Raw genomic sequence first — 112,287 nt, forward strand, 5'->3', positions numbered from 1 at the left:
GTCCTTTGTAGGAAGAGCTGCCTGACTCTCAGGCTGCAAGCTCAGAGGGAGCTGTGCCACACAGTCCTTTGTTGTTCAAAGTTGTCCTTCCTGTTTGCACTTCCTAGCCCTTATCTACCTTCGTTTTCCCCACTGCCAGGTTGTCCCAGTTTGCTGCATTGTTTCTCGCTCCCTGGAGATTGTCTGGGCAGTTGTGTGCCCACAGCAAAACGTAAATCTATTAGAATGCTGTGTGAAGTGTCTGCTCTGCACACTGCATACTGGAAGGACATCTTTTCCATGTTCACAGACTCAACAGCTCTTGACTCTGCTCCAGCACAAGAGCGTCCGATGGGTTGGGGACAGCCACAGCAGAGAGGGGCCATAGAGCATGTGTCAGGGTGCCGCACTGGAGCTGTGCAGCCTCTCTACTGCCAGAAGGACAAAAGCTGTCAGGAGAGCACAGTCAGGTTCCGCACTTCTCCTGCACCCAGCCTCATCCCTCCTCTTTTGAGTGTTGGTCAGGATTAAACCTTCCCTCAGATGCTCTCCAGAAATTTACTCTGAGCCTGAAGTCCAGCCCTTTCCGCTGCTTTGCCCCATCGGCACTGAAGTTTGGCTTACGGGCAAACCAGCAGGCAACGGCCCGGCCACAGCCACTGCTCATCCCCAGAGGCTGTGCTTATGTGACAAGAGGGACAGAGCCCAAGAACGTGGAAGTGCCACTGGCTCGTATGAGCACTTGCAAGGTAGGACAGCCAGGTCTCTGGCCAGCATGCTAGTTGCTAAAACTGCTCTCCTTTTGCGCCCAGTGAAGCTGTGGGCAGCTGCTAGCTATTCTTAAGCGAAGTAGCTACTCCAAAACACCTTCCTACTGTGCAGATGAACAATTTGCTATTGAAAGGATGGGGACAGCTGGGAGGTAGGGTGTAAGGTCTCCTTTTAATCCCTGGAGTACTTTCAATCTGGTTCACCTAGGCAGGAATCCTCCCAGAAGCTCTGGCTGAGGTCACTACAGGTTCTCTGCAGACATCCGGTTTAAATAAGTTAATTTGGGCCTGTAACTGCAGCCACGAACTGATGAAAAAACACAACAAAGGCAATAGAACAATTAGCACTCTGAGGCTTCAATGTTGCCCCCTTTCCCCCCCCCCACCCCCCCCAAATCCTTGGTTCTGCTATGGGGGATTTTTCTACCCAAAGACCCTGTCTGTGTGCCCATTCCCTGGGACACTTTCTGCCTGCACTCCTCAGGGGCCTGTGCATCGTTTGAAGAAAATGAGGCTTGCTTTAATCCTAAATCACCGTCTCTGGTTACCTGTCCTAACGTAGGTCTGTGAGAAGTGGTTTAAATTCAGCTGTGCCTGCCCAAGACATGATACCAGCTTAAAATGCACATACAGCTCCAAGGCTCCCAGCAAAGGAGAGTGGATCAGGAGGAAGACCTGTCCTTAAAACCCCTTTTGGCACGCAGTAAGGGTGCCGCTTTGTGCAGACATGCCCTGCACGGGCAATGCTGCCGGACCTGGCACAAGCACAGTGCTTAGGTGCTGTCGTTGCCTCTGCCCTCAGCGTGCCCGGCGAGCTGGTGCTGGTTTGATTTTGTCATCTTGGCTAAGATACAACCAGCGCCTGCTCACAGGTCAGAGAGGCACAACGCTTGTCTCTCCCAGCCCTTCCTCCCCTGGCCGGTACTCATTGCTCCCAGCCAGTGCTCGAAGCTGGGGGACTCCGGGCAAGCTGACAGCAGGGTACCCATGCTGGGGGCACATGGGCAAGCTGCTGGAGGGCACCGGCGAGGCTGATCTGCCAGTTAGTCTGCGTTGCTGGGAGGAGAGCATTTGAGGGAGAGCTGCGGTATGAGAATGGAAAACCCCTGAAACAGTTCCTGGAAATAAAATCAGAGTATGCGTGTAGGTATAAACAAACCAACAGATAAATATATCACGCTCTTACTGCCCAGAGCAGTTTCCAGCACACCAGAAGAGCCACTGGGCTCATGGTAGGGCTGTACTAACTCGGGCAGGGAGGTCTGGGAGTGTGGACTATCCTGCATGCTAGTCCTCGGGCATCAGGGTTTTTGTTTGATTAAAACCTTACTCCCAAATACAGGGCTCCCACTGCACTCTGATCCAAAGCTTCTCTCTGTGAGCAGCAGCTCTCTCCACGAGCCTCCCCGCAGTAGGGAGGACCTGTGCAAAGGTCTTGCTTTCTCCTTGATCCCAGTGGCGCTGAGCTGAAAGCTCCGAGCTCGGATGCCCAGAGCCATTTGAGTTTACTTATTGCTCTGTAACAACCGGTGGGTCAGCAGTACCAGGGCCAGTCTATACTACAGACAGTAGAAACCAAACAGCAGTTCTCTGCCCCAAACCGCTTAGAATTCTTATGTATAACAAGCAGAGAGGAGAAACAGCAGGTGGAGAAAGCGATGCCCAGGATGGTAAGCAGCAGAGCTTGGGATAAATTTACTCTGTCCAGACACAGTGCAGCAAGCACCCGCCCTGCTGCCAGTAAACACGTTGTCCCTGCCCCAGCCAGGCAGCACTAACCACAGGGAGGTGTGTTGCTTGTCCTTCCTCTACAGTGCTCAGATTATGTTTCAAACCAGTCCGATTTCCTCTGCATGATGCTTGGCACCACACCCCTGCCAGCTCCCCCTTGCGCAGGCATCACCCTGCGGTTTGTGCTAGTCCTCCCTGGCCCATTTCCTGCGTGAGGACTGGTTCCTCCCTGCCATCCCCTCATGAACTTTGGAAGAAACACCTCTCAGCTGTGAGCCTGTGGGGACAAGTCTGGCATTGAGCTAGATCCTGCCCCAGAGGGTGCAAAGCAGCGTTGATGAGCTCACGTGAGGGATTTTATGGGTCCTGCACAGGGCACCCTAAGCCGGAGGCTCCAGACAGGTCTCTGGAGCAGCCTCATGGCCTTGGTCACACCATGCTGACCATGGCTGGCCATGCCACGCTGAGTGGGGGTGGCCCTCCCTCCTGGGGCCGTGCCTGCTCATTGGAGATGTGGTTACAGGGCAGAAGACGCTAGGGGAAAGCTGAGCTTGTCCCAGGCACAGTAGGACAGCCAGTGCTGGGCATGGTGTTTGGAGACCAGGTGCTGAGCTGGTCCAGCTTCTCCAGCCCCTCCAGTCTACCCAGGACAAAATCCAGCCCCAGGCAGGGGAGGGGTTGCTTCTCAGGCAATGGTCAGTGGCTGTCAGGAGCTGCATGAAATGCCATACTGTAAAGACAAAGTGAGACTCAGGAGTTTGCATTTGTGGCATGCTCACTCTGGAGGGATGCTAAGGGCTGAGCGCCTCCAAAGCTCCCATCCTACAAGCACTGAGCACTGGAAATGCTCAGTACCTTTCACTGCAGATCAGCCAAAAGGTCAAAATCTCAAACCTGTTGCAAAGGTGGGAAAGGTTTGACACCATGGGAGACAGGGTCTGGGCTGACCCACTGATGATGTATTTTATTGGGATGACTTCCAAGTAATTATCTTTTTTTTCTGGGAGGGTGTGGGGGTGAGGAGGGGCATTTTATAAAGCTGTTTGCTTTCTGTTTATTATTTTTGCATTGAGGAAATGCAAGTTTCTAAAGAAAAAAAAAATCAACAAAACTTTGCTGTTTAAGGTCATTAATATGGTCTAAAGGAGACACCCTGTTCTTGTTTTCCTTCAAATACAGAGATGCACTGCAGGGAGTCTTTGCCTACAGAGACCCACAATCACCACCACCCAATTTCAATGAACCGACACTCAGGCACAACAACTGTGCCTGGGACAATTCTTCGAGCACTGTGAAGGGCCAGGTCTCCAGGGTTTGGTGTCAGCCCAAGTCAGAGAGGCTTGCTGGCTTTTCCCAGCTCCTCTGAGCCCAGAAGCATCCCGCCATGTTGGGGACTGGGATGTGCCACTGGAAAGACGACCACTTGTTGTTGCACAGTAGAAGAGACCAAAGGTAGGAAATGCAACCAACCTACTGCCAGTAGCGATCAGTCATTTTAAAACCAGAACGACTCCACCCTTCCTGGAGCAGAAAAACACCTGTGGGCAAATGGATGCCTTGGCTGATGTTGGGCTGTGCTGGGGCCACGCAGCGGGGACAGGATGGGTGGGTGGGGAGGTGTGGGACGGAGATGGGGATGCCAGCTGTCCGTGAGCCAGCCTAGGAGTTGCCTGGCTAGGCCCACCAGGCAGAGCTCTCCACAGAGCTTCACCCAGGGATTTTTTTTTTTTAATCAGAACGTCTGAAAATACAAGTTTTATTCAGGACTGTGCAGCAGCACAGCAGGAAAACCTCAACAGAAATCATTGATATTTTATCTTGCATTTGTAGCTTGCTGTCTTTCCCCTGCAGCTGCTCATGGCCCCCCACAATCTGGAGCTGGACACCCTCCTGGGAGCAGACAATCTCAGGGCAGGAGCGACTGGGCATGCCACTGGCCACAAACCCAGGGAGCCAGGCTCCAGGCAGCTCCTGCCCTGCTTCCCTCTGGGGGTCCCTGTCTGCGGACAAACTCTTCCCTCTGGGGCCGAGGTGCTTTTGCCTTCCCGTTGTCCTCGGTAAGAGCAGACTGTGGAGGGATCTAGGGCTTCTGCTGCTAAAGTGCCCCATCTCAGCATCCGTGAACACCTACCGTGGCCACGCCTCTGGCAGAGGGTTCAGGGGGCTGCAGCTGGCCCCCATACCTCCCCTGGTCCTTCCAAGCCCAGCACTCAGCAGCTATCAGACAGTTTCAAGTAGATTGTGGTCTTGATCTGAAGGAAAGAGACGAGAAACGTTGCAGGATGGGGTGTCCCTCCCCCGCCTCCCTTCATTTCAAAGAAAGAATATCTGAACTGAAACGGCAGCAAAGGAGAAGTACCAAGATAAAGCTCAGCCTATGTCTGTGCAGATAGCAATGGGGAGCTGCTGCAGAACAACAGGAACTCTGCCTTGTGTGGGTGCCTAGCTGAGGGGGAGCCTCGGTTGCCCCCAGCCATGGACCTGGGGACTCCCTGCCTCAGGCCTTGGCGGCAACAGCTCTGAGGGGAACGTGGGGCCGGATTTGTGCCAGCCAGCGAGGCCCTGCTCTGCTGAGCTGACTCCACGGAGCGGAGGGGACCCGGGTCCTCCCAGGCTATGAGGCTGTGCCCTGACTTGCCAGTGAGATGGGAGCAGCAGCATTGGAGGTGTGCGGTGACTTGCCGTGAGGCAGGGAGCTGGGCAGGCCGTTGGGGAGCAGAAGTGCGAGGGTGCTGGAAGGGCGGCAGCGAGGGCTGGGACATAGCTCAGGCAGCTTCCCAGAGCCGGTCCCCCTCACAACATGCTGCAAAATTGCGGTGTGCCTCACAGGTACCCAGTCCCCTCCACTGTGGAGAGCCACACGAGCCGGGTGCTAGGACAGAGCAAGGAACAAGATTTTGTCTCACTGGAACAGCTCTTCACAAAATAATCAGCCCCGCCTTGTAGGCTGATGTGCTTCTGGAAGGGGCATTAGGAAGAGCCTACGATATTTTGCTGGTCCAGAGGACCTGGCACCCCATGGGTGTGTTGAGCTGTCCCAGCTGCTTATCTGCCTCAAGCCTTCCTGCTATCAAAAGCATTTGCCTCCCACCTGCCACAGGCCCTCTGCAGATCTCCCTGACAAAAAGTTCGTTCCTGTCAGATATCTCTTTCCTGAGACTGCTCACATGCTGCCAGCTATTTGAGAAGCTACTTAGGGCCCCTGACAAGGCAAGTTTCTTCATCCTCTGATCTTTTAGGGACACCCAACCAGTTCTGTCCTGAGCAAACACATTAGCTGGAGGCTCAGCCTGAAGCAAGAATAAAGCAGGGGTGATGTGCAAGAATCACATTGACTCTTTTGATTCCAGTGCTGTGCTGGGACCATCTGCCCAGCCCACTTGGGAGTGTGTTCTTTGTGCTAAATGCACAACCTTGCACTCCTCTCCTCTGGATTGAGCTGCGCTCATGGCCCAGCCTTCCTGCTGATTTCCGATCCTTCAATCTTGGGGTCATCTGCTGACTTTACCAGCATGAGTTTCTTTCCACGCAGCTGACAGAAAAGCCCAAAGCACCAGTTGAAAGGGTGAGCGTGGAGGATGGAGCCCTCAGCTTTTGATGGGAAACACTCTTGCTTGCACACGACCTCCTGCAGCAGGAACCTGCTTTGCATTTTCTGTTTGTCTACACTGTGATCCAGACTAGGATCTCTCCACTCATCAAGCAGTGGATGGACAACTCCCTGCTTGCCATGCTGATGGAAGAAATCACTGCTCTTTGCTCTCAACCTGGGGACCTCTCCATAGCTTTGTGCCAGTCTGGAGCGAGAACACAGGTGAAAGCAGAAAGCAGGGGCACAGCTTCTGCTGTGATCCTGAGTTAAAAGGTGCTCTGTCTGTCTTTTCTCTATGCCTCTTTGCAGCTGTTTTGGGTGGGGTCCGTCCTGCACCGAAATGTGGTTGATGTTGTAACTTCCCTTTTCCCACTTCGGTAGGTAGAAGTCTCACTTATTTTGCACGAGGAGCCCTCCCCACCACCTACTCTGTGCTGGGCTTCAGACAAACAGCTGGAGAGCACTGCTAGCTGCTGAACCTCCCTCCAGCAGCAAGAGCCTTGGGCCAGCCATGGCAGGTGAGTCATAAGGCAAATTCAACAGTGTTGGTTGGGAATAGCACATTGCAAGACTTTCTCTCCAGTCAAGTTTTGCAGATGCAATAGGTCAATGATAGACATTAACATTACAATCAGGTCAAGACTCCTGGGTTCTGGTCTCAGTGCAGCCCCTTGTGCCTTCTGCAACACCAGACAAGAGGCAGCAGCTTTTTGCCTCTGTTTCCCTGTCTGTGACCTAGACAATGGGAACATCCTGACCCATCTCTAGCAGGTTCTTGGAGAGCCGAAGGTGGATGGTGCAGTGTCAGGGCACATGCAGGGCTTTGACCAGCTGGTTTCCTTTGAACTAGGTGGAGCTGAGCACCAGCTTCAGACACACAGGTGCCTGGACTTGCTGCGTTGACAGGGCAGGACTTGGATGGATGTGTCCTGAGAGACTGGCAAGAGCTGGGCCCACAGAAGAGGCCAGAGGGGTGAGTGTATGGAGCTTCCTCCTGGAGAAGGATGTGTCTGGGCGTGGGTGGTGCACAGGGCAGTTGATGAAGAGGCAGTTGGTCTCTGCCAGGCTCAGGGGTGAATTTAATGGCACAAAAGGCAAAACACTTAGTGCTTCAGGCTGTCTGGGCGCTCTTACTGCACTTGGCTTTGTTCAGCTCAACAGACCCTTCCCATCGAGGTGGGAGGTGTTACCCCATTTGACACAGCCTGCCCTGGCGCAGAGGGGCCTGACACATTAATTCATTTATGTCCCATCTTCACAACTACAGCAAAGCCGAGACTAGCCAGACACTTACTGAGAAATGTTGACAGCTGTTAGAAACGATGTCAATGCTCTAACTCACAACAGGAAACTTTATTAAACAACAGGAAGCCTATGCTCATGCATGGACTTACAAAACACCTCACCCTGTCCCCTTGTTCTTTCAGTGCTGTGAGGCTGACAGGCAGGGCTCTAACTCTCATCTCCACGCTGGGCAGGGCTGCTGAGATCAGAGCCAGTCCTGTGCGGCAGAGGCTCACAGCTGTCTCCAGCCCTCAGAGGGTCTGCTCTGCTCCAAACCTCACCTCAACCCCTGCTCCATCGTGCATCCCTTGGCTACTGACCTAGACTCAGAAGATGGATGGTCCAGAGCTGAGCTCGCTGGTGAATCAATATCCTGAGCTCAGACTTGACCTGCTCTACAGGAAAAGTTCCTGCCTGCAGCTGGCTGCCATGAGGAATGTGAACATCATCCTGCAGCACTACAACTTCACAGGCAAGCTGACCAACCGGCAGTCTGGGGATGAGGGCATGGGTCCCATCCGCACAACCTTTGTCATCATCAGCTGCATCATCATCCTAGAGAACCTGCTGGTGCTGCTGGCCATCCTGCGGTGTCTGCGAGCCCGCCGCTGGGTCTACTCCTGCATTGCCAGCATCACCGTGAGTGACCTGCTTGCAGGAATTGCCTACCTTTCCAATCTCTGCCTCTCAGGCAAGAAAACCTTCCAGCTTTCACCTCAGCTCTGGTTCCTGCGGGAAGGCATCCTCTTCATCGCGCTGGCTGCCTCCACCTTCAGCTTGCTTGTGACTGCCATCGAGCGCTACAGTGCCATGGTAAGGCCGATTGCTGAGAATGAAGCCAGCAAGACCCTGCGCTTACGCGGCCTGATCGTTTCCTGCTGGCTGCTGGCCTTCATCATTGGACTGCTTCCGCTGCTAGGCTGGAATTGTCTGTGCAACTTCAATGCCTGCTCTGTCCTCCTGCCTCTCTACTCCAAGAACTACATCCTTTTCTCCGTAGTCATGTTCAGCATCATCCTCCTGGGGATCATAGGCCTCTACATCTCCATCTTCCAGCTGGTCCAGGCCAGTTCTAAGCAAACCTGTTCGCGGCACAGCCGCAAACGGTCCCTGCGCTTGCTCAAGACTGTGCTGATGATACTGGGTGCCTTCATCATCTGCTGGAGCCCCCTCTTTGTCCTGTTGCTCTTTGACGTCTTCTGTGAGACCCAGACCTGCACACACCTCCACAGCCTGGACTGGACCTTGGCTCTGGCCATGCTTAACTCAGGCATTAATCCCATCATTTATTCCCTCCGGAGCGTGGAGGTGCGCCGTGCTGTGGGAAGCCTGCTGTGCTGCTGCTGTGTCAGGGTTGGGCTTTGCAAGCCTGGGAACTGCTTGGTCATCACAGACATCAACTCTGGCTCATCCACAGAGAGCTCCCTGCGCTACCGGGAGAGCTTCCGCAGCTCTGTAGCACTGAACGCCCGGCCCAGAGCACCTCTCTCCAGCAACTCCAGCATGATGAGCAATCTCCCCAGCCTCTGAGAGGCCACAGGGAGTGCAAGAGATGCCAGACAGCCCACCAGGACCTCATGCTGCTGGTGGCCTGGCAGAACCGTAGCCTACATGCAGCTCAGGCTGACCAGGTGCAGTTGTTAACTGTGGCCAGGCTTTCCAGTCCCTTCAGACTGGGATGTTGCTTCATTGTGGGTGCAGCATGGGGACTGGCATTGCTCCTGAGATGGAAGTGAAAGGTATGAGCACATTTTGGGATTGATGCTCTGCTGAGACAACTGCTGTGCCTAGGTTATAAGTGGACCCTGCTCTGTATGTGCGTGTATATAGATGCTGTACTTGCCCAGATGAGGGTATTTTGCCCCAGGGCACAGTGACAAATAGGGCCAAATATCCCCAGCAAATAGACAAATATCCCCAGATAGACAAATATCCCCAACCAGACTGCCCCCAACCCCTTGGGATCAGGCTGGGCTGGCAGCGCTGCCACTGAATGTCATGCAGGGCTGGAGGCGATACTTGAGTCTTCTCCTGCAGTTTACAGCCTTCTGGAACTGCTGTGATGGGCACAGCTGCTGGGAAAGGATGAAGGCTTGGTGGCTTGCCAGGGAGTCAAGAACAACTGGGTTTGCAAATGCAAGTGTGTGCAGCTGTGGGGCAGCTCAGAGCCCCCTGGCCAGGAACCAAGTGCCCACCTGTAGTACGGCACAAACCAGCCACAGGATGGCAGAGGGCTGCAGCAACAGCCCAGTCCCTCACCAGAGCGCAGAGGCTGGGTGCCGTGCCTGGGCAAATGCTGCGACGAATGATGACAGCCTGGCAACAAGAAGTAACAGCCCTGCCGTGCCTCTGGACGTGGGGCTGCACCTGCGGTGACAGCCCTGGCACCACCACGGGCAGAAGGAGGTACCCTCAAGTGACTGAGGACTCTGGTGCCATCCTGCACGGCAGAGCTACCTGCTCCCAGCTGGCTGAACCTCTCAGGTGACGTACGCCTGTACAGCAGAGCGTTCGCAGGGCTGTGGCCTCCCAGAAAAGTGGCTCATGCTCTGGCAAATCTGCCAACTTGTAAGGTCCCCGCACAGGGGAAGGTGCCCACTGCAGTGGGCACTGGAAGGTTGAGCAGCAGCTTCTAGGTGGCTTTGCATTCTAATGTCTCCGATGGGGTTTGGCTCACACCTGAACAGAAGCGGCATGAATTGTTTCCTCTTCCTTTTTGGGCCAAAAAGGCTGCATCCTTCCAGAAACCTTTCTAAAAACAGTGTTTGCCACAGAACAGACTTGCAAGAATCACTTCAACAGCCTGGAACAGAGTCATCACCTGGAGGCAAGAGTGGGGTGGTGGCTGCCCCCCGCCCTTCGGAAGTTCAGCATGGCTGGGAAAAGGAATGGAGGGGTCTGATCCTAGCATGTTTGCTCTAAGCGCTAGCACATTTGGAGAAGGGCGGGGGGGGGGCACCCATGCTCTGCCAGGGAAATGTTCTGAGGGTCTCCACCTCCCTGTGAGCCAGGCAGCATCAACAGCAGAGAAGGTACCTAAGGACCGCAAGAGCCCCGGCTCACAGTAGTGACACAGCGATTCTCCCTGCTGCCCCAGGGCTGCACACTGCTGCCCTGGCCTCTTTGAAAGCCATGCCTTCTCTCCCCTGAGCCTGCAGGCCAGTGACTGCCTGGCGGCAGCTTCCAGCCCTGTCACTTTGCCGGCTGGTATCTCTGAAGCAGCAGGAGAGATCCCAAGTTGCTGCAACTTCATGGGCAGGAAGCTTAAGAGGCTGCCAAGTTGTGCATGGACGCAGCCCAGCTGGCAGCAGAAATGGACGTTTCTGTGGTCAGGCAGATAGCTGTGCTGCACAAGGTTGGGGGGGGGGAACTTCTCCCGGGGCAAGGCTGGGGCTGCTGGGGCCAGCAGAGGCTTTTGCAGGGCTTGGAGACCTTTGCGGCAGGGCTGGCAAGGCTGGGGCTGTGACAGGGGTCAAGCAGCTCCCGAGGAGCCAACAGAACACGCAGAATGCCTGCTGGCACAGGGAAGAGGAGACGGAGGGGCACAACGACACCCACATGCCAGGCCTGCAGGTTGCAGAAGTTCACTGGGGCCAGGCTTCATCCCTGGTACCGAGAGGACTGTTCTGTGCTACGGAAAATGGCTGGCTCCAAAATAGCCCCGTTCCTGCCTGGGTCTGATAGAGACGCAGTGGGGCCCAGAAGGCAGCTTCCACCTCAGATTTCTGCTCTTCTATTCCCTAACCAAGTGAAAAATCAGAGCAGCACCCAAATGCCTCCTCTCACCATATAAGGAGGTCAAAGCCACCCCAAGCACCGGGGAGGAGAACCTCCTGACGACTTAAAACCCGCTGGCCCAGCCCCTCAGCAGGAGGTGATGAGCTTCCAGCCCATTTATTTTGCAATAAATCTAGATGATAAAAAAGCCCCCGTTTGATTTGCTATGATTTTATCTTCCCGCAGGTCAGGTACCAGCGGCTGGTCCCGTAGGCGAAGGGCCTCCGTGCAGCCATCTGGAGGTCTGGTACCGCCAAGGGAGGCACCAAGGCGGCCGGTATGGGACGGGGCTGCGAGCTGGGGCAGGGCCACTGCGGGCTCCGGGCCGCCCTCGGCAGGGCCCCAGCTCACTGCTTGGTGCGGACCCTCGCCCGCTGCCCCCTCCACGTCCAAGCGTGCGGGCAGGAGCACGCAGACATTCCCCGTAGGCCCGGGACAGCCGGAACCCGCCGTCCTGTTCCCGGTGTAGCGGGATCGCCCCACTCCCGTGGCCGGCTGGACACCCCCCCCCGTCCCCGGGGCGGCAGAGCCGGAGGCAGCGCTGCCCGGGGAGGTGCTGTGCCGCACCCCGCACGCGTGCCGGCACCGGGCACTTTGGCCGCCGCTGTCCAGCGACGCGCGTGACGTGGCCCCGCGGGTTGCGCGCCCAGTTCCCGCTGCCGCGGGCGCTCAGCAAGCTGCGGCGGGCGCGAGCGGCCCTGCCGGTCAGCCCCGCGCGGGATGCTGCGGGAGGCAGCGCGCGCCCCGGGTGAGGGGTGGGGCCTGGCGGGCCGGCTCATAGCGGCTGCGAAAGCCGAGCGCCCTCTGCGGGTCAGGCAGGGCGGCAGCGGCGCTGCACAGGCCGCCGCGACTACAGCTCCCAGCGCCCCTTGCGGCGGCGCCCGAACTACAGCTCCCGGCAGCCTGCGGGAGACGCAAGCGGTGCGTGCCGCGTCGCGTGTGCCGCGTCGCGTCGCGTCGTGCGTGCCGGTGGAGCAGGCCGCAGCGGCGGGGCCGGGGCCGCGGCGATGCTGGAGGAGGCGGGCGAGGTGCTCGAGTCGGTGCTGAAGGCCTCGTGCCTGCCGCTCAGCTTCCTGCTCTTCGTCCCCGCCGTGCTCCTGCTCCTGGGCCCGCCGCCCGCCGCTGAGGCCGCCCACGAGTTCACGGTCTACCGCATGCAGCAGTACGAGCTGGGCGGGCAGCCCTACGGTGAGAGACTGCACGGCCCAGCCGGGCTCGGTTCGGCCACCGGCCTTCGCCAGGCCTCGGTCCTCTGGGAGGGCGAATCCCGGCAGCGGCCCCCTTCAGAGCCGATGGGGAGGAGCCCAGGGTAGGCCGCGAAGCTGCAGGCGGCCCGGGGAGGGCGGCTCGGCCCGGGGGGTGGGGGCTGCAGGGGAGGTCGGAGGGCCCCGAGAGGCTGCGAATGGGCTCGGCTCTGGGCCCGGGCCCAGGGGAGGCCGCAGGCAGGCCCCGTTTGGCTGAGTTTTACTGCTCAGTCTCAGCACGAGCAGGAGTGTGCTGGGAGCTCCCACATGGTGACCTAGAGGTGGGCAGGGACCCTGCTGTGTCCTTGCAGGCTTCTGTCTGTGGCCAGAACTCCCTGTGTTTCGAGTAGTCCAGCTGCACCCCTCTTGCGTACTGGGGAACTTGGTCATGAGCTTGGTTTTGTTCTCTTGCATTTGACTCCTTCATTGACAGGTTGATTCTTCTTCGCTCTTCAGCCTCAATTAGCAGTGGCTCTTGCTCCAGTGTCTCCTCATGTGAGAGTCCTTTCTTCTACAGTTCTTCCTTTATGTTACAATTGACCTTCAGTTCCTCTGTTCTGTTGCTTCCAGGCTGCTGATTGTGCAACACCTTTCTTTGAGTCAGAAACACAACCTGTTCTGCGAATCATTGAAGTGTTGTAACCCTCAGCCTCCACCCCCGCCCTGTACTCACTAACCTAGAATCAAGTGTTGTTCCTGAATCTTCCATGGATGTTTTATTCCAGATCAGGGCATGTGTTTCCTGCTGTTTTGTGGTCTAAGTTTCAGACTTATGTTAACAGTCTGACATTACAGCCCCACATTTATTCTGTACTGTCCATCAGACTCGATCTCTAAATCTTTCAGATCTTCATAAGATCAAACATCAGTAGAAGTTATGAAATGCCAGCTATGCCTGCACACTTTGTAAACACTACATATGCTACTGGTGGCTTCTGAATATCTGAAATTATTTCTGGGTTCTTCCATCACAGTTTCTCAAAATGTGCCCACGTGTTGAGAACCTCAGCAGAGCTGAGGTAGTCTCTCTCATGGTATCTCTTGTCTCATGTGATGGTAAATCTTTGTTGGCAGGCTTAATGGGGGCAGCAGGCATGTGTTTCAGCTGGCTTTGGTTGCCTGAGTGTTGCCTCTAGCCAAGTACTCACAACATATTTTGGAATATTTTGTGAACTCCTGAAAAGCCACACATTGTTTTTTTAAGATGCTTGCAGTTAACTTTTTATGCTGTTTCTTCTTCTGGAGCCTTTTAGCTCAGTGAAGTATGTGTTTCCTTTTTCCTTGCCAGCCCCTTTGGGTAGCTGATGTTCCTGTTCCATGTGCGTTCTGAGGCCAGATCTCCTTCAGGATAAAAGCTATTTGTTGTTCCAGATTCTCATATTCTTTTCCAAAAAGACCAAATGGAGATTGCTGCTGAGCCTTTTCTTGCAGAGGGGAGAAGAGGTTTTTTGTCAACATCAGTCACAGAGCAATTTAAACTTGAACTTCCTTTAATGCTGTTAGAATAGAGTTCTTTAGATTGTAAATGAACAATTATTAAACAGTTGTCTGTAGAGAAATGGCAGAAAATCAACTTGTCTTGCTGTGCTATCAGAAAATACTGGGAGGGGGTGGGTCTGCTCTGCTTAGATGTCAGCGGCTTGTGCTGGGAGCAGAACTCTGGATCCACACTTTGCTATGTGTACACATCAGTGTTTTGGGAGTGGTGGAGGGATTATCCTCACGATGGATTATTTGTCTCTGATCGGGGGGTGGTGCTGCTGTTAATATTTGTTTGTTATGCAGTGTAGGAGCTCTATGTGGAGAATTTAAATTGTGAATTGTGCCTTAACTCCATTTGGGTGTATGGCCCTCACTGATACTATGCAGTGGAAGTACAGATTTTTCTTGGTTAGGTGATTTCACCTTTGATGAGACCAAACTAATGTTAGAGTTAAGTTAAGCCAGGTTTAAATCTAACCTTTAGCAACGCACCTGTTTGGCATAGGCTGAGATGCCTTCTAGAGCACCTTGCTCCTTCCCTGGCTGCATGGGGACCCAGTGTGATGAAATCTTCAATGTAGGTGTCAGAGTTATAGGAGAAGAAATTGGATTTGGAGCATTACAAATTGTAAGGTGGATTTGAGTGTATTTATACAAGATGTCCTTGTGGTCCTCTCTTGGAGAATTCTGGAGCTGCTGGCAAGCCTCCAGACTACTGTTCTCCCAGAGGACTGCATTTTCCTGTTGGGGATTTGATATGCTGAAACTGAGAGTAGGAGAGAGTGAGCAGTTAGAAGCAGCCTGCTCATTTGTAATTTTCTTAGCCACAGAAACATCCCAGTGGGTGAGCTAGAACAGCCCTTTGGAGGGACATGGGATAGCCTTGTGTCCTTTCACAAAGGGGTTCTGCACAGCTTGCATCCTCTGCTTACAGACACAGTCCTACAGCTGGAGGATGCAGTAGGCGGCATTGCAAGAAGCAAGGCTTTCTCCAGATGTATTGCTGTCTGCATGTATTAGGAGCAAACAGGTAGCCCGCATGGTTGCGGTGGGGGGGAAGACTGGAAGGTGGTCCGAGCTGTGTAGTGCTGGAGTAACGGGAGCCTGGCAGGACACGTTGCTCTGATGGATGCAAGTTAAAAAAGAGATCTCTGTTCCTTCTTGGGCAAGGGGGAAGAGGCAAACTTAGCTTTCTGGAGGTCCTGGCTGCTCTGAAGTTCTTCAGACTGCCACCATGACTGTTCTGAGAAGGAGCTAGGCTTAAGCAAAAGGGATGTGATGAAATCATTTACAAAACCTCTTGCTGTTGTCTCCTCACAGGCACCAGGAGTGCAGTGCTTAACACAGAAGCCCGCACTGTAGAAGCAGACGTCCTGAGCCGCCGTTGCGTCATGATGCGGCTGGTGGATTTCTCCTATGAGCAGTACCAGAAGGCTCTCCGCCAATCAGCTGGTGCTGTGGTGATCATCTTGCCACGATCTATCTCTTCTGTCCCACAGGATGTTGTAAGGGTAAAATAACATTCCCTTTCTCTTCCGATGGGAGATGTATTTGAGAGGGAGAGAAGCTTGGGTTGCTACAGAACTGAAAGTTCCTGTTGTAATGCACAACAAATCATATTCTAATTTTAAAACTTGCCTTTCTCTCTCTGCTTTGGTTGTTAATTTTTTCTGCCGTCTTGCTTGTTTAGCAGATGCTAAGTTTGTGTCTCACTTAAATCCTCAGCAATTCATGGAGATAGAGCCAGAAATGCTTGCTATGGAAACCATTGTGCCAGTCTACTTTGCAGTGGAAGATGAAGAGCTGCTGTCTATCTATGAACAAACGCGGGCTGCTTCTGCATCGCAGGGTTCTGCATCAGCTGCAGAAGGTGAGTTCTAACAAGTGGGGGAAAGATTTAGAGGAAGACAGGCCTGATCCCACCTCTGGAAGCAGTCTGCTGTGTCATATGCACTATGAACCAGTGTTTTGTTGTCTTCATGTTTATTCTGTCTTTGTTAAAGTGCTTTGAGATTTAATGGAAGAAAAACATAGTATGAGAGTATTACATGACTATATTTGGAAATATAGTTGAATCGAGTTGAGTTCTTAGCTTCACACTGTTGCAAGATAGAAAGCAAAACTCAGGTTAAAAAAAAAAAAAACATTGAAAATGTTAAGTGACTACAGTGTGTTGGTGGAAGCTGAAGCCTTTTGTCTGACCACAAGTCAGTACAGTGCTTCTGTGTATTCCCCTGTAAGTAACTTTACTATCTTACTGACCTGCTGCTCATGATTAACTTTAGGACTGCTGGAGAAAAGGTTTTTGCTCTAGCCAACTCAAAATATTGGTATTTCAGGACAGAATGAAAATGCATGGTCACCATGATTCTGTGTCAGTGCATATACACAAGCGACAAGTGAGAAGGCTTAAACGGTTTACAGCTTGGTTTCTCCAAAGCATACTTAGCAAGGGAAATAAAGGGATGAACCTTCCCCAGGTGTACTTTTTTTATTTTGATTCTAGTTCTGCTGCACACGGCAACTGCCAATGGCTTCCAGATGGTGACCAGCGGGGTTCAAAGCAAAGCTATCAATGACTGGCTCATACCCAGTGTGGAGGTAAGTTGTATATGGATTCAAACTGGCAGCATTTGTGGGATGCCTTCTTTTATTGGGACTTCATCAGACATTTGGGCTGATTGAGACTCCCCTGACTTTCCCTGCCAGGTAAGTATCTGAAGTCCCCAGAACCAAGGCCACTGCAGACTCAGTGGGCGTGTACAAGTCAGGCTGTCTTTGTACAGGTGCACAAGAGGCGATGCTGAGTGACTCTGATCTCTTTCCTCTGCAGGGAAGGCTAACGGGGCTGGGTGGAGAAGACCTACCCACTGTTGTGATAGTTGCCCACTACGATTCTTTTGGAGTGGCTCCAGTGAGTATTCTTTCTTCCTGCAGCTCTCTGTTCCTCTCTGTGTGTTCCTGTCTATTTTCCCATGTGGCTTCTGCCCCTATGTTTTTTTCTTGGCCCTAGAGACGTGGGGCAGTTATAAGTAGAGCACGGTGGTGTGCTATCTGGAAGGCTGTCCTGATATGTGATATTAAGTGTAGAGTTGTCATCTTGTCTCTGTCCTACTTCATCCTGCAGTGGCTGTCACATGGTGCTGACTCCAATGGCAGTGGTATCTCAGTGCTACTGGAACTAGCCAGGCTGTTTTCCCGACTCTACACCTACAGACGTACCCATGCTGGGTAAGAAATTGCCCTATTCTTGGTTGAATGTGTGTAGCTGAGATCAGATAAGAAGGGCTTTGGCTCCAGATCTGTAGAGTGTCCTGTGGTTTCTTTGCTGTAGCTCTGCTCAAGCCTGGGGACAAGTGGAGGGAATGATGTGGGAAATAGATTCCATCCTCAAGCACTGGGAACTCCCCCATTTTTACCCTGTCCTGCCGTTACCTTAGTATGTGGCACGTAGGAAGTGTTTGTTAAGGGAGAGTTTGCCTTGAATGTCAGGTGCTGGCTGTTGTGATTTCACCACACCTCCAAGGCTGAGTTCTGTAGCCATGGAGTGCAACATGCTAACACTTTTCTATCTTCTTTGGGCAGGTATAACTTGCTGTTCTTTGCATCTGGAGGTGGCAAGTTTAATTATCAAGGAACCAAGCGGTGGCTGGAAGACAATTTGGACCACACTGGTGAGTAAGGGGCTGGCATTCCAGCATATTCTGTGGCAAGGCCTCTGTTAATACCATTGTGTTAAGTGTCTTGTATGTCAGCCCTCCTGTGAGAATCTCTTTGTGTGGGCCTTGCTTTTTTGGGATGGAAATCCCAGCACAAAACATAGCAATAAAGGTTTGGATTTTTCTGTTCCAGATTCCAGCCTGCTGCAGGACAACGTAGCATTTGTTCTCTGCCTTGATACTCTGGGCCGAGGCAATAGCCTTCATCTCCATGTCTCAAAGCCTCCCAAGGAAGGGACCTTGCAGCATGCGTTTCTGAGAGAACTGGAGATGGTAATGAAAAGCATTTTAGGTAGATGGGAACTTGGGACTTGCTATGGGGAGCTGCAGCTCTCTAAGAGAGGAAGGAAGGAAGACGTGAAGAAAGGGTGTGCCATTGAAATGTTTCATGTATTGTTTATAGTTACTTGATTTGTAGTGCAGTCAAATCCTCATGCCACAGTCCCAAATGAAGCGGACTAGATGTGCTGCATTTTCCACTGCACTTCCTTAAGGCTTGTTGCTTGCAAAAGCTACCCTATAGTGACATTAAAAAAAAGCTTTTTTTTGACATTAAAACAACTTTTTAATGCCAGTAACTGCACCTTACAGGTGAAAGTGTATTTACCTGCTGGAACACAAAAAAATTTGGTCTAGGTGGCAGTGCAAGATGGGACTATGCAGTGGGCAGCATGACACCCTGGATGGCTTGTCCTTTCCCTCAGGTTGTTGCTGGCCAGTTCCCAGAGGTGAAGTTTTCCATGGTGCACAAGAAGATAAACTTGGCTGAGGACATGCTGGCATGGGAGCATGAACGTTTTGCAATCCGACGCTTGCCAGCATTCACCATCTCCCATCTGGAAAGCCACCGGGACAGCCTGCGCAACAGCATCATGGATAGGAGGTTAGAGGCCTTCGGGAAGGCTGCAGTTGAAATCCAGCCTGTACACAAAGTGGCCTCATGACTGCTTATGCTGTTCTGATTGAAAAAACACTGGTAGTTGGGCTCTGGATTCAGGCTCATGCTTGATGCAGTCATTAAAGGTGTTTTCTAGAGGAAGCTGATCCCGTTGACAAGTCCATAATCCTCTGTTTTGCTTTAGGGCACGAATAGACACTAAGGCACTAACCAGGAATACTAGGATCATTGCTGAGGCTTTGACAAGGGTCATCTACAACCTAACCGACAAGGTAAGAGCTGCCCATCCTGCAGTGCTAGCCAGATTTGTCCTGCCCAACAAAGCTTGCCCTTGCCAATAGCCTATTGCTTTTTTTTTTTCCTTGCAGGGAGCACCTGCAGATCTGCAGATCTTCACGGATCAGATGGTGAGCACAGTGCATTTTTGTAATCTGTGGGAAGAAGGAATCAAGAATCTGGGAGAGGGGTCTTGTCGCAGCATATGTGTGGTTGACTCTCTTTCTTTGGTGGTATTTTTCTGCAGCAGATCCAGCAGGAGCAACTAGAATCAGTGATGGACTGGCTGAGCAGTCAGCCCAGGGCTGCCCAGCTGATTGATAAAGACAGCACCTTCCTCAACACCTTAGAATATTATATGGGTCGCTACCTGAAGGATGTAAAACAACATCATGTAAAGGCAGACAAACGGTGAGAAAAGAGATTAAAGAACCAGCTAGAACATGCAAACCGGCTTCCCCCTCCAATGAATTTTGTCTCTGAGCTGCAGCTTTTCTGGCTTCTTGGCATGTCGCTGGAAGTGATTGTGCTTTTCTGCTCTTCTGTCACTTTGGTTCATGCTCTCTGTTCTCCCAGAGAAAGCTCTTTATCATTCCTCACAGCACAGTAACAAGTCCCAGAAGCTCCCTCTTTCTGAAGAGCTTGTTTTTTCACTGTTTTGGTTCCACCCTTCCCACTCTTGAGAGCTGCTTCTCTCTGAATGCAGGAAAATACTATGGTCCCCTAGAAAGCTCTCTTAATTGCAAAAAGGCAGCTTCGATCCTGTCTAACCTGCTCGGGTTGAAGCAGTTTAATGAACCTAGTGAAGATCTTCTGTGAGTCTCTTCTGAGACAGCTGAACAGCATGTGTTCTGAAGTGTGTCCTTAGACTTGTGATTGTAGGAAAAGAAAGAGTTGACAACTCAAATCAGTTCAGAATTGGTATGCATGGTGGTCATGTGTACGTGTGTACGTGCCTTTTGCTGGATGAACTCCTTGGGAAGGGAGGTCTGGGCGGTCCTTACTGCACTGTCAAGGTGTAATACAACCTGAAGAATTTCTGTTTTTTCACAGAGACCCTGAGTTTGTTTTCTATGACCAGCTGAAACAGGTGATGAATGCATACAGGTATGGCATTCCCTTGGGCATGTTGGACTATTGTCTCACTCTGTGGCAGTACCTGCTGTAGCAATTTCATGTGTTCTTTCTTTATTACAGGGTCAAGCCAGCAATCTTTGACCTGCTTCTGGCTGTCTGTATCGCAGCCTACCTTGGTGTTGCCTATGTTGCAGTGCAGGTGAGAGAAGCAGGAGACAGATGTATTATTTTCCTCATAAATCACATTAGCTACAGTAACTTGTGTTCACACAGTCCCAGCACCAAAGTTGGAACAGTAATGCCACCTCACTCTAAAAGTAGTAATCCAAAATGGTGACTGTTTTGATGTGTATGTTTTTGAGTATCTCAGTTGGCTGTGCCGAAGGCGATCTTTTGCTATTCTAGTGCAAAACTATTTTATAGAGCTTCTTTTGGTCAAGGACATACACAGTTGTTAAGCTATTTTGGCTGACAGTTTCAGACTGAACTTTCTCAAGATAACTGAAATCTGCTGTAGCGTTAAAGGTTTGCAGCTTGTAGTAACTTGTGAGTGTTAGGAGATCCTTCCAGTATCTGAACTGGGGATGCAGCTTAGAAATGCATCTTTGGGGTTTAGGTGTTTCGTTTGTTTGGGGTTTTTGTTTGTTTTAAATGAAGCCATAAATACATTCTCTGTCCCTACTCCTACAAATGTGATACTCCATGCTTTGGCCAGCTAGCTTAAATTTAGTGGTTTTGTTTAAGTGTTAACAAAACCACTGTGAGCTAGGCTTCTGATCCTGGCTGGGTTCTCTGAAGAACATGAATGAAAGGGAAGCATTTTAGGTCAGTCTAAATTCTGATCTCTTCATGATATTTGTGTGTGTTTGGGGAAGGAACAGGCATTTAAAAATCCAATGTAACAACATGAACAGGAGGGAAAACATATACTTTGACTTCTGTCAGCTATCTTCATTACGTCTGTTATTACAAATTATTTGAAGCCTGGATCTTGTTATATCTGTCAAATATCTGAAATAGCTGTTATTGAATCAAAATGCAATTAATCAAAGAAGAATCAAAAGAGGAATTATGTGAATTTCTAAGTCACTGGTGAAATGGTAAAAGAGAAGATCCAGTTAAAGGATTGTGAAGTACTGGGAATCTCAGTGTTTGCCTGGTTCATTTTTACATTCCTGAAACTGCTAGCAGTAGTGTTTCTGTAGTGACCAGTATCATGCACGTGTTGAAATCCGAAGCTTTATCCTCCCCTTCAGAAGGAACAGAATTGCTTCAAAAAATGTAACATCTTTAACAAGTCTTTGCATCTTCACAATGAAGGTGATACAGGCCTGCACAAACACTTCTGTAAGCTGTCGCTTTCTGTACAACTTCAAAGCAACTGGCTTCATTGTAATAATTCCTCCTAATTCACTAAGTCCCACTCTGTCTTCAGGATGAGGGTGCTAGTATATGATCCAAACAAGGTATTGTATTTGCTCATTAGTATTGTTTTAAGCTTTCTTGTAAGTTTTCTCTCTGTGTAGAGCACAGTCATTTTATTAGCATTTATAAGGACACATGGTTACTGATATTCCTTCTGTTTCCAGCACTTTGGCCTCCTTTACAAGATGATACAGAGATTATCCCTTAAAACCAAGCAGCAGTGAAGCAACAAGTCATCCCTCATACAGCAGCACTGAGCCATCGGTGAGCCCATCAGGAACCTTCTGCCTTCCATTGAATCCTGCTGTTTCTCTTCCTCTGCCTCCTCTTTGCTACTCTATAGAGGGAAGGAAGGTGGAAGGAAAATGAAATTTTAACTCTTGTGCACCTTTTAAGTGCTTTTCTTCACCTTCTTCCCCTGACTTGCATCATGTCTGTTTTCCTTTGCTTTTTTGCGAGGGAGAGGCTCAGAGACTTCAGTAGTTCCTGCAGGTTGTTTAAAAGCTGAGCAGCTGATTCTGAGCAGCTTCTGTGAGTGTAAAACTGAGTCCAGCACCTTCACGGACACATGTGCCATACAGCCAACTTGGAAACTGAAACTACAGAATAGAGTGATGTGTTATCTCTCCCCAGCAAACAAGGACTCAGAGCAGTTGTTAAAAAAAAAAAAGTGCACGTGCAAATTAAAGAGAATACTATTAGCATGTTTCCTTATGACACCTTTTCCTTAAGTTCACTGCCTGGCTTTAGGAAGGTGTGCTGAGCAAGCAGCGTCTGCAGCAAGCATCTTCTTGCATTTTGTTTAGACTGTGAAATAACTCATTCCCTTTTAGGAGGTGCACTGTAAATAATCTTGACTGTTGTTGACAGAATGAGAAAAGATTGTTAAAACGGGTTCCTTGCATTAGTGTTCTTGCCAGGACAGGTTCTCTCCTGAGAGATGCTGAGTTGGAGGATGCATTTTGCTGTGTACTTGATTTCTCTTAAAGATTATGGTCCTTGAACAGTTCATGGCTGCCACCACTCTGTGCTAAACTCTTGCTTGGTTTTTAAGGGGCGTTCTACAGTCCCAACTCCTGCAGGATCATGTTCTGTGCTGTTCCATGTATTTAAACGAGCTGGTTATATTAATAGCAACAGCAGCCCAGCTCCTGCTAAGCTCTTGTCTGTAACCCCTTCAATCTTCATTCCTCAGTTTTCACTTCCAGATGGGTTCTGGATTTTGGGGTGTTTTCCCATGTTCACCTGCATCTCAGGGTCTCCATTCACATTTTTCAGCTCTATTATTTCTGGAAACACTGTTCCTGGCCTGCACGTATGAGCAAGTTCCTAAAGTGCTTGTTGCTATCCTTTCATGTGCTGCCCCCAGTATGTATTAAGGGAGGCAGGTCACTTAGCCATTAAAAAGCAAAACGAAACAAAAAAATGAAGTTTTACGAATGTCTTTTTAAACATGGCTGTTTCTAGAACTGTACCTAAGAGGGTGTATCTTGGAACGCATGCTCTCTGTTACTTTTATCCTTGAGCAAGCCTTATTTTTAGTTTGCTGATGTTTCTGGATGGAGAGAGCGATGTAGTTGCCCAAAATAGTTGCCAGTGTTGTGCAAAGATCAGGAGAGCCAGGTAACCAGTTGCTCAAGCATTGTCATCATCTTAAGTTTAAGCCTTTCCTGAATTCCACCATCCGAGGTAAGCAGGATACTTGTCACCACTTTCTGGTGAGAGCTGAATGCCCTTTCTGGGCAGTGTTGCACTTTGATTACCTTCCAGTTCTTCTGGAAAATATATCAAGATACTGACTACAAGTCCTATGCTAGTTGTAGTTCTAGAAGATGTCCTGATTGAATACTACTGTCCTGCCACTCAGCAATGTTTGAATCCTTTCTTAATCTGTACTATGCACATGAGGTCTCTTCACAGGCCACGGTGACTACCTTTTTTTTTTTTTTTTTTAAAATGACTACTTGTATTTAAAATAACATCTTTTACTGAGGCTGAAAAGCTCTTGTGGGTTTGAATGAAGGTGTACTCTCTTTTTGTATGCAAGGAAGGTTCAAGCTGTGCATCCTTGTCCGCACCACAGCTGCGTTGTTGTGGCCAGTCACTGTCCTAGTCCTTTGGATGGGAACTAAAGCACTGATTTCCATCCATCTCTGTTTGTTTCACTGTAGTCTCCTTCTCAGAGTACCCTTACCCCATGATGTGTGCTTTTTGCTACTTTAAATATGTAGCAACTTGTTCTTTAAAGGATCTTTTCTTTTCCAGGAGAGCATGCTGATTGATGTCAGTGGCTCACTGTAGTATCAGCAGGTGGCATGGTACCAAGCACTCCTGAAATACCAGCCCTACAGGGAAACTTGCTTTTTTTCTGATCTTTTGAGTGCTTATTTAAAATACATCTCTCTGCATGCACGAAGTGTTCATGCCACTCCTCTGCCAAATGAATTTATAATGACTTCAGAAATTGCTGGAGTGGCTTGAAAACAAGCCTTGATTGTTTTCCACTGGCTTTTATGCTCTGCCCTTAAGAGACCACATACATTGTGCTATGGGAAGGTGCATGCTCTGGACTATGTAGGTTCAGAACATGCACAGTACAATGGGTATCTGAAGAACTTCTCTGTAGGTTCTGAATATCTGGAAGTAGTTTCAGAGGCCTTCAGTGCATCATAGATTTCTAGTGTGTTAAACTTGGAGAGAGGGTGTTCCCTCCAATCCAGCAAATTACTTAACCAGGTTTAACGAAACTCCGTTACTTCACTGAGAAAAATAGAAAGAGCAAAATTATTAGCAATCCTGCTGCAGCTTGATTTGATGCATATAAAATTTGCAAGTTGTGGGCAACAGAGAACAGAACAGGCCCGGAGCATTCTTCCTTGCAGTGGAGACTGTCAACCTTCAGTCTTCCAGATGAGAAGCTCAAAGTTCAGAGTCAAAAACTTCCACCGAGGCAACCCAGTGTGGTTGCAGCTATGTCCCTGTCAAGGTTGTAGCGTTAAAGCAAACACTTTAGTTCCTTGTGGTCTCAGCAGGAAACTGCTAACACTTTTGATGCAGTGCCAGAAGCCAGTGGCAGCTATCTAAAAGAAAGGTGGATAGAGGTAAATGAGGAGAGTTCATAAACCTGAAGGGCAGTTGGGATAGTACATCGCGCTCTCCCACACGAGGGTAATTTGTCCTATGATCTGATTGGATGCATTTTGTGTATCTCCAACTGGCTGCCATAGAAGGTAGTTTTTACTGCAGATAAGGGTTTATGCTTTTGATCAAAGTGCATGTGCACTGAAACATACACTCAAATCTGAGATAGTCAAATTCCACCTTTCTCATAGCTGGAATAGAGTGCCCATCCTGGGAATGAATTTAGTTCCCACATTGCTGTTTCCTTTGGGAAGATGACAGAGAAGCTTGTAAATGGACCCTGCTATTCTGCTAGCTTTTGAAAAAACAAGAAAAGTGGTGCTCATCCATACTGCAGCATATCTGATCAATGCTGTCACCAATACAACACACAAAGGCAGAAAGCCAGCAGCTGTTCTGGTAAAATAAAAGTTCTCCACAACACTGCAGAAGAGCTCTGTGTAGCTGATTCTTGTTGCCCCTATTTTTACTTATCCTTTTTATCAGGAGTTTGCCTGGCCTGGAAGGAAGAAGCATGGAAAGCATATGTCCACATATACACAAGGGGCTAGCAGTTGATGCTTCTAACCACAAAACAATTTTCTTTGCTATCTGTCTGACTTAACGTGTTGTCCTGGTGCTGTCAAAATCTGCAGCTCCCAAAAATCTGTTTTTTCAACAGGATTTAAGCACTGGAGCTGTTGGTTCCTTCTGTCCGCTCTCACCCACACAGGCCTAACGGGGATTGTCTACGAGTAGTTTGGACTATTGTAGTTTATCTCCCAAGTAACAGAGGTTGGTTTATCGTTATAAGTACTACTGTGCAATATGAACTCCACCCTTGTACTCAGTGCTAAGAGGAAAGCGCCTGAAGCCAAAATGGAACGAGGTACCCCACTATCTGTGGCTGGAGGAGTCATGACAATCTATTTAGGCATTTAAAACCACAGACACCCAAAATTGTTGTGGGGCTTGGTTTGTTTTTTTTTTTTTTATTTGTTTGTTTTAAATCATGCCCTCTCGTGTTGTTCATAGCACAAGCCAAAATACCGAGTTTCTCCTGCACCTTGTGGTCAAACTGGGTTTTACATTTAAGAGCCATTCAGTTTTCACTTACTGATCTGAAATGATAGGGGTGCTACTATATGCCTCAGTAAATTGGGCCTCTGGGTACTCAAATGTGGGCTCCTGCTTGCTCATTTTGATTTGTTTAGTTTCTGTTTGTAGTTATTGGATAGCAACTTCAAAGTTATAATCTGGAATATTTGCAGCTCAGGAAAAAGAGTTGATTTATCTAGTAATGTTAACTCAATTATTTATCTCTTGTGTGTCCTAAAGAACAAATGTATATCGAGGTGGATATTTAAAAGCTAATAGAAAATTCAATGCAGTTGATTTACATATTTTTTTCTGACTATAAATGTAATAATATTTAAGTATTTTAACATTTTTCATTTCTTTATTTGTTTGTCCCTTTTTCCCTTGGAAAAATAAACCGAGTGAGTAGGTTTGATGAACAGATTTGTTGGAGAACTATTTGCTGCTGCAAGCTCAAAAAACTGGAATCTCTTTGCATTATTTGAAGGAATAGACCTGCTCCAAAAAGGGAGAAAATGCACGCGTTTTAAGAGCTTACATCAACCCTTCTATATAGTCAAAAGTAAAGTAGTATGACAGAAAACATTTGCAAATTTCCAGCACCTTGAGGTGAGCAAATTCCCATTTATTTGAAAGGTTCATGCTGATCTGAAGCAATTAAAGTTTCTATGCAAGACATCTTCAATACCATGAAAAGCCAACGCAGCGTACGCTAGTGGTAGATTGTTGTGCCTCTTGCCATTACCAAATGACTTTTTGAACACTTACACGCTATCGCTTCCCATTGTAAACACTGCAAGACATCAGTCCGAGTCTTACAAACCGCGGTGCTCACAGCTGTAGAGTAGGAAACCGAGCTAACCACAACAGGAGGGGAGAGACCGGGTTATCCTTTACCTTCTGCCGCCTCGTAGTGGCCGAGCCTCTGCTGCCGGGGCCTCGGAGCGGCTGCCGGGCCTCGGAGCGGCTGCCAGGCCCCGGGAACGCCGTTCCCTGACGGTGATTTGGGGCAGGGCTGGTTCCGAGGTGGCTGGAGCACGTTCTGGTGCCGGCGGGCAGTACAGCCACACGCGCCCTGGGCTCAGCCCGGCGGCGGTTACCTGCTGTCTGGGGCCCCGCAGGCCTTGAGGGTGCCGGCCCAGTTCGGCGCGGAGGGAACGGCGCTCTCGGAAACCCAAATCGAGCCCCGGGGGGGGGCCGCGGCCGGGCCGCCCCCAGGGGATGGGCGGGCGGGCAGCGCCGCTGCGATTGGCCGGATTGGGGGGGGGGGGGGAAGAGCAGCCAGCCACGGGATTGGCGGGGCTCGGCTCTTCGAGAAAGCCGCGGGCCGGCTGCTTGCTGCAGGCGCCGCGCGCTGTCAGGCAAGAGCAGCGCGGGGGAGGGCTGGCCCCGCCCCGCCCGGCCCTGCCCCGCCCCGCCCCGCCCCGCTCCTCTCCTCTCCTCACCTCACCTCACGCGGGCCCGGCGGTGAGGCGCGGCTCTTCCCTCAGCTGTTCCCTCAGGATGCCCAAGGCTGAGGAGTTGGCGGGGACGAGCAGTTCCGAGAACGGCCCGGAGGGAGAGGGGAAGGTACTGCCATCCCGCGGAGAAAGGGAGAGCTGCCAGCAGAGCTTCCCGGTCGGGTCTCGGTCCTGAGGGCAGCCCCGCACCGCGGGGCAGGCAGGGAAACGGCCTGGTGGTGCCCCTTCTCCCAGCCACCAGCAGCAGAGGTGCCTGGCAGTTGCGGTGTGCCCGCTAGCACGCGTGTCTCACCCGTGGACCCTGAAACTGGTGTGCTGTGGAGGCTCAGGCACAGCCCAGGAGAAAGGCTGTGGCTCCTCAGACCAGGCTGTTCAAACTGGTGATCTCTCTTTCTAGAAAAGAAAGAAAGAAATGTCTTCTAAGTCAGAGAAAAGGCTGAAAACAGACGCTAAACCTTCAAAAGTGGCAGAAAAACCTTTGGAACGAGGCAGTGAAGAGGAGGGTATGTTCCAGGTATGGAGGGTAGGGAGTTGCTCTAGGGTCTTCCTCCTTTCACAGGGCTCCCCTCTACCTGCTCTCCTTGTAGCAGAGCATTTTTGTAGCTGAGCTGGCTGCCTGGGGTGCCTGGCTGTTCCTTTGCTAGGCCTCTGGCACACTGAGTGACCCAACTGGCCCTATGGGCTGAGGAGCAGCTTGTTGCAGGGCTGGGTTTAACTCAGGCTCTGTGTCACCACAGATTGGGAAGATGCGTTACGTCAGAGTGTCCTGCTTCAAGGGGAAGGTTCTTGTGGACATCAGGGAGTTCTACGCTGACAAGGAGGGCAACATGAAACCGGGGAGGAAAGGTACAACTGTGTTCGCTAGGCAGCGACTGGGGGCCATGCTGGCCTCTCTGCCTCGGCTGCCGACTCTCCAGCTCTGGCTTAGCGTGTCTCCCTTGGTGGCAGGGAGACTGGTGCATGCCACACTGAGGGACTGGGGAGCTGAGCAAACCACATGGGATGGTTTAGCACTTTCTCAGCTTGGGTGGCAACCACTGAAGAAAAGCACAAAGAATGAGTGAGTGTGAGCCTCTGGTGAGATCTGGAGCTTGGCAGGACTGGTTCCACCTCTGATCACCCGTCCTTTCTCTGGCTGTTGGCAGGGGCAGAGCTGCAAGGTGGAGGAGTGGTGGCTGAAAACACTGGCTCTGATGTTGCTTCCTTGTGTCCTAGCTGACAAACTTGTGTTTTGGTACTGGTGATGCCTAGGGCAAAAAGGTGGCATTCTGTGTGTTTGCCCCTAATCTGTAATTGTGGAGCTGTGCTTGGCAGGGAGAGCATCCCAGAAGTAAATCCATCCTTCCCTATATAAGTGGGGACAGGAAGGTTAAGACCCTTCTGGATCCCTACCAAGTCACGTTTTTCTCCAGAGCTATTCAACTGATGAGTCAACTTAGGCCTTTTGCTTTGGGACTTTGACAGTGACTTGCCAGCTTGCCTCATAGGTCACAGGCCCTGGACTCTTTTCACCTGTCCTGTGTGTTGTGCCCAGCAAATATTCAGTTAATGTGGGGTTTCTTGAGACACCTTTTGATCCTTGCTATAGATTTTTGTGTCAGGGCAGACGAATTTCTTTCAGCTTGGTTTGCTTTGTAACCACTAAGCATGGTTTTTCCTTCCAGAAATTAATTTTCTTCAGAGCAATTACATGTATAAATTACTCACTTAAAGGGAACTATGTACATTGTAATGAAAATGGGAAGCAAAGCCCTCAAGCTTTTCTGTGCCATTGGGGGGCAGAGAGGGAAAGGAGCATTGTGGACTCCTTCCAGGCTGGAAAAAGCACACCCACAATGTAAGACCAAAGATCTGTCAGTTAAAACAGAGATCATGAAGAAATGTTTTTTCATTTAAATACTGCCTCTGCTGTTTTTTCTCAAGAGTCCTTGGTCCCTGATCTTTATCTAGAGAATTTAAGAATCACATTAAAGAACTAGGGCCCAAGTTTTATTAACAAAGCCAAAAGGAACAGGTTGACAACATCTGGCTGGAACCTGTACAGCAATTTGACTACTGTGTGTGTTTTGTAAAGGAGAGGAACAGGACATCAAGACCTTCTCTGCTGGATCTAAAAAGAAGCCAGTTCTTCTCTAGTGTTTAAGCCACACTGATGATTTCTTGTTAGCAGCAGGGGATTTTTTGGGTTTTCTTTGGGTTTGGGTTGTTTGTTTGTTTGTTTGTTTTTTTAAATAGAGCTAGAGTTGGCATTATTTCTTTTGGGCAGTTGAAAGGATGATGTCCTAACTGCTGTGTGGAGTAAGGTTCTCCTAAAATTTCTTCCCAGCTCATGTGGGTGGGAATTTGTAGTAGGGAATAGGCTATAAGGGGACTCTTGAAAGGCAGTTTGAGCTTATATTCTCACATCGTGCTTCAGTGATAGCATTGAGTACTTCTCAATATGGACGCTGAAATGCTGGCACAACTGCCATGCCTTTTAGGCTGCTTCTGTTTCTGGTCCGTGCCTCTGCTTCAGATTCCAACTTTCCCTTCTGTAGCTAGTCTGAAGGAGCCAGTCTGGTGTGCTACTCAATGCTTACCAAGTGCCTCCTCTGAAACCTCTCCCGTTGTTTCTAGGGATTGCCCTGTCTGCAGAACAGTGGAACCAGCTGAAGGAGATCATTCCTGAGATCGATGCTGTGGTCAAGAAATAATAAGATGAAGAATCTTGGACACCTTTGATCTGTTTCCTTTCCCTTAAGTGCACTGACAACTATAAAGCTAAGGATTCTCATCTGAAGCCTTCCCCTCACCTTGCTGGGGTTTCCTCATTGAGCTGGTGGTCATGCTGAAAAGACCAGAGAGTCTTCTATTTTCAAGAAGTAGCCTGTAATGAGCACCTGGAACTAGAGCCAGTGCTGTGAAATGAGGCGGCAGCACCTCTGATCTCACGCAGACTTGGTCTGTGCTGGTGAGAGACATGACCCTGACCTGGCTTTCCAGGGGTGGCTGGCTTCAGTCTGCCTTGTGGGATGCTTTAACTGCTCTGCATCTGTTACTGTCTTTCACTTGGTTGACTGTTGAGTAAGATGGTTGTATACCTCACGTTGACATCCTCTATGTTTCCTCCACATGTCATTCTGGCTATTTCAAGTACTTTATGTGTTGGTGAGGGTGGTTTGGTGGGTTTTGGGTTTGGTTTTTTTTGAGGGGAGAGGGGGGTGTTGTGGGTTTTTTTTGTTTGTTTTGAGGGGGTTTTGTGGGATTCTGGGGGGGCTGGGGTTTTTTGAATGAAGAAAGGGATTATTATACTTGAGCAACGGGTTTGTCTGTAGAGGTGAATATGCACAATAAATGTGTTTGCATTATAAAAAGGAGAGGCATAGTGTTTCACAGGCTGGCACCTCAACTCTTTGTTTCAGGCACCCTTCTTTGTAGGTTGCTGTTGGATTTCCCTTTCAGAAGGAGAGTGCTCTGTAGATATGTTCCCAGTAATCCTGCTATACAGAAACAGTCAGACAGTGGTCTATTCCAGGTCATGGGAAGGGCAAGCTAGAATGTGAATCATTCAAAGGAACTGGTAATTAGGAAGCCTGTTAAATAGAGGGGAAATTAAAGACCTAAGGAGGAAAAAGAATATTCCTTTCCCTGTGGCAGAGAAAAATGAGAAGCTAAGGAAAGAGTGGAGAGAGGATATTTTATGCTTGAGCTCTAAATGGATCCCACTCTGGGATCAGCTGCAGCGAGCACAGCCTTCCTCAGCAAGACTTTTCCAGACTTTTCAACAGCTTGCGTCTTCCATCTATTTTTGGTTTTTCTCTTGCCCTGGTTTCCATAGTATTTGAATGCTTCATGCTCTTAAATATATCTGACACTTGCAACACCTTGGTGAAGTAGGAGGTACTAAGGCCCTTGCTATAGAGGTGGTGGGGCTGTAACAGCTCAGGGTGGTGTGGAAGATGTGGGGTGGAGCAGTGAATTGAAACTAGGCTTTCCTAAATGCTGAATTTGTAACTGTTGGATTAACCTTTCATTAGGGATAGCAGGAGAAAAAAAAATCTTTCTTCATAAAACTGTCTCTTAAATTTTGAAGGGCTCAGTGCTGTAGCTGCTTGGAGCAGGGGTGGAGATGGGTTGACTTGATGACTGAAGCCTTCTTCTCTAATCTTGTGTTCAGCTATTCTTTAGTCAAGTGTCACATTTCTCTCTCTCAAGTGAGAAAGCATGAGGATACTAGACTGTGTCCCGAAGCCAGGTTGCTCATGCTGTAAGCTTATTCCCATGGAATATTTATCACATAATGTCTTAATACAGTGTTCAGAGACTAGAGGTAATGGCAACATAACTTACAAAAAAGAAAGATGTGAAAGAGAAGCAGATGGTGTAGGTATGAACCCAAGATGCTGGGATGCTCAGTCCTTTTATTTTGTCCCAGCCCTGGGGTAGCCAGGCTAAAGCATGTGACAGAAACAACCATCTCCGTGCATGATGCATGCTCCAGGAGTGTTTGGGGGGCAGAGGGAGAAGCCAGATCAAATCAGCAGAGCTTAATGTCTTTGCTGATTTAAAAACAGGTCCAAACTGAACTTGATAAGCTCAATTGAATGTTGCATGGTTCTAGAGCTGATGAGTGGTCTCCCCTTAATTGGGAAAGGAAGGCCATGTTCCATTGTTTTCTGACTAGCTTGCTTTCAAGTGTTGGAAGAAACAGTTTGCAAATAACACAAACTTTTTGTGTAACAGGCAACAAGGTGTTGTTTATTTGTTTGTTTTTTTTTAAATCCTCAAAGAACAGCTGCTCTTGGATCAGGAAAATAGCTGGAATCTTTGATGTTCATGTCCAATCTGCCCACTGTTATAGACAGCTTCTGGTCATAAAATCCACAAGCCTTAAAACTTTGTTAAATTTTGGTTTGTTGCAAAGTTTAAAATATTTAAAAAATTTAATCTTAAATTGGTTGGGATAACAGATATTCGATGAAAGGTAAACAGCAAGGTCTTGGAAAAGAAAAGAGGATGAAAGCTTATAGCAAGTTGTATTCTTTTACACGGAGAGGGTGTTTTTTCCCTTAAGCTGTTAATCTGGCTGTCTTGGAGCAGTTTTCTCTGCAGAACCTTTTGCTCCAGACCAGAAACAGTCACATTACAGGAATGAGCTTTAATCTTCTTGAGATACTACATTGTTGCTTGGATATTTTCTGCCAGGACTCTCTTAACTAGTCCTTTGGCTCTTCAGCCTGGGGAGCAAATACATAAGGGAAGGCAGATTGTTTTGAAGGAGCCTTGAAAGATCATTCCCCCTCCTCTTTTCTGGACCGTTGTGAGGATTTCCTGCCTCAAGTGCAGTCGCCTAGGTGATGTGGAAATTCAGAGCTCCAGCTTGTATTTTCTCCATCCCTCAATTCCTTTAGGAGCTGGAAGGAAAGGGCAGGCACTCCTAATGCAAAGTGTACCTTGCTATTCCTCTGTCCTTTGTTTGAGCCCTTCTCAAATTTGGGCTACTGGACTAGACCTCGTCACCTTTTATCTTAAGCTGCCGCCCCCCCCCATCTAAATACAAACATATGTCACAAGAAGCCAGGACAGTATAGATGTGCTTAAAGAAAACACCCTGGTTTGTGGGGGGGGTTTCACTAGCAAATGTCTCTCTGCAGAAGAGAAACTTCCTGGGCACACAATGTAGTTTTCTTTTAACAGTTCTTTTTTGAAGCAGCGTCTCCAGTTTGGGCAGAATCTGTTCCTTCATCCTCTGGGAATCATACATCTGAGCTCTGCTGTGCCCCTTCTAGCTCCCCCTTGCAGCCTCCTCAGTGACAGATGCAACATGTTTCTTCTTAATCTGCAAAGGTGACCTGTCACTTCCCTTCTTCATTCTCTCTTAGTGCTATGACTATCTTTTATCTACCCCTTAATCCTGTTACTGTGGTATATAATTCTTTGTCTGGCTCTGTAAACTCTTTCCAGGTGCTGATTGACAGCTGTTCCAGTTTTCATTTACCAGCAGTATCTTCATGTCTGTTTTTCTCTACTGCAGTCGGGGTGATTATAATATGTCCATTTGTGGACTCTAAAAGATACTGGATATATCTTTCCCTCTAAATAGACACTTTCCACCTGAGGCACTGGGTCCCTCACGCTGCAACAAAAGCCTAGAGCAGCTTGTGCTGCAGCAGCTGACATGAAAAAGCAGGCTAGGCATAGAAAGGTGCTTGAAAACATTAATTGCTTAGCCGTGATTCATCCAAGGTGAGGTTTGCTGCTGTTATGATAAAGGTCTCTTGTTTTTAAGACTGCCTTATATGTTTGCAGCTGTTAAAAAATGAGAACAGCTTGACTTGTCATGGGCTTCCCAGCTGATGCGTCTGTGGCTTCCAAATAGATGGTAGAACCCTGCAGTCTCTGCAAGAGATGTAAACAGAAAGTTTGACCAGTGTGGGGAGTTATCTTTCTTTAGGGTGATTTTTTTTTAGGAGTGGTACCATCCTCAAACACGAAGCAGCTCTACAGTAAGAGTCTTGAGACACCTTGCAATGGCCCCTGGGTTCAGGCAAGGCTGCAGAAAGTTGAGGGCCTTTTGAGTCCATTTCAGTGAAAAGCTGATGCAAACTGCAGGCTCTTGTACCTGCTGGCCCTGAATAAGTGTTCTGGCAGCTCCACACACAGGTAGAAACAATAGCCAGGGCTAGAGAAAGAAGGGTACAAAACTAGCTTGGAGAAGGGTTGAGATTTCTCTGCTGAGCACAAGAGAGGAGGAATGAATCCACAGTGCTTTCCTGATGAGGGCCAGCGTGTGCCTCTGGTTCTGCAGGGGCATCTGTCATTCTTGCCACGACTTTAGCCTGGGAGCCAGGTGGGTGCTCATACAGTGAACAGTACTCTCAGTTCCTCCCTCTGCTCCCTAGGATTGGGACCCCTCTTCTTCCTCTAATAACCCACCCCCTTTTTCCTAACTTTTCCTGCAGATATCAGCATTGAAACCTGCTGCAAGTATCTCCTGTTGCAGGGCCCTAGAGTCAGCCCTCTACCTTTCTGGGTAAAAATCAAGCGTAATAGATCTGGATAGTATTTGAGCCAGTGCTCTGGGAGGTGAGCTGTGTGAGCTTGTATGTGGGGAGGGGTTAGGAAGGAGGATGGGACTTGGGGAGCAGGCAAGAGTCTGCTGAATTGGGCTGCAGTGTGGGAGCACGGAGCTGTTGTTGCACTGGGTGTATGTGTTGGATAGCAGGGTCCCTTCCTCTACTCACTGCCTCCACCTATCTGCAGGATCCAGGGCATGAGTAGTGACTGGGAGGTGGCAGAAAGCTCCTAGCAGAGAGATAAACAAGGGGAAGAGAGGCTGGGTTGTGCCTGCACCACAGTCCTTTGTAATGCCTCAGGCCTGGCACGCTCAGCAGAGCTGAGCACCTGGCTCTGCCAAAGCTATCTCTGCAAACAATCCATCAAACACACCCCTTCCCTCCTTCCAGCACGAGGGCACAGAAGTCCATTCATCAGGGACACCGGGGCAGGATGACAGGCCAAAATGTATGGCGTGATGACAAGAGCTGTGCATGCAGCAGAGGAAATGCCCTGTGGGATGTGCAGACGGTGTGTGGCTGTGGGCAGCAGAGCTGAGTTGGGCTGTGCCCCTGCAGCTGTCCTGCTGAGGGCAGCCGCTCCTTGAGGAACGTGAGCTTTGGGTGTGCTATGCCTCAGCATCACCCTGTCGTAACAGAGGTGGAGCAGAGAGATGAGGTGGCCTGGGCCACCTGGACTGTGCTGCTCAGAGCACTGACATCCCCTGCTGCCTCCCCTTGTCTGTCAGAACTGGAGAAGCTGGTGGGAGAGCAATCCACATCCTTGTGTGAGGAGTCAGATTGGACCCTGGTAGCAATAATGGCTGCTTCAATGTGGATACGCGGCCAGCTTCTGACCATCTGGCACAGTCTGAATGGGACCTAGCTGGAAACGCCTCTGCCAAGCCACAGTTAGGAGGGAGCTGAGCTTCTCAAAAGAAAGGGGGCTTTGCCCCACGAGGGCCTGGGGCAGAGATACCTGGTCAGGGTTGTAGACCTGGGGCCGTATATTGCTTCCCGTGGCAGCTAAGCCCCCTCCAGGACTGGTGCTCAGTCCCCTGTCACTTTGGGGGAGGGCTGTGCTAGAAAATATTGTGCTTTAAATAATTTTTTTTCCTCCAGACCCTGGTGCTGAGATACTGAGAAAAAGGGGCCAAACACTGATTTCTGATATGGATGTGGAAGGGCACTCTGCCTTGTCTCTTGTTAGCAGTACAAGAGCAAGCTTTTATTTTGGAAGAAGTTCTAATGCCTAATTTCCTGACAGCTGATGACAATTTGTCCTTCTGAGATAAGTACCAGGTCCTACAAATAATACCTCCCAGTCCTGCTCAGCACACACAGCCTATTGCTCCCAGGGCCTCAGTGTTTCTGGAACTTAGGCCCTAGACATACGCCTCTTCTCTGGCCCCAGAGATGGGTGTTGTGTCTCCTCCTCGGCCCTCAGGATGCAGTCGAAGCTGCCTTGCCCCTTCGTCCATGGCTGCAAGCGCTTCCGTAGCGCTCCCCGCCAAGGGGACCCTCTCTTGGCTTTCGGCCCCCCCCCCGCGCCCCTCTTTCGGGGGTCCCTCCGCCCCTCCCCTGGGCCCCGCGCCCCGCCTTGGCCCCGCGCTGCCACCCGCGGGCCGGCAGGGGGCGCCGCGGAGCGGCTCTTTGTGGCGCCGCGGCGGCGGCGCTGGCGGCGGGGCCGTTCCCAGCCGCGCTGCCTCCCCCGTCCGTAGCCGCGCCGGGCGCGGGGCATGGCCAGACTCACCGAGGGCGAGGCGAGGAGGCAGCCGCCGCCGCTCCCGCCAGCGCCGCAGCCGCCGCGCCGAGCCTCCCCCATGAGCAGCAGCGGCGGCGCGGAGCCCCCCGCGCAGCCCGACAGCATGAAGGACCTGGATGCCATCAAGCTCTTCGTGGGGCAGATTCCGCGCAACCTGGAGGAAAAGGACCTCAAGCCGCTCTTCGAGCAGTTCGGCAAGATCTACGAGCTCACCGTGCTTAAGGACCGCTACACCGGCATGCACAAGGGTGAGCCCGGCCCCGCACGGCACGGCCCGCTCCCCGGGGCGCGCACAAAGGGCGGCGGGTCCCACCGGCCCCCGCCCGCCCTCGGGTCGGTTCACGCGTGACCCACCGCGGCGTGCTGCCTCTGCTCCCCCCCCGCCCCCCTTCCCCCTGATCCGCTGCCCGGGAAAGGGTCTGCATTCCCGGCGCCCACGGGCGGGGGTCGGCACCGGGGCCCGGGTACGATTCGGCATCCTGGCGCCGGGGCCCAGCGGAGCCCGGCGGTGCCCGCGCAGCCCTCCTGCCCCGGTCCCGGCACCCCGCTGGTAGCCCGGGGCCTGGCGCCGGTCGCGCCGGTGCGTGGGGTGCTGTGACAAAGGCGCCGATGTGCGGAGTGGGGCAGACTGAGGATGCTGCAGGTCGCAGCAGCTGGGGCTGAAACGGGAGCCCTCGGTGAGCGGCCAGCCGTCCTCCCGGTGGGCTCAGACCTCCTCCCAGGCAGGAATACGGCGCTACGGTTTTAAAATCCGCGTAACAAAGAATATCGGCCGCAAATCTGCTGTTGCCAGTGGCATTTGGGATAGAGAGGGGCCTTCTTGATGACAGATTGGGGTAGATGAGGGGGCTTTCTTCGCTGAAAGACCTTTAGTGTGTGCTAAAAAGTTCGAGGAGGCTTGTTTAGCTGCACTTATTGTTGTATTTGAAAGCTGTATTTTGAAAAGCTGTCGCGTTCTGGATGTGGAGCGGCTCCTGCTCACCCCCAGCAGGTGTTTGGGATCTTGTGATCACCACAGCTCCAGCCGTGAATGGGAATTCACGGAGCCCATTTGCTGTGAGATCTGAGAGAGTGATCGCAGCATCGTTCCCTGGCACACGTAGAGCAAGCCTGCGGGGAACCTTCAGTAAGTGCCTTGAAAGCTGTCAGTGCTCAGGCTGGGCCTCTGTGCCCTAAAACGCTTCGTGATGGGGTCATGTGTTGGTGCACGCTGGAGGGAGTATAGGTTGCATTCAGTCCTGATGCCTCTGGTTTCAGATTTAGGAGGAAAGGTAAGAAAAACTATGAGTGCTGTGGCAGCTTGAACCATTCTAGACTGAATGGAGAGGGAAGGGGACAATAGAAAAATAAGTTTCTTTTCAAACAAAAGGCCAAATCTAACCCCAACACAAAAGGAAGACGCTTCCTCGTGGAGCCTGTGGGAGCTGGGCTGGCTTGAATGTAGCTGAAGAAGTATGTCTGGTTGGGACTTCAGAACCAAAATGCCATGTGCTTATGTGTCTGTGTGCAGGGGACTGACTCCAAACCTGCTACCATCTGACAGTGAGTTGCCAGGTTTCAAACCCAGTGAGAAGGAGAATGGGCCTGAGGCAAGAGGCAATTGCACTTTTCATTTCAGTTGACGTATTAAATATAGACTGTGTGGTCTGAGGTCAGGTTCCAGGCAGGAGACATATTCTAGGGATCTGCCACTTAGATATGGAAATTAGAGGGGGCAGCACTGGTATTAGCCAGATCTGTGTGACATTAACTTGCTGCTAAATGCAGGATTCCTGCAGCCAAAAAAAAATATCCCTTTGGTTTTGACATTTTTGAGCGGATGCAGGTGTTGGTCAGGGGTTGTTGGTGCTCTGTTCTGTCCAGAAAAGGCCGTAGAGATGTGTAGGTTCTTCTGGTGGCTATTGTACAGTCATTTCCACACATCTTCATTTTTCCCTGTGTCGTGTCGTCCCCCCCCCATTTTGTACTAAGTAAAAGATTAGGATTCCTTTCCTGGTGGCATGGGTTTACATGTAAACCCTCAACCTGGTTTGGGAATAGGCAATATACCTCTCAAAAGAAGTCATTCCTCCACAAGGATGTGGGGGGGGTTTAGCGTGCAGCAAAGAAATTAGACCCATAATCCAGCCAGCCCTGACCCAAGCCTTCCCCTCCCATCTTATCAGGTCTGGCTGCGGTGGCTTAGGCTCCAGGCAAGAAGGCCAGCCTGGCGAGGAGCTCCTGTTAGCATCAGCAGGCCTGGAGGGTGCCGGACCTGACTCAGAAGCCACAGCGGCCTGAAGCACTGCCACAGGAGCTGGCCAGGGCTTCACAGCCCCTGGTCAGGGGAAGGCTTCGGCAATACTGAAGCCATAATGTTTCTGGGGCAGTTGTAATAGCAGATTCAGTTTTCTCTCCCCATGTTCCCTGATCTGCAGCGAGATCCAATTGACAGCTGACATGCAGCTTCCATCTGCTTTTTCCCTTTCTTTCCCTAAATGGGGAGAAGCAGTTGTGTGAGAAGCCAGCGCTGCTGGTAAAGCCCAGAAGCTCCTCTTGCAATCCCTTGCAGCTTGACATGGAGCTGAGCTACTGCCTCTGCCCCCAGGGAGGAGGGAAGGGTGGAAAAGGCCGGCCAGGGGCAGGAGAGGGTGAGTTGGGCTGCAGAGTCTGAGAGCCCAAGAGCTAGCTAGGGCTGTTCTGTACAGGTGCTGAGAACTGATGAATTCACTGGAGGCAGAGGGGGATCTTACAGGCCTGCCAGAAACATGAGCACCATTATGAAATGGTTTTGTTAGTGCACAACTATTCATGTCTCAGCAACCTGACTACTGGTAGTTGATACTGTTTCAGCCTCCTAATACTGTTCACGAGGCAGTTTTTCTATTGATGTTAATCACAGATACATTTGCATGTTAATGGCAGTGTTTGTCTTAAAGCTAATATTTTCATGGGAAGAGGCATTTGAACAGGCTTTTGGAGGAGGAGACCGAGCAGGGAGAATCAAGAGGAAATTTTTGGCCTTGTGTTACAGGATTGGGCAGAAGGCAGTTCCTCCGCGAGTGTCAGCTGTGCACTCCCGCATGGGTTTCCTATCAGTACCCATGGTAGGGAAAGTGGAGAGATTCTGGAATGTGAGATACTATACTGAACTGCAGGGGGGTGGCAGGGACAGGAGCAGCTCTTTTGCAGGGTGTGTGGAGAAGCATACAGTGTGTAGACAGATGGGTGGCTTTTCCAAAGGGCAAGGAGGCAATAATGACCTCAGCCTAACTTGCCTCACTGGCAGCTGAGTTTTGACTCGGCTTCTGCAGGCTTGTAGATAAGCTCACCGCTTATTTATAATACAACTTATGATTTCTAATCACCTGGGCCTCCTGCAGATCGGGTCAGATTTTAATATTGGTTTGCTATGTCAATATAACAATCATAATCTAGACTCGAAAATCATACAAAAGAAGTCTTCGGAGAAAGCAGACAATGGTGGAGGTGTCCCTGGCCAGTGGCACTCACAGCTCTCACTGTCCAGCAGCAGCTCTGATCCAAGTTCCCCCATTTAGGACTTGTAACAGCTTGATTTTATAGACAGTGCTCTGGGTGCTGTTGTGCTTCCCCGTTCCATGACTGGATCATCAACAGCACCCTGGCTGGGTGCCTGGAACCTTCAAGGCCAGCACTTTTTAACACCCTGAGCGCTTTTTAACAGCATGTCCTACGTCTCAGCAGGCATAACTGACTTGGTGTTAGAAGTGCCCAAAGGGGCATGAGTCTGTTGACCTGAGTTTGCTGTTAACTAAAGCAGGAAATGCGGACGTGAGAAAACCTAGTGAGAGTGACTGGACCCTTTGCACCTCTGTGGACATCTCACTGTTGAGTGAATCCCTGGGTGACTCTGTCAGGCTCAAAGTTTTAGAAGCCTGAAGAACCTATGAGAGACATGGTAAGCAGGGTCCTATCACAGCATGGAAACCCTTCTTAGCTGGGAAAATGTGGCTTTCCTTGAGCCTCTGGTACTTCTGTATGCTTTTGGCACCTGGGCAAAGGCAGGGGGACAAGAGGAGGCTGTGGAAAATGCCTGGTGCTTCACTTGCTGCATCCTAAGGAGTAGCTGAAGAGTTAGTTTGCAAGAGAGAACGTCCCTTCAGGAAGGAAGATTCTTTTTCCCAAATATTTGTTTACACAGTTAGGCTTAGAGTGTACTGTTTCTGCAAAACCCCTTTCTGTATTTCTGACCAGGACTTTGCAAAGAGAATAGAATCGACTTCTGCATCTTACCTCCAAAACATCTGTCTATGGAGGACAGTAATCATGTTTTCCAAAGGACATAGGTGACCTCTTTAGCTCCTTCCTTTCCACAGCCAATACAGCCTCCCAAATTCCTGCCATTTGGGAAGCAGGAATGAGATGAAATGAATGAGCTGATAGTCCTGAAAGCTTAAAGACATGGAGAGCTCAGGGATGGAGAAGTGGACAAGGCTGTCCTGTGCCCATAGGCTTGCTTGTCCAGCCCAGACACAGCCTGTTGTTAGAGACTGCCCAAGTGCTGTTTATGCCTGTGTGAAAGGAGGGAGTACAAGCTGTCTCCTGGTGAACAAATGTCCACATCACTGAAAAGCAGGACAGCAGCAAGGATTGCCCTGGGAGTGAGGCAGGAGGTTTGAGTGAGGCATCTTCAGACTCCATAGCTGCAGGATGCTTCTGTCTCCAGAGGCTGCTACCTCTTGGTACAGATACCCAAGCACCTAAAAGATAAACAGCATTTTAGGCTGCCTTTTCTGTAGGGAAGAGAAGGACTGAAGGGCTCTAGGGAGAGGATTCATGGCACTTTTTGGATTGGTGCTGATGCATGTAGGTGTTGCTGGGCTTTACAAATCCCTGATCTGGCATGATGACAGTACCTTGCAAAATAACTCTCCCTGCGTGAGGAGTGTCTCTCCTTTATCCCCACTAAATGGTGCACCTCTGTCCAACCCTCATTTTATCCTTGTCCTACCATGGCCTGAGGTTTTTGAGCCTGCCGGTGTGTATTACCTCAGTTTTGATGTTCCTGAGCACTGGAATTGGGACTCAGGGAGTGGGTTTTAGTGCTCAGCAGGTAGCTTCATGCAGACTTATTCCTCTCCTATACTTAGTTTTCTTAGGTTTGATGGCTATTTCTCCTGAGGCAAGGATGGTGTCTTCATTGCACATGGACATGGTATCAATGTATTGAAGCTCTCGGTGGAATAAATTGCTTATTCCCATCTCCTGACTTGAAATTTTTGTGTGCTAAACCTGACCCTGATTATCTTAGAATGGGTCTTGTGTGACTTGCAAAGTAGCAGACTGGAGCAGCAGGTGGAATCGGGCAAGCATCTGCATTTGGGACTTTGGTGACCAGGCCTCCAAATCTGTTAGAAATAGGGTTTGGGCTTTCTGGCTATACAGGCGCTTTTGAGGCTTTTCCCGATGCTTGACGTCACAGCAGTTGGCAAGGGGAGAGCAATAGCAAAGGGGTGCTTTCCCCCCCGCCCCCAGTAGAGCTAGCTGCCTTTGCCATGAGAAGTGAAGGTTACCTGCATACTTCCTGGCCTCACTGCATTTGTTAAATTATCCAGTAATCCCACGTCTGGCCTTGCTGCAGCATTCTTGGTTCAAAACCTGGGCAATAAGGAGCTTTAATTACCTGTTAGGGATATCTAATACTTGTGTGCTGTTTGTGGAGGGTTGTTTTTCCCTAGCAAGAGCTGTGAGGACAGATGTGCTTTGCTTAGCTGCAGCAACTTATTGGATTTGGGATGGAAGAACAGCATAATCTTGTTGCCATGGGTCGGGATTGTCCTGAGCAACTGGCTTCCACGTGGCCTAAAAGCGTTGTGTACCATGGAGTCACTCTGAGGTGGAGGGGAGAGATCCTGACAGCCCCTGTCCTGCATCCACCTTTGCATCCATGGAGAGCTGAAGCAGCTTTGGAGTATCCCAAGCCAGGCACAAGAAGGTGTGGGCACAAGAACAGGCCTCTCTATTTGGGCCATAACAATGCATCTGCAGCCCCAGCACAACAATATGGACGTGGACATTAAGCAATAAGCTGAAGGGACGTGTCCTGTGTTTGCTTAGGATGTGAAATGCCACTGCAAATAGATGGGGGATGAGTGAGGGGGTCAGATGCATTCTAGCATTTGAGTCTCTTCTCCAGTGCTTTGCCCATCCTCATCTGAAACAACTCAAGTGACAGAGCTCCAGGCACTTCCCTGGGGAGATCATTCCACAGTCTAATAAATCTCTCTGCTAGGAAATGTTTCTTGATAACAAGCCAGTTTTTTCCTTTGCTTAGTTTCATTTGATTATTCTTAGCATCAGAGCACCCAAAGATGATCCCGCTTCTTCCTGGAGGGGCTACAATTCCTCCCCATCTTCCTTGGCTCCACCGTTAGGCTAAGATGTTGAGTCAAATCTTGACTAAGAATATCAGGATCTGGCCTTTTCTATGTGCTTCTTAAGTTGGCCCTTGCAGAATCCATTGTGCTTTGCTGTTCTCTGTATTTCCGTTGTCATGCATATGTGTATTTGTGTGTGTTTGTGCACATTGTATGGGTGTATGTATGGCACAGCTCCTTCTGTAGCTTTCCATGATTCTGTGAATCTGGATCGTGGAACTTTCATGTGAGCCTAAAATCCCAGTGCTTTTCCTCTTTCCTTGCTTTTTTTTTTTTTGTATCAGTAATCATACTGGTCCTTGCATCTCCTCTGATGCTTATGTTTTGGGCTGTTTCTCCCACAGGCAACGTTAGTTTGTGTTTTGCTCTCGTGTTGCCTCTCACCTTGTTTAACACCTGTTTCAAACCTAGCTGATTCACTGGGACCTTTTTCCATGACTAAACAGACCTTGGATGGGGCCTGCATGTCCTTTAACATTGGTTCTTTGTCTTTTTTCCCTGGAGTCTTTGACACATCCAAGTTATGTAACATTTGCACCTTTAATTAGCAAGCAAACGCACGCACGTGCGTGCACACCCACACGCCCCCCACCCCCCCCCCCCCGGTAAAATAGCGGGGTCTCGTACAAGGGCTGTCCTAGGCACTTCCTCTGTACCTGAGCAGAAACGTTGGGGTGGAGGTCTGCTGGAACGGGGCAGCATCTGTAGTTCTTGTACTTCAGTCACCTGCTGTTACCAAAGAGGAACGTTGTGTCAATGCGCCTCTGCAATTGCGTGTCTAACTTGACGCTTACTGTGTCCACTGCAGGTTGTGCGTTCCTCACGTACTGTGCCAGAGACTCTGCCATCAAAGCCCAGACAGCACTGCATGAACAGAAGACTTTGCCAGGGGTAAGTCCCAGTGAATTGTGCCTGGGGCTCGTGCCATGGGTAGGCGAATGGGAGATTGTCAGGGGAGGGAGTGAGAAGTGGCTCAGATTAATTTTCCTGTTTGTGAAAGAGAACTGTGGTTTGGGGGTTAGAACAGGGATGTGGGAGCCAAAGCACAGCGCTGCTTTTCACAGAGCTGCTGCTCTTTTCTCCACCTTGCCAAGACTGCCCCATATAACTCCAGCCAAGCCTATTTCTGTGCTGCCCTTTGGTCTCTGTGGTGTGACGTGACATCTTCAGCTGTCTGTCCCTGTCACCAGGGAGCCGTGGGCTTTGGGGTGAAGTGTGTGGGCCCAGCCTGCACAGTGGGCACGCTGGGAAGCTGACGGGAGACAAGACAAGGTGTCTTCCTCCAGGTGTGCAGAACTTCCTGGTGCATCCGCTCCTAGTCTGCTGTTGCCCTGCAGGGTGCCTGGACAATTTGTTGGGTGGCTCTGTGCAGGACCCAAAATGACTTCTAGTGCAGTGGCTGAGTTGGATCAGCTTCTCAGAAGAAAAAAATACACTTGCCACATCCCGTTGTTTGGAAGAGAAATGGATTATATAGGTGAGACCGAGACTGCTGAAATAGCTGTGATCTGTTCCTGGGTCCTACTCACTCCACAGCTGGTGTTGGGAGCAAAGTGCAGCGGGGATCGCAGGAGACCAGACGCTGTGGAACAGGTCTCTCCTCACAGGGAAGTCCTCTGCCTCCCTGGGTCCTGCTGGTGAGCTGAAAGGAGTTTTGAGTTGTTACCATTCCCATTTTGGTATGATTTGAGAGCTTTGGGCAATTCCCTTGCTGTGCTGAGGGGGTTGATCAAGCATGTTGGCAGGATTCATTTGGAGGTGAGTAGGCGGAGGAGTTGGGTACTTATAGACAGAAGCTCACAGGAGGCCCTGAGTGCTCAAGGCAACAGAATAATTAATGTAAACCAGGGGTCTCTGGAGAGGGGTTAGGAATTCTTAACCATAACATTTCCTTTTTAACCCATATAGGTCCAAATAGCTTCCCTCACCTCTCCCAGCTCCCTTCAAGACCTCCACACGCACACATCCTTCTCCATGTTTGTTTACCTGTGCTTCCTTTTTACATGGGCCTGTGTTGGCATTTGAGGGCTGTGAAATGCACGCAACTTAATTACCACTTAACAGGATCTTTGCTGTTTCAGGTTATCTCAGGGCAGCAAGGGGGAAGAGTGCAGATAACCAGGTGCTCAAATACTGTTTGAGTTAATTTTGTGTGAGGGGAAAAGGTCAGTCTTTCAGGCTAAAGCAGTGTAATTTTCTGTGTGTGTTGGTCCAGGGCAGAATTGACAGTCTGTAAGAACAACTCAAAGGATGGAGGAGCAGCAGTGATGAGTCACGGTACAGTGCTGTAACACAGCGGAGAAGACAGACATGTCTCTACGTAGTACCTGTAGAGGGGCTCTGAAAGGTTCTTCATGTGAGGCTCGGTGGATTCAAGGCAATCTCAGTTTTGCTGCAGTTCTACATCAGGAATTTGTTGCATGTTTCACTATGTTCTCTGCTGTTTGTGCTCTCAGTGGTTATAGAGTGCTGCATGGAGTAGTATTTAAAGCAGCAATTTATCTGTGATGTGGTGATCTAAAGGCTTTTTATGTTAGGGGAGGCGTAAGAAACTGCTTGGGAACAGTAAGAAGTCTGTGCTAGCTGAGTACTTTTGAACATGTTTGTCTGGAGACAGTTAATGAGCAATGTGGTGTAATTAAGCTTCAGGATTAAGATGAAAATGAGCTGTGCTGCATTTGGAGCTGTCTATTTTCAGGCTGGCAATACACTCCATCACATTTAGTTTATCTTTGGAAAGTCCCTCAATAACCAAGAAGGCAAGATTCTCTCTCTTTGGTCATTTTAGTGGTCTTTTAGAGATGGTTACTACCAGAATGGAACAAACTTCCATCCTGATGTGCATAGAGTTGGTCTTGACATGGGCTGGATGACCTGAGGTAGCTTTCAGCCCTTTTTTCTTAGCCTGGTTTGCTTGTGTCTGTACAGTATCACCCATTCCTCTGACCCATCTGAATACAGAAAATACAGCGGAAGTGAGTCACAGGCAGGAGTGCTAGGTAACTGATTGTTTCCTTATTTTGGGAAGAAGGCTGTGAAGTTTCGTCTCTGTACATTCATATCTAGCTCATCTTCTGATGAACTCCGTGGCAAAGCCTCTCACCAGAAATATAGTCAGGACCTTAGCACAGGACAGAGAGCAGAATGTACCGGACTACGCTGCTGGGATTTCAGTAAACTGGCTATAGCCTGGTAAACAAGTGATTTCTCGTTCATTTTAACCATTTGCTATCTCTTTATTGCACATAGCAAGAAGAAAGCTTAAGAGTGTATGACATCAGTGTAGGGTTACAGAAACTGTCATCTGAATGCATGACCAAGCATCAGCATGTTCAGAGACAGCAAGGGGTCAAACTAGCATAGAAAGGATCTTGTTGGTAATCCTACACTTGCCATTGTGTTGCAAAGCAACATAGATGCCACAAGTACTCGAGTACCTTCCTTGGTTTATGTCAATGCAGAGACCAGTGGTTGATCTCAACAGTTCATGAACCTGGATAGATACAAATGGCTTTCTGAGTCTAGACTGGGGATTTGGTAAGGACGGACTTATGGAAATGCAGCTGGAGCAGGAATTCTGGGTTCTCTTCCAAGTCTGTCACTGGGTAGGCTTGTGTGCACAGAAGTATTGCTTAGGCCCTCCAGATCTGATGCTAGCAATGTCAGCCCATCTAAGAATGCTGCCACATTGTTCCTGTAGGGCAATACCTGCAGTGTAGCTTTCCTGAGGATTTATATTTATATTATTTATATTTGTATTTTAGGTTTTCTGCATAAGTCAATAGGAATCACCATGGTGTCTATTTGCTTTTATGGCGTTTCTGGCAAGTTCTCCTTTTGGGAGATCAAAATTCTTGTTTATTTTTAAATTGAGGGCTGTTGGATGTATGGTAGCTAAATAGAATTTAAACTCAAAAAAGCTTATTTTTTGACAGTAAGGCTTAGCATCTTTTTTCAAAGGTAGACAGATTTTTGGCTTTCACCGCTTTTGTAAGGGCTAGTGTGCTCAGGGTTTAAAGCAAGAAGACTGTCAGCTGTATATTGTATTATCTAAAACACCTGTGTTGCCTTCAGAGCTGGTGAATTGTATCAGTGCAGTGTGGAAGTAACAAATGCATGAATCATCCTTTGGGGGAGGAAGGATGGAGCTTCCTAGAACAGAGAGGTAAAAGTGCATCCTCAGTGAATTAAGAGAAGTGTCTGATCACCCAGGCTTGCTAAGGAGCTTAAAAGGATGCCAGGTATCTATGCCCTCGCTGTTAGCTGGAGTAAGCAGGAAGAATCTGCTGCTGTGTGACTGTGTGGGCAGGAGCCTCTTTCCACACACTGTGGTACGGACAGCAACCTGTGAACCTCAGCGCAGCCTAAGGGCTGGCACGCAGCAAGGCAGGTTCGCCCGTCACCCTTGTCAGTACACGTGACAAGCGGGAAGCACATCGCACCTTGCTCGCAGCAATTCATGCTGTGCAGCATGTAGCCAGCACCAGCATCGTGGCCAGTTCACTGCCCAGCACCACCTCCTAGCCAGCCTGACACACTCCCGCTCCCTGCCCTTCACAGTACTTTCTGCATCCTGCACGTGCAGAGATGCTGGTTTGTGTTCCCTAGTTTTGCTCCCTGAGGACAGGCTGGGGAACTGCACAATTAAGTCTGACTCAGTCCCAATAAAGCAGTTTGATGGACTCCAAAGACTCAACAGAGATCTGCAGATCTGCCTGAGGAACAAAATAGAAACCAGCTCCCTTTGTGGCCTGAGTCCACAGGGCTGGGGGAAAGACACACAACCCATGGAGGCTGAACAGAGGCAAAGTCCTTGGGTCTGAAAAGCAGAGAGGCAGTCAGGGCCTTACACTTCTTCCTAAATCTGGTGTCCTCTTCAGCTGCCAGCCAGCCTAGCGGTGCAGTGTTTCACCTTCTCCGCGCTCCCTGGCACACTCCTCCCTGGCTCGGTGAAACGATATTATATCTCAATAACCCATGCCTTTGATTCGTGATTGTGCCTTCACTTTGCTGAGTTCTGAAAGGAATCGGAGAGGTTATTAATGACACGCAGTGATCACACACCAAGTTAAAGCCTCTTGCTAAGTGAAATTTGAGGGAAAAGCAGCCAGCTTTTCAATATTTCGCAGAAACGCTTTGTGTCTCTTTTCATTTGCAGCCAGACAGTTGCAAATTACATAAAATTGCTCCTGAAGAAGAAGAGGAAGAAGAATAGAGGGAGGAAGCAGAGGGGGGGAGGCTTAAAAAAGTAATTCTTCTGACAAGGTACAGTTACAGTTTTATTTCTATGCAGAACAAAGAAGGGCTTGCTGAAAGGTAGGCAAGTAAGTGGCAGAAATTGGTATTGATCCAAGCTGGGAATATGGGCAGTTTAAGAGCAGTGATGGGGGTACTGAAATGTGGCTGCATCAGGGGGAGAACTCATGGATGCAGTGACAGCTTGGGAACGCAGGGAAACAGGAATGGAAAATTACAGAGAGCAGCAGCATTAGAGCAGAGAAAGACTGGGAATGCACCAGGGGTTGAGATGCTGCAGCACTAAGATGGTTGGGCACAAGAATGAATGCAGAGACCCAGCAGAACCTGAGCAGAGGGCATCCCTTGTGGGCAGGCTGTCTCCTGTGCTGCCAGGAGCAAGGGCTCACCATGGGCCATCTGTCTGGATCCACAGCCCATGATGATGTAAGGGCACACAGGTGACTGGAGGGGTTTTGGTAGAGAGGTCAAAGCATCTAATTCTCCCCTCCCTTCTCTTTTGTACAAGTGCTGGTGTGAAGCCAGCCTGGACGAGTATTTCTGAAAGTTTCTTCATGTGAATGCTACAGGATATTGCAGCTGACAAAGCTGGGAGACATGCTGAGCAGTGGAGTAAGGGCCCTGATTGTTTGGCTGGGGGCTTAAGCTGGACTCTGATCATTAATCTTTCAGGTGGCCTCTGCAGTTTGAACCTTTGGACAGGGCAGGGTGGAGAAGTTTTTCCTGTGTCCATCCTGCAGGTTTGGTAGACAGTATCAGCAAATTCATGAGAGCCATGCAACATTATCAGTAGAAGGTAGCAATACAGAGAGCATGTCAAGGCTCTCATTTAAATGGCAGCACCAGGATATGAAGGTGCTGGGTTAAAGCAGCCCATGGGCAAAGAGCAACGGAAGTGTCTGTTCACTGCAGAGAGAATTGCAAATGCTTATGCTGGCGGGGGTTTGGCTTAAGGGGGCTGAGAACTACCAGTGAGGCAAGGCAGAGCAGCCCTACAAGGTACATACCTTGAAGAGGCAGGGGGAGAGCAAGCTGCCAAGGCAAACATTGGCTCCTGCTGCCTGTGTAATTGGAAGGATAATGAAATTAAAGATCAGCACCCATTCCCACTTGCTGACCAAATGCACACATGCAGGCTCTGTCCTGTACACAAGGGGCCTCCCTTTCTCCCTAGAAATTGCTGCCCTTTGCACAACCTGGCACTCACATCTCCTTGTAGCACAGAGCTTAGACTTTTGTCTCCCAGAGCTGGCATGTTTCCTGGTGAGCTCACCTGTGAACACACACACGTACCCGCACACCAACCCACACAGACCTTCATCTTTGCAAAGGCACCCACGCTCCTGAGCATGACTGCATTCCCATCTTCCCAGGGTCATATGGGATGTGTGCATACACACAAAAGGGTGTGTGAATATGGATATAGAATCACAAAATAAGTCATGTTGGAAGAGACTTCTGGGGTCTCTGGTCAGACCCCACTCAAAGCAGGGCTAACTATATCAGATCACTGAGGACCTTCTCCATTCTGAATTTTGAATATCTCCAGGGAGATCCTGCAATTGCTCAGGGCCTCTCTTCCAGCCCGCGGGTACCTCCAAAGTGAAATAGTTTCTAATATCAGCCATAACTTTTGTTGTTCAGCCCAGAGAAGGAATGGCTCAGGGGGTTCTCATGGTGGCACTGGGACTTGGGCCTGCTTTCAGTGGGTTTTCCATGAGCACGTTGTTATTGCAGGAGGTTTTGCACCCCTTGGACCATTAACGGTTGCCATGGGAACTGGTGCACTCAGCCTGCGTGCAGCAGCTGATGCGGAGGGTCCCTGCTGCCGTCTGCTTGGCCCCGTCCGCTGCCACCAAAGTGTGTTAAATTAGCAGCAACCTCTTTCCCCAGCTGCTGTAATTAACCTGCCGTGGGGGGAGAAGAGGTGGGAGCATGGCTGCGTTGAGGAACTGCCAGTACCCCTGGCTGTCAGGCCCAGACCGACCGCAGTGTGTTAACCTTCAGCACATCCATGAGAGGCCTGTGCGAGCTCTCTGCAGACCTGGCTGTGTCTGTCAGCTCAGGCTTCCTGTGGCCCTCACTCTGCCCTTTGCAAGTTTGATGAGGTCCTTGGAGGCTCCCACTTGTGCATGGAGAAGCACCTGAGCACGTTCACTGGATCAGCAGGGTCAGTGGTGCTGTGCCAGTGAGCACAGGGAAAGATGTGTTGGATGTCTTCTCCAAACAGCTGGACAGAAAGATCAAAGCCAGGTGAGTGTGGCAGCGCTCCCAGCTTTCCCCTCTGCCACTGTCTTGCACTTGCTCAGAGTAATTTGGTGACCCATCCCATAGCATGTTATGCTTGCTTTTTGTAGGCCTGCTAAGCACTTTCCACCTCACTTTGAGCTGCGAGTGGCTCCTGCGATTAGGGCCTCCTTGGGCAAGCCAAGGACAGCAAGACCCTGTCTCTGCTGAAGCAAGATCCTGCAGCTGACGCAGGTCTATGGATCTGAGTACCAAGCTGTGCCTGGGTCCTCAGGCCTGTGGCTTTCTGGTGGCCAGAATGATCTCTTGTGGTCTTGACGAACTTGCTAGAGGAGCTTTTGGGGCTTTCGGTTCCTTCAGCTTTGTCTTGCAAGAGTGGGGAGGAGGGGAGGAGCAGGAGGAAGTTTGGGGCCAAATACTACTCTTCTTTCCACTGCTGAAAAGCCCCCTTGAAACCAGAAAGATACTCACCTGAATTTGGCCCAGAATTTTTCTTCCTCTTGCCTCTGGGGGAAACTTGTTGTTCTAACACCTGTAGAAAAGGATTTGAGAAAGTTGGCACTTTCCGTTTCTCACCTAAAAGCTCCTTTGACCTTCAGTGGCACTAATCACAAGTGACAAAAAGAGATCAGGGCAACAGGGAAGATTGTCTAATGTCCTCCTTGATGCACTGCCCTGTGGTGCACTGAAACATCAAGGAAGGAGCCCCATGAGGACAGGTTGACCATGGACTCCTGAGGACCACACTTAAATGTGTCTGCCAAACAGTCACATACACGATAGGGGCTGTAATTGCTATGGTGGGCTGGCCTCCCTGCTGTTGTCTGATGTTAAAGCACAGTAATGGTGCTGTCACTTCCATAGAGATACCAGGGAGATCCAAAGGCTTTCTGAGGCCTGGCAGTAAGTTGCTTGCCTTCCTCCCCAAGCAGCACTAGCTACAGTGGGGACAAGTATGTCTGACACTGTTAAGGGAGAAGGAACACAGCGCAGTAGAGAATCCAAGAGGCAAAGCAGCCAGTCCATGTGTATTGTAGCCCGCACGCCGCTCGAATGTCTGCTCGCTGATTCCTGCATGCACTCAGCTTCGATGGGGAATGGGGGGGATAACTTTCCTGCTCTGCCTGATTTGCCCTTTGTGCTGGGGATAGGGAAAATACTTCCCAAAGAAACTTGTGAGAGGAGTTGGAGTTCGAGTCTTGTTGGTAACACAAAGCATTTGGGTGAAGTCCTCCAACAATCTTCCTTGCTCATGCAAAAAGAGATGGCCTTAGGCATAAAGGCAGGAGCTGTGTGGTTTGGACTCTGGACTTCACATCCTGCTTCTGCCACAGACTTCTTGCATGATCTTCATCGTCACATGCCTTGATTCTTCCACCTGGAACACAGTACTCAATTATCCTTGTCTCCTTCAGAATGGGATTGGATGGAGTGAATTCATGAGGAGCCTTTAGAGCTATGCTGGAATGGTGCTTGGTGCTAATGTTGCTCAGTGAGACAACTCCCCTTTCTCAGGGAAGGATGGTTCTTTTGGATTGGACCAAGGTACACTGAGACATCAATGGAAAGATGCAAGCAGGAGCCTCGAGCACTGAGACTGGCACCAATCTATCACTGCTTGCATTCCCAACCAGAAACAGAATCCAGATGAGCAAATCAGCAGTTAGATTTGTGCTCTGCACAGCTAGAAGTGGTTGTGATCATTCAGGCAGGGCATTTTTAACTGGCCAGAAGAGGACTAGCCCGTAAGTTGCAAAGCCTTAAGAGCCCAGGACCTAATTCTGCCAATGGCCTTGGATGCCTTTTGGTTCCTGATGTCCCAGAGGAGCCAGCCTGCATTGTGTTTCATGCTCTCTGCCTCTGACCCACTTAACACTATGAGGTTCCCCTGCATTGCACCTGAGGGGCTATTTTACATCACTTACTTACTCCTAATTAATACAGAGGCTCGCCCTGTCATCCCATGGGGCTTTCTCCCTCTATCCAGCTTTTGCAGTTTGAATGCTGAGGAAGCAAGAGCTAGGGGTCACTGCTCCTCCTTGGAGAACACGGCTACCAGGTTGCTGAGATGACAGCTCATGCTGGGCATTACTGTAAATGTGGGGAGCTAGTTCACCTCCAGAAGGGCTTTTTTGGGGTGTGGTGAGAGAAATGGTGCATTTTGGCCTTGGTGAAACCAATAGCAAAGCTTTCTCTGATTTTAGAAGGCCAGGAATTTTCCTTAGATCCTCGATCCCAAGGGTGGGGGAGCAGTTCCTTGAAAGTAGGGAGGAAACCCAAACAGAGCACAGCTCCCTGTTTCTCTGTGCTGACCAGATGCTGGGGATGGGGTGGGATGTAATCTGGATGCTCACCAGCAAGGCCTCACACCCCTGCCTTGTTCCCTAGAAACCTCGAGGCTCCTCTGGGCTGTGGTGACTCTCTTATCACCGGGTATCTCCTCGCTGCTCCCTAAGGGGCTACACAGGAAATGTGGCTGCTGTGCTTTGTAGCGTGTAACTGTGCGTGTAGCTCCGGTGGTCAGTATAGCTTTGTACCCCCGTAAGGTTGACCAGTTGTTTCCCACCAGTAACCTCAAAGAAAGCAAGCTAACAAAGGCTGCGTACTCGTGAGAAGGAGAGCGATGCAGACAGAGAAACGTTGTCTGTGAGAGCTGGGGGGGTAAACATGGCTGTGTTTGGAAAGGGAAGGTGTGCATCCAGCCAGGAGGACAAATGTGAGGGAGAAGCTGAAGGGGGGCAGTGGGAGCTGTGCTGCCCATCTGCTGTCCATTGCTGCGTGTGACTCCAGGTTTCTTGAGTCCAGCGGGTCATGGAGCTGACAGCTCTTAGTCTGTCATTAGCAGCGGGTTGGAGGGACCATGAAGTGTGGGGGTGGGGGACATTTGGCCCATGGCGTGGCCTGACAGCATGTGCTAAAAATGTTTATGTGGTATTCTTCAGAAATGAAGAATAATAACGCTCAGCTAAATAATTTAATGAGGACAATGAAGCTCAGCTAGTGAGGCAGGTGCAGGCTCATAAATCATTTGCTCAAGTTCTCCATGCCTCATGTGTGTTAACATATGTTTGTGTTCTTGTGTGGTAAAGGCATGCGTGTCTGTGCATGTGCATCTACTTGGCACTTGGAATTTAAGGCACGAATGTCCTGACTGTTGGATTCTGGGCCCAGCTGGGCACGTACAAATACAGCTTTCTTGGTCAGGTGTGTTCTCTGATTACTGTGCAGCTTGAGATGATGACTGGAGGCCAGAAGAATTTGTACTTCCAGAGTTTGATGTGCAAGCCCTGCTGACCGGTTAACTCACTCTCCCTCAAATGGAAGGGGTAAAGCTTGACCATCCTTCCTGTGCGTTGAGTTCCTGTAGGGAACAGAGCTCTTTGTCTGAGACCTGTATACAAAGTTTAGGACCCGACAGGAACGCTTCTCGAGGCCTTGTGTCCTGTGTTGTTGAGTTAAAAAAGCAACTGTGGACTCCCTTTGCATTTGTAGGCTCACACCTCTGCTTGAGAGGCCTTTGATATTTTGTTCATTTTTAATAGCGACATGGGACTTAGAAGGACTGAAGTGGTGGTGTCCTGTTTGTGGAAGCCTCTGAGTGTCCAGTTCTCTGCGAGGAGGACCGTGCCTGCCTCTGCCTCCATTGGGAGACCTCCTGTATCAGGAAACAGCAGGCAGAGAATCCTCTTGTTCTTCTCTAAGCCTCACCTCTGGACAAATTTCTTGTATCTTATTTTCTCCTCTTTACCCACATCTTCCAGAGCAGATGAAGACCAGCCCTCAGTTTGGTGAGTGTCTCAGTCACTGGAGCTGGTAAGGTCTCTGGAAATGGGCAGTGCCTTGGCCAAGGGCTTGGTCTGACATTGGCCCAGGTGCGTCTTCCTGCGCCCTGCCAAGGTGCTGTGCCAAGCAGGCAAGAGAGAAGCTGTGGCCACAGAGCAGCCCACTTGCTTGATCTCACCCTAGGCAGCCCCGCTTCCTTTTGTTGCCGCAGTCAGACACTGCTGCCGCTTGCACCGGTGCTAACCCGTGTCGCTGTGCTGGCATCGGCGCTGGCACCTCTGCCACCAGTGCTGTCTTGCAGGCATCGTGCCGTGGCCCTGCTGTGGGCATGTTGCCCTGCTTGTGGGTGTGTGACCCTGTGGGGTGCACTTCCCCATGGTGGGCAGGTTCAGTCATGGCTCGCTGTCCCGGGAACAGGCCCTGCGGTCCACCCTCGCTACGCAGCAGGCCCTGGGATGGAGGGAAGGAAAGGGGTGGACAGATGGGTAGAGGAAGCCCCCTCCCCAGAGATCATATCAAAATGTCTCTTTTGTGCAAAGCAGAGGGAATGCCCCCAAGAGCTCGTTTCCATGGCAACCACAAATGTCAGGTTCCATGTGGTGAATAACCGTTTCCATGACAACACCTCCTTTACCCTAGGTGCTGGGAGCTGGAGTGACAGCCCTGTTGGGGGAGGGGATGGGGAGATGTCCTCAGGTACTTAACCCCCTCTCTCACCTCCCCCCATCCTTTCCAACTCCTCGCTCCAAGCCCTCAGCCCCAGCATCCCTGGCTGGGTTCGCGTTCTACACGGGAGTGTGATGCTCTTGGCTTCCGCGGCATCCCTTCCTCCCTCCCTTCCCCCAAATGTATTTGCTCCTCGTAGAAGCTGAGATCCGAGTCTGTCCCTCCATCTCCCTCCCCATCTGTTTAGCTTAATCCTGGTTTTGCATCCTGGGTAGGAACAAAGCTATTTCTCAGTGCTGTGAGAGCAGTGGGGAGTGAGGTTTCCAGCTGCCCCTCTTGGCTCCACACCGAGCCCTCTCTTCGGAGCACACATCTGGGCTGCCTGCCCTCTCCCACCTCGCCTGCTGCCGAAACGCCCCCAGCCTTGGCTTGCACAGGCATATTGCCAGAGGCTGTGAGCAGTGATAGGAGCCACTGCATCTCCGCGAGGAGATCTGAGGCTTTCTGGAGCAGTATCTGACCACATCCTTCTGAACCCCTGCCCCACAGCCCACTCAGCTCACGGGCTGAAAGAGATGCCTGGTCCTTGCCAGCTCGTGAGGGGAGGTGGCAGCCCAGAGGCAAGTGCCAGTGCTGCACATGCTGGAGCCACGTGGCAGCAGAGTGGGATGTTAGGAGCTCTGCGGACCCATGCAGCTGATAGAGAGTGGGAAAGGGACCCTCAGCCTTTCCCTCTCCCCCAAATGACACAGCAAGATGGAGATGGAGATGGCACTGCTGCCTACTGAGGTGCAGCGTGGCAGCAGCTTGGCCTTCCTTTGGGGAGCTGCCAGCCAGTCTCTGGCTCTGCCAAGCAGCCCCATGTCACTGCTTGAGGCAGGGCTGGTCCCAGCTTCTGCTCATCCTGCCGGAGATCCACCAGTCGGTGGAAGTCAGCTTACAGCCCTCAGCTGCCACAAGCGCTCTCCTGTGCCCAGTGGTCAGGCTTCAGCAGCAGCGTGCTGTGCCACAGCAGCCTGTCAACCTTCTGGTTGGCACCTCTGTCCTGTGAACTGCAAAGTTACTTCACGAGTTCCCTCTAGCTGTTGTGAATGTGGGCTCTACCGCTATTTTCTGGCCAGTCTGGCTCAGCCACCACTTGGAGACTGAGAGCAGTCCACATTTTGCATGCTGGCTTCTAACCACATTTCAGTTGGTGACTTTTATGGCTCGATTTAATTTTCTGTTTTGTTGTTGTTGCTCTTTTTCCTGAGGGTGTTTCCTAAGAGAGGGGGCAGACTGTGCCTGGACCTGCAACTTGTGTGCAGGTCTTACCTGCAATATTCTGATTGTTTTTTATCCTGATTGTCACTGATTCAAGTCACCGTCAGCCTCTGTGAACGATGCTGAGAGACATGGAGTGAGGTGTGCTGTGAATGTGGAAATCTGCCTTGTACACCATTCCTCAGAGGACATTCTGGCTCAGTTGGATCCTGCTAGCTCGGGAGGGAGGCTACAGCTTGTCAGCTGCCTTTCCAGGCAGTATAGGACACGTGTTCCAGCAAAGAGTTTTGCCCGGCTTTGCAAATCAGACAGTTAAAACTGTGGGTTACTTAATGCCGCTGCTCCTGGGTAGCAGTGTTCTGTCTTATGTGGAGAGTCCCCGTATCATGGGAGCTAAGCTCCCCTTCAGGCTTGTTGCTTGTGGTTGGATTATTGCCGATGACGCTAATGGGTGCAAGAGAGGTAAACGGCTCTTCTCCACAAGCAAGCGAGTGGAGTTTTGTCACTTTCAATGGGAGCCTTTCCCTTGTGGATAGGAGATGTTGCTGGACAGCGGCACTGCCCTTCTTTAGAGCCACTCTGGTGCACAGAGCTCTGACTGCATGAGGGTTGGGGAAGGGGAACCGTAACATGCCTGCTTGCTGTGCTGCTCCTAGCCGAGTCCAGAGGCAGTCTTTCCTCCCTCGTGCAAGGAAAGTGGCTTGATTGGGTGAGGTGACCATGCATGCACCGAGTCAGGGCGGGCATAGGAAGAGCTTCCAAGTATAGTGTCACCTTAGGCCACCCTGCCCACTGTTCAAGCTCCAGTCTCATGATGATGAGCTGCTTCCTTGGAGTCCTTTCTTTGCCACTTGCGGTATCTGAGGAGGCAGAGGTTTATGCATAGTGGGCATTTGCAGGAGAGCTGTTCCCTGAGGCAAGCAGTTGAGCAGGGCAAAGCGCCAGGTTTACTTTTGAGAAGTCTGAAATCCGTGTGGTCCCTTCTCCAAGGGTTCTGGTTGCAATCATGATGTCTTGGTTCCCTTCTGCCACTCTGCTACTCTGCACAGCAGGCAGAAAGGGGCAACCTGGTGCCACTGCCATCAGCACCGTGTGCCAGGCAGATGGGCCAAACTCTAACCCTCTGCATTTCTCTTTCATTGCAGATGGCGCGCCCGATTCAAGTGAAACCTGCAGACAGCGAGAGCCGTGGAGGTAGTTGTCATCTCTCCTTGTTTCTCTTTTGGCGGCTTTGTGCTTGGGAGGGGGACCAAGCAAAGAGACAGGACCCTGACCTGGCCTTCCTCTCGCTGCAGTCTGTATGAAGGGGTGTTTGTGTGTGGCAGGGATTTGGGGGGACAGGAGAGGAGGCTAGGGATAGGCCTTCAGCTATGGGGAGCCTTCAGCTTGGCACAGCAGGCAGCTGAGAGCACCCAAGTCCTAAAGGTAATAATGTGGCTGCCCACTCCACTCTCTTTCCCAGCCTTTTGAGGGTACTGTTAGCCTGACAGTGTCTCGCCCAGGAGGTTACTGAAGCGGGCATGCACTTTGGTGTCTGCAGGGGTCCTGGAGGGTGTAAGTAGTTGGGAAGAGGTTTCTTCCTTCTTAGACCTGATCAGCCCAATAAAAGCCAGATCCCTGCAGCAGCACTGGCTTTTTAACCTGTTCAGCTCGCTGCTCTGCAGCTGACCCTCCTGCCTGCAGCTCACTCCTCTGCTTCCCCCATCGCTGTTGGACTGTCTCCATTTCCAGCCCCCATCACACTGTCAGGCCCCAAGTGCTGTTGCAGAAAATAGGATGTGATGGGGAAATAGTGTCTGAAGGGAAAGGATCCTGAGTTTAGGCCTGACATGGAGGTGCTGTCAGCCTGCAGGGGACCAGCTTGGATAGCTGGTCTACTCTGCAGCATATACCGCGTAGTTCAGAGCTGGAAGATTGGGAACAGGAGAATCTCTGTTAATTTAATGGGGAGTTCACAGCAGCTCAGATGCCTCCTCCAGGTGGAGATTTGCAACTCCAGCCCTTTCCAAATGTATGAACTCATTTTGCTGCTTTTCCTTGTCTTACGGATACATTTCTTTTCCTCTTCTTTCCATTCCTGCATCTGCTTCTCCATGCCTTGTGCTGCTGGCGCTGCCTCTGAAAGCCGTTTAGTAGTGAGGGGGAGAATTTATGTGAGACTGTTTGTCCTGTAGGGCAGCATATCCTGCATGCTTTGTTTAGATTTGGAAGGCTTTTGTTTTAAATTTTAAGGGGTCACTTCCAAGCAGTTTGTAGTAACTTTCAGTTATTGCACTGGCAGGAACATGAGACATATTTTATAATATTTTATATGAATGTGTGTATTTCTGGCTGTGTGATCCTCCTTTAAAAAAAAAAAAAGTGTATCTGTTTAAGTCAGATAATTTTTCTAAATAGAATCTGTGGTGCTTCATTATTACTTGAGGGATAAGACACCTGACTTTTAGAGAAGTCTGGGCATTTTTGTTCCTTGGGCTATACTGAGAAGCCCAGGCATGCCACCCATAGACATAGTCCTTTTGAAAAGAACTGTGGCTTAAGCTTTCAAAGAAACTAGTATGCCTAAACCACATAGGACTGGATTCATCTCACCTTACTTCAGCCCCTGGGTTCAGGGTTGAGTTTAAGGTCCTTGTCCAGGGTATAGATGGTAAAAAGAGAGCAGTGCCTTCAGGGTGATTCACTCTCTTACTCTTGACACCGATATTAGGAGTGGATGAACTGTGCTTTAGAGGTGCCTGCAGTGGGGACAGAGGAAGCTAACTGCTCCTTAACACCTCGTATTGCCTCAAGATGCAACCATTAGGTGGTCAATCCTTCCCCCACCACATTGATTTTAAAAAATTGCACCCCAGATTTCTAATTAATTCAGAAATTGTGCATTGTATCTGAGGTTATTCCTGATGAGTCTTTAAAAAAAAAAAAAAAGGCATAGGAAACTAGGAAAGCCTTTGCCAGTCATACCAATAATGCAACATCACAAAACCATTACATGTGCACACACTGGCACATCCCATGCACTCTCAGGCCATGAGACATGGCTGCATAGCAACCCTCACAGCCAACACAGAGACATAGGTAGATGTACCTAAAGATGACGCCCTATGTGTGCCCACTTGACACACACATTCATAGGCAAATGCGTGCATTGACCTTCACCAGTACCGTCCATGCAGTAAAACCAGACCAAACAGACAATTCAGGCTGTGAACAGACTGACCGCTACAGCTTCGTTTTCTTAACGGTTTGTGTCTCTTTGAGTGCCACTCCGGAATCTCTGGTGTTTAATACTAGGCTGAGGTTATTTCTGCAGTCCTTCTTTTGCTGGTGGGGTACTACTAGGGACTCTCTTCTATACACAGCCACCTAGTATCAGAACATATGTTGGGATTTAACATCTCTGATGCCTCAGCTCCTCTGTCAAATTGAGCTGAAATAGGCCAACAGGTTCAAAAACAGGATGTTGATGTGGAGGCAAGCTTTTGGTCAAGGCGCTGGACTCTGAAATCTCTAAGCTTAGGAAAAGTGCACCATAGAGATGACTGCCAGTGTCAGGGCATCAGCTCTGCTTCCCACGGAGAAGGTCATAGAAGAAAGCAGCCTTTGGATTCTGAACAGCTGCTTCCCTCCAGACCATGTGCCTAGCTTCCTTCCAGCTTCGTTGCAGAGCTCAGAAACGAGTAGCTCCTGCAGGATCCATGACAAACTGGATTTTTTTCCTGAGGCAGAAGCAGCATCAAGACAGCACCCTCTATTGCTTTTTCCAAAGGTTTCTGACGTGATGCTCCACTTGTCAGAGAAGTGGATGAGCAAGTTTGCAAACATGGGAAGAGCCATTCCCTATAGCAATAGCCCCACACTGGCAGGCGGTAAAAGATTTGGGGCAGGGCAGAACTGCTTGGACTGGGAATTTATCAAGGGAGCAGCTGCATGCGTCAGTGAGGCCCTGCTCTGTATTATCCTTGAAGAGAACCTCTTTTATCCTCTCTGGGGACTGACATCTCTCAAATTAAGCACCCTGAATTAAGTACGTGAAGTTAGGGCACCAGAATTTGTCTCCTGGTCTAAGAGATGCTAATTTTTTTGCCCAAGGGGCAGTTTTGGCTAAGCCCTGTAGGGGCTGCATGGGGATATCTGGATGCTCAGTGTTACTGCACCCTACAGAAGGAATTCACTAGTAAAAAGATGCTGCCTGCATTAGTTCAGAGGGGGACCTGTGATTCTGGCGCAGCCTTTGTCAGCTCTTTCTTCCTTTCCTTTCCGCCTCTGATGTGACCCTGGGAGTGCCAGGAGGAGGCAGAGGAGCTTGTCTGTGCTTCTTGTGAGACCTGGAGCACTCTGCTGCACTGATGTGATACGACAGCTAGCCCGAGCCCATTAGCACTGCCTTAGAGACAAGGAAGCTCTCTGCATAGCCAAGGAGATTTGCTGCGTCCCATCCACAGCCAACTGCTTGAGCGGGCTTCCTCCCTCTCCCTGATCCTTGCTGCTGACAGCTGCTGGCCAAATGACCTAAATCCACTGAGTTTAAAGAAGAGCAGTGTCCAGTGCTTGCGTGCTCTCCTCTCTCCCTCATGGCTGCAGCATTCAGCCTTAACTCCTCGCTTGTTCCCCTAGTATCTTCATCAGCGACCTGCTCTGCGCTGGCCCTCCTCCTGCTGCCTGGGTGACTGACTGTGCCCAGAGCATGTTTCCATGGGAACTCAACAGTCAGAGATCTGAGACAATTTTCCTGGTTGCTGGACAGCATGGGAAATTGCCAATCAGAGAGTGAAAAACAAGAGCTGGAGAGAAAGTGAAGGAAAAATGGCAGGAGGAGGGTGTGCTGTTAGAAGTGGGGGAGAGAAGATCTTCCAGCGCTGCACGAGTCCCTGCTGGGGAGCCAAAGGAGCCAGTGACCCACAGCAGTGGCTTGAGGATGCCAGCTGATTTGGGATCGACAATTTTAAGAGTGGTGACAGCAGACATCAGGTGAAAGGGCTTGCAGGGTTTTGACCCAGTTGTGGAGAAATGAGGCAGCTTGGTTATTGGTAGGGGAACACCCCTGTTTGGAAGCTGCCTGAAGTGAGAGGGCACTAGATCATGGGTTGGGCTCCAGCACATGGAGAGGGAGAGAGGTCTGCAGCAGAGGAAGCCCTTTCCCAAGTCCCCAGTTGCTGCAAAGAGGCATCCGAGGGGAACAAGCCTGGATCCTTTTCCTACGTGCAGTCTTGGGAACTGGGCTGCATGAAATGAAAACAACTGTGAAAAAAAAATCTTTCTCTTATGTTGTCAGTGACTTCACCCCCTTCTAATATTGGGTATTCAGAAAAGATTCAAAACCGATAGGTGTGTTTCTTTATATTTGCCTTTAGAGCTTGAATCCCTAACATATCACAGTTTTAACCTGTTCTGCATAGCCAGGAAGGCTGGCGTTTTTTTTTTTTTCCAAATTCAAAAAAGAAAAGCTGAACTTCCCCCACAAACACAGGACTTCCAAAACGTTCCATTAGTGAGCCATGTCAGACAACGGAAGACCTGCAGTAAGACTGCAAGAATGGAAACTAGCATCCACTGTTTCAATGGAACTTTCCCAAAGAAAAATGCTTTTGATCCAACAGAAATGGTATGAGGATGAAACCACAAGAATTACCCAGGAAATTTCAAAGCCTTCTGAAGGAGAAAACAACCAGTAACTCATAGTGTAATGTTGATTTGATTGCAAATTGCTTCCATTGCAAAGTTGTGGCCTCTTGCATCCGTTAGACTGTTGCCTGACGGAGACTTAAGTTTTGTGTGGCTGTGGTGGCCATCAGGTCTTTGCACTGTGAATTAGTCATCAGCCAAAACTGGAACCACTTACCTGACTCTCCACTGGTTACCCACTATTCTTCTGCAAAAACCTCACTTTATACAAAATCAGATCCAGAAGCAAAAGGTCAATGTTACGAAAGTAACATTACAGCCGTGTAGCTGTATGTTCCCCCACCTAGAGTTCCAGCTTTTTAAATTTCGAATATAACTGACTTTTCCAGTTGTCTTGACACCCTCCTGCCACCCTGACCCCAACAGCCAGACAGTTTCTCCCCTTTGTTGATGTGTTTTTTGAGGAACTCCTGCCGTGTTTGCAATCCAAAGGCTGCAGCGTGGTGCACATCTGAAATAAGGCCTGCTTGCAGCTGCAATATAGCTTCAGGGTAGAGGAAGGGAGAACATTGCAGAGCTCAAGCGTCCCCTCCCGTAGCCAAACTGGGATCACATATGGCATCAGGTGATGTTCATGGGAGCACAAAGGAGCTGCTCCTTTAGTTTCCATTCTCCTCTCTGCCTCCCAGTAAATATGTTCTTGACTACTCCCATTTTTTTTCCACTCTCCTTCCAGTCAGATTTTTCACCTTCTCTATGTGCTATTTTTTGGCTGGTTTGCCCACCAGCATTTCTGAGCTGACCCTTGGGTGGGGGCAGATACTGCCTTACTGCTAAGAAGGCAGCTGTACAGCACCGGGATTTTTAGCTCCTGTGGCTTGCCTGGGGATTACTGGGTATTGTCAGAGCACTAAATTTTGGATGGACTCAATCAGCTGAAATAGTGTCTCCAAAATGCAACCATTGTCGTGCAGGTGCAGGGAGAAACGTAGAAAGAGTTGCAAGGAAAATGGAAGGGAATGAAACTCCTGTAGGTTTAATTATCCAGGGAATCATGAAAATGGAGAAGCTGGGAAATTTAGCCTTTAAAAAATATGCAAGGCCATATATTTTGGCCACTTCCAGTGATATAAATCAGGAGTATCTGTTTGGGACTGGGTAAAAGCCTTAGATCCAGCACTTTTAACCCTTTATCTGTGATGGATCAAAGTAGCATCTGTGTTGCATGTACATCTAGTGCCTAGTGGAGAGCTGTGCCTGCATGAGCTTGTGCTTGGACTCTGTGGGGCGGTGCAGCCATACAAAGAGGCTCCGTGTGGCGTCTGCGTGGTGGAAGAGTGCATCTGTCTGCACATCCCTCTTGCTCACTGAGGAAGTTGGTTTCTGAAGGCACCTGCTGGGGCTGGGTCAATGTGCAAGCATGAGCCTATGTGTTTGTCCATTAATGTTGTGTGCATGCATTTGCTTTTCTGTGAGGGACCAATGGCACATGTAGATACTTCCTGTATGTGTTCCCGAGTGTGTCCGTACGTGGCTGAGCGGAGGGGAGGAGGCAGCTTGCTTGCTTATACCTGGGTGGGAACCATCCTCTAGGCCAAGGGGAGCAAGGAAGGGGTGGGGTGGGGGGGGCTTTGCCAGCAGTGTGAATGTGTAATGTGTCATCCATTCCTGCCATACATACACACCACCACCCCTGCAGCCTGCTCTGCTGCCGTAGCTCCAAGACCTGTTGTTTTTCAGGTCACTGCACTCTCAAACAGATAGCAGCTTCCTTGCTATTTTCCCTGACGTGCGTCACATTACATTGGTTTTGTTTGAAGCCAGCCCCTCTGATCCTGTCGCTAACAATAAGGAGTCCTCTCTCACTGCTCCTCCCAAGCCATATCCTGACATGTTCACTCCTATGGGTCATGTCTCCCCATGCATGTTTGGGGCAATGGGGAAGGGTTAACTCTGTAGCTGCCACAACTATCTCCTTCCAAAAATGGAGATTGGGCTGGCATTCAGGCTGGGATTTTAATGTGCTATTTTAATAGCTGTTCACAGCAATCTGTGGAGGATGTTGTCGCAACCACTGCTGTGTTTGTGCATGACTGGATGGCATCAGGCTGTGTGATGGGCCCCGTGTGTACTGGCGGGGGTAGAGACGGGGAGAAAGCACTGTGCACCTTTCTTCCCACCTCCACACTTGGCCATCTCAAAAACCCCATAATCCTCACTTCTCCCTTCTGATGGAGGAACTCAGAAGGACCCTGAACTCAAAGTCCTGGATGTGTTGGCCAGCCTTCCAGCCCCCTGCCAGTGTGACACGGGTACAGAATGCCCTTGGATTAGGGGCGAGTGGGGACTGTGGATCTGTTTGTTGGCCCCCACCCAAATGTCTTGCGTTTGGCTGATGGTGAGGCAAATTGGGATCCAGGATGCCAGGGTTTATTCCAGGCATTAGAGGACAGCTTGCTAGACACACTGGTTAGGCTGGGGTAGGAAAGGGCAAATTCAAGCTAAGGTGCTTGGTTACATAGCTGTGGAAACAGTGGTCTTGGAGAGAAGGAAAAGGAAACAGAAGCCTGGAATTTATTCACCCTGCCTGGGCTGGTCTGCTCTATTTCCTAAGGTACTTCTTGGACTTCACGTATTGTTCAATAAGGGTATAATTGCCCAGGCAGTTTTTCTTATTACCATTTGTGTTGGATCATTCAAAGGAAGGGGCTAATGAATAGAAGGAAATTATTAATCTTTTGTTTTCCTTTGGGGAGGGCAGGACAGGGGAAGCCACAGAAACCTTTGCAGGTGTGAGGAGCGTGGGAGGACCCTGCATACTCACCCCTGGAAGCATTTCAGCCAACAGCAAATCATTTCCATGCCAGGCATGTTTTCAACACTAGGCTGTTTTGTGCTTAAGTGTCCCTATCCTCCTGCTTTGGACTGTAAGCCTCATAGAAGGTTGATGTTTCTGTGTTTGCCCCTAGGGGACAGGAAGCTCTTTGTGGGCATGTTAAATAAGCAGCAGTCTGAGGATGACGTGCTCCGGCTCTTTGAACCATTTGGGGTCATTGATGAATGTACGGTGCTCCGTGGACCTGATGGTAACAGCAAAGGTGTGAACCCCTCTGTGTGTCGCGCCCTTTCTCCCTGCTTTTCAGGTAGCACTCACCTGCCTCACCACCTGTGTCTCCTTTCCCCTGGGGCACTTATTCCCCCCCTCATCTTTATGGGAACCCATGTCACAGCCAGATGTAGGGAGCAGGGCAGGAAGAGTCATCTGCTGTAAGGAAAGACTGGGGAAGATGGGCAGAGACTGAGGCGAAAGGAGGAGATGCAGAGCACGATGAGTAGCTGAGTTATCAGGATCACTAGTGAGCCTGTTGGCACAGTCTGGGTCTGCAATTTGAAATGTTTGTACCCACAATTAGGAGTGCACAGAGAATTTGGGGAAGAGGTAATCAGGGGCAAGGGTGGAGATGGTGACATCACCTATAGAGTGTATCATTGAAGTAACAATTTGAGACCCTTCTTGTTTTTCCAGGAGAGAGGACTTGGGATGAATCATCTTTTTTGTTCCCTGCTTTCTTGGGTTGGCTTTCCTTTGCCCTGCCTGAGATCCCGATATTGTCTCTTGTGTGATGATGGAAGGGGCACTTTCACAGCAGTCCTGTCACTGCAATCTCCTGTACTCTTTCTGTCCCTTTCCAGGCTGTGCTTTTGTAAAGTTCTCATCTCACACAGAGGCTCAGGCAGCAATCCACGCACTCCATGGCAGCCAGACAATGCCCGTGAGTATAAGGCCAGGGTACCTACCCTCTTGTCTTCCCATCACCCTGTTGAAGGGGCCTCCCCTCACTGTCCAAAACCACGACAGGTTCAACTGCAGTTTCCAGCTGGTGTGGTTCGAGGGGGGTGTGTGTGGGGGTGTGTGTGTGGGGGGGTGTCTGTGCATGCACGCGCACATCTGTGCTATTGTCTTTGGGAACCATCCTGTCTCCTGGGCTGGTGTGTGTATCTATGTATGTCTGTCTAGACTGGTAGTGACGGCACTTACAGCTATAAAGGTTAAATAAAAGAGAGCCAAGAACCAGGCCGTGAATTTGTCTTAGAGGCAGCTACTGAGAGCAGTGAGCAGGGTGCACGCTAACAATTAGCAACGTGAACAGTCAGGACTCCAGTGTCTGAGCACGCTCCCCGCCTTCTCTTATTCAGGCAGTAGAGGAGGCCTCTGGGGCAGGCTGGGTGTGGATGGGAATGTTTTGTGCATTGTGTGGGGTTGTGTAGCTGCAGCTGTGCCTTCTTGAGGAGCTGCAGTTGTGATCTCGTCTCTCACCATCTGTAACCTGGATTGGGGCACCTCGTGGGCAGGACAGCGCATTGCTGCAGCAGGGGTATTTCCACCTGCCAAGAACTGCTCTGCCTATCCAGCCAAGCTCATGATGGTGGAAAGAGGGTGCTTGTGGCTGACAATGTCCTGGGTGTTCCTGGCTGCACTATAACCTGGTGAATGCAACCAGGGATGTGTGCACCCACTTGTGCAGCTGTGCAAGGCCCAGGGTGTGAGGGGAAGGGTGGGAGAGGGAAGGGTTGGATGGACGGATGGATGGGGAAGGGCACAGCCTAGGTTCCAGGCAGCTCCAAGCACTTTCACGCCAATATTTGCTCTTCTGCTCCTCTTCCCACTCCTCTCTGCTGCCTGCTCTGCCCCACCTTGCCTGACTGCTGACTCTCTGGCTGTCCCACGGCTCTTCTCCCCTGCCTCCTCTCTCTGTCTCCTCTCTCTGTGCCTAGGGCGCCTCCTCCAGTCTAGTGGTGAAGTTTGCTGACACAGATAAGGAGAGGACCCTCCGTCGTATGCAGCAAATGGTGGGGCAGCTGGGGATATTCACTCCATCTCTCACCTTGCCGTTCAGCCCATACAGCGCCTATGCGCAGGCTGTGAGTATCACTCGTGTGTGTGTGTGGGGAAAGGCTGCCCTCTTGGCTATGGGGCAACACCATACCTGGGCTGGGAGACCACAAATGGGTCTCTGTAACAAATGTGTGAAAGCTTCCTGGCACCTGGGAGTTGTTCCTGGCTTCAGTTTATCCAGTCAGCAGCATAGTCTTTGTGCATTTCTGTCCTGGAAGGGGTGACAGGGGGAAAGCTGGGACCTTCTCAAAGTGAGTCTGGATTTCTCTGATGTGGTGTAGACTGGCGGAGGTGTCTGGGAACAGGTCAAGCATGACCCAGTGTCTTTCTGTCTTGTTTTGAGGACAGCTCAGAGCCATGATTCCTGGGTGATGTCTGCCAGACATGGCAGTCTGCCAACTTGTGAACTCTTCCTCTGGGTCTGTGGCACAAATGTGTCTCTCTCCTCTCTGTTTTTGGAGCACCATGAGAGCCCTGAGCCCAGCTTCATGTGTTTATTTCTCTGCTGAAGTTCTCAGGAGAGCCCTAATCCCCCCAGTGCTGTCCTGCTCCCAGGGTTTTCTCTTTTGGCTAGTGTGACTGTGGGGTTTGCAGGATGCTGGAGAGAGAGAAGCAGGTAGCAGAGGGTCGGAGGTGTTTTAGCAGTCTGGCCTCCTCTGGCAAGACTGGCTGTGCTTTGGATCTTAGTGAGAGAACCTCATTGCCTTGCAGTGATGGTGGTGATTGCCATTGATGTTTGAGGTGTGTCCCAAACTCAACACATCCCCGATCAGCTGTGGTGGAGCATCTTTTGGGTCTTCTTGGTGTCTGTCACTTTCGGGTCTCTGCTACTAAGTATAAAGCCCATGGAAGGAGGCTCAGAAATTGCTCAAGGGATGAGAGATGCTTCTGTCAAAGAACTAACTCAAAAGCAGATACTGTTACTGAAAGTAATTTTCAGGGGATGGGGGGGTGTGTGTGTGAGGGTGTGGAAATAAGCCTGTTCTCATATATGTTGACACCTCTTTCACCTCTGGCTTCAGTGGCTACTTGGTGTGTCTCCTTTGCATCTACATGACAGAGAAGGAACTGCTTGTCAGTTGTTGGCTGTTTCCTCTCAAAGAATCCCCTGAAACGGCCAATTAAGTGTGTGGCAAGAGCATGGAGTAGCAAAAGAAAAGAGGCAATACATATGAGACTCCATACTGTTGGGGAATTTTGGAACCAAATGTAGAATTTGTCCAATACAGCTTATTTGATTCTTCTTGTTTAATGAGGCTGAGAATAGCTATACCATTCCAAGCACCAACACTTCCAGCAGAAGAATGGTTTAGAGGGAACAACTCTTTCTGAACAGACAGCAGTATCTCTTACCAAGACCAATCCATCCCTGTAATCCACAAGACAGCTGTACCTGACGTCTAAGGTTATAGGTTAGCTCAGCTGTGGGTCAGCTATGAGATGATCATTCTGGTATATCTTCTGCTGCCACAGAGATGGTGCTAACTTGGGCATGATATGATGGTGAAGGAGGCAGGAATGGACCACACAGTGAGGTTATGATGGCAGAAAGTGTTTTATTAGCTTATGGTCCAGGATGTGTAAGGAAGGAGAGCAGTGGGACCTTCTAGACTTGGTCTTTAACTTCCCTCCAATCTTCAGAAACTCCTGCTGATGACAAGAAGCCAGTCAGGCCTAGGCTGTGCTCCTTGCTTATCTGCATCTTCTTTTTCCTCAGTTGTGTCTGTAAATTTGTTGCTTTGTCTCTGATTCTTCACTGTCCTTCCTGCTCTGTGACTTTATTTTGGCTTTCCCCTTGACTCAGGACTCAGCCTGTCTTCGACTGTTTCAGTTTTTTTCCTCCTTTTCCTTTCCACTGATTTTGGTTCTCCTTCTTTGTGAGGCACTGACCTCACACCTGATTGTTTCTTCTCTTGTGTCATCCCAGTCTTTGGTCTCCCTTCTCCCAGAGGAGAGATCCTAGCCAGTTCTCATATGCATACAGTGTCCTCATTAGAGGGAAAGGGTATCAACCCTTTGAAATGCCATCTAATATCTCTGGAAGTGGGGACAGAAGAGAGGGATTTCCTTGCTGAATCTCCTTACAGCACCTCCAAACATCCTGCCGTGGGCAGCTCTGGGGAGCTGGAACCTCTGGTAAGCTCAAGGGAATTCCAACATAGTTCATGCTTGCATGGTGCAGGGCTTGGAGCAGTTGATGCTGCACCCAAGGTTACGCACAGGCCCAGGAGATGCAGCTAACAATTATCATAGAATCACAGAATGGTTTGGGTTGGAAAGCATCTTAAAGATCATCCAGTTCCAACCCCCTGCCATGGGCAGGGACACCCTCCACTAGCCCAGGTTGCCCAAAGCCCCATCCAACCTGGCCTTGAACACTGCCAGGGAGCCAGGGGCAGCCACAGCTTCTCTGGGCAACCTGTGCCAGGGCCTCAGCACCCTCACAGGGAAGAATTTCTTCATAATATCTAAGCTAAATCTACCCCTTCAGTTTAAAGCCATTCCCCCTTGTCCCGTCACTCCCTGCCCTTGTCACCAGCCCCTCTCCAGCTTTCCTGTAGCCCCTGCAGGGACTGGAAGGGGCTCTAAGGTCTCCCTGAAGCCTTCTCTTCTCCAGGCTGAACAACCCCAACTCTCTCAGCCTGTCTCCATAGTGTGTGGTTGAATCGGACCGAGAGGAGTGAGTGCTGCTGGGGTGAACTGGTGCATCACAGGCACTGGTCACAATTTAATATGCCAACAACTTTCTCTCCCTGTCCCTATGGAATTTGCTGCCTCATAAAGCCAAAGCAGTCGCCCAGAGTCCCCAGCCTAGGAAGAAGTTTGCAGCCTGGGTTGTTTGGGGTTTTTTGTTGGATTTTGTGTTGGGTTTTTTTTTTTTTTCAGTTGGATGTTTTAAATTTATACTAATTGCATTTTTCTTTAAAGAACTATTTCAAATTAAACTTGAAATAATCACAAACTGTGTTAGGTCTAAAGTTATTATGATCCATTTAAATATACAAAATAAGATATTAAAATAGTCAAACGGTACATGTTAGGTGATACAGTTTGTAAGAAAAATTCTCATACTTCTCTGGGAAATATGACTGGCTTAAGCATCTGGAAGCAGTTTATTTCAGTGCTTAAACCAGATTTACATCCCAGGTGCCTCTTCTGCAAGTGAAAAATGAATATTTCCTTCATTTCAATTTATTCAAGTTGAATTCAGTGATTAGTTTAGGTGGAATCAGGGAGCTGATTGGGAGCTGAAAAAAAATTGTCTATCAATACAAAAGAGACCTGAAGTCTTAAAAAATCAGCCAGTGCAATTTACTAACTGCTTATAATGCTTGAATATGTCTTGTATTTCATAAATCAGTTCTAAACACAAAACAGTTTGTTCACACACACCTTTTCTTTCTGCTCTTATGGATATTATGGTAATTTTATTTAAGTAATGAAAACAATTTCAGAATGCTAGTCTGGTGCATGTGCAGTCGGCTGCAGGTCTTGTTCCAGCCAGAGCCTGGCACAGAACAGACCTTAATGAGAAAAAAGAAAATCAATATTCATCAAGTAAATAAGAAATGCATTGGTTCCTGCATTCTTAAATGGGGACAGTGTGAAGATAGGACTGGGAATATGTGCAGACTGCTTGCTACGGGGACCTTAGCAGAGGTTCGTGCTCTCAGAAGGCTGCATTTTGCTGTAATCCTGGCTCAGGGTGAGTGGTTCCCAGTAATGTGAGTGAGTCCTGCTTCAGGGGAATGACTCCAAAGACAATGTGGTGGCGAATGGATGAGATGATTTCAGGGCACTTGCTTTCTGGAGTCAAGCGGTAGTGAACCCCTTTGCTGTCAGTCAGTCTTGCCTGCCTGCAGAGACCCTGCTCTGCGGGGTGCCTGGGTGTCCCACCTCTGCCCCTATCCCAGCGCTGCCCTGCAGAGTCAGTTCCACCCCAGCTGCTTTGCTTGTGCCAGCTTATAGAGACAGCAGTGCCACAAAATGAGGCAATTCCTCTTCTTTTTATGCAACAGCAATAATAAGCTTCTGTGTGGAGGAACCTAAGAGAAGGTTTAGCTAGCTATGAACTTTTCACAGTTACCAGATTCTCCAGCCAAGACCCGGGACAAACTGGCCTACTGACTCAGCCAGTTGTGGATGAGGCAGGTTACTTGAGTGGTGTGTATTTATGTTGTAGAGCAGACAGTGGGATACGGTTGTAGTTAATGTAAGGAAGATTTGTGTTTTTCTTGGGTTTTGCCGTGTACCAACCCGCAGCTCATCTTGTGGAATTGTAGTTTCCAGAGAGCTGTGCCTGTGCCTCCCCCGCTCTCCTTGCTTGATGGAGGAGACAGTGCTTATAAAGGGGCTAGATAATTTTGCATCCAGATCTAAGCGTTCGTTGCCACTGCACTCTGAGCGCAGTCCGATTTAATCTTATGCTCCAGAGCACCGATGGTCAAATAGGACCAGAAGGATTTTTTTCTTCTTCCTCCTAACCCTCCTCCCAACCTCGTGTTTGTTTCACCCACCTTCCCTTCTTCCCTTCCTCCCTTTCTTTTTGCATTGTGCATCTCTGCCTAGTCAGGTGTGTTACGGGACCACAAGGAGCTGCCATCCCCCAGCCCCAGGGTGCAGGCCACTGCCAGAAGAAAGACAGAGCTCAGTGGATCATGGGGCAGACCTCAGACGGCGAAGCATGCCGTAAGAGCTGGGCCTGGACGGACACCTGGTTGTACAGCAGGGTGCATGTACCATAATGAGCTCTGCTTGTCTCCCAGCAGCATTGCTGAGGCTGGGCAAAACGAGACTGATTTGGACCCCATTCCTCAAGGCAAAGCTGGATTAATACCTGGGCCTGTCCCGGGAGAAGCGGCAGTGCTCAGAGAAGGGGCTGTGGCTGGCGGGAAATGGCGTTGCTGTGCCTGACAGAGCGGTAGGGCCTGTGGTGAGAGGGCGCTGCGGGAGCACACCGCTTTCCCTGCCCCTTTCCCCACTGCAGGAGCCCTCGGAGCAGCAAGGGCCCATCCCGATGGCTCGGCGCGTAGCTGAGTGAGCGAAGACCCCTCAGGGCTGCTGGCATGCGGAGAGGGTGAGGGTGGGTTGAGAGCTGCCCCGCTACGGCCCTGGCTTTGCGGGGGATGCCCGCCTAGCCGCGTTCGCTGCCTGCGGGGGAAACTCTCGCGGGCTTCCACGCGTGGCCTGGCCCGGGCTGCCGACTCGCCTCGGCAGGGGCAGCCCCTGCGTGAGTACGTGGCCGCAGGGAGCTCCAGGCCCGCCGCAGAGGCCTCGGGGCACGGAGACCGTCAGCCGGGCAGGGCGCGGGCCTTCAGACGACGGCGACGCTGCCGCCCGCCCCGGCAGGTCCCGCCGAGTCGCGGGAAGCTCCGGGGCGGCGGGGGCCCGGCGACCCCCAGTGGCGGCTGGGGGAGATGGCGAGGCCGCAGCTTCGGCCAGTCCCCGGCCACAGGCAAGCGGCGGGGGAAGGCGGAGGCCGAGCTGGCCTGCGCAGCCTCCCCGAGCTCCGCCCGCGGTGGGGCCGTGATGGCGGGAGGGGCGAGCCACCGAGCCGTACGTGGCTCTGAGGGGAGCGAGACCCCTGGGCACCGTGGGGCCCTGACTGCACGGTCCTGCTTTGCAGCTGATGCAGCAGCAGACGACGGTTCTCTCCACCTCCCATGGCAGCTACCTGAGCCCCGGCGTCGCCTTCTCCCCTTGCCACATCCAACAGATTGGTGCCGTCAGTCTCAACGGGCTGCCAGCCGCTCCTATCGCACCAACGTCAGGTGAGGGCCTGGTATGGGCCAGGATGCAGCAAGGCCTTCCCTAGCAATGAACCTCCTGCCCCGGTACCCAGCACAGTACTCAAACAGGTAAAACAGTTCCCACATCCCTCCGGGCTCCGCATCTGGATTGGGCCACTCTTTTGTAACAATGCATCCTCTGAGCACAGCAGTCCCTAGTTCTGCATAAATTTGTGCAACCTCCGTCGCCCTCACATGTTCAACACACATTCTCTTGCCCTACTGCTGCTGTTCTCTGCTGCAGTTTTTGATACAGTAAAGAAGGACCAGGTTCCCAGAATTGCACCTGACTCTAACAGTGCTATTATTCATTATCATCATCCCACAGTAATAATAGCAGCAATAATGCATATTGGGTTTGAACATCTGTCAAGAACAGAGCTGTGTCATGCTAGGTGCTGTACAAACCTGGATTAAAAATGTTATATCCCAAAGCTCTGACAGCAGCCAGGACTCACTGTGTGCTGCTCACACTTTTCTCACTAGTGCTGTCTCTAATTTTGTGAAGGCTCCAGCACTAGTCTGTCACCTCCAAGTGCCAACTAGAAGAGGTGATAGCTTCATACACAGCAGTCTTGCCAGGCGGGTGGAAGGAGAGAGAGTGGGCTTTGCAGGACCTTGACTCTCACAGGATGTTCTCTCTTCTTGCTCTGTAGGGCTACATTCACCGCCTCTCCTGGGAACAGCAGCCATGCCGGGACTGGTGACACCCATTTCAAATGGATTCACTGGAGTGGTGCCATTCCCAAATGGGCATCCAACCTTGGAAACAGTCTACACCAATGGCCTTGTGCCATACTCAGGTACAGAGAGCAGGAAAAAAAAAAAACCCAACCAACCCAACATCTAGAGACCTCAGGAACTGCAATTAGCTCCTCTTTTCTGGATTCCCCATACAGAACACTTTTTCTAGCTCCCTACCGGCCAGGCACTGAGACTCACTTGGCAGGGGGATGGGGGATGGGGGAGAGAGAGAGACAGAGAGGACACACGAATGAGTCCCTTTGCTGTGCTTCTGATTATGCTGTTCTCTGCAGCCCAGAGCCCTTCAGTAGCAGAGACTTTGCACCCAGCCTTCACAGGAGTTCAGCAGTATGCAGGTACCAGCTTCCCTTGTCTCCCTCAGGCCCTTGTGTGGCTGGCCAGATCCTCAGGTAAACAGTTTGTTCTGTCTCCTTGGAATACAGCTGTGTATCCAACCACCACCATCACCCCCATTGCTCAGAGCATCCCTCAGCCACCTCCCATCCTGCAGCAGCAGCAACGAGAAGGTGAGGATCAGGGTGGGAATGTGTGTGTCCGGGGGGGGGCAGCGCGGTGGAATTTGTGTAGCTTGTCTTCTGCACCACAGAACCAATGGAGAGGAGACAGCACTGCTCTTTGTCCACTGTAATCTTTAATATTGGAGCTGGGTTACGGAACCAACCATGTTGCTGCAGTGAGTGGACTGGAAGGGGTCAGAGGATGCTTGTCATGCAAACTTTCTGAGCTCATCCCTGGCCAGATGCTGCCAAGTACAAAGGGGACAGCAAGCACTGGAACACCAAGGATGTAGAGTCAGCACTTTGCCTATGCAGGGGAAAAAAAGGGCGCTTCCTCCCCATCTTTACTGATGCTAGAACCACACTTGATATCAGTCAAACCAGCCTCTCCAATGCACTGTCCTCTCTCTTCAGCCTTCCTAGCCTCATGATTTTTTTTTTTCAGCTTATTTCAAAACTGATTTGGACAGAATTTGGAGGCAAAGGCATTCTTTGTCTGCTCCTGCTTCGTACAGCAGGTGTCAGCGAGGGAACAGCTCTTTGTGCTCATCAGGCTCACAGGGACCAAGTGAAGGAGTGGGCAGGACCAGGTCAGCCCTTAAATTGGGTGTGTGACAATCCAGGAGATTTCCAGTTGGGGCTGTGGCTTATAGGCTGACGGCAACCACTGCACAGCTGTGGGCACGGAACACTAGAGCAGCAGCTTTCGCGTAGCAGTGTCTGCTGCTCTCCTAGGACTAGGAGAGCTATGAACAAGGAGCTGTCACCTAGCTAATTTCCTTCCAGCATAATGGCACCCTGATACTCAGAGAGTTGTTGTGTCCAGCACCCCGCATGGGAGCTGGGCAAGCTGTGAATCTATTCTCCAGAAACTCTGGCTCTGCATATTGCCTCCCAGCTGCTCTTAGAGAGCCCTCAGAACCCTTTGTGGACCAGTGACTGAGACAAGCAAGGGAAGGTCAAGACAGAAGGAGGCAGTGCTGGGGTTCTCCTCCCGTGCTGTGCTCTGAGTTGAGCCCCTTTCTCTTCCCCTTCCCTTTGGGGCCTCTCTGTTTTGTCCCTCCCCATTGCCTCCATGCCTGCAGGTCCAGAAGGCTGCAATCTCTTCATCTACCATCTCCCTCAGGAGTTTGGAGACAACGAGTTGATGCAGATGTTCCTGCCCTTTGGAAATATCATTTCCTCCAAGGTGTTCATGGATCGTGCCACCAACCAGAGCAAGTGTTTTGGTGAGTGCTCATGCCACCAGGCAAGGGAAGCATGATGGATAACGAGGACACTCATGCATTGGGCATGGCACCAACAGTGCCGTTATTATCCATGCCTGTGTCCTGTCCTTCAGGTTTTGTAAGCTTTGACAACCCATCCAGTGCACAGACTGCTATCCAGGCCATGAATGGCTTCCAGATTGGCATGAAACGTTTGAAGGTCCAGTTAAAACGACCCAAGGATGCTAACCACCCCTACTGACAGCAGTGAGCAAGCAGGAGTCACTTCTGCAGCACAGGTAAAGCTGGCACCATCACAGCACAGTTCCCACGCAGTGCTGGCCAGTGTCAGGGGGCAGCAAGGTCTGGCTGCTCCCTGCGGGGTGGGAAGCCAGGAGCTGAATGCAGTAACACAGCTAGCAGGGCAGAGGCCTCACCTGCCAGGGCCCAGCCCAGCACCTGGGCCAGGCAACCAAGGCAGGCCTGGAGATGATGGCCAGGTTCAACCAAGAGTCTAGATTGTATCATGCAAGTTTGTGGCAATGAGGCAGGCCCAAGGCCAAGCCAGAGTCAATCCACAGGGCAAGATCAGGATCAGGTCTGGTGAAGGTAAACAGGGTCATAGTCCAGTGATTGCCAGGCAGGTCTATAATGAGAATAATAAACAGATCTGACATCAAGATGGGAAGACAATCCAAGGGTTGGAGTCCAGATAACAAGATCCATGGACAGGTGGAGACTTGCACTTCCATGATGTAGCTCAGACAAGGACTGAAGGCATGGGCCTGAGCTGTAATGCGACTCCTGAGCCCGTGGGCAGAGAGTGTGGACAGAGGCTGCAGGTGAGGCTGGTCAAGGCCATTAAGGCCATTAGTGCACTCAGGGCCCTGACAGGCAGATGGGTTGAAATCACCTGCCTGTGATCTAAGCAAGGTTTCAGTCTACTTTCTGACCACTCCCAAAAAGTGTTCATCTTCCTAAAAAGTTTTAAAACCCAATAGTTTTGTTTTCAGTTGTTACACGTACCCTGAAATTAGTCTGCAGAGGATGCTTTCCAGGGTAAGAAGGGACAATCCCATGATTCGTGAGGATCACAGAAAAGCAGAGCAAAGGTGAGACCCTGAAGAAGGGTCACAGAAGAGCTGCCTGACCTGAGAGCTGGCTGTCAAAGAGCTAGCTCCTACCAGCCAACAGACTGGGAGCAAGGGAGGGCTGATCTTGGTCCCTTCTAATTGGGGTCATCTTCCTCCATGTTTAAGCAACAGCAACTCAAAGCCTGAGGTTTGCATAGATGTCCTCCTAATCTCCCAATTCCCTCCCTCCTCCCTTTCTATTCAGGTGAAGGGAAAGTCCAGAGGAAGAATTTCTGCTTCAGGTTGATTTACAGAGAGGCCAGTAAATTTATCAACTCTTTTGACACCACCCCTTTCCTTCCTCTGCTCCCCACCTACCCACCCCATCCTCCTTCTGCCCTCCTACCCAAAACATGCAATTAAAGAGAAGGCTCAGTATCTGCCCAGCAGGAAGATTCTTGCCACGATGGACTCGCATATTTGCTGCTAATGTGGTGCATAGCAAAGGGACCAGAAAACCAGCAGCCCCTGGGGACCTGAAGCTCTTCCTCTTGGGGTATGCCTGGAGTACATGGACCAAGAAAACCCACTGGTGTGTCTCTAGGTTACTGCAGTGATGTATGGAAACTTAGCTTCGTCCTGTCTCTCCTGCCCCATCTCCTGGCCCTTTCATAGATAAATATAAATATAAATATATATATATACAGTCTCTATTTTTTTTTAAAGTGGCTCACAGGACCAAACTTTTCCATTCAGAGACTGACTCCTTGCAAGAGGGATTGGAAGTTAAGGGTTTACCTTTGCAACAGTGTCTTCTCAGCAAGCACTGCAGATAGGCCTGAACATTTTGTGAGGATGACTGGATGGACAGAGAGCAAGAGAGAGACGGCGCATCTCTCTGCTCAACATTAGCAAGGAGAAAGAGAACTACATACCTCCAGGGTTAGGGCACAGCCAGCTGCTCAGCTCGAGTCACTCGTCCACCGACCTTAGCACCAGCCTGGTAAAGGATCTCAAGAGCTCTCAGTCTTACCTTTCCAAGGGCTTCTGCAGACAAAGCTCCTGGAATTTGGTGCCAAAGCCTATCCTGAGCACTCCTCGATTAGGCTGAAAGCACAGGAAACCAGTCCCTTTACCTACAGGAACTGTACTGCCTCCCCACACGTGGCACAGATTCATGTTTCATAGCTCTCCATGGTAATGGAGCATATTCTTGATCAAGGCAAGAGAAGATGAGAGAGTGTGAGCAGATGCAATCTCCAAAACAAAGTGACGGAAGCCTCCCAGGGGCTACACACTGCCTCCCCGTGTCGGAAGTAACCTAACGCTGGTTAGCAGGCAGTTCCAATTCCCAGATGAAATGGGACATTTTCTTGATCTGAATTTAGCAAGAGGACTCACCTCTTACACCCTCTGCAAAGCTTTCCCAAGCAGACACAAGGATAGTATGATGAAAGAGGGTTGCCATTCTGTTGTTTTCCCCACCACCCCCTCCAGTGGACAGATTATACATTATGCAGCATATATAGATACTGCTATATACACATATACTTAAGCACAGAACATAGTTCAGAACTTGATTTAACAAAGATCCCCTGGGGGGTGGAGGGGTGTCATACTGACAAGGCATATCCCTTTAACAACTTGAAACTGTCTCCTTAACTTTCTACCAAAATAAGGAAAGAAAAATAAAACAAACCAACCAACCCCACAAACCTTCTGAATGATTAGTTTCAATATTCCAGAGTTTGATAAGGTACCAAGAACCTGTGTGTGTGTCTGTCTGTCTGTCTCTGTGTTCAAACGTGAGCAGAGGGTTGGTGGAGAAAGGCTGATGCAATTGATACTGAAGTGAGATATGGGGACTTAAGAGAACCTCAGCCAATTCTCCTCCTCCAGTTTCCCTTTGTTCAGATGTTTGTGGCACAGTTCAGCTTCACATCTCCTCAACCACCCTTCTGTATCTGATGCTGAGAGTTTATGAGAGATGGATGAAGCTGTGTGAGTCTGTGTGTTTCTATAGTCCATGTTTACTTATTGTAAATACCATTTTTATACTTAACATCTATTATGTACGTGATTTGTATAATGTACTTTATTTCTGCTACAAGTAATTTCATGAAGTTTAAACTTAATCTAATTTTGAACAAAACAAACAAAAAAAGACCAACAAATGCAAAATGGGAAAAAAAAAGGACTTTGGAAATTCTAGGTCAAGCTGGTTTAAAACAAGCATTTACAGTTACTTCCATCACAGTTACTGATGTGACTGTACGATGTTACAGGTGTGATACAAGCTTCGTCAATGTCAAATTCCTCACTCTGGTCAAAAAAAATCTTAAATTTATTTAATAAAAGTTTTACTTGCTAAGTAATTGAGGTTTTACTTCACGTCTTAGTTGCACCTGCTTTTAGATAATGCTTACACTTGAAGACAATCACCACAGGCCTGAGGCGAGGAAAGTCTGTTTCCATTCAGCAAATCATCTGTGCAGTCAAGTTAAAAAGCATTTCACAGGGGGATGGATGACAGAGCCTGAGTCCTACAGACTACAACCCTGTCTTACCCTCAACACCACACAGTGTCTCTGTGTCTCTAAGGTGGCTTTCTGTGGATTTTTATTCCAGTCTTCAGCATATGGTCCCCGAAATGCAAATTTCTTGTATTAGCCCAATTGCAACAAATGAGTTCAGCAGCCAAGGTCCAGCAGAGCTAAACACAAACCAGTTACAGCTCTTGTGTGCAGCTCCCAGACATCTTTTAAGAACTCCTGTGTACTCTGTTCACACCTGAGAGACCAGACTTGGTTCTCTCAACAGCACCTTGATGGAAAGCAATCGAGAGCCAGAGGCCAGCCCATCTGGTGCTATGCACAGAACCAGGAAAAGGGAAAGCAAATACCCAGGCTCCTCATCTCTGCCCTGAGGGTGAGGAATATGCTTGTGTTGGTAGAGAACCAAGTAATTGCCATGCCCGTGGTTCAGCCCCTGTCTTCTATAAAAGCAGTAGTCCCTGGGACTTTCTTCTGCTTTGAAATCCCTATTTACTGGTGCTGGAATGAATGAAACCTAGGACTACCTCAATTTTTGATGCCTCCTTGCCCCTGCATGAACACAATTCTGCAGTGACTGAGCAAGGGCTATACTACAAGCTGTCATGAGAAGCAAGCAGGTGTGTGTTTTAGAAGGGGCGAGTTCAAACTCCAGAGTTTGTGGGTTGCGGTGAGTTCTTATTTCCACACAGCTCCGTAGAAAGCTTTGTCCTGTCAAAATCCAGTCAATGGCAAGGAGAGAGGAAGGAAAACACTCAGCTGGTGCCTGTTCTTATGATGTGAATAAAATGTACTTGCAACGCACCACTCCCAGTAACAAGAACTGAAGCTGCAATGACATCTCCTGCAGGTACACAAGTTTTTATATTTAGCTTAGAACAAGAGTGCACTTAGTCTAGCACCTAGCTGTCAACTGAGCAAAGAAGGAGGGGGGGCATGCAGTGACCCTTTCCCAGGAAGCTGCCTCTCACCAGTTAGAATGTACCCCTTAACCTGCTTTTTTTCTCTCCTTGGAGAAGACCAACTATGATTGAAGAAAGACTGCGATTGGCAAGGCTCTGCACACTCCATTTTAGTTCTATATTCCCTAGTCAAGACAAGTCTTTTAAGCAATACCTGGCTGTTTGAATAAATTCCAAACCTGTTAACCAGTTTCTACAAAATGTTCAGCTTTCAAAGCTACTTAAACTTCCTTCAGGATTTTTGCATTGTGGATGGGAACAAGACACAAAATAACCATCCTCTCAGACACCAAGGAGCCCACATAGGATCTTTTATCCATCCCCAGCCCAGGATTCAAGCAGAGACTGCTTTTTCTTAGCTGCTAGAACTTAAAAGCAATGACACATACCCATAGGAATAACATATTAGGGAAGAATTCCCTCTATGTTCTCCCTCCTGTTCAGTGCAGCAATCACCAACCCATCTTGGCATTTACAGCAAGGAAGAGCTGATTTAACAGGTCCTGTGCAGTCAGCAGGTATCTACCAACAAGCCTGTGCTCACAGAAGCCAGGTCACCAACCTTCCTTCACAGAAGAAGCATCAACATGTAACACTAACACATTAAAAAAATAGTTTAATTAAAAATAGAGATTGAAATTCTATTTATAGGAAGCAAGGTTCACAGAATTCACAAAACAAGCAGTGGAGCAGGATGCCCCAGGAACGTACAGACATTCCAGAACATCCTGTATAGACAGAGGTTAAAGCTGGAGCTGAGAGAAGACTGGAGGCAGTAAAAGCAGACAGGTGAGGCTGGAGGAGGGGAGATGGGTGGAGGGCTAAGACAGAATGAACAGTGGGAAAGATCTGACTGATGGGTAGAAATATAAGAAATGCTGCTGAAGCAGGATGAGAGGGAGGCCAAGAAGAATGTTAAGAAAAGAGCTAAGGTTACTTTGCTACCACTGCTGCCCTGCTCCTGCTTGACTCCAATGGTTGAATGGGATGCTTAGTGGGACTGGGAGAATGTGATTAGAAGGGGTGTAGAATGGGAGAGGGTAGACTGAGACTGGGCATCCCTTAAGGACTGCTGTAGTTATAGTAACTCTGTAAAACCTGGTCCCGGTCACTGGGGGACAAAACCCAGAGGCAGCACACGTGCTGCAGCCACCATGGGTAGAAAACCTCCTGCACCCGCATGGCACTCCCCTGGATGATGGCAAGTGCAGCTTCAGGAGCAGGAGAAGCAGTTAGGTGCACTTTGCCCCTGGAAGGAAACAGAGGATCACTCAAAGCCAGTCCATCCTTGGTGTGATTTTTAACTGTGCAGTCTACCACAGGGTTCTGCATGCTCATGTTCCGTGCTGAGGTGGACATGCACAAACCCCATGATGTACCCAAGCAGATGCACTCTTCCCAGTAGTTTGCTTGCACATTCAAACAGATACACACACCATCTTAAACACAGTTGTGGTGCATTGTTTGCATGTCTTTCAAGAAGAGACATGTTCCTGCAAACACACTCCCTCCCAGACTCCTACATCTTCCTCCAAATACATACCTGGTATTCTCTAATGCTGTATCAGTATCTATCAGGCCCAGGATGCACAGTGTGATAGAGACATTTCTCTTCTGCATGATGAGTTCATGGCGCAGCGAGCTGAAGAATCCATCCAGTGCAAACTTGGTGGCAGAATAAGAAGTGGTGAAGGGAGTGGGTATTTTCCCTGGAAAGGAAAAGGAGAGAATGGAAAACACCAGGAAAGTGTCTGTAAGAAGTCTGGTGCCATGGAGAGGGAATGTGGGCAAAGACAGAGGCTTTGCCATCCTGTATCAACTCATGTTCTGTTCAGGTGAGCTTCCCTCTATTTCTAGTCACACACAGGCACTTAGAAAATTCTACCACTTTGTGTGACCAGATCCCAGCACAAGAGCCACCACGTATGTGGATAAGGGGAGGAAATTTCTTTTAACTTACACAGTAACCAGGTCACATGCTGGTCTACCTGCAGCCATCCCCTCCCCATCACATGCAAACATATGGACTGGGTCACATGCTGGTGCATCTGGCCATAACATTTCCCTGACACCAAAGCACGTTACATCACAAGGCAAGGATGAGCCACAGTCTGAACTTGAGTGTGGTGATGCAGCTCCCTTGAGCACACACTGAAGACTTTCTCCTGCCTTTCCATCCTGTACAGTAGGTACAGCTACTCAGTAGCCTGCTATTCGGGTGGGCCAAAGCCAGAAGGCCTTAGAGTGGCAGGATAGTCTTAATGCTGTGTCAGAAATGCCGGAGAGATGAGCCTGGCTGTGAGGGACAGGAGCCAAACAAGCAGATCTGGGCACACGGTGAGCAAAGACCAAGGTTCCAAGAGAATGCAAAATGGTGCAACACAGAGAAGGCCTTCCAGAGAAAAATAAGGCCAGCCAGCCACCATCCTGCTTGCTACTATAAAACACACAGCTTGAAAATGCGTTGTGGGGTTGAAGGGCACAAAGAAATATGATGAAATATGAACCATTGTCCATAAGGCCAGCACTTATGCAAGTTAAAGACACTAACCTGTGAGGGAAGAAACAATCACCAGAGAGCCTTTATTCTTCTCCAGCGTGGGAAGAGCTGCTGTTGCGAGTGCCACATAACTGAAGAAATTCACCTGGAATGATATAAGTAGACATAGAAGAAGCAAGAGGGTTTGGAGGGAAGGTCAGCATGAGCCAGAAAGCCAACACAGTGGTCAGAAATGGAAAGGAGCATGGCTTGGATTTGATTTTTTAAACATCAAGCAAAAAGATTCATCTCTGTGAGGATGGGGACAAACATTGCATCCATGAGACTTTCAGATTCCAGAAAAAGCAATGGAGAAGAGTCAGAGCAAAGGCTATTCCTGGGCTTTAACATTTAGATTGCTTGGCAAGAGACATTTAGCTGTTCCTGATTTCTCTATATGCCATTCTTTACTCTGCAATCTCTTTCCAGCAACAAGGACACCAGTAGTGTCTCAATTTTCTCCCTTTTTAAGTTTCTCTTAGAATCATAGAATGGTTTGGGTTTTGGGCTCAAAAATCATCTAGTTCCACACCCCCTGCCATGGACAGGGACACTCTCCACTAGACCAGGCTGCCCAAAGCCTCATCCAACGTGGCCTTGAACACTGCCAGGGATGGGGCATGTTGACTGAGCTCAGACTACAACGAAGCACAACATTCAGCATCTCTTCTGAGCTTGACTGCTCTCTAACATGTAGGAAATTTCTTACCTGTGATCCCAAGTTCCCTACTCTCCAGCAAACAGGCTCCTTCCAACATGAAATAGAACTAATATGACCCACCTGACCTAAGAAGACTGAATCAAGAAAACAGCTCTTCATCTTCATGGTCCCAAAGCCTGGTACCAAGGTGATTCTATAGGAAAACTCTGAATCTGTGAGCAGAGACTCAAAAGGCAAACATAATTTCAAAGAACCTTATTGTGTTCTGCAATGATGCGTGCTTGCTTAGTAGATTAGTAGGAAGTGCTTGATCCTCACCTATTAGCCTTCCTAAACCAGACATATATTGCACAACTGCCTGTAACTACCCATTAATCCCTAACGGTCCCAGACTAATGAGAGATAGGAAGGACAGAAGGAAGAAGTGAAGTTCTTCCCAGACATTCCTCTGCACACGTATACAACAACTGAGCAAAACATCCGTCTAGTAACAAAGCCTCCAATTTGACTTGAAACACAAATTAAAGAAAAGGTTTGTTCTCAATCGTTGCCATAGACATGAATTTGCCTTTGAGCTTCCCAAAGCTGTCCCCGGAGAAGCAGACTCACCCAATTCCAGGTGAGCTCCTCCTGCTGGGAAACCTCACCTGCATGAGCCGGCGGGTGTACTCCACATCTCCAGCCCACATCTGGAAACGGGTCATGCCAATGTGGTTCAACACCAGGTAATCCAGTCCCCCTGTGGATAGGAGAAAAAGCAGTCAAACAAAGGGGCCATCCCCTAACTAGTAACCAAGGAACTCAGAAACGCCAGCAGGAGAGCTGAACCAACCAGCTGCTCTCTCAGAAGGCTAGGAAGTGCTTTACCATGAAGATAAATGAAATATGTCCATCAGGGAATGGCTGTGCCTGTTCCTCAATGGTAGAATTGGAAGGAAAGCTGTTCTTTAACAGCAGCTCTCTGAAATGATGTTTCAGGGTAATGCAGACTTGGAACTTAGTTCTGGTGATACACTCTATTTTCAAAGTTAAAAGTATAGAAATTTGTAACAAAAAAATTATGGTTGGTATGGGAATGTACATGTGCAAAAGCATCAGCAGAAACAGCAGAAGGTTTAAAAGAAACGTGTTAATTGATGGCTACTGGATTGGCAGGTCATCCATATCACAGCACACTTGCACACAGTTTCTTAAGACAACCACATTGGGAAAACCAAGAGCATAATGAAGTAATTAAGACACTCAAATAATGGAATTGAGATCAGATTCAGAACTCCTTCCCCTTGCTCTGCTCACCTGGTTCTGACCAGACAAGCAGCGAACATCAGAAAAGTCAAAGATACCTCTTCTTCCACAGCCTCCTGAACTCAAGTAAACTACAGAAACCTGCGCCTTTCAACTCCAGGGTTATCAGAGAGGAGCCAAGATTGGCAGAGCCATAGGAGCCAGCATAAGAACTGTGTCATCAGGCTTATCTCTTATATCAGGCTTATCTCTTATATCAGTTGCATAAAACTTGCATGCCAGTATGAAGCATGACATAGCTTGAGAACTATAATCTCTGAAGCGTGACCAGGTCAGGTGTAAGCTAACCCTTTATTGAAAAGCGGAACATGGTATAAACTGGAGTGAGAAGCAAATTTTGTTCTCTTTCCTCAGTATCTCATTTTTCTTCTGCTTACCCAGCTTTTGGACAGCAAACTGAACCACCCTTTCAGGCTCTGAAGGGGAAGACATATCTGCAGGGATATAAAATATTTTCTTTGCTCCAAGTGTCAGGCATTTCTCCACCACCTTGAAAAAGAACACACATGCAAAAATTAAACAATATGGAGTGTGTGTGGGGGAAAGAATAGAAATAAGGGTACTGTAAGGCAGTGTTTTTTCCCCATACGACAGTGAGAGTAAGTCCTGGACAAAGAGAAACTTTAATTTTACATCTACCGCTACCTGACCCACAGAGAGGTCATTTTGCATCCAGACTTTGTTTAACCAAACAGTTAAACAGAGGTAACTCTTAGCAGGATGCAGATTCAATCTACCTTGGAAAAGGATCAAGATTCACCAAAAAAAGAGAGTCTTCTTCAGCAGAACTCTTCTGGAATAAGGGTTATGCTTTACATTAAGTGCTTCTTTTCATTCCAAAATACCTGGTAAGGCTCTAGCAGTATTAATCTTTCATAGTTCCTTTGCTATGTTGAGTATGTGAAGGTGCCCAGTAATGATACGCAGTTTAGCTATTTGCTGAAACAATGCCTTCCAGGCACTAAGAACTATCTTTATGCTCACTGTCCCCAACTCTCCTTTTGCGCCATTTCATGATGAAGAACTTTCCTTGCAAGTCACCTATCCCCACAGTTTAAGAGATACCTTCTCTAAATCTTGTCCCGGTTTATAAACTACAGATAAAGGAGTCCCATCTATTCAAGCTGGTCAAAAATTATTTCACCTACAAAAAGGTTTGAGTCTTTAACAAAACAGCTACAAATAGAACTGTTTGGTCTCTGAAAAGCTGCACAATATTGCACAGGCATTGTAGTTCATAGAATCATACAATATCTCCAGTTGGAAGGGACCCATAAGGATCATCGAGTCCAACTCCCTGCTCCTTGCAGGACTTCCTAACACTAAACAATATGACTAAGGGCATCATCCAGATGCTCCTTGACCTCTGACAGACTTGGTGCTGTGACCATTTCCCTGGGGAGCCTGTTCCAGTGACTGATCACCATCTCAATGAAGAACCTTTTCCTAATGTCCAATCTGAACGTCCCCTGACACAGCTTCATTCCATTTCCTCAGGTAAATGTTCAGGCACTAAAAAGTTCAGGCATTGTATATCCATCTTCCTGTACAGGCCAAGCTCCTTTCTGGGTTGCATCTCCCCAGTATGCCGTGTTACTGCCTTCTGGTAAGAAAAACCAGGGATATTACAGCAGGCACTGGTGTATGGCAACACAAAGTAGCCCATCCAGGAGATCAGTTACAGAAGAATGCCACAGGACACTGCCAGCAAATCAGGCTCAAAACCTGTCACTGGCCTGTTCCATCTTTCTACGTAAGTGGAAAGAATTTCAAAACTAACTAAGCTGGTTTCGCTCAACAACAGTTCTGAAGGAAAATTTATCATGCTGACAACTAAGTTGTTGTTGTTGGTTTTTTTTTTTTGTAAAAGTCCAAATCTCTTATGTCTTCCCTCATACAAGGAAGTTCTTACCTTCTGCAGCACAGCTTCCCTCCTAGCAGTCAAAACAATTTCAGCACCAAATCTGGCATAATGATATGCCATCTGCTCTCCAATCCCAGCACTGGCTCCAGTCAGGAGAACGCGGGCACCAGACAAACTCTCTTATTTATGGGAAAGAGAATAAAAGATATAGAAGAAAGTGAAGGAAGGAGCAGAGGAGCTGCCCTTAACTATTGTCAGAGCTCTAAAGTAGAAAGGTGTAAGTGCTCAAAAGTCTTGATGTCTTGATGTTTCTCCAAAACTGGAAGAGGCAGACTGGCGTGAAGAAGCCATGAAATTATCAATACCTTCCAATTCTTGCTAGACTGAAAATAATAAAAAAATCATCTAATCATTGAAGAATGAGCTATTTTTCCCCTTCTGACAGGTGCCTACAACAAAAAGGTTAGTCATCAGCCACCTCATGTCAAGTAGCAAGCCATACTGATCTGTTTTGGACTGGGTCATGGGAAAGCCTGGCTAGCTCAACAAGCTCCAGCCCATGGCAATCAGCTCCACCTAGCTCCACTAACATGCAACAGCCAGTTCCCTCCTCCATCCTGACAACCCCCAGGTTCATAATTCAGTCATAGAGCAGGAGGCTCAGCGCGACCCACTTCACTCAGACAGCAACTGGTGTGCTAGAAACCAAACAGGCAAGCCGTGCTTCACCATTCCCATCCCTCCTCCCCTGCTCAGCGTTCTTCCATGGAGTTGGATAATGGATAAAAGCATGCAGCCGGCATGGCTCGGTTGCCATGGAACAACCCCCAAGCCCAACTTCCCAAATGATGTGTTCTTTTATTACTGCGTGTTTGTTGTGGACATTATGCATAGACTAGCACTGCCAGGGAATAGTGATATGATTATGCAAGCTAGCTGTGTCACATGCCCTGTGCCTGGTTCCTAGACCATTATCTTTCAAGGATGAAGTTGGTTTTCACATTATAAAAAGCCGTACAACATAAGCCAGGCTCTGGGCCTCCTGCCTTCTGCGTACCATTTATTCTTTGCCATCAGTTTGGAGACATGTCAGCCCTCTTGTGCTGGCATTGCACATCTGTAGAGATGGTTCTTGACCCCAAGGAGTTTGCAATCAAAACAAAAAAAAAAAAAAAAAAAAAGACAGTGGCAAAGTGCATGTCTGTCTTTCCCACACAGACAGCAAGATCCCTTGTAAGTGCTGTTAGACCATTTTGTCTTTCTCTTTGTTTCCAGCTTCTCTTTATTTCTGGGAATGAAGCATTGCTTTGGGGCCACCAACTCTAGTAAAACTATGGGCAGGAATGAGACCACCAGTCAGAGTTTGGAAATTCAACCTCTTCTCTTATGTGATTTATATTCCAGATTGGAATGACTCCCCTGGTGAGCCTACCTGGGTTAAAAGGGTCTTTCCAGAAGAAAGCTATGAGCCCAGCTACGATCCCCGTAGCACAAAGCACTTTTCCAATTGGCTTCATATCCCTCCAAGCTGTGAAGAACAAAGTGAAGTCTTGAGGCTGAGCACTCTAGGCAAAATACTGTAATCTCCTTCCTCCGATGCTGGAAGCCAACCTGCAAGAGGCATGTGAAGTCCTTTTGTGTCCTACATATAAGAGAGGCACTGTGTAGAACTGAGACTCCACCTGAGAAGTCTCTCCACTGGGAGCCCAAGTCACCTTTGTCAAGAATGAAAGACAGGGAGGACACAGACAATCAACACTCTGATAAGAAGCTGCAAAGAAATTGCTGTTTCCCTCTTGGAGGGAGGGAACACCACAGTCCCGTGAATGGTTTGCATTTGCCCAAGAAAGTTTAGGGCTTGGCTGTGCCAAGCAGTGCAACTCCCTGTTCAGAGGAAGTAACCCTGGCAGGAAGAAAGATGTAAAGCTGCAGCCCTGAAGACAATGTAATCTGCTTTCATACGAGAGGAAGAGATCTAAAGAGGGCAGAAAACAGGTCTGGAGAAAGCTCAAGAAATCGTCTCATCTATCTTCCTGCCTTGCTGAATTACTGTTTTCTCAGCCTTTCATTTGCTCCAGGACAGCTGGTCTGGCATTCACTCTGTCTTAAATGAACTGGACTGGGGGAATTATTTTTAAAACATCTGTACCGAACGGAACACTCAACAGAAACTTGTGCAGTCAGCACCAATTCCTCATTTAAACCATGACTTGAAAGTCCAATTTTACAGCAAAAGCCTTCTGCATTTTGTATTGCTGCATTCTATTTTAGATTCTCACAGATACATTTGATGTAAAAATACATCAAATCTCAAGAGCAAAATTAATTAAATTATTATCTCTTTTCCAAAATAATATAGTATATGCAGCTGTTGACAAAAATTGAAAACAGATATGAAATAGTGCTGACAAATTACATTTAGATGTGCTTTTCCACGCTTTGGGAATTATACATGCCTGCCATATGTAAACTGGTGTACCAGGCAGGGAAAATGTTGAGGGATTTATTTCTGTACTTCTCCTTCTTTAGAACTTGTCCTGCAAATGGAAAATTCGAAACTTAAGTCAGTATCAAAACTTACTGATACTAATAGCATTCACTTACCAAGCTGAGCATCATTAGCCAGTACTATTGCTCTATATTTTCCGAGTTTTTCTGTCTTCACAAATTCTTTAGTAGCCAGAAGCAGTTAGATACAGTGAATATAGGAGGCATTAAAAAAGAAATTTTGCAGTAAGTAGTTCCAGAAGCTGTCATCTGCAAAATTCACTTTGTCAACTTCCATAGTTCTGCAAACATGTTTAAAACTATTTTTTTTTTTTTGGAGGGACAGCATATCAGGATATGGCTAACACTTAGTGAGATAATTAAATTAACGGTCTTACCCAGGGTACGGAGATGATCATGGACAGAAGTCTTTGCAGGATTGGGGCCTGGAGAAGATAAAAGGCAAAAATGGGACAAGTATGAACTTCAGTAGCTGGAAGGTTCTTAGATAATACAGTAGATGTTCTTCAAGTCGAGAAGTTGGCAGGTAGATTTGAAACTCAAGGGTTTTAAGTTAAAAGCATGATGTGATTTGACAACGCAACACATACTTTCCATTTCTATTCATTGTATCTATTTCTACTCCCCTATTATGAACGGGGATCCAGATCAGCTGAATATCAGCAGTTCAGACCATCTAATATTTGCTTAGAGGTGGATAAAACAAGAAACATATTCTGTTTTGAACCTGTCTGGATTTTCTTAAGGGTTAAGAAAAAAGCGAGAAACAGATGCTCACACTGAGAATTGCGATGGTTTCCGAACACAACGGGCACCCACGACAAGAGTTGGCTTTGTTTTGGCCAAATTTTCTGTAACATGTACAAGGACTCAAAGGTTTCATGACTAAGGTCGTTAAAAACCAAAAAGAAATAAAAGAAAGAAACAAAGAGAATACATCTGATTCTAAGCAGAAGATCTTTTCCTGGCAATTCCCACAGCTCTCCGAACTCAGAGTCAGCCTCTACACCACACTCCCTACTCTACAAGAGAAGGAAAGCCTCACGTCGAATCTTACAGAACGTTTTACTCATTAAAGAGTGCTCCTAGCTGACAACATCAACCACAAAAGGCCGTACCTCAGGATAACCGGCGCTTCTTACCGCACAACGCACAAACGAGGCAGCCGAGCTGACAGGATGGGAGCAGCGGGGCCGAAAGCCCTGGGCGAGCCTCAGCCGAGATGCGGAGAGCAGCAAGATACGGTCCACCGCCGTGTAACGATACAGCCCGAAAGGCCGGTGCCGGCCCCACCACAGGGCGGGGAGCCAGACCCGCAGCCCCGCGCGCCTCCTCCCGCCGCCACCACCCCGCCCGCGCGCCCGACCGCAGGCGCAGCAGGTGGCGCCCCTCAGAGCCGCCGCGAGACCTCCCAAGCGCCGGCCCGGCTGCCATGGCAACTGGCGTAGGCGGCCGCGCCGAGCAGGAGGCGGGGACTCCCGTGACCGAGTCCCGAAGGTCCCCGCGGCCCAGCGCGCTGCCCCTGCTGCAGTCATGGCCGCCAGGCTCTTCCCCGCCGTCAAGTGAGTCCCTGCGCCCGCGCTCCCCTGCCCGGAGAGCTCGGCCCGAGTGTTCGCCCTCCCCTCGCATGCAGCGCCCGGCCCGCGCCCCCTTTGCCACCGCGGCTCACCGCGGGCGGGGGTGTGTGTGGGGGGGTGTGTGTGTGTGTGTCTTCCCCGACTCTCCCGGGCCTGCTGGCCTTCCAGCGCTGCGCCCTTGGCCTCGTCTGCCACCCGGCAGCTTCTTTGTGTCTCTCCAAATGCCTGGCAGGAGTGTGGCGGTTTTCTCGTGGCGACCGTGAATATGTAAAATAAAACCGGGCAATGCCGCCCTAAGGCGCTTGTTGCTGAGGGAACACTTTCAGATCTGGACATACAGCCCGCTCGAAGGGAGACGGTGTGGAAGGGTGCTTTTGGGAGCGAGTAGTAAATCTTTAACAGCGAAATCCCTTTTCCCCCAAAATACTTGCTAATACATGGATGTAAATAATGACTTTTCTCATGCTTCTCTCAATGCCTGTGTCTATCATGTATTCTACTACTGCAGTATGTTATCTGGCAAGTTTTTGGTTGCTTGGTTTTCTTTTCCTGGGTGTGCAATAGCTTTGTGGTTTTGTTTTTTTTTTTTTAAAGGGGAAACAACTCTCTGGCCTTTATTTGGAAAAAGTTGGTTTCCCCCCATCTCTCGTTTATAATGAAAAGTAAATAAAGGTTAAATATTCTCTTCCTGTCTTCCATTTTGCAGGTTGTAACTACAGCTGTAAAGCTAGTGTTTGCACACCATGCAAACCGGGAAACTTAAAAATATAGGAACAGGCATGGCCAGGTGTTAACTGGACTGTTGTGAGCTTACCAAGAACTTGGTGTCTGTCAAATTAGTCAGATTACTTATTAACAAGACAGCAAGAACAACATCATTAACATGCTTTTCATCTGTAAGAAAACATTACAGTAGAGTATTTGTGACCCTCAGATTTCTTTATCAATACCTTTCCTTTGACAGTCACAAGCTACCAAGAGATGCATTGATAGTCATATTGTGAACTAAACTGTTCCTGTTTTTGATTCTTTCAGGTTTGTCATCAAAGGAAGCCTGGCGGGAGCTGCTGTGTATGTGGCATATGATCAGGGGCTGCTGGGCAGTGGCACACAAGGTGCTGAAGCCCTCAAAAAAGCTCAAGCAGCACTGCCTCCAGCTATCCATGAGTGGACAAGTTACATAGGCTGGGAGGTAAGGACTGTGCAGATTAACAGAGCAAAACAAACGCATCCTATGAATGAGGAAGAGAAAACATTTGGGGTGATATTCTGGTTCCAGTGATGTTGAAACTGGATTTCACATTGAGAATATTTTGAAGGGGATTGAAATGGAAGGAGGATAAATTTTTAAATTTAGGGGAGAGACATTGCTCACAGATGTTATTTCAAAGGAGAAGGGGTAACTAGCCTATGCAGGGTCAAGGAGGGGATTGCAAGCATGCTCATATTTCACTATGTAGTGGTATTCCTAAGCTTGTTTTGAAGGATCCTGTGTGCTTTTAAAAAAGTAATGGAAAGATTCTCCTCCCAGTTTTGTCAAGTTGAACTTAAATTGCCTGAAGAGGCCCTTCTCTTTGAGTAATTCTTAGTTTTTAAAATTCTCAGATCAGGAGAAGCCTTTGCTGAAAGTTTGAAAAGCATTTTCATATTAAAGACTATTTTAAACTAATAGATAACTGTATGGAGACAACCATGGAGATGATTCTTCAGGAGTACCCAAATGATAAGTACTGCCTTCTGCCTCTACTTACACAGGGCGAAAGAACAAAGTCCAGACTGTAAGCCTCATGTCTGATCCCTTTTGAGACTTACGGAGGGTAGGCACCTAAGTATCTTTGAGATCTGGGGTCGAGGCTTCTCCAAGGTGATGTGAATCCTGTTATAAGTGAAGCCCTGCAAGTGCTGATATTTTGTCTCTCTCTTTCTAGCTTCCACCCACTCCAAAATTTGATTTTTCCCCCCTCTGATTCCTGGAATAAAGGTAAAATAACATCTCACCAAACTGTGAAAGGAGCAAGGGGCCAAGAGCAATGTAGCTTATGCCAGTCTTGTTTCAATACTGTCCTCCTAAATTGAATGATGGAGAAGGAGGTGACAGATGTTACACTCTGGTGCAAGGAGCGTTGGGACTAGGGTTAAGGAAGTGTATTCTCTAGGTTTTACCACTAGCCCACTCAGTGACTTTGGACTTAATTTCTTGTTGTTCCAACTGTGAAATAAGGAGAAGGATGTGTGTCCATAAACCTGTCTGCCTTTTCTGACCAGAGGAGCTGGTGGTTTTTTTTACCTACAAAGCTTGCTGCCCACCTGTGCCCCAAGACAGGCATGCCTACACTATCGTAGAATCTAAGATTGAATGTTGCAGTGAAGTGTTTGGGGAGGCCTGCGGCCCCCGCAATAAATAGACAGAGTTTATGCACCAGTGAGTTCATTAGCACCGGTAGTGATCAGGGAAACTAGAGCATAAAAATAAATGATGACTTATTCTTAAGAAAGGTGAACCTTTGGTTAAAGATTGAAGAGTTCATAAATGCTTCAGATGCTGGTATGTCTGAACTCAGCCTCTGACTTTTCAGGAGGGATGAGTATTCCCATTATTGCTAGAATTTTAGAGATCTTGTTTGAAGGCCAAAGCATGTTATAAATACCTAGTAAGTTAATTTATAGTTTTTACAGTGCAGCGAAAAGTCTTCATGTACTTGTGGGGAAGCATGGTCCACAAATATTGTGACATGTCCAACGTCACCCACGGAGTCTGTGGCAAGGCCAGAAATAAAATGGAACTTAGCTCACTTCTTTGTTTCATTGTTGTAATTGTCTATCCCTTATACCGGTCCTGAAGGTGGAATTTCTCTGTTTCACAAATGCTACTGAGACAATAAAGCTGTACTTAAACCAAGGATCATTCAGACCTCGGTGTGTTTGAAGGCTTCTGAGACAGAGCTAGATTTTTCTCTCTGTGTTTAAAGATATCTAGAATCTAGATATATAGAAGTGCTAGAATAATATTATGAAATTTGGCTTGAATGATGCTCTTCTTGGGATAATTCTTCTCTGCTTTCCTTGCAGGAGTGCAGACAGTCATGTCTGCCTTGTCTGTAGCTCCCACCAGGGCCTGTGAATACACTGTGGAAGGCTGGAAGTACGTGAAGGATCTTGTCAAATGAACACGTTCTCCAGGGCTCATGATTCTCTCCATCCTATGCTGTCTTTGGGATGATGCATAGTCCCTCTCTCTAGAGGGCAGCTCGGCCATGCAAGGGCTGCAGTAAAAGACTTTGGAACTTCCATTTGTATTTGGGTTGGTTTTAGCATACGGCCTGCAATAATTGCTTTCTGTCTTACCAGTGATCAGAGGCTTCAGCAGAGATCATGGATCAGTTGTAATGAAGTGATGGCCATATGCTGAGGTAAACCCTCTGTTCTAAAGCTGCCAAGCTTGCTAACTAAACAGATTATTCTGAAGCTGAATTAATCTTGAAGGTGAATCCTGTCTAATTCAAAACAAGCCAACAGGAGTTTAAAAAAAAAAAAATCCAAGGTAACAGTAAAAGATGTCGTTCGAAGACAAAGCACTTGTCTTCAAGCTAGCTGAGGAAGGAGTGCCTCTGTCAGACAAAGAGCACACTATTGATGTGAAAGCTGCTTCCCAGTGGTCTGTGACCTGTCACACAACTGGGAGTAGCCAGGACTAGTTGCAATACTTGTTGATGACAGCGTGCATTAGAAGGGAGGTTGTAAGTCTGTGAAACCATAGGAAACTTTTAACACCCCCCCCCAGCCTATTTGGCTTATGGGTATTGCCAGTGTTCCTAGTACCTGAGCTCAAACAGCAAAATCACAGTACTGTTTAACTGTAACTTTTCCAGCAACTGATCCAAATATGCCCTTGGATGCATATGGTCAATGACCAGTAGCACTGTCAAATTTACACCTGTATCTGAATTCTCAGCTCCACGGCATAGATTATTTGGAAGCAAGGGTTTAGATTTTAAATTTTACCAGCTCTTGGCTAAAACTAAGTGGATTCAGTTTGTCTCTTGACTTGAAAAAGTATTCTGTGTGCTGTGTTCTTTAAATGCCTGGAATTACCTTTAAGATACTGGCAGCTCTGTGTGTAAAGCTTTTTGGCAACTGAGCAAGAGAGAAAATGGAAATGGGATCTCCAATCACAGCAGACTCCCCATGGAAGGGAGAATGAGGCTGATTTCCTACTTCCTCTAAACCTAGTGCCCCACGAAGAATAGGCAAAGGTACCTCAGGAACACTGACTGCAACTACGTCTTTGTGTATTATGAGTTCTTTGCAAAGGAACAATGATATTCTGCAGTTGAGCTATGAACAAGTAAATGAACATGAGCTAAACTCGGAGCTGGCCACTGAATAACTGCAATCTGCATGGACATTTTTGAATTTCCTTATTTTTTTGAATGCCTAGGGACTTCAAGTTGTGTTTTTCTAACAGACCGTCTCCTAGTTTGTGCATGAATCAAAACAGAAATGTGATTTTTAATTTTTTTTTTTTTAAACCAGAAACCTTGGTTTGCAGATAAGCAATACAAAATGGGAGATGGGAAGGGAGGTTCCCAGAAAGCAAGAATATTCTCTTGCTATCCATGTCTTCTTCCACAGGAGACGGATAGCTCTTCTGAAGAGGAAAAGGAGCAAAGATTACAGCACCCTTGTCAGTTCCCTGCCAAAATCTAAGTAGGTCCAGAAGTACATGCTGAAAGAAACAAGTAGCTCTCAAATCAACACAGGAAATAGGGTAAATTTCACTCTGGCAGGGACCATCATGAACAGGTGACTGTGTATCAGGGGCATATGGAGAAAAAACCAGAGTTAGCAGTGAGAAAGTTGTGTGCTGGTAGTAGACCTGTAGAAGAGGCAGTCAACACTTTTTTGGTAGAACAGAAGTGTGCAACATAAATTAAGGCCTGAGCAGAAAGTGGATTCCTGGCAACTCATTCCTGCCATCAGTTTTCTGAGGATTTTTTTTCATGTGAGCAAAATGAATTTCAATATCATGACAGGTTAGGTACTAACCTTTTGTTCTCGTTACTAGTGGACTCATGCAGGCAGGGATGAGGGTTGCTGTAAAAGCTAAAGAGATGTTTTATTACAGTGGTGTTTCTAGGGATGGAGAACAAGGATGTAGCATGGCAGGTTTGGAAATCAAAGTAGCTCATTAGCAGGACATCCGCAGTAATTAATTCCAAAATACTTGTGATGTATGTCTTCAGTCCTGCCTTGTGTCCCCCTCAAGCATTAACGAAGTAGCTGGGAAGCAATTTCCACAGCTCCTACAACACTGCGACATGCTCTGCATTGTGAGCTTGTTTGGTTTGGTTTCCCTAGAATAGGCCATAAACTACATCTGCTGTTAGTGCATGTTACTTTTTAACCTCTGCAGCTATGTCCAGGACATGAAAAGGCTTGGAATGGAAGAATCCGTTATCTGCAGTAGTCTCTTACCTTTGCTGCTGTGAAGGGTTCTTGCAAAAAGGAAGGCAGTACCAGTTGCTGCCAAAGTGAGGATTGTCAGAAGCGCAATCCAGCAGCATGTCCAGACGACAAAAAAAAAAGACACGTTAAGGGCCAATTGTCTGCAGGCTGGACTCCAGAGAGAGTCTGGGAGTCACATAGCTTGGACTTACCAGGTCCTGACGGTACGCGTCTGCAACTCCCTTTCAAGTGATGCGTACTTCATCATAGACTTTTGGAGGTTCCCTTTGTACTTTGTACGTACCCACTGATGATGGAACATGTCTGGGTGATTAGATGGCTAATAAGTTTTCTCCTGAATCTAAGTTAAAGATTAAGCAAGAGGAATTATACCAATAGAGAGGTGGTTTGCCAGACTCATGGTTCAGCAGCAGCATTGTCACAAGAAGTTGTGAATCTCGTCACCTTCATCGTGCTTTAGCCTCTCCTTTCTACTGGCGCTTTTGAAGCTGGTCTGAGGTGGAGAGGCAAAATCCTTCACTGATGCTCCCCTTCAAAGTGGCAATGTCTTCCAACTCAGTAAGATCTAAAATGGAGTTGCTCGCTCTTGCTCTGGGTCCATCTTCATCCACGTGCTGGCAGATGTGAAACTTTTCAGAGTGTGCCATCTTACCTCTGCAGGAGGAAGCTGGTGTCTGCAAGAACTGTGTGGCATTGTAGTAAGATACCAGTAGAGAAATGGATGGGCTGGCACATGTGCCTGCGTCACCTAAGATGATTATACAAGCATGGGGAGAGTAATTGAGCAAAGTGTATCTGCATGAAACATTTTGCTAGCTTGCTCCTGTTTGTGGACTGTGCATGCTTTAATTTTAATGTTGATGAAAATTTTCCAAAAGTCAGTTTTCAGTCACAGCCAAGGCACATAATAAGGAGCACCGATGGACTAGAGGGCATCAGTATTGTAAAATGGAGTTATGGATTTATTCTGTATTTTTAACCCTTTGCGATGGAATTGTGGCATGAGGTTGCAGAAGTCATTATGACATGGCGTGGCATCAGTATGAATCTGTTTCATTTTCACAGGAAGCATCTATATCAGATGGGTTGTTGTAAATACACAGCTTGTAACCTCTGTGTCCTCAGGTCTCTGTCTCTGAGCTGCTGCTCCTGCTTCCAAAACTAGGGACAGAGATTGTCCTGGCTGCTGACAGCAGAAGCAACATTTCTCCCACACTGATCTGCTAACACAGTCACATTGTTCTAGTCTGGGTTAGTTACAGAATGAGCCAAGACACAGCTGCAGGACAGGAAATAGGCAGGGGTAGTAGGAAGAGTAGGATGAGTGCTTACTCAGATTAGGAAGCAGGTTTAAAACACAAGAAGGAAGAAGGATTTACGGAGTTTTGTTTCCTTTTTTAAACAAGTAGATATATGATGAAACAATGCCAAGAGATTTCAGAGGATTTGACTAAGGTATAAATAACTTTAAAAAGTGCTTAAGTTAATCCCCGGAAGATGGATCCATCGGTGGCTCTTTAACCTAATGGTCCAGATGGAAGCTGCAGCTCAGTAAACCTTGGAGTGCCAGACAGTGGGAGTTTATCACCCGATGAAAGATTGCTCCTGTTACAACATATTTTTCTTTATGCACCTGCTTCTAAAAGAGCAAAAAAATGCCCAAAAGGGCTGCCTGGCCTCAAATCTCCCTCAGCAGCCCTCGCACAGCCCCACTCACATTGGGGCTGCGGGCTCGCCTAGATGCGTCAGGCCTCAACATATTGCTTTACGTCCCTCGACCAAAATCAGAGTCCATGCTCCAAATTGTAAAGGTCGAGCCCCTGCTCGCAGGCCAAAGGTGCCAGCCCCAAAACGCATGCCTGCCCTCAAACCTCCCTCAGCGGCCCTTGCACAGACCCACTCACATTGGGGCTGCGGGCTCGCCTGTCCGAGCAAGGGCTGAACGTAGAGCCTTACGTCCCTCTCCACCAAAATCAGCATCCACGCTCAAAACTCTAAACGTCCAGCCCTAGCTCCCAGGCCAAAGGTGCCAGCCCCAAAACGCATGCCTGCCCTCAAACCTCCCTCAGCGGCCCTCGCACAGACCCACTCACATTGGGGCTGCGGGCTCGCCTAGCTGCGTCAGGGGTCAACATAGAGCCTTACGTCCCTCTCCACCAAAATCAGCGTCCACGCTCAAAACTCTAAACGTCCAGCCCTAGCTCCCAGGCCAAAGGTGCCAGCCCCAAAACGCATGCCTGCCCTCAAACCTCCCTCAGCGGCCCTCGCACAGAGCCACTCACATTGGGGCTGCGGGCTCGCCTAGCCGAGCAAGGGCTCAACACACCGCCTTACGTCCCTTTCCACCAAAAATCAGCGTCCACGCTCAAAACTCTAAATGTCCAGCCCTATCTCCCAGGCCAAAGGTGCCAGCCCCAAAACGCATGCCTGCCCTCAAACCTCCCTCAGCGGCCCTCGCACAGAGCCACTCACATTGGGGCTGCGGGCTCGCCTAGCCGAGCAAGGGCTCAACACACCGCCTTACGTCCCTTTCCACCAAAATCAGAGTCCATGCTCCAAATTGTAAACGTCGAGCCCCTGCTCCCAGGCCAAAGGTGCCAGCCCCAAAACGCATGCCTGCCCTCAAACCTCCCTCAGCGGCCCTCGCACAGACCCACTCACATTGGGGCTGCGGGCTCGCCTAGCCGAGCAAGGGCTCAACATAGAGCCTTACGTCCCTCTCCACCAAAATCAGCGTCCACGCTCAAAACTCTAAACGTCCAGCCCTAGCTCCCAGGCCAAAGGTGCCAGCCCCAAAACGCATGCCTGCCCTCAAACCTCCCTCAGCAGCCCTCGCACAGAGCCACTCACATTGGGGCTGCGGTCTCGCCTAGCCGAGCAAGGGCTCAACACACCGCCTTACGTTCCTTTCCACCAAAATCAGAGTCCATGCTCCAAACTGCAAACGTCGAGCCCCTGCTCCCAGGCCAAAGGTGCCAGCCCCAAAACGCATGCCTGCCCTCAAACCTCCCTCAGCGGCCCTCGCACAGACCCACTCACATTGGGGCTGCGGGCTCGCCTAGCCGAGCAAGGGCTCAACATAGAGCCTTACGTCCCTCTCCACCAAAATCAGCGTCCACGCTCAAAATTCTAAACGTCCAGCCCTAGCTCCCAGGCCAAAGGTGCCAGCCCCAAAACGCATGCCTGCCCTCAAACCTCCCTCAGCGGCCCTCGCACAGACCCACTCACATTGGGGCTGCGGGCTCGCCTAGCCGAGCAAGGGCTGGACGTAGAGCCTTACGTCCCTCTCCACCAAAATCAGCGTCCACGCTCAAAACTCTAAACGTCCAGCCCTAGCTCCCAGGCCAAAGGTGCCAGCCCCAAAACGCATGCCTGCCCTCAAACCTCCCTCAGCAGCCCTCGCACAGACCCACTCACATTGGGGCTGCGGGCTCGCCTAGCCGAGCAAGGGCTCAACACACCGCCTTACGTCCCTTTCCACCAAAATCAGAGTCCATGCTCCAAATTGTAAACGTCGAGCCCCTGCTACCAGGCCAAAGGTGCCAGCCCCAAAACGCATGCCTGCCCTCAAACCTCCCTCAGCGGCCCTCGCACAGAGCCACTCACATTGGGGCTGCGGGCTCGCCTAGCCGAGCAAGGGCTCAACATAGAGCCTTACGTCCCTCGACCAAAATCAGAGTCCATGCTCCAAATTTTAAACGTCCAGCCCTAGCTCCCAGGCCAAAGGTGCCAGCCCCAAAACGCATGCCTGCCCTCAAACCTCCCTCAGCGGCCCTCGCACAGACCCACTCACATTGGGGCTGCGGGCTCGCCTAGCCGAGCAAGGGCTCAACATAGAGCCTTACGTCCCTCTCCACCAAAATCAGCGTCCACGCTCAAAATTCTAAACGTCCAACCCTAGCTCCCACGCCAAAGGTGCCAGCCCCAAAACGCATGCCTGCCCTCAAACCTCCCTCAGCGGCCCTCGCACAGAGCCACTCACATTGGGGCTGCGGGCTCGCCTGTCCGAGCAAGGGCTCAACATAGAGCCTTACGTCCCTCTCCACCAAAATCAGCGTCCACGCTCAAAACTCTAAACGTCCAGCCCTAGCTCCCAGGCCAAAGGTGCCAGCCCCAAAACGCATGCCTGCCCTCAAACCTCCCTCAGCGGCCCTCGCACAGACCCACTCACATTGGGGCTGCGGGCTCGCCTGTCTGAGCAAGGGCTCAACATAGAGCCTTACGTCCCTCTCCACCAAAATCAGCATCCACGCTCAAAACTCTAAACGTCCAGCCCTAGCTCCCAGGCCAAAGGTGCCAGCCCCAAAACGCATGCCTGCCCTCAAACCTCCCTCAGCGGCCCTCGCACAGACCCACTCACATTGGGGCTGCGGGCTCGCCTAGCTGCGTCAGGGCTCAACATAGAGCCTTACGTCCCTCTCCACCAAAATCAGCGTCCACGCTCAAAACTCTAAACGTCCAGCCCTAGCTCCCAGGCCAAAGGTGCCAGCCCCAAAACGCATGCCTGCCCTCAACCCTCCCTCAGCGGCCCTCGCACAGAGCCACTCACATTGGGGCTGCGGGCTCGCCTAGCCGAGCAAGGGCTCAACACACCGCCTTACGTCCCTTTCCACCAAAAATCAGCGTCCACGCTCAAAACTCTAAATGTCCAGCCCTATCTCCCAGGCCAAAGGTGCCAGCCCCAAAACGCATGCCTGCCCTCAAACCTCCCTCAGCGGCCCTCGCACAGAGCCACTCACATTGGGGCTGCGGGCTCGCCTAGCCGAGCAAGGGCTCAACACACCGCCTTACGTCCCTTTCCACCAAAATCAGAGTCCATGCTCCAAATTGTAAACGTCGAGCCCCTGCTCCCAGGCCAAAGGTGCCAGCCCCAAAACGCATGCCTGCCCTCAAACCTCCCTCAGCGGCCCTCGCACAGACCCACTCACATTGGGGCTGCGGGCTCGCCTAGCCGAGCAAGGGCTCAACATAGAGCCTTACGTCCCTCTCCACCAAAATCAGCGTCCACGCTCAAAACTCTAAACGTCCAGCCCTAGCTCCCAGGCCAAAGGTGCCAGCCCCAAAACGCATGCCTGCCCTCAAACCTCCCTCAGCAGCCCTCGCACAGAGCCACTCACATTGGGGCTGCGGTCTCGCCTAGCCGAGCAAGGGCTCAACACACCGCCTTACGTCCCTCTCCACCAAAATCAGAGTCCATGCTCCAAATTGTAAACGTCGAGCCCCTGCTCCCAGGCCAAAGGTGCCAGCCCCAAAACGCATGCCTGCCCTCAAACCTCCCTCAGCGGCCCTCGCACAGACCCACTCACATTGGGGCTGCGGGCTCGCCTAGCCGAGCAAGGGCTCAACATAGAGCCTTACGTCCCTCTCCACCAAAATCAGCGTCCACGCTCAAAATTCTAAACGTCCAGCCCTAGCTCCCAGGCCAAAGGTGCCAGCCCCAAAACGCATGCCTGCCCTCAAACCTCCCTCAGCGGCCCTCGCACAGACCCACTCACATTGGGGCTGCGGGCTCGCCTAGCCGAGCAAGGGCTGGACGTAGAGCCTTACGTCCCTCTCCACCAAAATCAGCGTCCACGCTCAAAACTCTAAACGTCCAGCCCTAGCTCCCAGGCCAAAGGTGCCAGCCCCAAAACGCATGCCTGCCCTCAAACCTCCCTCAGCAGCCCTCGCACAGACCCACTCACATTGGGGCTGCGGGCTCGCCTAGCCGAGCAAGGGCTCAACACACCGCCTTACGTCCCTCTCCACCAAAATCAGAGTCCATGCTCCAAATTGTAAACGTCGAGCCCCTGCTCCCAGGCCAAAGGTGCCAGCCCCAAAACGCATGCCTGCCCTCAAACCTCCCTCAGCGGCCCTCGCACAGACCCACTCACATTGGGGCTGCGGGCTCGCCTAGCCGAGCAAGGGCTCAACATAGACCCTTACGTCCCTCGACCAAAATCAGAGTCCATGCTCAAAACTCTAAACGTCCAGCCCTAGCTCCCAGGCCAAAGGTGCCAGCCCCAAAACGCATGCCTGCCCTCAAACCTCCCTCAGCGGCCCTCGCACAGACCCACTCACATTGGGGCTGCGGGCTCGCCTAGCCGAGCAAGGGCTCAACATAGAGCCTTACGTCCCTCTCCACCAAAATCAGCGTCCACGCTCAAAATTCTAAACGTCCAGCCCTAGCTCCCACGCCAAAGGTGCCAGCCCCAAAACGCATGCCTGCCCTCAAACCTCCCTCAGCGGCCCTCGCACAGAGCCACTCACATTGGGGCTGCGGGCTCGCCTGTCCGAGCAAGGGCTCAACATAGAGCCTTACGTCCCTCTCCACCAAAATCAGCGTCCACGCTCAAAACTCTAAACGTCCAGCCCTAGCTCCCAGGCCAAAGGTGCCAGCCCCAAAACGCATGCCTGCCCTCAAACCTCCCTCAGCGGCCCTCGCACAGACCCACTCACATTGGGGCTGCGGGCTCGCCTGTCTGAGCAAGGGCTCAACATAGAGCCTTACGTCCCTCTCCACCAAAATCAGCATCCACGCTCAAAACTCTAAACGTCCAGCCCTAGCTCCCAGGCCAAAGGTGCCAGCCCCAAAACGCATGCCTGCCCTCAAACCTCCCTCAGCGGCCCTCGCACAGACCCACTCACATTGGGGCTGCGGGCTCGCCTAGCTGCGTCAGGGGTCAACATAGAGCCTTACGTCCCTCTCCACCAAAATCAGCGTCCACGCTCAAAACTCTAAACGTCCAGCCCTAGCTCCCAGGCCAAAGGTGCCAGCCCCAAAACGCATGCCTGCCCTCAAACCTCCCTCAGCGGCCCTCGCACAGAGCCACTCACATTGGGGCTGCGGGCTCGCCTAGCCGAGCAAGGGCTCAACACACCGCCTTACGTCCCTCTCCACCAAAAATCAGCGTCCACGCTCAAAACTCTAAATGTCCAGCCCTATCTCCCAGGCCAAAGGTGCCAGCCCCAAAACGCATGCCTGCCCTCAAACCTCCCTCAGCGGCCCTCGCACAGACCCACTCACATTGGGGCTGCGGGCTCGCCTAGCCGAGCAAGGGCTCAACACACCGCCTTACGTCCCTTTCCACCAAAATCAGAGTCCATGCTCCAAATTGTAAACGTCGAGCCCCTGCTCCCAGGCCAAAGGTGCCAGCCCCAAAACGCATGCCTGCCCTCAAACCTCCCTCAGCGGCCCTCGCACAGACCCACTCACATTGGGGCTGCGGGCTCGCCTAGCCGAGCAAGGGCTCAACATAGAGCCTTACGTCCCTCTCCACCAAAATCAGCGTCCACGCTCAAAACTCTAAACGTCCAGCCCTAGCTCCCAGGCCAAAGGTGCCAGCCCCAAAACGCATGCCTGCCCTCAAACCTCCCTCAGCAGCCCTCGCACAGAGCCACTCACATTGGGGCTGCGGGCTCGCCTAGCCGAGCAAGGGCTCAACACACCGCCTTACGTCCCTCTCCACCAAAATCAGAGTCCATGCTCCAAATTGTAAACGTCGAGCCCCTGCTCCCAGGCCAAAGGTGCCAGCCCCAAAACGCATGCCTGCCCTCAAACCTCCCTCAGCGGCCCTCGCACAGACCCACTCACATTGGGGCTGCGGGCTCGCCTAGCCGAGCAAGGGCTCAACATAGAGCCTTACGTCCCTCTCCACCAAAATCAGCGTCCACGCTCAAAATTCTAAACGTCCAGCCCTAGCTCCCAGGCCAAAGGTGCCAGCCCCAAAACGCATGCCTGCCCTCAAACCTCCCTCAGCGGCCCTCGCACAGACCCACTCACATTGGGGCTGCGGGCTCGCCTAGCCGAGCAAGGGCTGAACGTAGAGCCTTACGTCCCTCTCCACCAAAATCAGCGTCCACGCTCAAAACTCTAAACGTCCAGCCCTAGCTCCCAGGCCAAAGGTGCCAGCCCCAAAACGCATGCCTGCCCTCAAACCTCCCTCAGCAGCCCTCGCACAGAGCCACTCACATTGGGGCTGCGGGCTCGCCTAGCCGAGCAAGGGCTCAACACACCGCCTTACGTCCCTTTCCACCAAAATCAGAGTCCATGCTCCAAATTGTAAACGTCGAGCCCCTGCTCCCAGGCCAAAGGTGCCAGCCCCAAAACGCATGCCTGCCCTCAAACCTCCCTCAGCGGCCCTCGCACAGAGCCACTCACATTGGGGCTGCGGGCTCGCCTAGCCGAGCAAGGGCTCAACATAGACCCTTACGTCCCTCGACCAAAATCAGAGTCCATGCTCCAAATTTTAAACGTCCAGCCCTAGCTCCCAGGCCAAAGGTGCCAGCCCCAAAACGCATGCCTGCCCTCAAACCTCCCTCAGCGGCCCTCGCACAGACCCACTCACATTGGGGCTGCGGGCTCGCCTAGCCGAGCAAGGGCTCAACATAGAGCCTTACGTCCCTCTCCACCAAAATCAGCGTCCACGCTCAAAATTCTAAACGTCCAACCCTAGCTCCCACGCCAAAGGTGCCAGCCCCAAAATGCATGCCTGCCCTCAAACCTCCCTCAGCGGCCCTCGCACAGACCCACTCACATTGGGGCTGCGGGCTCGCCTGTCCGAGCAAGGGCTCAACATAGAGCCTTACGTCCCTCTCCACCAAAATCAGCGTCCACGCTCAAAACTCTAAACGTCCAGCCCTAGCTCCCAGGCCAAAGGTGCCAGCCCCAAAACGCATGCCTGCCCTCAAACCTCCCTCAGCGGCCCTCGCACAGACCCACTCACATTGGGGCTGCGGGCTCGCCTGTCTGAGCAAGGGCTCAACATAGAGCCTTACGTCCCTCTCCACCAAAATCAGCATCCACGCTCAAAACTCTAAACGTCCAGCCCTAGCTCCCAGGGCAAAGGTGCCAGCCCCAAAACGCATGCCTGCCCTCAAACCTCCCTCAGCGGCCCTCGCACAGACCCACTCACATTGGGGCTGCGGGCTCGCCTAGCTGCGTCAGGGGTCAACATAGAGCCTTACGTCCCTCTCCACCAAAATCAGCGTCCACGCTCAAAACTCTAAACGTCCAGCCCTAGCTCCCAGGCCAAAGGTGCCAGCCCCAAAATGCATGCCTGCCCTCAAACCTCCCTCAGCAGCCCTCGCACAGAGCCACTCACATTGGGGCTGCGGGCTCGCCTAGCTGAGCAAGGGCTCAACATAGAGCCTTACGTCCCTCTCCACCAAAATCAGCGTCAACGCTCAAAACTCTAAACGTCCAGCCCTAGCTCCCAGGCCAAAGGTGCCAGCCCCAAAACGCATGCCTGCCCTCAAACCTCCCTCAGCGGCCCTCGCACAGACCCACTCACATTGGGGCTGCGGGCTCGCCTAGCCGAGCAAGGGCTCAACATAGAGCCTTACGTCCCTCTCCACCAAAATCAGTGTCCACGCTCAAAACTCTAAACGTCCAGCCCTAGCTCCCAGGCCAAAGGTGCCAGCCCCAAAACGCATGCCTGCCCTCAAACCTCCCTCAGCGGCCCTCGCACAGACCCACTCACATTGGGGCTGCGGGCTCGCCTAGCCGAGCAAGGGCTCAACATAGAGCCTTACGTCCCTCTCCACCAAAATCAGCGTCCACGCTCAAAACTCTAAACGTCCAGCCCTAGCTCCCAGGCCAAAGGTGCCAGCCCCAAAACGCATGCCTGCCCTCAAACCTCCCTCAGCAGCCCTCGCACAGAGCCACTCACATTGGGGCTGCGGGCTCGCCTGGCCGAGCAAGGGCTCAACATAGAGCCTTACGTCCCTCTCCACCAAAATCAGCGTCCATCTTCAAAATTGTAAACGTCGAGCCCCTGCTCCCAGGCCAAAGGTGCCACCCCAAAACGCATGCCTGCCCTCAAACCTCCCTCAGCGGCCCTCGCACAGAGCCACTCACATTGGGGCTGCGGGCTCGCCTGTCCGAGAAAGGGCTCAACATAGAGCCTTACGTCCCTCTCCACCAAAATCAGCGTCCACGCTCAAAACTCTAAACGTCCAGCCCTAGCTCCCAGGCCAAAGGGGCCAGCCCCAAAACGCATGCCTGCCCTCAAACCTCCCTCAGCGGCCCTCGCACAGACCCACTCACATTGGGGCTACGGGCTCGCCTGTCCGAGCAAGGGCTCAACATAGAGCCTTACGTCCCTCTCCACCAAAATCAGCATCCACGCTCAAAACTCTGAACATCCAGCCCTAGCTCCCAGGCCAAAGGTGCCAACCCCAAAACGCATGCCTGCCCTCAAACCTCCCTCAGCGGCCCTCGCACAGACCCACTCACATTGGGGCTGCGGGCTCGCCTAGCTGCGTCAGGGGTCAACATAGAGCCTTACGTCCCTCTCCACCAAAATCAGCGTCCACGCTCAAAACTCTAAACGTCCAGCCCTAGCTCCCAGGGCAAAGGTGCCAGCCCCAAAACGCATGCCTGCCCTCAAACCTCCCTCAGCAGCCCTCGCACAGACCCACTCACATTGGGGCTGCGGGCTCGCCTAGCCGAGCAAGGGCTCAACATAGAGCCTTACATCCCTCTCCACCAAAATCAGCGTCCACGCTCAAAATTCTAAACGTCGAGCCCCTGCTCCCAGGCCAAAGGTGCCAGCCCCAAAACGCATGCCTGCCCTCAAACCTCCCTCAGCGGCCCTCGCACAGACCCACTCACATTGGGGCTGCGGGCTCGCCTGTCCGAGCAAGGGCTCAACACACCGCCTTACGTCCCTTTCCACCAAAATCAGAGTCCATGCTCAAAATTGTAAACGTCCAGCCCCTGCTCCCAGGCCAAAGGTGCCAGCCCCAAAACGCATGCCTGCCCTCAAACCTCCCTCAGCGGCCCTCGCACAGACCCACTCACATTGGGGCTGCGGGCTCGCCTAGCCGAGCAAGGGCTCAACATAGAGCCTTACGTCCCTCTCCACCAAAATCAGCGTCCACGCTCAAAACTCTAAACGTCCAGCCCTAGCTCCCAGGCCAAAGGTGCCAGCCCCAAAACGCATGCCTGCCCTCAAACCTCCCTCAGCGGCCCTCGCACAGACCCATTCACATTGGGGCTGCGGTCTCGCCTAGCCGAGCAAGGGCTCAACACACCGCCTTACGTCCCTTTCCACCAAAATCAGAGTCCATGCTCCAAATTGTAAACGTCGAGCCCCTGCTCCCAGGCCAAAGGTGCCAGCCCCAAAACGCATGCCTGCCCTCAACCCTCCCTCAGCGGCCCTCGCACAGAGCCACTCACATTGGGGCTGCGGGCTTGCCTAGCCGAGCAAGGGCTCAACATAGACCCTTACGTCCCTCGACCAAAATCAGCGTCCACGCTCAAAACTCTAAACGTCCAACCCTAGCTCCCAGGCCAAAGGTGCCAGCCCCAAAACGCATGCCTGCCCTCAAACCTCCCTCAGCGGCCCTCGCACAGAGCCACTCACATTGGGGCTGCGGGCTCGCCTGTCCGAGCAAGGGCTCAACATAGAGCCTTACGTCCCTCTCCACCAAAATCAGTGTCCACGCTCAAAACTCTAAACGTCCAGCCCTAGCTCCCAGGCCAAAGGTGCCAGCCCCAAAACGCATGCCTGCCCTCAAACCTCCCTCAGCGGCCCTCGCACAGACCCACTCACATTGGGGCTGCGGGCTCGCCTGTCTGAGCAAGGGCTCAACATAGAGCCTTACGTCCCTCTCCACCAAAATCAGCATCCACGCTCAAAACTCTAAACATCCAGCCCTATCTCCCAGGGCAAAGGTGCCAGCCCCAAAACGCATGCCTGCCCTCAAACCTCCCTCAGCGGCCCTCGCACAGACCCACTCACATTGGGGCTGCGGGCTCGCCTAGCCGAGCAAGGGCTCAACATAGAGCCTTACATCCCTCTCCACCAAAATCAGCGTCCACGCTCAAAATTCTAAACGTCGAGCCCCTGCTCCCAGGCCAAAGGTGCCAGCCCCAAAACGCATGCCTGCCCTCAAACCTCCCTCAGCGGCCCTCGCACAGACCCACTCACATTGGGGCTGCGGGCTCGCCTGTCCGAGCAAGGGCTCAACATAGAGCCTTACGTCCCTCTCCACCAAAATCAGCGTCCACGCTCAAAACTCTAAACGTCCAGCCCTAGCTCCCAGGCCAAAGGTGCCAGCCCCAAAACGCATGCCTGCCCTCAAACCTCCCTCAGCGGCCCTCGCACAGACCCACTCACATTGGGGCTGCGGGCTCGCCTAGCCGAGCAAGGGCTCAACATAGAGCCTTACGTCCCTCTCCACCAAAATCAGCATCCACGCTCAAAACTCTGAATATCCAGCCCTAGCTCCCAGGCCAAAGGTGCCAGCCCCAAAACGCATGCCTGCCCTCAAACCTCCCTCAGCAGCCCTCGCACAGAGCCACTCACATTGGGGCTGCGGGCTCGCCTGTCCGAGCAAGGGCTCAACATAGAGCCTTACGTCCCTCTCCACCAAAATCAGCGTCCACGCTCAAAACTCTAAACGTCCAGCCCTAGCTCCCAGGCCAAAGGTGCCAGCCCCAAAACGCATGCCTGCCCTCAAACCTCCCTCAGCGGCCCTCGCACAGACCCACTCACATTGGGGCTGCGGGCTCGCCTGTCTGAGCAAGGGCTCAACATAGAGCCTTACGTCCCTCTCCACCAAAATCAGCGTCCACGCTCAAAACTCTAAACGTCCAGCCCTAGCTCCCACGCCAAAGGTGCCAGCCCCAAAATGCATGCCTGCCCTCAAACCTCCCTCAGCGGCCCTCGCACAGACCCACTCACATTGGGGCTGCGGGCTCGCCTGTCCGAGCAAGGGCTCAACATAGAGCCTTACGTCCCTCTCCACCAAAATCAGTGTCCACGCTCAAAACTCTAAACGTCCAGCCCTAGCTCCCAGGCCAAAGGTGCCAGCCCCAAAACGCATGCCTGCCCTCAAACCTCCCTCAGCGGCCCTCGCACAGACCCACTCACATTGGGGCTGCGGGCTCGCCTGTCTGAGCAAGGGCTCAACATAGAGCCTTACGTCCCTCTCCACCAAAATCAGCATCCACGCTCAAAACTCTGAACATCCAGCCCTAGCTCCCAGGGCAAAGGTGCCAGCCCCAAAACGCATGCCTGCCCTCAAACCTCCCTCAGCGGCCCTCGCACAGACCCACTCACATTGGGGCTGCGGGCTCGCCTAGCTGCGTCAGGGGTCAACATAGAGCCTTACGTCCCTCTCCACCAAAATCAGCGTCCACGCTCAAAACTCTAAACGTCCAGCCCTAGCTCCCAGGCCAAAGGTGCCAGCCCCAAAACGCATGCCTGCCCTCAAACCTCCCTCAGCAGCCCTCGCACAGACCCACTCACATTGGGGCTGTGGGCTCGCCTAGCCGAGCAAGGGCTCAACATAGAGCCTTATGTCCCTCTCCACCAAAATCAGCGTCAACGCTCAAAACTCTAAACGTCCAGCCCTAGCTCCCAGGCCAAAGGTGCCAGCCCCAAAACGCATGCCTGCCCTCAAACCTCCCTCAGCGGCCCTCGCACAGACCCACTCACATTGGGGCTGCGGGCTCGCCTAGCCGAGCAAGGGCTCAACATAGAGCCTTACGTCCCTCTCCACCAAAATCAGCGTCCACGCTCAAAACTCTAAACGTCCAGCCCTAGCTCCCAGGCCAAAGGTGCCAGCCCCAAAACGCATGCCTGCCCTCAAACCTCCCTCAGCAGCCCTCGCACAGAGCCACTCACATTGGGGCTGCGGGCTCGCCTAGCCGAGCAAGGGCTCAACATAGAGCCTTACATCCCTCTCCACCAAAATCAGTGTCCACGCTCAAAACTGTAAACGTCGAGCCCTAGCTCCCAGGCCAAAGGTGCCAGCCCCAAAACGCATGCCTGCCCTCAAACCTCCCTCAGCGGCCCTCGCACAGACCCACTCACATTGGGGCTGCGGGCTCGCCTGTCCGAACAAGGGCTCAACATAGAGCCTTACGTCCCTCTCCACCAAAAATCAGCGTCCACGCTAAAAACTCTAAACGTCCAGCCCTAGCTCCCAGGCCAAAGGTGCCAGCCCCAAAACGCATGCCTGCCCTCAAACCTCCCTCAGCAGCCCTCGCACAGACCCACTCACATTGGGGCTGCGGGCTCGCCTAGCCGAGCAAGGGCTCAACATAGAGCCTTACGTCCCTCTCCACCAAAATCAGCATCCACGCTCAAAACTCTGAACATCCAGCCCTAGCTCCCAGGCCAAAGGTGCCAGCCCCAAAACGCATGCCTGCCCTCAAACCTCCCTCAGCAGCCCTCGCACAGAGCCACTCACATTGGGGCTGCGGGCTCGCCTGTCCGAGCAAGGGCTCAACATAGAGCCTTACGTCCCTCTCCACCAAAATCAGCGTCCACGCTCAAAACTCTAAACGTCCAGCCCTAGCTCCCAGGCCAAAGGTGCCAGCCCCAAAACGCATGCCTGCCCTCAAACCTCCCTCAGCGGCCCTCGCACAGACCCACTCACATTGGGGCTGCGGGCTCCCCTGTCTGAGCAAGGGCTCAACATAGAGCCTTACGTCCCTCTCCACCAAAATCAGCGTCCACGCTCAAAACTCTAAACGTCCAGCCCTAGCTCCCAGGCCAAAGGTGCCAGCCCCAAAACGCATGCCTGCCCTCAAACCTCCCTCAGCAGCCCTCGCACAGAGCCACTCACATTGGGGCTGCGGGCTCGCCTAGCCGAGCAAGGGCTCAACATAGAGCCTTACGTCCCTCTCCACCAAAATCAGCGTCCACGCTCAAAACTGTAAACGTCCAGCCCCTGCTCCCAGGCCAAAGGTGCCAGCCCCAAAACGCATGCCTGCCCTCAAACCTCCCTCAGCGGCCCTCGCACAGACCCACTCACATTGGGACTGCGGGCTCGCCTGTCCGAACAAGGGCTCAACATAGAGCCTTACCTCCCTCTCCACCAAAAATCAGCGTCCACGCTAAAAACTCTAAACGTCCAGCCCTAGCTCCCAGGCCAAAGGTGCCAGCCCCAAAACGCATGCCTGCCCTCAAACCTCCCTCAGCGGACCTCGCACAGACCCACTCACATTGGGGCTGCGGGCTCGCCTAGCCGAGCAAGGGCTCAACATAGAGCCTTACGTCCCTCTCCACCAAAATCAGCATCCACGCTCAAAACTCTAAACGTCCAGCCCTAGCTCCCAGGCCAAAGGTGCCAGCCCCAAAACGCATGCCTGCCCTCAAACCTCCCTCAGCAGCCCTCGCACAGAGCCACTCACATTGGGGCTGCGGGCTCGCCTGTCCGAGCAAGGGCTCAACATAGAGCCTTACGTCCCTTTCCACCAAAATCAGAGTCCATGCTCAAAATTGTAAACGTCGAGCCCCTGCTCCCAGGCCAAAGGTGCCAGCCCCAAAACGCATGCCTGCCCTCAAACCTCCCTCAGCGGCCCTCGCACAGACCCACTCACATTGGGGCTGCGGGCTCGCCTGTCCGAGCAAGGGCTCAACATAGAGCCTTACGTCCCTCTCCACCAAAAATCAGCGTCCACGCTCAAAACTCTAAACGTCCAGCCCTAGCTCCCAGGCCAAAGGTGCCAGCCCCAAAACGCATGCCTGCCCTCAAACTTCCCTCAGCGGCCCTCGCACAGAGCCACTCACATTGGGGCTGCGGGCTCGCCTGTCCGAGCAAGGGCTCAACATAGAGCCTTACGTCCCTCTCCACCAAAAATCAGCGTCCACGCTCAAAACTCTAAACGTCCAGCCCTAGCTCCCAGGCCAAAGGGGCCAGCCCCAAAACGCATGCCTGCCCTCAAACCTCCCTCAGCGGCCCTCGCACAGACCCACTCACATTGGGGCTGCGGGCTCGCCTAGCCGAGCAAGGGCTCAACATAGAGCCTTACGTCCCTCTCCACCAAAATCAGCGTCCACGCTCAAAACTCTAAGCGTCCAGCCCTAGCTCCCAGGCCAAAGGTGCCAGCCCCAAAACGCATGCCTGCCCTCAAACCTCCCTCAGCGGCCCTCGCACAGACCCACTCACATTGGGGCTGCGGGCTCACCTAGCTGTGTCAGGGCTCAACATAGAGCCTTACGTCCCTCTCCACCAAAATCAGAGTCCACGCTCAAAACTGTAAACGTCGAGCCCTAGCTCCCACGCCAAAGGTGCCAGCCCCAAAACGCATGCCTGCCCTCAAACCTCCCTCAGCAGCCCTCGCACAGACCCACTCACATTGGGGCTGCGGGCTCGCCTAGCCGAGCAAGGGCTCAACATAGCGCCTTACGTCCCTCTCCACCAAAATCAGAGTCCATGCTCCAAATTGTAAATGTCGAGCCCCTGCTCCCAGGCCAAAGGTGCCAGCCCCAAAACGCATGCCTGCCCTCAAACCTCCCTCAGCGGCCCTCGCACAGAGCCACTCACATTGGGGCTGCGGGCTCGCCTGTCCGAGCAAGGGCTCAACATAGATCCTTACGTCCCTCTCCACCAAAATCAGCGTCAACGCTCAAAACTCTAAACGTCCAGCCCTAGCTCCCAGGCCAAAGGTGCCAGCCCCAAAACGCATGCCTGCCCTCAAACCTCCCTCAGCGGCCCTCGCACAGACCCACTCACATTGGGGCTGCGGGCTCGCCTAGCTGCGCAAGGGCTCAACATAGAGCCTTACGTCCCTCTCCACCAAAATCAGCGTCCACGCTCAAAACTCTAAACGTCCAGCCCTAGCTCCCAGGCCAAAGGTGCCAGCCCCAAAACGCATGCCTGCCCTCAAACCTCCCTCAGCGGCCCTCGCACAGACCCACTCACATTGGGGCTGCGGGCTCGCCTAGCCGAGCAAGGGCTCAACATAGAGCCTTACATCCCTCTCCACCAAAATCAGCGTCCACGCTCAAAACTCTAAACGTCCAGCCCTAGCTCCCACGCCAAAGGTGCCAGCCCCAAAACGCATGCCTGCCCTCAAACCTCCCTCAGCGGCCCTCGCACAGACCCACTCACATTGGGGCTGCGGGCTCGCCTGTCCGAGCAAGGGCTCAACATAGAGCTTACGTCCCTCTCCACCAAAATCAGCGTCCACGCTCAAAACTCTGAACGTCCAGCCCTAGCTCCCACGCCAAAGGTGCCAGCCCCAAAACGCATGCCTGCCCTCAACCCTCCCTCAGCGGCCCTCGCACAGACCCACTCACATTGGGGCTGCGGGCTCGCCTAGCCGAGCAAGGGCTCAACATAGAGCCTTACGTCCCTCTCCACCAAAATCAGCGTCCACGCTCAAAACTCTAAACGTCCAGCCCTAGCTCCCAGGCCAAAGGTGCCAGCCCCAAAACGCATGCCTGCCCTCAAACCTCCCTCAGCGGCCCTCGCACAGACCCACTCACATTGGGGCTGCGGGCTCGCCTGTCCGAGCAAGGGCTCAACATAGAGCCTTACGTCCCTCTCCACCAAAATCAGCGTCCACGCTCAAAACTCTAAACGTCCAGCCCTAGCTCCCACGCCAAAGGTGCCAGCCCCAAAACGCATGCCTGCCCTCAAACCTCCCTCAGCGGCCCTCGCACAGACCCACTCACATTGGGGCTGCGGGCTCCCCTGTCCGAGCAAGGGCTCAACATAGAGCCTTACGTCCCTCTCCACCAAAATCAGCGTCCACGCTCAAAACTCTAACGTCCAGCCCTAGCTCCCACGCCAAAGGTGCCAGCCCCAAAACGCATGCCTGCCCTCAAACCTCCCTCAGCAGCCCTCGCACAGACCCACTCACATTGGGGCTGCGGGCTCGCCTAGCCGAGCAAGGGCTCAACATAGAGCCTTACGTCCCTCTCCACCAAA

General features: G+C 50.5%; 6 protein-coding genes across 16 annotated transcripts; 5 read left to right on the forward strand and 1 right to left on the reverse strand.

Annotated features, from left to right (window-relative positions):
• Positions 1-6,477: 6,477 nt before the first annotated feature.
• On the forward strand, positions 6,478-11,283 carry S1PR4 (sphingosine-1-phosphate receptor 4). Of its 2 annotated transcripts, none has more exons than XM_054805883.1 (3): positions 6,478-6,590; positions 6,923-7,045; positions 7,500-11,283. In XM_054805883.1, exon 3 carries the CDS (start codon positions 7,690-7,692, stop codon positions 8,884-8,886), a length of 1,197 nt encoding a protein of 398 aa, XP_054661858.1. In that variant the 5' UTR covers positions 6,478-6,590; positions 6,923-7,045; positions 7,500-7,689; the 3' UTR covers positions 8,887-11,283. The 2 variants fall into 2 exon arrangements, with proteins under 2 accessions (XP_054661858.1, XP_054661859.1); XM_054805884.1 differs by having other exon boundaries at positions 7,551-11,283.
• A 779-nt stretch (positions 11,284-12,062) lies between these two features.
• NCLN (nicalin) lies at positions 12,063-25,891 on the forward strand. 2 transcript variants are annotated; one of them, XM_054805934.1, is made up of 16 exons: positions 12,063-12,321; positions 15,180-15,370; positions 15,585-15,729; positions 16,366-16,460; positions 16,693-16,773; positions 16,987-17,090; positions 17,445-17,533; positions 17,712-17,851; positions 18,283-18,461; positions 18,661-18,748; positions 18,845-18,883; positions 19,000-19,163; positions 19,806-19,859; positions 19,950-20,028; positions 21,419-21,518; positions 25,057-25,891. In XM_054805934.1, exons 1-15 carry the CDS (start codon positions 12,141-12,143, stop codon positions 21,476-21,478), a joined length of 1,689 nt encoding a protein of 562 aa, XP_054661909.1. In that variant the 5' UTR covers positions 12,063-12,140; the 3' UTR covers positions 21,479-21,518; positions 25,057-25,891. The 2 variants fall into 2 exon arrangements, with proteins under 2 accessions (XP_054661909.1, XP_054661910.1); XM_054805935.1 differs by having other exon boundaries at positions 19,003-19,163.
• Positions 25,892-26,897: 1,006 nt separating this feature from the next.
• Positions 26,898-30,118, forward strand: LOC129197450 (activated RNA polymerase II transcriptional coactivator p15-like). Its single transcript, XM_054805947.1, has 4 exons — positions 26,898-27,041; positions 27,330-27,446; positions 27,670-27,778; positions 29,549-30,118. The coding sequence occupies exons 1-4, from the start codon at positions 26,976-26,978 to the stop codon at positions 29,623-29,625; spliced, it is 369 nt and encodes a 122-aa protein (XP_054661922.1). The 5' UTR covers positions 26,898-26,975; the 3' UTR covers positions 29,626-30,118.
• A 5,532-nt stretch (positions 30,119-35,650) lies between these two features.
• Positions 35,651-77,577, forward strand: CELF5 (CUGBP Elav-like family member 5). 5 transcript variants are annotated; one of them, XM_054805937.1, is made up of 13 exons: positions 35,651-35,979; positions 42,938-43,020; positions 56,490-56,541; positions 63,939-64,067; positions 64,663-64,742; positions 65,746-65,892; positions 71,493-71,637; positions 72,312-72,458; positions 72,693-72,755; positions 72,843-72,926; positions 74,003-74,146; positions 74,260-74,424; positions 75,624-77,571. In XM_054805937.1, the coding sequence occupies exons 1-12, from the start codon at positions 35,706-35,708 to the stop codon at positions 74,385-74,387; spliced, it is 1,476 nt and encodes a 491-aa protein (XP_054661912.1). In that variant the 5' UTR covers positions 35,651-35,705; the 3' UTR covers positions 74,388-74,424; positions 75,624-77,571. The 5 variants fall into 5 exon arrangements, with proteins under 5 accessions (XP_054661912.1, XP_054661913.1, XP_054661911.1 ...); XM_054805938.1 differs by having other exon boundaries at positions 75,925-77,571; XM_054805936.1 differs by having other exon boundaries at positions 75,464-77,570.
• Positions 77,578-77,738: 161 nt separating this feature from the next.
• Positions 77,739-89,124, reverse strand: HSD11B1L (hydroxysteroid 11-beta dehydrogenase 1 like). Of its 5 annotated transcripts, none has more exons than XM_054805944.1 (10): positions 88,732-88,849; positions 88,368-88,440; positions 87,967-88,014; positions 86,514-87,618; positions 85,130-85,260; positions 83,595-83,706; positions 82,560-82,651; positions 81,264-81,357; positions 80,256-80,421; positions 77,739-79,961 (listed from the first exon to the last, which is right to left on the reverse strand). In XM_054805944.1, exons 4-10 carry the CDS (start codon positions 86,596-86,598, stop codon positions 79,775-79,777), a joined length of 867 nt encoding a protein of 288 aa, XP_054661919.1. In that variant the 5' UTR covers positions 86,599-87,618; positions 87,967-88,014; positions 88,368-88,440; positions 88,732-88,849; the 3' UTR covers positions 77,739-79,774. The 5 variants fall into 5 exon arrangements, with proteins under 5 accessions (XP_054661919.1, XP_054661918.1, XP_054661921.1 ...); XM_054805942.1 differs by having other exon boundaries at positions 79,222-79,961; positions 86,514-86,609; positions 88,708-89,124; XM_054805943.1 differs by lacking the exon at positions 88,368-88,440 and having other exon boundaries at positions 88,708-88,796.
• On the forward strand, positions 89,026-92,454 carry LOC129197451 (MICOS complex subunit MIC13-like). Its single transcript, XM_054805948.1, is given in 5 exon segments — positions 89,026-89,151; positions 90,202-90,358; positions 91,095-91,124; positions 91,126-91,147; positions 92,236-92,454. Coding segments are annotated over 5 exon segments (336 nt in total). The 5' UTR covers positions 89,026-89,122; the 3' UTR covers positions 92,334-92,454.
• Positions 92,455-112,287: the final 19,833 nt, after the last annotated feature.

The sequence above is a fragment of the Grus americana genome, chromosome 28 (genome assembly GCF_028858705.1).
Source record: "Grus americana isolate bGruAme1 chromosome 28, bGruAme1.mat, whole genome shotgun sequence".
NCBI lineage: Eukaryota > Metazoa > Chordata > Aves > Gruiformes > Gruidae > Grus > Grus americana.

What these genes read in the sequence shown, in the direction of transcription:
- S1PR4 (XM_054805883.1), top strand. Translation starts at nt 7,690, where the DNA reads ATGGATGGTCCAGAGCTGAGCTCGCTGGTGAATCAATATCCTGAGCTC.
- NCLN (XM_054805934.1), top strand. Translation starts at nt 12,141, where the DNA reads ATGCTGGAGGAGGCGGGCGAGGTGCTCGAGTCGGTGCTGAAGGCCTCG. An exon ending in GCTGGGCGGGCAGCCCTACG is followed by an intron (nt 12,322 to 15,179) that starts GTGAGAGACTGC and finishes GTCTCCTCACAG; the next exon opens with GCACCAGGAGTGCAGTGCTT. An exon ending in GGCTCATACCCAGTGTGGAG is followed by an intron (nt 16,461 to 16,692) that starts GTAAGTTGTATA and finishes TTTCCTCTGCAG; the next exon opens with GGAAGGCTAACGGGGCTGGG.
- LOC129197450 (XM_054805947.1), top strand. Translation starts at nt 26,976, where the DNA reads ATGCCCAAGGCTGAGGAGTTGGCGGGGACGAGCAGTTCCGAGAACGGC. An exon ending in AAGAGGAGGGTATGTTCCAG is followed by an intron (nt 27,447 to 27,669) that starts GTATGGAGGGTA and finishes GTGTCACCACAG; the next exon opens with ATTGGGAAGATGCGTTACGT. An exon ending in CATGAAACCGGGGAGGAAAG is followed by an intron (nt 27,779 to 29,548) that starts GTACAACTGTGT and finishes CGTTGTTTCTAG; the next exon opens with GGATTGCCCTGTCTGCAGAA.
- CELF5 (XM_054805937.1), top strand. Translation starts at nt 35,706, where the DNA reads ATGGCCAGACTCACCGAGGGCGAGGCGAGGAGGCAGCCGCCGCCGCTC. An exon ending in ACAGCGCCTATGCGCAGGCT is followed by an intron (nt 65,893 to 71,492) that starts GTGAGTATCACT and finishes CCTGCTTTGCAG; the next exon opens with CTGATGCAGCAGCAGACGAC. An exon ending in CAACCAGAGCAAGTGTTTTG is followed by an intron (nt 74,147 to 74,259) that starts GTGAGTGCTCAT and finishes CCTGTCCTTCAG; the next exon opens with GTTTTGTAAGCTTTGACAAC.
- HSD11B1L (XM_054805942.1), bottom strand. Translation starts at nt 89,124, where the DNA reads ATGACTGCAGCAGGGGCAGCGCGCTGGGCCGCGGGGACCTTCGGGACT. An exon ending in GTTTGCTGTCCAAAAGCTGG is followed by an intron (nt 82,652 to 83,594) that starts GTAAGCAGAAGA and finishes TCCTATCCACAG; the next exon opens with GGGGACTGGATTACCTGGTG. An exon ending in ACAGCATTAGAGAATACCAG is followed by an intron (nt 79,962 to 80,255) that starts GTATGTATTTGG and finishes GTTTCCTTCCAG; the next exon opens with GGGCAAAGTGCACCTAACTG.